This window comes from Taudactylus pleione, unplaced genomic scaffold (genome assembly GCF_031769625.1).
Source record: "Taudactylus pleione unplaced genomic scaffold, aTauple2 ptg000699l, whole genome shotgun sequence".
NCBI classification, from domain to species: Eukaryota; Metazoa; Chordata; class Amphibia; order Anura; family Myobatrachidae; genus Taudactylus; species Taudactylus pleione.
In genome coordinates this window covers 674664-818842 of record NW_028285101.1, presented here as the reverse complement: position 1 = coordinate 818842, position 144179 = coordinate 674664, and positions in this window count along the sequence as shown.

The following is a 144179-nucleotide window of genomic DNA, read 5'->3' as shown; positions in this document are numbered from 1 at the left end:
TCATCTGTTAGGGGTTTGCGTCTACGCAGGACCTGTTCTGCGCATGTGCAGAATGGGATGCAGTCAGGAAGCCGACGGTCTAAATGCCGACCACAGGCTTCCCGACTGTCTAATCCCGGCATGGAGAGCCGCGGGGGAGGGTTAGGTTTTAGGGCTCCTGGGGGGAACCCGGGAGGGTTAGGTTTAGGTTAGGGAAAGGGGGGTTAGGGTTAGGCACCCCCGGGGGAGGTTAGGGATAGGCACCCCCCCAGGAGACTTAGGGTTAGGCTGCGGGGAAGGGGGGTTAGGTTTAGGCACTTAGAACGGGGTTAGGTTTAGGCACTTGGGGGGAGGTTAGGGTTAGGCACCCCTAAAGGAGGGTTAGGGTAGGGAGTAAGGTTAGCGATACTTACTGAAATGAACGATCGGGATCTTCACCCCTGCCGGGCTGCCGCTGTCGGGATTAGATACTGTGGCTGGCGGTCTTACATACTGATTCTGTGCAGAACAGGTCCTGTGATCTCGCTCACTCGCAGACCCCCCAAGTCGCAGCATGATTGGGGGGCAGAGCTGGGGTGTGCCTGGTCACCGTTCCTGGAAAAGGGGGCGTGATGCCCCCATTTTCCAGGAGGAATGAGGCCAGGGTCTGCATTGGCGGATGCAGATCCCTGGCCTTGCATGACCAGGCACCGGCCAGGCTGCGGGAAGCTCCAAAGGAGCAACCATGGCGACCATCGGTCACGATGGTGTTGATGGTGATCCCAGCCTGCGACGTCGGTCACAGTGCTGGGATCGCAAATGCAGCAAGGAGATGTCTGACACGTCCTTCTACATTTGCATCTGAGATGGACGGATTTACACAGTCACTCCTGTGCTGGTCTGCAAATCCGTCCATCTCTGAATCAGATCCAGATTGTGGGTGTAAGTATTAGTCAGGGGGAGACTTAGGGTTAGAGAGAGGGTTAGGGTTTGGCACTAGGGGGAGGGTTAGGGTAGGGCACTAGGGGGAGGGTTAGGCTGCGGAATTGGAGGGTTAGGGTCAGGCTGCGGGAGGGGTTGGTTAGGGGGAGGGACAGGGTGAGGGTTATAATACCTGCCGAAATCTGTCCGGATTCTGATTGTCAGGATGCTGCTGTCGGTAGTCTGACCGTCGGCATCCTGACCATTGGATTCCCACACTTTATATACATACAGTAGCTGACACTTTCTTCTCACACTGGGCCTGATTCCGCTGAGCGCTCGCAACCGGGTCGATGGTGACCCACAGCGCATGCGCACGACGGAGCCGGCTCCGTCATGCACATGCGCGAGACCCGGCTAGCGATGGGCAATCCGTCGCTCTGGGTCTCGCACTAAAGGGGGCGAGCTGTTGATGTTGAGTGACAACTCGCCCCCTTTGGTGGGCGGGCTGGGGGGGTGGCTGCCCAAACGGAGGTGTTCCCATGAGAACGCCTGCCATTTGGGGGCGGCCCAAGTGACATCACGAGTGATGTCAGTGGAAAGATTCCGGCTGTTAGAGCCGAAATTTCTCTGGGGCTTGCGGCCACGAGACCCTACCACAAGGGTCTCATCGCAAGCCCGATGGTCGCGATGGTCTTGACCATCGCGACCATCATCATGGCCACTCACAATAGCTGTGGGTGGTCACCGACACTATTCGAGCTGCCAAGAGGTGGATCCAAAAAAAAAAAAAGCCCGACCCTGATTCAGAGCGAGCGGCTCTGAATCAGGCCCACAGTTTCAATTCTTAAAGACATGTTAACGCTAAACCCAAACCTCTATCTCATTCTTTCTCCACCTCAGTTATCATCATTGTTTGTTGGCAAGGCTCTACAGCACCAATAAGAGAGCATTGAGTATCATATAAACGGCCGGGAGGCTCCCAAAAATAGGGTGGCGCTCTTGGCTGCCCAAGAAGAGTGGGCAAGTCTCCCGGCAAGTCTCCATATTTATGCACATACAGTGCATCCGGAAAGTATTCACTTTTTCCACATTTTGTTATGTTACAGCCTTATTTCAAAATGGAATAAATTCATTTTTGCCCTCAAAATTGTACACACAATACCCCATAATGACGTGTGAAAAGTTTTCTTGAGATTTTTGCAAATTTAATAAAAAAACAACAACAACTAAGAAATCACATGTACATAAGTATTCACAACCTTTGCTCAATACTTTGTTGATGCACCTTTGGCAGCAATTACAGCCTCAAGTCTTTTTGAATATGGTGCCACAAGCTTGGCACACCTATCTTTGGGCAGTTTCGCCCATTCCTCTTTGCAGCACCTCTCAAGCTCCATCAGGTTGGATGGGAAGCGTCGGTGCACAGCCATTTTCAGATCTCTCCAGAGATGTTCAATTGGATTCAAGTCTGGGCTCTGGCAGGGCCCCTCAAGGACATTCACAGAGTTGTCCGGAAGCCACTCCTTTGATATCTTGGCTGTGTGCTTAGGGTTGTTGTCCTGCTGAGAGATGAACCGTCGTCCCAGTCTGAGGTCAAGAGCGCTCTGGAGCAGGTTTTCATCCAGGATGTCTCTGTACATTGCTGCATTAATCTTTCCTTTTATCCTGACTAATCTCCCAGTTCCTGCCGCTGAAAAACATCCCCACAGCATGATGCTGCCACCATGATGCTTCACTATAGGGATGGTATTGGCCTGTTGAGGAGCAGTACCTGGTTTCCTCCAAACATAATGCCTGGCATTCACGCCAAAGAGTTCAATCTTTGCCTCTAATGGTCTGAGAGTCCTTCAGGTGCATTTTGGCAAACTCCAGGTGGGCTACCATGTGCTTTTTTACTAAGGAGTGGTTTCCGTCTGGCCACTCTAATATACAGGCCTGATTGGTGGATTGCTGCAGAGATGGTTGTCCTTCTGGAGGGTTCTCTTCTCTCCACAGAGGAATGCTGTAGCTCTGACAGAGTGACCATCGGGTTCTTGGTCACCTCCCTAACTAGGGCCCTTCTCCCCTGATTGCTCAGTTTAGACGGCCGGCCAACTCTAGGAAGAGTCCTGGTGGTTTCGAACTTCTTCCATTTACGGATGATGGAGGCCACTGTGCTCATTGGGACATTCAAAGCAGCAGATATTTTTCAGTACCCTTCCCCAGATTTGTGCCTCGAGACAATGCTGTCTCGGAGGTCTACAGACAATTCCTTGGACTTCAAGCTTGGTTTGTGCTCTGACATGAACTGTCAAGTGTGTGTGACATTTATATAGACAGGTGTATGCCTTTCAAAATCATGTCCAATCAACTGAATTTACCACAGGTGGACTCCAATTAAGCTGTAGGAACATCTCAAGGATGATCAGTGGAAACAGGATGCACCTGAGCTCAATTTTGAGCTTCATGGCAAAGGCCATGAATACTTATGTACATGTGATTTCTTAGTGTTTTTTTAATTCAATTTGCAAAAATCTCAAAAAAAACTTTTATAGGTTGTCATTATGGGGTATTGTGTGTAGAATTTTGAGGACAAAAATGAATTTATTCCATTTTGGAATAAGGCTGTAACATAACAAAATGTGGGAAAAGTGAAGCGTTGTGAATACTTTCCAGATGCAATGTAAATATATAGGGGCTGATTCTGAGTTGGATGCAGAGTGACTGTGTTTGCGTGTTGCCGCAGAAGCCTTATTTACTACCTTATGCTAATTCGAGTTTCCATAGGGCTAATGGGAGCATCTGCGCGGCTTCTAGTGTGAAGCCGATCCGCTCACTGTTTTTCAGTTCGAAGCCGAAACTGTCATCATTAGTATTGCCACTTGCACCAGCTGCATGCCAGGTGTCAGAGACCCATCTGAAGCAGATTTCACTTCTTCGTGAGCACTTGAGCTACACTCCCATGACACCACCACAAGACAGAGCGATTATGTACCTTCGCATTGTCACCCGCCCAGTTCCCACCCTGAAATGCCCATTTCATGCAAATACAGAACTAGGCAAGATCCATACGAATAGAACAGAGATGTGCGCAAATGCGCAAATTCGCATCTATGCATGCACTGTATGCTAATACTCGCTATTTATGCCTGTGAAAAGAAAAGCGTCTGACTGGGAATCATGAGTACATACAAAGTTAGTGAAACAGATGCAGACATCAGGCAGATGATAGAGAAAGCCCTGCTGCTAAGAACTTGCAGTGTAGGGGGAGAGGACAATGCAGATACTTTAGGAGATACTGTAGGAGATAGTGGTACTCGGAGTGGACATGTGACTGTAGCTGGCAGAACATGCAGAATAAGAAGTGTCAAGTGAGGGTAGTATAGGCAATAGATTTTAGCTATAAGAGGCTTGAAATATTGACGATAGGATACAGCATGAGGGACTGGATGTGTGGAGTAAAGTATTGAACATGTTGAGCTTTAGGTTGTGTTAGGTCAGGGGTAGTCAACCCTGGTCCTCGAGAGCTACCAACAGTGCATGTTTTCCAGGTCTCCTCACAGAATCACAAGTGAAATAATTAGCTCCACCTGTGGATCTTTTTAAATGTGTTAGTGAGTAATGAGTACACCTGTGCACCAGCTACGAGGTCTAGAAAACGTGAACTGTTAGTGGCTCTCGAGGACCGAGGTTGGCTACCCCTGTGTTAGGACATCCAGATGGAGATGGCAGAGAGGGAGTTGGACATAGAAAAATGGGAGGTGAGGGGTGGAGGGAGGAGAGGTAGATTTATGTGGCATCTGCATAGAGCTGGTAGTAGCGATGTATGAAGAATAATAAAAAGGAGAATTATAAAGAGAGAAAAACACAGTGCTTTCAGGAAAGATAGAGGTGAACAAGGAAAGAATAATGATGTGAAGGCCAAGGGAGTTAAGGATGTTGAGGAGAAGACTTTGGTCCACTGTGTCAAAACTCAGAAGCAGCAGAGAGTTCAAGGTGGATATGTGGGGATAAGTGACCTTTTGGCTTAGATCACTGGTCACTTTATTGCATGAAGTCTCCATTGAATGTGGAGGATGGAAGCACTATTGCAAAGGATCAAGAAGAGAGTTAGTGAAAAGAAAATGGGTGATGTGGTTTTACATAAGCAGAGTGGCTAAAGTAGTGGAATGGTAAATGAAGAGAGAGGTATGGACCAGAGATGGTTTCTTGAGAATAGTTATGATGAATTAGTGTTTCAATATGTGAACAGTACCAGTGGAGGGAGACGTGCGTTGGGTGTAATATTAGAATTAGTATTGTTTGTCTTATTTACATGTGATCTGCTGACCCCAGCAAGGATGGCAGGGCATGATAACACTTGGAGTACCACAAGTGCCAGCATGCCTGTGTATCAAGGCCATGCTAGCACCTCTAATACACTTGTAAACAAAAGGCAAAATAAAGTCAGGACTCGGACGTAATAGAAAAAGTACAGATACGCCACACAGCATCATTATTTTAATATTTTTTTTTGCGGGGGGACTAAAGGTACCAGTGGGCCCTTAATGCCCCACATGCTGGTACTTATGGATCTCCAAGTACCAAGAAAAATACGGTCAGTGCTAGCCGAGTCTCATGGGATCTGGCATGTCGAGAAGGGCTGTTTGGATCGACTGAAGCAAAGCTGTGCATGGACAAATCTGTATTGGGAGACCCAAGACACCACCTGAAATCTTCTTAGCCAGAACAAAAAGATCTACAAAGACAGGGCCTTCAGTCAGCCCAAATAAATCGGTTGTATAGGGTTTGCATAGAGCCCAGTACTGATGCCGGGACAGGTCCAGGTAGTGTCTGAAACAAACATAGTAAGCGGGGAAGAAGATTAATTTTAACTGTATTGATTCTGCCAAACCAGAATATGTAAAGTGATTTCCACTTTTCCTCGTCAAGGACCTATCATAGGAGTGCAGGTAGCTTGGTATAAAAGGGAGTAAGTAATTGAGACCCTCAAATATTTGATAGCTAACTGGCACCATAAAACATTAAATTTAGCTGCTAAAAAAAACTGTAATTGCGGTGAGACATAGAGCCAGAGTCTTAGATTTAGAGTTTATTCTGTACCCCGACAGTGAATATTTAATTCAGATTGAAAGTTGGGAAGAGACACTAAGGGGTTAGACAAGATAAGGAGAATATCACTGGTGAAAAGAGACAGTGTCAGGACTGCGACTATTTCAGTACATAAAGATAGACTACTTTTGCCAAAGTTCCATTGTGGTCGTTGGAGGAGCTATCCTGCTTGCTGGCATGCTTCTCAGTCAGGGGATAGAGGGCCTGATTCAGAGCCGCACGTAAGCGGCCGCTCGTTCGCTCTGAGCGATGTTCGCACATCTGCGCATGCGTATGGGTCGTAATGCGCATGCCCCAACCAGTCAGTACGATCGGAAATCGAGCGCTCGCAAAATAGCGAGTGCCTGCTAATTTGAGTGACAGGATGAGGCGTTTGTGGGTGGTAATAGGGGAAGGTGCTTGAAAACGGGGAGTGGAGATCCGAACACAGGCGTGCCAAACGGCCAAAACGGGCGTTTTAAGGGTGTGCATAATTAACAAAGCAGCGTCATCGACCACGTCACTTGGTTGTTTCTTAGCCTGAACTGTTCGAGCGGCCAGGGGGCGTCTTTACAAAATAGCGAGCGCATGTTTCGTTCACTCGCTCAGACATAGAGGCGTCAACAGACTGCAAAGAGCGAGCGCTCAATTTAAATAGCCGGCCCCTTTTTCTGAACGAGCGAGCGCAAATAGCGTCCGGCTCTGAATCAGGCCCAGAGTGTTAAAATGATCATCTGTTTCCCAGGTGTCATCAGGATGTGGGATTCCTAGATTGCTCATTATTTCAAACCTGATTCAATTTGGGTCACATGTTCTGAAACTTCCTATGGATCACAGACCTCTAGTATAAAACCTGTTACTAACTGTGTCTCAGGGTCTGTGCAACGTTGCTTTCAGGTCTTTTCTTGGACTCCTGCCAGATCCCCGCTGTGCCTGTGGATTGCTGTGGACTTTGTTGTATTCCAGATGAACTTCTGATGTCAGTCACCCACTGCACTACAGGGCCCAGCATTCCTGTTGCCTAAGTATTGCTAACTGCTCCATCACTGCACTTTCACCATTTTGCTGCACTATTTACTTTGCCTGTTGTCTTTCCGTTCCTGTGGATATTGAACTCATCCTTGTTACAGTTGTCAACTGCACCGTTACAGTGTCATCTCTGCATTACGGGGCTCAACCCCGCTCCGAACCCTAGCCAGACTACAGGGCCCAACCCTGCTACAATCTTCTCCGCATCACGGGGCTCAACCCCGCTACAATCCTCTCTGCATCCTGGGGCCCAACCCTGCTACAATCTTCTCTGCATCACGGGGCTCAACCCCGCTACAATCTTCTCCACATCTCGGGGCTCAACCACGCGTCACGGGGCTCAACCCCACTACAATCTTCTCCGCATCACGGGGCTCAACCCTGCTACAATCCTCTCTGCATCACGGGGCTCAACCCCGCTCCGAACTCTAGCCACGCCACAGGGCTCAACCCTGTCCTGGAATCTCATCGTCTTACAGGGCTTAACCCTGCTCCAACTTCACTATTCCACAAGGCTCAAGTTTGCTTCATCTCTCACTGCACCACAGGGCTCGGTCCTGTCCCGGAACTATATTATTCTGCAGGGCCTGCTCTGCTCCGGATTTCCACTACTACAGGGTTCTACCCTGGCAAAGGTCCTTAATGTCATCCTGAGGTGTTAGCCTCGTTCTGGACTCAGGTTCCCTACCACTTTAGTTCTTATATGCTAAAGACTGCTTATGTATATTTGGGGATTCTGTCCTATACATATTATTGCATATGTGAACCTCTGTGCTGTTTGAGACTTTATATGAGACCTTGCTGTTTATAATTCTTATGTGAATAAATTCTATTTTACTTTTATCCTGTGCTACTGAGTTTCATGGAAAGGTCATTCCTAAGACCATCCCAGTTTATTGTGCCTAGTAGGCCTGTCTCCCTCCAGGAGTCTCAAGTGTCGGCAGTTGTGACAGACAGTTTGTACTGCCTCCCTCTCAAAGCTATGCCCCCAATGTCCCGGTTGGTTCTAATCATGGATGCCAGTGGCCAGGGGCTGGCTGGCAACTTTTAGCCTGGGGGGCAAATGCATGCAGGCGGCCCTGGCAGAGGAGTAGCGTGTAGCCAGGGTGCCTGAAAGAACGTGCGTGCTACGGCGCCCCCCCCTCAAGTGTTCTAGGGAGGAGGCGGGTCCATATGGGATTAATGTAAGGTAAAAATAAAGATATGGGGCAGCCCCCTGTCGTAGTGCCCATATGCAGTGCCACCCTGTGCCACAGGAGGACACCCTTATGCAGGCCTCGAGTAGTGCCCCCAGTAGTGATCCCCCCTATGCAGTGCCCCTTGTGCCCCCAGTAGTAAGCCCCTTATATAGTGCCCCCAGTAGTGGTAACCCTTATGCAGTTCCCCTTAAATAGTGGCCCCAGTTGTAGTCTTCCCCCTATGCAGTACCCCCACTATTGCCCTTTATATAGAGCCCCCAGCAGTGGTCCCTCGATGCAGTGCCCCCCAGTGGTAGTCCCCTCCCCCCTATGTAGTGCCCCTAGTAGTAGTCCCCTCCCCTCTATGCAATGCCCCTAGTAGTAGTCCCCTCCCCTTGTAGTGCCCCTAGTAGTAGTCCCCCCTTGTAGTGCCCCCCGTAGTAGTCCCCCTTGTAGTGCCCCCAGTAGTAGTATTCCCCCCTTGTAGTGCCCCCAGTAGTATTCCCCCCTTGTAGTGCTCCCAGGAGTCCCCCCCTTGTAGTGCCCCCAGTAGTATTCCCCCCCTGTAGTGCTCCCAGTAGTCCCCCCCCCCTTGTAGTGCTCCAGGAGTCCCCCCCTTGTAGTGCCCCCAGTAGTATTCCCCCCCTGTAGTGCTCCCAGTAGTCCCCCCCTTGTAGTGCTCCCAGGAGTTCCCCCCTTGTAGTGCCCCCAGTAGTATTCCCCCCCTGTAGTGCTCCCAGTAGTCCCCCCCTTGTAGTCCTCCCAGAATTCCCCCCCCCTTGTAGTGCCCCAGTAGTATTCCCCCCCTTGTAGTGCTCCCAGTAGTCCCCCCCTTGTAGCGCTCCCAGGAGTCCCCCCCTTGTAGTGCCCCCAGTAGTATTCCCCCCCTGTAGTGCTCCCAGTAGTCCCCCCTTGTAGTGCTCCCAGGAGTCCCCCCTTGTAGTGCCCCCAGTAGTCCCCCCCTGTAGTGCCCCCAGTAGTCCCCCCTGTAATGCTCCCAGTAGACCCCCCCCTTATAGTGCTCCCAGTAGTCCCAGTCCCCCCCCCCGCAGCAGAGACATAATAAAAAAAAAAAAAAAAACACTTACCTGACACCCGCTCCTGCTCCTGGTCCCGCCGCCGAAATCAGCTCCTCCGTCCGCCGCTTTGCATTATGGGACTGACGCGTCATGGGAGTGACGCGTCACTCCCATTACCCACTGCGGGAGCCGGAAGATGTCTGTCTGACTCTCATCAGCTGCTAAAGCAAACACACAGCTGCCGGCTCCGGCGGCTGTGTGTTTGTGCTGTGTAGCGCTGACCGAACTCCGTCCGGTCAGCGCTACACACGCGGTGCAGTCTGTATCACAGTGACCCCTGGCACCCTGCCCCCCGGCCCAGCCCGCCACTGCCAGTGGCTCAATGCAGAGCGCAAAAATGAGCAGAGAAAGAAAGCAGACCTGTCTCATCCCATTTCCCAAACCAAAGCGTAAAGAGTGAAGTTCATTCATCATAACCGATACCTATAATTCCCAAATAGACAATGAAGATAAGGCGAGGAACATAAACAGCCATGATATGCGATCAAACGATTTCTCAACGTCTAAGGCGAGAACAATAGAGGGAAGTTTAACCTTATTAAACCGGTGTGTCAGATTAATGGTGCGTCTGGTGCTATCAGAGACGTGATGAGTAGGCATGAAGCCCGCCTCATCAGAGTTAGTCAAAGCACAGTACTCTATTCAACCAATTGGCTAAACTTTTAGCAAACAATTTATGGTAGCAGTTTATTAGGAAATAGGGAGGTAGTTGGAGCATAAAGAGGGGTCCTGTGCAGTACAATGATCCTGGATATGGCAGAATCAGGGTGAAATGGTGCCCTGCATAAAACCACATTGAAAAGACATATCATCTGATGTGACAGCTGTGAGGCAGATGTCTTGTAGTACGCCATCAGGAACCCATAAGGGCTGGTGGCTTTTGAGTGCAGTATTTACCTATGCAGAGAGTCTATAGACACAAAACCCTGGTCACTCTGACATAAATGGTTAATGACAGGGGCATCTCCATGTGGGTCCCCTCCTCTCTTACATTCGGCACTGGCGAGTAGATTCTGGCACTGTGCATCTGCTGTCTATGCTCAGTAATTGACTTGCAATTATTCTCCAAATTTATATTGGTCCGCCGCGTGGGATTACTGACAATGTTTGCTTGGTGTGCGGGGGATAGTGATCACTCTGATCCAGAACCGGATTTAGACCTCCTGGGGCCCTATGCAAGATATCGGTTTTGGGGCCCCCCTCCCTCAAACAATCCATAGCACTATATTTTCATTCCTATAATAATTCATGCTGCTGTACAGCACCCATAAGAAAAGGTCCACCGCGGCCTAGAAACGTCGGCTATGGGGTATATTTACTAAAGAGAGAGTTTTTAGAAGTGCAACCAATCAGGTTCTACTTAACATTTAACTAGCACCTTCTAGAAGATAATACCTAGAATCTGATTGGTTGCTGTGGGCAACATCTCCACTTCTAAAAACTCTCACTTTAGTAAATATACCCCTATGTATTTACAATACACTTGATCTTCACTAGCTATTGCTAAGCTTTTCCAAGTTTGGCCCTGTTGATTGCCCCCTCTCACTGCCAGTCCATTCTATATAACACTGGCCCACTGCCCTCTCACAGCAATCACTCACTCAGCACACTGACATCCCTCCCTGCTCACTCATTGCCCCCCATAGCACACACACTGACCCAGTTACTGCCCATCTTACTACAGCACCATATAATGCCCTCTTCACTGCCCTCTCACAGCACCACTTACTGCCCCTTTCACTGTCTATCTCACATCACAGAACCCCTCTCCCCTCTCAGCACCACTCTTCCCTCACAGCACAGACAACTCTCAACCTTTAAACACTGACCCTCTCCCCCTAACAGCACAGAACCCCTCTCTCCTCACACCACAGACCCCATGCAGCACAGACCCCACGCAGCACAGACCCCTATCCCCTCACAACACAGACCGACCCCCCCCTTAGAACCCTTCTCCCCTCACAACACAGACCCATGCTCAGCACAGTTCCCCTCTCTCCTCACAGCAGACCCCCTTTTCCCTCACAGCACAGACCCCCTCCCCTCTCAGCACAGACCCTTTTCTCCCACAGCACAGAACCCCTCTCTCCTCACAGAACAGACCCCCTCTCCCTTCACAGCACAAACCCCCCCTCACCTCTTAGCACAGACCCCCTCCACCTCTCAACACAGACCCCCCCTCACCACTCAGCACAGACCCCCCTCACCACTCAGCACAGACTCCCCTCACCTCTCAGCACAGACTCATCTCTCAGCAGACCCCCCTACCCTCTCAACACAGACCCATTCTCAGCACAGTTCCCCTCTCTCCTCACAGCAGACCCCCTTACCTCTCAGCACAGACCCTTTTCTCCCACAGCACAGAACCCCTCTCTCCTCACAGAACAGACCTCCTCTCCCTTCACAGCACAAACCTCCCTCACCTCTTAGCACAGACCCCCTCCACCTCTCAGCACAGACCCCACTCAGCACAGATCCCTTCACCACTCAGCACAGACCCCCCCTCACCACTCAGCACAGACCCCCCTCACCACTCAGCACAGACTCCCCCTCACCACTCAGCACAGACCCCCCTCACCACTCAGCACAGACCCCCTCACCACTCAGCACAGACCCTCCTCACCACTCAGCACAGACACTACTCACCACTCAGCACAGACCTCCCTCACCACTCAGAACAGACCCCCCTCACCACTCAGCACAGACCCCCTCACCACTCGGCACAGACTTCCCTTTCCTCTCAGCACAGACCCCCCTACCCTCTCAGCACAGACCCCCCTCCACTGACAATACAGACTTTTCTGCCCTCACAGCACAGACCAGTTTAGCAGAGACTCCCTGCTTCTTTCTCAGCATTGATCCCCTCCCCTCACAGCTAAGACCCCTTACCATCCCCTCACAGCACCTTTCTCCCCTCTCCGACAAACTTACCTGCCTGGGACAATTGTATTAGCGCCGCTGACCTCCATGGTTCCTCGAGTGGTTCTTCCTCAGTCAGTGTAACATTGCGATGTGACGTGATGACGTCACATCGCATTATGGAGCAGTACCTCCTGATAGCGCAGGGAGAGGGGATAGTCAGCAGTAACACGTGACTCACCAGCACTCTATACCCTGCCTAATGATTGAGCTGGCCTGGCCTGTAACTCCGCCTCATCCAGGCCCTAGGCGGCCACATAGGATGGGTAGCGGTAAATCCAGCCCTACTCTGATCCTCCATCTCCTGGATTTGCCCCTGCCAGGGCTACCATCAGAAATTGTGGGGCTCGGGACAGACTAAAAGGCAGGTCCCCTTCCCTTGTGTTTCTGCAACTCCAACCACAGAGTGTCTTCCCAGCCAGAACCCCTTCTGACTCTCCAGACAGTCCCTGCATCCAGCCCATGCTGTGGCTGGTTCCTATCGGTGGTGCAGTGCACGTGATGTCATGATGATCCCCTCCACATTATCCTCTCTCTCAGCAATCCCCTCCAAATTCCACGTTCTCTCAACAATCCCCTCCATATCCCCCCCTCTCTCTCTCAGCGATCCCCTCCACATTCCCCTCTCTCAGCGATCCCCTCCACATTCACCTCTCTCTCAGCTATCCCCTCCAAATTCCACGCTCTCTCAACAATCCCCTCCATAACCCCCCTCTCTCTCAGCGATCCCTTCCACATTCCCCTCTCTCAGCGATCCCCTCCACATTCGCCTCTCTCTCAGCTATCCCCTCCAAATTCCACGCTCTCTCAACAATCCCCTCCATAACCCCCCTCTCTTTCTCTGCAATACCCTCCACAGTCCCCTCTCTTAGTGATCTCCCCCCACATTCCTCTATGTATGTCAGTGACCCCCCCCCCACACACACACACACACACACTCCCATTTGTCTGTCAGTGACCTCCCCACACACACACAGTCCCCTCTGCCTGTCAGATTTATGCCACACAGAGTACTATAGTTCCACTTACTCACCTATTCATCTTCTTCTTTCCCCCGATAAGCCCTGCCTCTTTGCCCTCTCCAGCCCCTTGGGTTACTGGGAAAGGAAACCTGGCTCCCCATTGGTCGATGGCAGCCATCTTTCCGTAGCCACTATGGGGGAAGCCATTTTCTTTTAGCCCCTTAATCCTCGATCTCAAGCAGGCGGTCACAAATAATTAATATCATCCTGCCCCCCCCGGCCCAGCCTGACCCTGAACGCTGGTAAGTCCGCCTCTGGATGGGCCCGAACTCCAGACCTGGCAGTAACCCCTTTATGGAGGCCCTGAGGGGCACATGTATTTTTAACACTCTCAAGTGTTTTGGTTTTGGATTTCTTAAAAAATTTATAAAAACTGGTCAAATCATGTAATTTGGACTTCTTTTTGTTTCTACAGTATTGTTATCAATAAATTTCATTTCCCGACAGTTTTTACCACCTCACAATATTGTTTTGACCAATATTGGCCAAAGGCTGCAGCGAACTGGCTGTCTAAACTACAGAGCCAAAGCACAAACACATGGCACTTTAAAGGAATATAGCACATCTATGAAGCATAGTGGCACAGCAGTGGCAGACAGGATGGCAGTTTAGTAAACTATGCGACCCTATAAAATGTTATCAATGTCATTAATCAAGAACTAGTAGCCTAACAGCAAAAGCCTAATCTAAAAAACAAAAACAAAAAATCAATAATCAGCCTGGACCTCTGAGCCTGGTCTAATATTGGAAAATATGGGGAAAAACAGCGTAGGGTTCCCCCTATTCTCCAATAACCTGCTGACACTATAGCAGGAAGACACACATCATGGAGTCCTCTGCCATACTGTCGACCAGCCCCAAACTGGCCAGCCCATAGCTATTCCCCGCACCTCTAGTGGCGGTGGGTACAGGGTTAATAGTAATAAAATAGTAAATAATTTTTTTTCTACTGGTGGACTACAGGTCACAGCAGGCTTGCCCCTTCATGCTACCACTTATAGATCAACAAATACCAGCATTCCCTAACCTTAAAGGCCTGCTGGCACTTGTAGTCCACAAAGATGGATCTGCTTCACGGAAGTATATGAGCATGGAATTAGACAGTGAGGGATTTACCTGCAATCCAAAAACACGAGATCTGACATTTCCAGGATTATGACGTTTTGTCTCAATTTGAGACCCAGATTTGGCTGGAGGAACACAGACAAGCCTTATAGTTTGGTGTGTTCAGGGGCGGATTGGGAATTTAAAGTGGCCCTGGAAAATAATCCTGCCAGAGGCCCTCCGTGCGCGCCAAAGGTGCGCGGTCAAAAAAGTGAGTGTGGCCTTTATGCAAGGGCCGTGGCCTTGTGTGAAATGCCATGCCTGCAAGGTACTCTTCTTGTATTCATCATGCTGGGGCATGCCCACCGCTCCAAGAGCAGATTTCTCTGCAACAGGGGACCTCTGAAGAAATTGATCCTTCCTGGACAGGCAGTGTCTTTATTCAGTATTCAATACAGGCTTGCCTACCCTCCCGATTTGGCCGGGAGCCTCCCGATTTTCGGGTGCCGCTCCCGGCCCCCCGGAAAGGCAGGCAAGCCTCCCGGAAGCTTGAGACCCTCCCCACCTCCCCCTTGACAAAAACGGAAACCCCCGCAGCGGGGGGCCCGGTGACGCGATTCGCGCAGAATCGCGTCATCATGGCCCCGCCCCCTGCTTCACAATGCTGAAAATAACAGCATTGTGAAGAGGGGGCGGAGTCATGATGACGCGATCGTGCGTCCCCGCCCCCGTCCCCGCCCCCAGTGTGCCACCAAATGGCCGCCCCCACTCCCGGCTCCGCCCCCAATGGCCGGCCCCGCCCCCTGCTATTAGCCGACAATCAGCTCCCTCCCGGAAGGCTGGAGCTGATTGTCGGCAAGTATGATTCAATATTCATGCAGGAAATCACATGGTCTGAAAGCCGCCTATTTGCATAGGAATAAAGCCAATTTCATCAACATGCAACAGAGGTACAATCAGATAATACAAAGGGGCCTATTCATGGGGTGAGTAACGGGGTATAGCAAGGTAGATGCAGGTATCCAGGAACAGCCTGTGATGGAGACAGAGCAGGAAATGGAGCACTGCTGGGACTACAATAATCACACCGAGCTAAGGAGCACAGAGACCTCTCACACAGCTTGTGATGTGTATACGTTGCACTGGCAACTAGAGGGCATGCTGAACACCCTTAAGTACCATGGGAAAGTGCATGATAGGCTGCTAAAGAGCAAACACAAGATGCTCCAAACTGATTGGCCCATTCAGATCACATGCCCAAACCAAAGATGGTGGTGCCCATTAATCCCCAGCATGGCAGCGCTGCCAGTCTTACCTGTCACCACATGGCTTGTACCCCTCAGACATGCACGCGCACCTTGCGCTAACCTCCAGGCACCAGCACCCCCATCGGTAGGACCACACCAAAGCACTCGCACAGGCAGAGACTGTGACTCACCAGGTACAACAACTTGGGTCGTGACAGAGTCATTAGGACCCGCCCCTTCCCATGGACCTGCGATTTGCAGCATTATGCTCCCCGTCCCACAGATTTCAATAGTGGGAGGACCACCTACTTTACTCTGGGTCCTGGGGACTCTCTGAAAATGTGGGTGTCTCCTGCATGTTCCGGGAGACCTGGTTAACACAGTATGTCTTACTGTCATGAGTTTTGTGAAAAAAAAATAAAAAAATGGAGTATTGAAAGAAACAAGCAGTTTTTTAAGTGAAATAAAAAATAAAAGCTGTTTCTATTACTATTATAATCTGCGTACTGAACCAGCTTGTCCTTGACTATGTTTCTGTTTGATCACCTGTGTACTGACTTTGGCTTAACTATGCTCCACTTCTCCCTGCACTAACCTTAACCTGTTCCTGATTTTTTTTCCACTGCATCAACTGGACTTCTTCTCTGATACCAGATCTGTCACAGCTGTGTAAGCAATGTGTGGAGTAAAGCCCAGAAACAAGGCTTATTATTTATGCATCTCTTAATCTATTAGACCAATACACAGTACAAATAAAATGCAGGTTTAGTGTGTCTCACATATAGCTGTGTGATCTGTTTCTTGTCACTGACTTGGCTTCACTTACCCCTTTCCTAAAGTATTGTGTAATGGGATCGGTATGATATCCCGACAGTGGAAGAATGGCTGGTTGAGAATCCCGGCAGCGGTAAGTAAGTACTTTAACCTACCCCTAAACTCTGGAGGGGGTGCCTAACCTACCCTCTAGTGGTGCCTAAAGCAAACCCCCCTCCCCGCACCCTATACCTAACCCTCCTGGGGGGTGCCTAACCTTCCCCCTAGTGGTGCCTAACCCTAACCCCCCCTTCCCGTAGCCTAAACCTAACCCTTCCGGGGGGTGAATAACCCTAACCTCCCCCCAGTGTTGCCTAAACCTAATCCCCCCTTCCCCGGGGACTTTGATGTTACTAACCCATCTGGACGATCGGGATTCTGGAGCTTCAAGATGCCGGCGTCGGTATCCTCTTTACTGTCATGATATAGTCGCCGGCATTTTGCCAGGCAGCGGGATGTGGGCGTCGATATCCCGTCCGTCGGTAATGTGACCGCATACCTGTGTACTGCAGTACTAAACATGTCCTATGCACATTTAGTGGCGCAATGATGTGCCTGAAAGTACAGCAAGTGCTGCAGAATGTATGTGCTGTATAAATAATGGTTTAAAACTAAATAAAGTGCTTGCCCTAACTCCTGGTTGGTCCCTGGCTCCCTGCAAACCTGCACCATGCTACCCTGCCTTGCTTCATGCTGTGGATCAAGTCCTGCTCCTTCTACCTACCCATTCCTCCCTGAACCTGAAGTTCCCAAACTTACCCATTCCTTCCTGAACCTGTAGTTCCCAATTTCCTACTCCAGCCTGCACCTGAGCTTTCAGCAACTAATACAGCATTTCCGGATTACCCTGTTTAGCCATCATCAGCATTACCTGCATTCCCTTTCCTCAACTATTACAGCATTTCTGAATAACCTTGTTCAGCCATCTTCTCAGCATTACCCGATTTCCCTTTCAGCTATTATCATAGTATTCCCGGATTTCCTACCCTGCTATTACTACTGACTTACTGGACTTTTTCCTTCAGCTCCATAGTTACCTCAGTTAATCAAGACTTTATTTTAGTTCTGTCACTGATCTGGATATTCACTCGTTGCATCACTATTGTTCCTTTGGTCACAGATGTTAATCATCATTCTTGTGCTTGTCTACTAGTACTTACATTAGACAACCCACCTTTCAGTTTAAATATGTTTCAGTGTCTGCTCCTGTTTCCACCTCGGGTCCACAACAAACACAGATCCTAACACCCAGCCAGCAACCCCCTTGTGTCCCTAGCCAATCCCCTTCTTTGTCACCAGCCATCGCCTCCTTCTTTGTCACCAGCCCCCCTTTTCTGTTACCAGCCAGCCCCCCTTGTGTGTCACCAGCCAGCCCTTCTGTGTCACCAGCCAGCTCCCCTTCTGTGTGCTTCCAGCCAGCCCAGGCCTGTGTGCTTCCAGCCAGCCCCGGCCTGTGTGCCTCCAGCCAGCATCACTCATTTACCTTACCATGGCAGCTGCTTCTCTGCACCTCGAGGAGCCTCTCAGCAGTGCGGTGCAATGCCATGACATCACAAACACTGCGCCGCATTAAAAAAAAAAACTTTATTGTACATGTCATGCCCCTGTCACTGGGCCTGTGGAATGGGCCTGACACGGGTGAGCCAGGGGCTGTGGGCCTGGCAAGCCACTGAGGGGCGCTTCGAGAACTGTCCCGAGCTCCCGATGGCCTGAGGTGGTAGGAGTCAGGGGCAGGCCCCCTTTTCTGTCTGGACCCGGGACTCCAGTCCCAGCAGTCCCCCGATGGTGGCCCTGATGGCACTTGTCAGCCTTGGACTGGAGACTCAGGATCTCTCACCCCTACTCTGGCACCAGGCACTTATTTGGTTTTCAATGTAATGTTTCAAAGCATAGCGATTAAACTTTATCAGAGCATAAGTTCTCGGCTCTCTTTGTTAATTTGTTCTGGAAGTATGGGGTTTAAGTGGTGACTTCCTCTTCCTACTTACCTCCTACACTGCTTGTGTTCCTTATTTCAGCATTAACCAGTACTATATTGAAATGTTTAGTTAAATTTTTTCTTAACACAGGTGTTGTATCCATTTAAAAACTTTATTATATTTGGGTGGATAGTACTTTATCCACTCAATTTTTGCTACCCCCCCCCCCTACAGTGAGAGAAAGCTTCCCTAAACTTCAGCTCTCACTATTCATTACCATTTTACTCATCTTTCCCATTCATTAGGGCCCTCTAGATCAGTGATTCCCAACCTTGGTCCTCAAGGCACACTAACAGTCCTGGTTTTAGTGATGTCCATGGTTGAGCACAGATGGTTAAATCAAAATAACTGAGGTACTAAATAAGTCACCTGTGCTCAAGTATGGTTATCCTTAAAACCAGGACTGTTAGTGTGCCTTGAGGGCCGTGGTTGGGAACCCCTGCTCTAGATCTACTCCCTCTTGGAGTTATTCTTTTCTTCAGTTACCATAGGGCTCAACTGCTGTGACTGCTCTACTCCTTTAGACAGAGCAGAATTGTTTACACCCTCTTAACCTCAACTACTCTGTATTCCTATTTCAGTTCCCCCCCCCCCCCCCAATCTAGTCATTACTTTTGGAACTCATCTATGGCTGGTTATACTGATATATCTGCACAACCATGCCTTTAAATGTCCTCTCCTTAAATGTAAAAAGTCTTAAAACCCCACATAAATGTTCCCTTGTGTATAAAACTATCAATACCCGCCATGGAGATATATTTTTTGTTCAAAAAAGCTTCTCACGCTTCATTAGTATCCAGACAGTTCCCCACTGTACTATATTCTTCTCATGCTTCGAAAAAAAAAAATGGGGTGTCTATTTTAGTACAGTACGTGCTTCTGTTTCAGCTCATTTCTACTAAATATGACACTGAATAGATACATTATTTTCGTATGTCAACTGGGCCATTAAGTGATGACTTTTGTGAATTTATATTATGCCTCTAATGTTGGTGAAGCTGGATTCTTCCATACACTTTTGCCAAGTTTCATAAGATATGTAGAGCTATTGTACTGGTAGGAGGGGACTTTAATACAATTTTGTCCTTAGACCTTGACAGAAGTGGCCCACGCCACTCTCTCCATCACCGCCTTTTACATGGGACACTTTGTAAATACATGACTGAGGCTTGTCTCTTTGACACATGGAGGGCACATTATCCGACATCTATGGATTACACTTTCTATTCAAACCCATATAGATCATACTCTAGCATTGAGATGATTCTTGGTTATAGTGGCATATTGAATATCTTGAAAAAAGTTGACATTATTACCAAGGTCTGGTCAGATCACTGTATGGTTTTTGTCACCATTGACCCAATGCACTTCCATAAAGGTCGTCCCACATTAAATTAAACACACCTCTCCTTCTTATTCCCCAATTTAAGGAGCATCTTCGATCTCAGATTAAAGATTTTGTTACTAATATCACTGAAGATGTTACATTTCTTACATGGGAGGCCCATAAGGTGGTTATAAGAAGTGCTGTGGTTAAATACGCTATACATAGAAATAGACAATAGATTAAAAGAGTAGCCAAACTTAATAAATGGTTGGAGCAGCTTGAGCAAATTGATAAGCAAATACAATCTCTACACACTTAAAAACTTATTCAGGGTGTTAGAGGGGAGCTTCAGTCCATACTAGCTGAACAAACAGAAAAATCACTTTTATTAGTTAAATCAAAAAGAAGGGGAACAAATCTGACACATTGTTAGCATCAAGATTAATAGCCAAGAAAGCCTTGCAAACCATCTATGCCCTTAGGGGCAAGACTGGCTATGACCCGGTGATTATTAATAAAACTTCTTATGATTATTATAAATCTTTATTATTATTACCAGTTATTCATATATGGCGCATACATAGGGGGTCATTCAGACCCACTCGCGAGCGGCAGTCCGCTCGCAAGTGGGGCGATGGTCCCCACTGCGCATGCGCACGACGGACCACTGCGCATGCGCACGACGGAGGGAGCTCCGTCGTGCGCATACCCGGGACCCGGCGAGCGAAGGACTTTCCATCGCTCGGGGTCTCGCACCAAAGGGGGCGTGCTGTCGATGTTGATTGACAGCACGCCCCCTTTGGTGGGCGTTCCGGGGGCGTGCCTGCCAGACGGAGGCGTTCCTATGGGAACGCCTACCGTCTGAAGCCGGCCCCATTGACATCACTAGTGATGTCAGTGGGAGTGATTTTGGCTCTGATAGAGCCAAAATCACTCCTGGCCTTGCGGTTGAGAAACCCGACCACAGGGTTTCTCTCGCAAGTCCGATGGACCATCTTGTTGGACGCTCGTATATGCTGTGGGTGGGACCCACAGCTATACGAGCGTCCAGGAGGACGCTCCATTTCAATGGAGGTGGGCCCTGATTCAGAGCGAGCGCTCTGGTCAGAGCGTCCGGCTCTGAATCAGGGCCATATTCCGCATATTTGTCCATTCTCATCATTCCCTGCCTCATTGGAGTTTACAATCTATATTCCCTATCCCATGTACACACTAGGATTATTTTATTTTTGTTGGGGGCCAATTTACCTACCAGTATATTTTGGAGTATGGGAGGAAACCGGAGTACCCGGAGGAAACCCACACAAGCACAGGCAGAATATACAAAATCCACACAGTTAGGGCCATAGTGGGAATCGATCCCACAACCTCAGTGCTGTGAGGCAGTAATGCTAAGCATTACACCGTCTGTGCTGCCCATATATAACCTCAGTAATTCAGGCTTACTTGGACTCTTGCAATCTCCATAAACTGTCTCGCTCGGCAATCACCTATCTCAGATGGGGAATTAGATTTGGCTTTAAAGTAGCAGAAACAGTCTAAAGCTCTGGGCCCAGGTGGCCTTCCTATGTCATAGTGTAGTGTGGGGGTTTGTAGTATAGTAGGGTTGGGTTATAGGGTTGGGTTATAGTAAATAATAACCCAAGAATATGGATCCTAGCTAGGCAGTGGTGGACAACATATACACACTTGAGAACATAGGATAGAATTATTTTTATTAGTTGAAACAAAGTGATGTTTATAGGTATATGTAAAATAATGTTATATAAATATGTATGTACTTTGTTCAGAATGGTACAAGTCAGTGTCAGAGCTCGAGAACCCAGGGTAGGGGATTATACTATAGGTAGAGAAGAAGGGAAGGTTCTGGAAGAAGCACGAGGAGAGTTGAGGGCTCGTGCCTGAAAGCGGGAGAGAAGGAGGGAGTCGTGGGGATGTCCAGAGGAGATATAAGGGAGGTGGAGTGGCAGTTGAGGCAGAATGTGGTTCCCCCTTCCAGAGCTGTCCCTCTGACTCGCCGGTGCTGTAGTGAGAGCTATAGATATAGCAGCAGCTGGGAATTACCCAGCAAATTGTCTGCGGCTGATATAACACCGGCGGTAGCAGTGTGGACAGAGTAGTCAGCGGGTGACACATTAAGCAGAGGCCAGTGTTGAAGGAAGTAGTAGTCTCCTAGGGGCGTGACCAGCCCTCTGGTGGATCTTGGAATTGGCGACGGCTACGGAATACAGTTTAACCACCAAGGGACACAATGCGGGTTAGCATTAACTTGATATAGAATACAATCTATAAACGATATACTGTACAACACGGATCTGGACCAACTGCTAAAGATCCGGATAGTGAGAGGAACATTGTTAGTAAATAACGATACCTAGCCAACGACATGTTAAGTGAGGAGAGCTATTGACAGGTCGTCAGATACTGTAAGCTATCAGTAAGCCATATTTAGGACACCACCAGTGACCAAGATTCAATATGAGAATCAATTTGGAATCAGTCAAATGTATTCTAAATTTTCACATGAGAAAGTGAAACTTTTGGGGTAGCTAGAAAGGATATGGGCTAGTAGAACATTCTTGGAAGCTAGACCCTGATCTCTTGAAGAAAGGTAATTTAAAATGACCCTAAAAAACCATTCCTAGGGTTCTCTGAAGTCCAACCTTAAGACTGTCAAATGCCTCCAGAACGCTGCTTGCAAAGTCCTTGGTGACAGAAATGTTCAAATCCTTACTGCGTGTCATCAATGCTCCTTGCTTCCCCCCGATGACCAATGGAGGTGCATGTATGCCCGCCTCTTATTGGTGCAGTTATATGACCTCACTACCTTGATCCACTAGTCCACCTCTTCATCCATTCATCAGGCTATATAAACCTGCACCAGTTAGGTGCCAGGGCTTTAGTGACTGCTAGTTGGCTTCTCTGACCCTTCGGCTCTTACAGTATCTTCCAGTCTTCTCTGCCTGGTATATCCTGTAGCTCACTTCCGATTCCTTGTGCTTAATGCTCCATTTTTGGCCATCTGCTTCATTCATCATTGTCATCTGATATTATGTGTCCACGGGTGACACCTCTGGCTGGTCTGGTATTCTCACTGTGACTCACTTTTGTCAGTTCATATACCTGCCAGTCACATCTGGCTCCTATAAGTACTAAGGGGGGAGGGGGACAACCTGTGTTATATTTCTGTGAGTTCCTGACACACTGTAAATCTGTTTGGAGGCTGACTCTAAAAAAAGACATTGAATCGTATATATTTTAGTAGTTTACACACCGCTAAATAAATTGCTAAATTGTTTGTACAATATGAATTAAAATACCCTGGAAAAACATTGTATTAAACTAGAGGGAGGCACAAAGTTATTTCTTAAATTCTGAAAAGCATTTTGTTAAGTTCTTTATTATCAACTCTACTTGCATTGTTCTGCCTATGTGACTACCGTTGCAACCAAAATGACCTTCTACTGCATGTGAACCCCATCTGGCTGCAACCGGTGCATTTTTCCAAGTACAGTATGTTCACAGAATTTGTCAGAATCTAATATCAAATCAATCAGCGACATACAACAGCTCTAATGGGTGCAAGGTGATCAGTGCATACCAATGGGGCCCACAAAAAACATTCCGCACCCATTGCATCCACTTACCTGCCTGCCATCCACAGCAATATTTTGGTGATTCCAATGAAAATATGGTCCCGTTTATATATTTCTGAAGAATTCACCAGAAATATGGTATTATCACCACATCCCAAAGATAATGCCGGAAATATGGTGCATGTGCAAGTTGTCTTTTGTACATGCATTAGCGCTATCTGTCCCAGGCCAGGCCTCTACCTGTCTTAAAGCACCCCTGTGTCAACCCTGATTCTCAGCACTTATATACCTTTGATTATCTTTTTTTTTTTTTGAATCAAGTATTCTTTATTAAGAAATGTCAAAGTTTGAACATTAAACAGCCGTCAAATATGTAATAAACATACAGAAAAGTTTAACCACCAAGGGACACAATGCGGGTTAGCATTAACTTGATATAGAATACAATCTATAAACGATATACTGTACAACACGGATCTGGACCAACTGCTAAAGATCCGGATAGTGAGAGGAACATTGTTAGTAAATAACGATACCTAGCCAACGACATGTTAAGTGAGGAGAGCTATTGACAGGTCGTCAGATACTGTAAGCTATCAGTAAGCCATATTTAGGACACCACCAGTGACCAAGATTCAATATGAGAATCAATTTGGAATCAGTCAAATGTATTCTAAATTTTCACATGAGAAAGTGAAACTTTTGGGGTAGCTAGAAAGGATATGGGCTAGTAGAACATTCTTGGAAGCTAGACCCTGATCTCTTGAAGAAAGGTAATTTAAAATGACCCTAAAAAACCATTCCTAGGGTTCTCTGAAGTCCAACCTTAAGACTGTCAAATGCCTCCAGAACGCTGCTTGCAAGGTCCTTGGTGACAGAAATGTTCAAATCCTTACTGCGTGTCATCAATGCTCCTTGCTTCCCCCCGATGACCAATGGAGGTGCATGTATGCCCGCCTCTTATTGGTGCAGTTATATGACCTCACTACCTTGATCCACTAGTCCACCTCTTCATCCATTCATCAGGCTATATAAACCTGCACCAGTTAGGTGCCAGGGCTTTAGTGACTGCTAGTTGGCTTCTCTGACCCTTCGGCTCTTACAGTATCTTCCAGTCTTCTCTGCCTGGTATATCCTGTAGCTCACTTCCGATTCCTTGTGCTTAATGCTCCATTTTTGGCCATCTGCTTCATTCATCATTGTCATCTGATATTATGTGTCCACGGGTGACACCTCTGGCTGGTCTGGTATTCTCACTGTGACTCACTTTTGTCAGTTCATATACCTGCCAGTCACATCTGGCTCCTATAAGTACTAAGGGGGGAGGGGGACAACCTGTGTTATATTTCTGTGAGTTCCTGACACACTGTAAATCTGTTTGGAGGCTGACTCTAAAAAAAGACATTGAATCGTATATATTTTAGTAGTTTACACACCGCTAAATAAATTGCTAAATTGTTTGTACAATATGAATTAAAATACCCTGGAAAAACATTGTATTAAACTAGAGGGAGGCACAAAGTTATTTCTTAAATTCTGAAAAGCATTTTGTTAAGTTCTTTATTATCAACTCTACTTGCATTGTTCTGCCTATGTGACTACCGTTGCAACCAAAATGACCTTCTACTGCATGTGAACCCCATCTGGCTGCAACCGGTGCATTTTTCCAAGTACAGTATGTTCACAGAATTTGTCAGAATCTAATATCAAATCAATCAGCGACATACAACAGCTCTAATGGGTGCAAGGTGATCAGTGCATACCAATGGGGCCCACAAAAAACATTCCGCACCCATTGCATCCACTTACCTGCCTGCCATCCACAGCAATATTTTGGTGATTCCAATGAAAATATGGTCCCGTTTATATATTTCTGAAGAATTCACCAGAAATATGGTATTATCACCACATCCCAAAGATAATGCCGGAAATATGGTGCATGTGCAAGTTGTCTTTTGTACATGCATTAGCGCTATCTGTCCCAGGCCAGGCCTCTACCTGTCTTAAAGCACCCCTGTGTCAACCCTGATTCTCAGCACTTATATACCTTTGATTATCTTTTTTTTTTTTTGAATCAAGTATTCTTTATTAAGAAATGTCAAAGTTTGAACATTAAACAGCCGTCAAATATGTAATAAACATACAGAAAAGTTTAACCACCAAGGGACACAATGCGGGTTAGCATTAACTTGATATAGAATACAATCTATAAACGATATACTGTACAACACGGATCTGGACCAACTGCTAAAGATCCGGATAGTGAGAGGAACATTGTTAGTAAATAACGATACCTAGCCAACGACATGTTAAGTGAGGAGAGCTATTGACAGGTCGTCAGATACTGTAAGCTATCAGTAAGCCATATTTAGGACACCACCAGTGACCAAGATTCAATATGAGAATCAATTTGGAATCAGTCAAATGTATTCTAAATTTTCACATGAGAAAGTGAAACTTTTGGGGTAGCTAGAAAGGATATGGGCTAGTAGAACATTCTTGGAAGCTAGACCCTGATCTCTTGAAGAAAGGTAATTTAAAATGACCCTAAAAAACCATTCCTAGGGTTCTCTGAAGTCCAACCTTAAGACTGTCAAATGCCTCCAGAACGCTGCTTGCAAGGTCCTTGGTGACAGAAATGTTCAAATCCTTACTGCGTGTCATCAATGCTCCTTGCTTCCCCCCGATGACCAATGGAGGTGCATGTATGCCCGCCTCTTATTGGTGCAGTTATATGACCTCACTACCTTGATCCACTAGTCCACCTCTTCATCCATTCATCAGGCTATATAAACCTGCACCAGTTAGGTGCCAGGGCTTTAGTGACTGCTAGTTGGCTTCTCTGACCCTTCGGCTCTTACAGTATCTTCCAGTCTTCTCTGCCTGGTATATCCTGTAGCTCACTTCCGATTCCTTGTGCTTAATGCTCCATTTTTGGCCATCTGCTTCATTCATCATTGTCATCTGATATTATGTGTCCACGGGTGACACCTCTGGCTGGTCTGGTATTCTCACTGTGACTCACTTTTGTCAGTTCATATACCTGCCAGTCACATCTGGCTCCTATAAGTACTAAGGGGGGAGGGGGACAACCTGTGTTATATTTCTGTGAGTTCCTGACACACTGTAAATCTGTTTGGAGGCTGACTCTAAAAAAAGACATTGAATCGTATATATTTTAGTAGTTTACACACCGCTAAATAAATTGCTAAATTGTTTGTACAATATGAATTAAAATACCCTGGAAAAACATTGTATTAAACTAGAGGGAGGCACAAAGTTATTTCTTAAATTCTGAAAAGCATTTTGTTAAGTTCTTTATTATCAACTCTACTTGCATTGTTCTGCCTATGTGACTACCGTTGCAACCAAAATGACCTTCTACTGCATGTGAACCCCATCTGGCTGCAACCGGTGCATTTTTCCAAGTACAGTATGTTCACAGAATTTGTCAGAATCTAATATCAAATCAATCAGCGACATACAACAGCTCTAATGGGTGCAAGGTGATCAGTGCATACCAATGGGGCCCACAAAAAACATTCCGCACCCATTGCATCCACTTACCTGCCTGCCATCCACAGCAATATTTTGGTGATTCCAATGAAAATATGGTCCCGTTTATATATTTCTGAAGAATTCACCAGAAATATGGTATTATCACCACATCCCAAAGATAATGCCGGAAATATGGTGCATGTGCAAGTTGTCTTTTGTACATGCATTAGCGCTATCTGTCCCAGGCCAGGCCTCTACCTGTCTTAAAGCACCCCTGTGTCAACCCTGATTCTCAGCACTTATATACCTTTGATTATCTTTTTTTTTTTTTGAATCAAGTATTCTTTATTAAGAAATGTCAAAGTTTGAACATTAAACAGCCGTCAAATATGTAATAAACATACAGAAAAGTTTAACCACCAAGGGACACAATGCGGGTTAGCATTAACTTGATATAGAATACAATCTATAAACGATATACTGTACAACACGGATCTGGACCAACTGCTAAAGATCCGGATAGTGAGAGGAACATTGTTAGTAAATAACGATACCTAGCCAACGACATGTTAAGTGAGGAGAGCTATTGACAGGTCGTCAGATACTGTAAGCTATCAGTAAGCCATATTTAGGACACCACCAGTGACCAAGATTCAATATGAGAATCAATTTGGAATCAGTCAAATGTATTCTAAATTTTCACATGAGAAAGTGAAACTTTTGGGGTAGCTAGAAAGGATATGGGCTAGTAGAACATTCTTGGAAGCTAGACCCTGATCTCTTGAAGAAAGGTAATTTAAAATGACCCTAAAAAACCATTCCTAGGGTTCTCTGAAGTCCAACCTTAAGACTGTCAAATGCCTCCAGAACGCTGCTTGCAAGGTCCTTGGTGACAGAAATGTTCAAATCCTTACTGCGTGTCATCAATGCTCCTTGCTTCCCCCCGATGACCAATGGAGGTGCATGTATGCCCGCCTCTTATTGGTGCAGTTATATGACCTCACTACCTTGATCCACTAGTCCACCTCTTCATCCATTCATCAGGCTATATAAACCTGCACCAGTTAGGTGCCAGGGCTTTAGTGACTGCTAGTTGGCTTCTCTGACCCTTCGGCTCTTACAGTATCTTCCAGTCTTCTCTGCCTGGTATATCCTGTAGCTCACTTCCGATTCCTTGTGCTTAATGCTCCATTTTTGGCCATCTGCTTCATTCATCATTGTCATCTGATATTATGTGTCCACGGGTGACACCTCTGGCTGGTCTGGTATTCTCACTGTGACTCACTTTTGTCAGTTCATATACCTGCCAGTCACATCTGGCTCCTATAAGTACTAAGGGGGGAGGGGGACAACCTGTGTTATATTTCTGTGAGTTCCTGACACACTGTAAATCTGTTTGGAGGCTGACTCTAAAAAAAGACATTGAATCGTATATATTTTAGTAGTTTACACACCGCTAAATAAATTGCTAAATTGTTTGTACAATATGAATTAAAATACCCTGGAAAAACATTGTATTAAACTAGAGGGAGGCACAAAGTTATTTCTTAAATTCTGAAAAGCATTTTGTTAAGTTCTTTATTATCAACTCTACTTGCATTGTTCTGCCTATGTGACTACCGTTGCAACCAAAATGACCTTCTACTGCATGTGAACCCCATCTGGCTGCAACCGGTGCATTTTTCCAAGTACAGTATGTTCACAGAATTTGTCAGAATCTAATATCAAATCAATCAGCGACATACAACAGCTCTAATGGGTGCAAGGTGATCAGTGCATACCAATGGGGCCCACAAAAAACATTCCGCACCCATTGCATCCACTTACCTGCCTGCCATCCACAGCAATATTTTGGTGATTCCAATGAAAATATGGTCCCGTTTATATATTTCTGAAGAATTCACCAGAAATATGGTATTATCACCACATCCCAAAGATAATGCCGGAAATATGGTGCATGTGCAAGTTGTCTTTTGTACATGCATTAGCGCTATCTGTCCCAGGCCAGGCCTCTACCTGTCTTAAAGCACCCCTGTGTCAACCCTGATTCTCAGCACTTATATACCTTTGATTATCTTTTTTTTTTTTTGAATCAAGTATTCTTTATTAAGAAATGTCAAAGTTTGAACATTAAACAGCCGTCAAATATGTAATAAACATACAGAAAAGTTTAACCACCAAGGGACACAATGCGGGTTAGCATTAACTTGATATAGAATACAATCTATAAACGATATACTGTACAACACGGATCTGGACCAACTGCTAAAGATCCGGATAGTGAGAGGAACATTGTTAGTAAATAACGATACCTAGCCAACGACATGTTAAGTGAGGAGAGCTATTGACAGGTCGTCAGATACTGTAAGCTATCAGTAAGCCATATTTAGGACACCACCAGTGACCAAGATTCAATATGAGAATCAATTTGGAATCAGTCAAATGTATTCTAAATTTTCACATGAGAAAGTGAAACTTTTGGGGTAGCTAGAAAGGATATGGGCTAGTAGAACATTCTTGGAAGCTAGACCCTGATCTCTTGAAGAAAGGTAATTTAAAATGACCCTAAAAAACCATTCCTAGGGTTCTCTGAAGTCCAACCTTAAGACTGTCAAATGCCTCCAGAACGCTGCTTGCAAGGTCCTTGGTGACAGAAATGTTCAAATCCTTACTGCGTGTCATCAATGCTCCTTGCTTCCCCCCGATGACCAATGGAGGTGCATGTATGCCCGCCTCTTATTGGTGCAGTTATATGACCTCACTACCTTGATCCACTAGTCCACCTCTTCATCCATTCATCAGGCTATATAAACCTGCACCAGTTAGGTGCCAGGGCTTTAGTGACTGCTAGTTGGCTTCTCTGACCCTTCGGCTCTTACAGTATCTTCCAGTCTTCTCTGCCTGGTATATCCTGTAGCTCACTTCCGATTCCTTGTGCTTAATGCTCCATTTTTGGCCATCTGCTTCATTCATCATTGTCATCTGATATTATGTGTCCACGGGTGACACCTCTGGCTGGTCTGGTATTCTCACTGTGACTCACTTTTGTCAGTTCATATACCTGCCAGTCACATCTGGCTCCTATAAGTACTAAGGGGGGAGGGGGACAACCTGTGTTATATTTCTGTGAGTTCCTGACACACTGTAAATCTGTTTGGAGGCTGACTCTAAAAAAAGACATTGAATCGTATATATTTTAGTAGTTTACACACCGCTAAATAAATTGCTAAATTGTTTGTACAATATGAATTAAAATACCCTGGAAAAACATTGTATTAAACTAGAGGGAGGCACAAAGTTATTTCTTAAATTCTGAAAAGCATTTTGTTAAGTTCTTTATTATCAACTCTACTTGCATTGTTCTGCCTATGTGACTACCGTTGCAACCAAAATGACCTTCTACTGCATGTGAACCCCATCTGGCTGCAACCGGTGCATTTTTCCAAGTACAGTATGTTCACAGAATTTGTCAGAATCTAATATCAAATCAATCAGCGACATACAACAGCTCTAATGGGTGCAAGGTGATCAGTGCATACCAATGGGGCCCACAAAAAACATTCCGCACCCATTGCATCCACTTACCTGCCTGCCATCCACAGCAATATTTTGGTGATTCCAATGAAAATATGGTCCCGTTTATATATTTCTGAAGAATTCACCAGAAATATGGTATTATCACCACATCCCAAAGATAATGCCGGAAATATGGTGCATGTGCAAGTTGTCTTTTGTACATGCATTAGCGCTATCTGTCCCAGGCCAGGCCTCTACCTGTCTTAAAGCACCCCTGTGTCAACCCTGATTCTCAGCACTTATATACCTTTGATTATCTTTTTTTTTTTTTGAATCAAGTATTCTTTATTAAGAAATGTCAAAGTTTGAACATTAAACAGCCGTCAAATATGTAATAAACATACAGAAAAGTTTAACCACCAAGGGACACAATGCGGGTTAGCATTAACTTGATATAGAATACAATCTATAAACGATATACTGTACAACACGGATCTGGACCAACTGCTAAAGATCCGGATAGTGAGAGGAACATTGTTAGTAAATAACGATACCTAGCCAACGACATGTTAAGTGAGGAGAGCTATTGACAGGTCGTCAGATACTGTAAGCTATCAGTAAGCCATATTTAGGACACCACCAGTGACCAAGATTCAATATGAGAATCAATTTGGAATCAGTCAAATGTATTCTAAATTTTCACATGAGAAAGTGAAACTTTTGGGGTAGCTAGAAAGGATATGGGCTAGTAGAACATTCTTGGAAGCTAGACCCTGATCTCTTGAAGAAAGGTAATTTAAAATGACCCTAAAAAACCATTCCTAGGGTTCTCTGAAGTCCAACCTTAAGACTGTCAAATGCCTCCAGAACGCTGCTTGCAAGGTCCTTGGTGACAGAAATGTTCAAATCCTTACTGCGTGTCATCAATGCTCCTTGCTTCCCCCCGATGACCAATGGAGGTGCATGTATGCCCGCCTCTTATTGGTGCAGTTATATGACCTCACTACCTTGATCCACTAGTCCACCTCTTCATCCATTCATCAGGCTATATAAACCTGCACCAGTTAGGTGCCAGGGCTTTAGTGACTGCTAGTTGGCTTCTCTGACCCTTCGGCTCTTACAGTATCTTCCAGTCTTCTCTGCCTGGTATATCCTGTAGCTCACTTCCGATTCCTTGTGCTTAATGCTCCATTTTTGGCCATCTGCTTCATTCATCATTGTCATCTGATATTATGTGTCCACGGGTGACACCTCTGGCTGGTCTGGTATTCTCACTGTGACTCACTTTTGTCAGTTCATATACCTGCCAGTCACATCTGGCTCCTATAAGTACTAAGGGGGGAGGGGGACAACCTGTGTTATATTTCTGTGAGTTCCTGACACACTGTAAATCTGTTTGGAGGCTGACTCTAAAAAAAGACATTGAATCGTATATATTTTAGTAGTTTACACACCGCTAAATAAATTGCTAAATTGTTTGTACAATATGAATTAAAATACCCTGGAAAAACATTGTATTAAACTAGAGGGAGGCACAAAGTTATTTCTTAAATTCTGAAAAGCATTTTGTTAAGTTCTTTATTATCAACTCTACTTGCATTGTTCTGCCTATGTGACTACCGTTGCAACCAAAATGACCTTCTACTGCATGTGAACCCCATCTGGCTGCAACCGGTGCATTTTTCCAAGTACAGTATGTTCACAGAATTTGTCAGAATCTAATATCAAATCAATCAGCGACATACAACAGCTCTAATGGGTGCAAGGTGATCAGTGCATACCAATGGGGCCCACAAAAAACATTCCGCACCCATTGCATCCACTTACCTGCCTGCCATCCACAGCAATATTTTGGTGATTCCAATGAAAATATGGTCCCGTTTATATATTTCTGAAGAATTCACCAGAAATATGGTATTATCACCACATTCCAAAGATAATGCCGGAAATATGGTGCATGTGCAAGTTGTCTTTTGTACATGCATTAGCGCTATCTGTCCCAGGCCAGGCCTCTACCTGTCTTAAAGCACCCCTGTGTCAACCCTGATTCTCAGCACTTATATACCTTTGATTATCTTTTTTTTTTTTTGAATCAAGTATTCTTTATTAAGAAATGTCAAAGTTTGAACATTAAACAGCCGTCAAATATGTAATAAACATACAGAAAAGTAAATATGTGTGCAATTTGTTTGTGTATCTTTACAGTATTAACAGATAGTATACAATACATCCGTTCAATAAACCATATACAGTATATAATTCGACAATTATATAAAAAGAAAAAGAAGGTATTTGGTGTTTTTAAACGGGCTCAATAGCGGCTAAATAGCGTTTTTGTATAAGTGGTGCAGAATAGTATTCAGGAGCTTTTTTTGCAGAAAATAACTTATCCCAGCAAATTTGGGGTATTTGAAAATGGGGGTCAGCATATTTTAAAGTTGCTAAAGTTAAGTTTAAAAAATCATGTAAAATCCACCTGCCACAAGCCCCTGAAATGAAAAAATCACATGGGGCATACTTAGGGACCCCCCTGGAGTCTAGTCTTATTTTTTTTTTTGCTCCCAAAATGAAAGCGATTTTTTTGGGTGTTCTTAAGTGTTTTTTTCTTTTATTTTTTGACGCAGTTTACCTTTGGGGGACTGTCTGCAGGCTGCACAGGGGTTCCCGCAACATTGCACCCCAAAACCCCAATTCTGCACTTTTTTCTGCCTGCTATTCATGGGCGAAACTTTTTCGCCTATTACATTGCACTGACTTTCCGCCTAGGCGGAAAGCCTTTCAAACTGAATACGGCAATACCTTTCTACCTGGCAAAATGACGTCATCGGCAAAACTTTTTGAATACAGGCCTTAGGCTGAATAGACATTTTAAACAAATTAATACGTCCCAGAACCAACAAAGGCAATTTTTTCCACACATGAACCTTTGCTTTAAAACTGGCCATAATAGGATCAATATTTTGTGATACATAATCAGTAGCTTGGGGTGTAATCCAAACAGCCAGATATTTAAACCTTAAAGTCCACTGTCCTGTTCTGGAATACAGCCTGATATAGGAACAATATTGGACCTATCCCAATTGATAAGCAATCCCGAAAAAATACCAAATACTGTACATTAATAATTCATAGCACAGACTCTAATGATCTCCCAGAATCTTCTAAAAACAAAAGCATATCGTTAGCATATAAAGCTACAAAATTTTCAATGACTATTGCAAAAAGGGTAGGGAATAATGGACACCCCTGACCAGTCCCTCTCGCAAGGGGAAAAGGAGCTGATGTATATCATTAACTGACACAGGGAATACCGGGGAAGTGTACAGGAGCTGAATCCAATGAATAAAACGGGGCCCAAAAGTGAATTTGCAGAGCACAGCCCAGAGATAGCTCCATTCTACCGAGTCAAAGGCCTTGGCAGCATCCAAGGACACCACCACAGCCTCCTCTCCAACCAAATCACTTCTTTTTAAATGATAGAACAGTCTACGAAGATTCTGGAACGTAGACTTCCCCAGCGTAAAACCCGTCTGATCAGGATAAATAATTAAAGTAATCACTAGATTTAGGCGTGTAACCAGTATAACTAATATTTTGACATCCGTGGTCAATAATGAGATAGGTCGGTAAGACTCAGGGAGGGTGGGATCCTTCCCAGGTTTGGCTAATACAAAAATAACAGCCTCAGACATGGATAAGGGAAGAGAACCCCAGTCAAATAGAGAATTAAATAGGTCCAACAAATATGGGAGAAAAAGATATTTGCTATTTCTATACACCTTGACAGGGATTCCATCACAGCCAGGAGCTTTGAAAGTGTGGAAAAACCAAAGCACCGCCTCAATCTCCTCTAATATAAATGGAGCATCAAGAAACTCAATAGCTTCCTGAGAAAGAGATGGCAGGGCAATCTGTCCCAAATATTTCTGAAGCTGTTCGGCTGAATAGGAAACTCTAGAGGTGTACAGACAAGAATAATAATCACAAACCACCCCTGCAATACCAGCCCTTGAGTGACACAACTAATACTGAGAGTCACGAATACACTGGACAATAACAGCACTAGAATCTTCCCTGGCCAAAAAGGCTAAGTACCTACCCCCGACCTCAGCCTGAAAATATTGCTCATGTCTAGAAAAAAGACGATGGGCACATTCCACAGTAAATTGGGGACTGAAAGCTTCCCATGTGAACAATTGAATTAGCCAGGTCTCAAGAAATTTCTTGGGCGATGAGGCCTCAGCCCTCTCAGGAAGTCCAACAAGGCGAATAGTATTGTGTCTAAGTCGCCTCTCAACATCGGACAGTTTGGCCAGGATGGACGCCATTTGAGACGACAAGTCCTCAACTTTGTGCTTTAAAGGAGACTTGATATCCTCCAAATCTGAAATATAGTGCTCAGTTTCACCCACCCTCTCCCTTATGTGTTGTAGATCTTGACGAAGCAGGGACACGTCAATCTACACTTGACCAATACTATCAGTGACCCGTTGTTCAGATGCAGAAATAGCTTGTAAAATTTGCTGAGTAGAATGTGGTGGATTACTATGATTAGAGTCCTCTTCATCATGCGGAGGAGAGGGGGGATTAGACGCACCCTGACTAGATGATTGAGGAGCTTGAGAGGTCCTGGCATATTTCTCTAACTTTGCAGCAGCTCTAGCAGCACAACCCATTTTTCCCATGGTAGCACCAAAAATATGAGATCACCCCACAGAAATAGCATTGTGAAAGTCCAAAATATGATAACAAAAAATGCCTACTGTACGTGTCAGTAACACCCAGCAAAGCTGTTTTATAAACAGTATGTCCCAGCTCAGGAAGTAAACTGAACAAGCACACTACAGTATAGTCCAGTGAGCAGCAGACACTGCTACAGGCCCCACCACACAGCACCACAGGTGAGTGAGTCCCGACACTCCGAACGTTTCAAACGCAGCACCGGAGGCTTCAGGAGGGAGTCAGACAGCAGGTAAGGGGATGCCAGCCCTAGACCACCAGGGGATCAGGATAAACAAGCAGAGTATTGACGGGAGCTACAGCTAGACGCTGCTACTCCATGCTGAGCCAAGCCACGCCCCCCTCTATACCTTTCTGCTCTGATGGGGCTTATGAGTGCCCAGACCCAACCTAAGGGTCTGGTTGTAAGCCCCGATGGTCGCGATGGTGATCACCATCGCGACCATCAACCTGGTCAGTCATTAAGCTGTGGGTGGTAACCCACAGCTTAACGAACGACAAGGAGGCGGCCGTTCAGGATACAAGCGGCCGCCCTGTTTCAGGGCGACCGCTTGCAACTAACGACCGCCTCTGAATGAGTTCCAATGATCCCTATTCACAAATAGATCTTACTAACTGCTTTTGGGCTCGTTTACATTTGAATGTAAGTCAATATTATGACACGCCTCTCAGATGTAGCAGTACACGCCAACTTAACGGCCGCGCTCATAGGTGTTGCTTTCACAATCTCCCTGAAATGCTTTTTCAAAAGTAGGCAAGTATGATTCAGTAGTAAGAAATATTGATGCAAATAATTGCTTTGCAGGGCCGGATTTACCGCTAGGCAACCCAGGCGGACACCTAGGGCCTGGCGGGTCCAAGAGGCCTGTGGCTGGGCCTCCTCCCCCAAAATCCAGCCCTGCAAGGCTGCTCTCTCCTGGCTGTACATACGTCCTGTAGTGGCTGCCGCTGCATACTGCACAGACAAACTGACATGCACTGCCGGTGCAGAGCGCTGAGCGCATGATCAGTCAGTCCATCGTGATGTATGTGATCATGACATGCTGCTGCAGCAGCAACTGTGTTATGTCAAAAGGGCAGGGGCAGAACTATGGGAGACAATGGAGGCGCCTGCCGCCTGGCTCCAGCTCTGAAGGGGCACCTCCTCCATTGTCCACAACATATTCACCCCACTTAGGGCTGTAACTATGCACCCAGAGTGTACCGTCATGGCCGCCCAATACTTGGCACCCCTTCCAGGCACCGGAGAAGCCACAATACACTATTGGAGAGCTCCATGTCAGACAATCAGTTGCTGCCTTCGTCTATCTATAGCCTGTCTGCATGCAAATTGCTACATTGCAGTGTCAGCGGCTGTGATGGGGGGGGCACCAAATTAGAACTTGCCTCCGGGCGTCTGGGATGAACTTACGCCACTGCAAAAGGGGGTGGGGAGACGGTAAAAAAAAAGAAAGCTCCACTACTGTGGCATAATATGCACAGTGTAAGGCAACGGTAGCCAACCTCGGTCCTCAAGAGCTACCAACAGTTCACGTTTTCCAGGTTACCCAGCAGGTGCACAGGTGTATTCATTACTCACTAACACACTTGAAAAGATCCACTGGTGAAGCTAAGTATTTCACTTGTGAATCTGTGAGACCTGGAAAATATGCACTGTTGGTAGCTCACGAGGACCAGGGTTGGCTACCCCTAGTATAAGGGGTACTACTGTGTGGCATAATGTGTATAAGGTGCAATACTGTGTGGCATAATGTTTTGGATGCTGAATCGACGGTCGCTTCGTACAGTTTTATAATTTTTCTTGATGTACAAGGCCTTCTGTGACGCACTATTGTGTTGCATTATGTGAACAACCGGTTATACTGTGTGGTGTATAAGGGGAACTACTGTGCGGTGTAATTTGAACTGTTACTATTGTGTGGCCACACCCCTTGTTTGAGGAGAGGTGGACCCTAACCAGTATCTTGCCTAGGCCCCATGAGATCTAAATCTGGCTCTGTTGCTGTGTATCAATAGACAGTACTGTAGTTATAAAATGTTTTTTTAGCAGTGATCTAGATGTGTTTATTTAATAAATAAATATTTATACAGTAGTTAAGATATACACCAGTGAAAAGTTTAGCACACCCAGTGCTCGAAGTTCAACTTCTGAAGTGGGGGTATGAAAATTTTAGTCTAAACCCCCCCAAAAAAACTTTACGGATTTTCATAATGAGATTCAGCCTCTGCAGCTCACACTACCTACTTCCCTCTCCCACTCTCTGCACCTCACATTCCATGTCTGGAGTCGGCGCTGGCAGAGTCTGGCTTCTTCTCCTCCCCAAGCTGGCAGTGTGCTCTCCACGAGCAGCTCAGCATACTCCGGGGTCCAGCACAAAGCAGGGACATATTTTTGATTAATGGCGCACTGGGACAGATGTGTTGGCAGTTTGGACTTGGCACCGGCTGTGAACCAATTACGGTACAGACCGGTAGCCAATCAGATGCAGCTGCTTCTGATTGGTTGCCAGTCCGCAAGCCATGTTCGGTTAGCGGCCAGTGCCAAATTTAAAAGGCCACCCCTGATGATTCTTTTTGATTGGCCACAGGTCCGTGATTGGTTCACGAATGGCGACGGTTTTGGACTGCCGCCATATCTCTCCTGGTGGCAGCACCCGTAACTTGATGGTCGGTAAAGCCAGCGCTGATCAGTGATGTGTCCCCAGTCAGACACATCTCCACATACTGCTGCAGCTGCTCTTTTGCTCACAGTGTCGACTGCCAAGCGGTAGTTGGAACACTGGCTGAAGTGGCAGTATGGCATCCGCTGTATACCGACTCACTATGAGCCCTGAGCACACCCCTAGTTTTTATTAAAATCTAAGCAATTCCAGTCCAGTGACTAACCTGAAATAGTATGAAGGTAAGCTGAAAACTGCTAGAGGTAAAAAAAAAAAAAGATTTAGGTTAGCAATATTTTTAAAAAAATGTAAGTTTCAAAGTTATGAAAACAAGGCCATTTTCAGGGAAGAGGTAATGGGTTAGAAACTTACAGCTGTTCTGCAGCAATGAAAAAGAAACTTGCCTGGGCCATGAAGCACCACCAGTGGACCACTAAAGACTTTAGTACTGATGAATCAATAAACTCACGAATGGTGTATTCTTTGCATTTACACATTGTTACCTGCATCACTAAACAAACCACGTACCATATAATAATTATGGGTGTGCACCGGCCACTTTTAGTGTTTTGTGTTTTGGTTTTGGATCTGGATCTTTCTTCATGTTTTGGATCTGGACTGGTTTTGCCAAAACCACCTTTCCATGTTTTGGGTTCTGGGTTTTGTGTTTTGGATCTGTATTTTTAAAAAAAAAAAAAAGCATAAAAACAGCTAAAATCACAGAATTTGTGGGTTTTTCTGGTCCTATGTTATTATTAACCTCAATAACCTTAATTTCCACTCATTTCCAGTCTATTCTGAACACCTCACAATAGTGTTTTAATGTCCAAAAGGTTGCACCGAGGTAGCTGGATGACTATGCTAAGCGACACGAGTGGGCAGCACAAATACGTGGCCCATCTAGGAGTGACACTGCAATGGCGGACAGGATGGCAGTTTGAAAAACTAGTCCCCAAACAGTACATAATGCAAAGAAAAAAAAAGAGGTGCAAGATGGAATTGTCCTTGGGCCCTCCCACCCACCCTTATGTTGTATAAACAGGACATGCACACTTTAGGAAACAAATCATTTCAGCGCCAGGGTCTGCCACACGACTGTGGCTGAAATGATTGGTTCGTTTGGGCCCCCACAATTAATCTGTCCCTGCACAAACTGGCTCTATGGAGGCAAGATGTCGTCCTCATCCTACTCATCCACCGATTCCTCACCCTCTTCAGTGTTGTGTACATCCTCATCCTCACAGAGTATTAATTCGTCCCCACTGGAATCCACCACCACAGGTCCCTCTGTACGTTCTGGAGGCTGGTCTCCCTGGAAGAGTTGCTAATTCATTTTTATGAACATCATCTTCTCCACATTTTGTGGAAGCAACCTCCTACGCATTTCGTTGACAAGGTTCCCGGCTGCACTAAACACTCTTTCGGAGTACACACTGGAGGGGGGGGCAACTCAGGTAAAATAGAGCCAGTTTGTACAGGGGCCTCCAAATTGCCTCTTTTTCCTGCCAGTACAGGTACGTACTGTCTGACATGCCTACTTGGATGCTGTCACCAATGTAATCCTTTAACAGACAGACGCACACTTGTTGCTGCTGCTTTGAGGATGCAGGTGCGGCTACAGCCCACACAATTCACAAAGATAGGATAAAAAGAAGAATTTTTTATTTTTTGTGGAACGCACGTTGAGGATTACACCACCCTTTAAACAGACAGACGCACACTTGTCGCTGCTGCTTTGAGGATGCAGGTGCAGCTACTGCGCATACATTTCACACACAAGCACAGAAAAAAAGATTATTTTATTTTGGTTGGAGCGCACTTTGGGGGTTACACCACCCTTTAACAGACAGATGCATGCTTGTCGCTGCTGCTTTGAGGATGCAGCTGCGGCTACAGCCCACACAATTCACAAAGATAGAAAAAAAAAGAATTTTTTATTTTTTGTGGAACGCACGTTGATGGTTACACCACCCTTTAAACAGACAGACGCACGCTTGTCGCTGCTGCTTTGAGGCTGCAGGTGCGGCTACAGCCCACACAATTCACAAAGACAGAAAAAAAAGAATTTTTTTAATTTTTTGTGGAGCGCACTTTGAGGGTTACACCACCCTTTAACAGATAGACCCACGCTTGTCACTGCTGCTTTGAGGATGCAGGTGCCCACACAATCCACAAAGACAGAAAAAAAAGAAGAATTTTTTATTTTTTTTGGAGTGCACTTTGGGGGTTACAGCACCCTTTAACAGACGAGCCAGCCGGCCCTTTACTTATGACAGACAAACGCACGCTTAGCGCTACTTTGTTGATAACCATGCGGCCACAGTGCACACAATTCACAAACACAGAAAATAATTTTTTATTTTGTTTGGAGTGCACTTTGGGGGTTATAGCACCCTTTAACGGTCAAGCCAGCCGGCCCTTTACTTATGACAGAGGTGCACACTTGGCGCTACTTTGTTGATGCACGTGCGACTACTGCGCACACAATTCACAAACACAGAAAAAAATATATATTATTTGGAGTGCACTTTGGGGGTTATAGCACCCTTTAACGGTCAAGCCAGCCGGCCCTTTACTTATGACACAGGCGCACACTTGGCGCTACTTTGTTGATGCACGTGCGGCTACTGCGCACACAATTCACAAACACAGAAAAAAAAAATATTATTTGGAGTGCACTTTGGGGGTTACAGCACCCTTTAACGGACGAGCCAGCCGGCCCTTTACTTATGACACAGGCGCACGCTTGACGCTACTTTGTTGATGCACATGCGGCTACTGCGGACACATTTCACAAACACAGAAAAAATATATTTTTTTTTTGCACTTGGGGGGAGCACCCCTGATGGACAGAGCACCCCCTGGACAACACTACAGCACCCCTTTAGGACTGGGACACTGCACAGAACTTTGGAGTGGACACAGCCCAGCCAGCCCCTATGGACTTTGGAGGAGTGGACACAGCCCCTATGGACAACAGCAGCACAGCACAACACAGCCAGCCCCTATGGACTTTGGAGGAGTGGACACAGTCCCTATGGACAACAGCAGCACAGCACAACGCAGCCAGCCCCTATGGACTTTGGAGGAGGGGATACAGCCCCTATGGACAACAGCAGCACAGCACAGCACAACACTACACTGCACTACACTACACTACACAGCCCAGCCAGCCCTAACTCCCACCCTCCCTCTTCACTGTCCACAGCCGAGTGAGAAAATGGCGCAGACGCGGGTACCTTATATAGAGTCCAAAACACGCGAGACCCGGAAGGCGGGATGATGACGTTTTGACTCGATTTCAGATCTGAGTCAGGTGGGAAAAGTCGAGCCTGAATCGGATCGGCCTCGGATCGGGGGTCTCGGGGGGGTTCGGATTTCAGAAATCCGAACCCGCTCACCCCTAATAAATGAAATGACGACCTGGGCCGGCTCCAGTAGGAGCAGTGCCCTGTGCAGAACAGGACTGAGGCGCCCATTATCCCTGCGCTAATTAACATAGGCCATACCCCATAAATTACTGTATGGCACGCCTCACGTGTAACATCAAGCTGGGGACGGCATCAATTCAGCTTCTCTGGAGTCTGGCACCTCTCAACCTTCTGACCACCCGCAAAACACATTGGCTCATGGGTGGAATAGCGGAACAGTGCCTGAACAATGGGACTGTCCTACTGAAATCGGGTTGGTTGGGAGGGGTGCGCCCTCTATGGGGTGGCACCCTGGTCGCACTGGTCGAATGTGCCTTGAGCCGGCTCTGATGAGGATACAGACAACAGAGCTGGTGTTTTAAAAATTAATGTCAGGTTTTATTGACCAATTAATGATCACAACTTGTTGCGATAAATTGGTGATAGCATTTAAAGAACAGACAGGACAAACAATCAACCAACCAAACATTGGTGTTAAACCCTCCAAATAACAATTCAAGACAATTGGCCTACATAGCATGCGTCATAAGGAGGAGAGCACACGCACTAATCCTAGAATAAACATTAGCAATCCACAAAGCGCTCTTTACCGCCACAGCAAGGCCTCTACTGAAGCGCCGGCACAAAAAAAAGAACAAAAACCCTAACCCCAAGTCTGCTAAACAACTAAACAAATCAACGAAAACAGCCAACCCATTGTTGCTGAGATGGACTCCATCAGATCGATATAGGTAGGCATCCTTATAACAAATTAAATTACGATCCACCACCCGGATGCCACTGGGCAAAACAAAATGTGCCTCTGTCACGTTGACCTTCTGACTAGTCACGTCAATACCTGCACCAGACTCGGCACCGGGCCAAAATCATCCCAGAATTATGGCCGACCAACCTATCTTACAAGCAGGCCAAGCTTCGACAATGAAATTAAGATCTTTAATCACTACTGAATGCAGACCTAATGCTGTATGGTGTCCGAGGTCATGGCACCAGAAATGCACCACCAACACTTTTAGAATGCAAAACTTCTGCAAACCCTCCAATAATCTGTCCCGCAAAGAATGTCAATACATGCAACAAAAGCCAAACTGACAAACTTACAGAGCATAGAGAAACATCACAGGATCAGAGGCCAAAGAAAATTTAGATGCCCAAAAAATAACGAGTGCCCTTCAAGTCATACTAGCTAGTCATCCACCATGCCTGGAAAAGATAAGACAAGTCAGATAAAAAACAATGACAAAAAACAGAACAACCCATACGCAGTCAAGCAAACGACAAAGAAGCTAGGAAAAGGTATGTATGGGCAAGACTGTAGGTAACCAAACCTGAGGCAAAACTTCAAAACCCCTGTGGAGTAATTAATAATGCCAGTATATATAAATAAATTCAGTGCCAACTGAATCAGGGGAAACTAAAATTCCACATGGCCCACTGCAGTATGTCAGCAAAGGGTTAAGCCTCCAGTTAGCTACTAAGAAGAAGAAATGGTCAAACCTGGACCGAATTTAACAACAAAAAACATGCGATCACCACAAACCCAAAGTCTGAATTTCCGAATCAGAGAGATCCGAAGAAGCCGTAATAGTAGCGGCTCCAATGCGAAAAGAGCCCGACCCAAACTCACTCTGGGCTAAATGGAAAACAGTCAAGCAGCATTTTTTAAGACTTGACAAAACTTATATTTGCTAACTGGGGACCCATTAGCATGCATCAACTATGCTACAGACATTTGTGGCCTGATCGACAAGACGACTCATGCCTTCGGGGCAAATAGTAGTGTTGGTGTATGGCTGAATCAGAATCCAGATCCTTTGACCAGACAGGTCAGTCTTAGAATGCCGCAAATGACAGGCACTAACCTCCAACACCATTTTTACATCCTTGTCAGTCTATGGTGACTCCACTCGCTTGGATAGAACAACCCATTCACTAATGCTAAATGCACCATGATAATGATTCAAACTTGAAGAATCAAACCGGGGGAAACCATGTGTAATAACGTAGATAAAAAGGGCAGTTCAATTGGACGATACCCTACAAACAAAAGCAAGTTTTGTCTAATGCAAGCTCTTACCTGCCTGGGCAGAGGAAGCACGGAACTGCTCCCATTCAAGCCATCTCTTCTGGTAGCAACGGAAGGTCTTCGTGCGATGGCCCATGTTGCTAATTCCTCCATGATGGCCTGATGACCAGACAAACATACAGAGGACATGGGTCGCTGGTAACCTCATCATTGGGAAAAATTCCCTAAACCGAGGACAAGTGAAAGTGTGACTTCACATCTGTAATGGAATTCTGAACTCCAGACACATGTCTTAACACGGAATTAATATTAAGGAAAAGGCCACTTAAAACAAGCCATGAGAGCAGACGAACCACTGGGAAAGAAGAAATACTCTGATGATTTATCACCTGCACCATGGCAAGGTTGTCGCACCAAAAAACAATACTCAAGCGCTCCACCAAAATGGGAAATAGCTCAAGCAGCACCATGTTACAGTATTTATCAATCTGTCCAAAATTCAATCCTCTGGCCAAGGTGCAATACACCAAGAACCATCAAGGTACACCCCAAAACCAGCATCAGTGCAGAGCTGCAAACAGACATTGCTGCAAGCTGGAGAAGGCCAAATAAACATGACAAAAAGACATTCTAAGGTTACGTTTTATCTCAGCTGAGAACGGATAAAAAATATATAAATAAAAATGTGACCGCTCCACGGCAGAGGTAGTCTTCTCCTATTTTCTACAAAACAGCCTCCCCATCAGAATAACTCTGCAAGCAAAATTTAGCAAGCCCAACAGAGATTGTGTGTTCCCAAAGAGATAGCTTGCTACACTCCAATGACACAGCAATCGCAGAGCACACATTTTCAACTTAATAAACTAACACCTATCCAAGGTATCAGTTTCAATATCCAGGAAGGATGTGTGTGTGACAGGGCCCTCATTATTATCCCTCGCAATTTGAACCTCGAAAGACCTAAACAAAGTGTATAAAGAAAAATAAAAAATAACACACAATGAAGGGAATCAGTGGGGTAGAAACAGAGAAAGTAATTGAGGTAGTGAACACCTCCTGTCCCTGCTACTACACACCAATGTACTGTAGGAAGCACTTGAAAAAGGAATATGGTACACAATAGCACATAGGCAAACATTTCTCTATGGAAGCTCTCCAGTAAATGGAACCCCATAGAAGTGGCAAGCTGATACAATATTAATCTTAAACAATAATGACCCCGGCCGAGCAGCCCTGACAAGCGATTGGTATTCCACTTTACACAATTCCATAGAAATCACACCATTGACTGAAGCCTTGTGGGGGTGAGAAAGATGTTGAATCAGCTTATATTTTCCTGGTTCTTGGACATCACACCAACTGGAAAAAGGACCTGGTCCGCCAAGTGTGGAAAAGTGAAATGTCTGGTCATATGGCTCAACTTAACCTCTTTCCTAACTTCTTCAAGCACAACAACTGTCAGCTCAACGGTCAATTTAAATTTTTTTGCTGCCAACAAAGAAAGATCCTGGCAAACCAGCAAACAAAAACTGTTGTACAAACGAAAACTGTTGTAAAAGTCCTCCACAAAAACTTAGTCTGATCCCAGAGAGGGGGGTCTTTTTAACTATGTCCTAAGTGTACATAGGCAAATCGGACTAGGAGGTCTACTTATGTCCATCAGTGCCAGTCTGCCAGCCAACCACCTGCCCCTTTGGGGTATGGAAACAGTCCTTGGCTGGATGGGGTCTCTCACATTGGAGACAAGCATGCTTGAAGTGACAATGACCTCCCGCTGGACAGCTGGAGCCATTGAAAGCATAGCACCTACCCATGGATGGAGGCCCCTGCGTATGCTGGGTCCAGAAGCCAGTTGGTTTTCCTCCAACCAGACCACATCATCCTTACAACAAAAGGCTATTATTATTATTATTATTATTATCCTTTATTTATATGGCGCCACAAGTGTTCCGCAGTGCCTTACAAAGTACATAAACAAATTGTAGACAAGTGACTTACAGAACAAAACAATACAGGACATGGATAATATATATTGCTACATTAGCGACCATGTCACTCAGATAAGCAACAGAGCATAAGCATCAAGTGTTAGGTGCCCTAGTGGTGAGTAAGAAGTAAATGACACTATAGTAAGGAGAAGCACAAGAGGGTAGATGGCCCTGCTCGTGAGAGCTTAAATTCTAAAGAGGTGGGGGAAGACAAACTGGGTTGATACAGATGGGGTCGATGGGGAGGAAGGAGCATGTAGCAATGAGTTAGAATGATAGCTGGAAGGCTTTGATGAAGTAGTGGGACTTTAGAGCCCATTTGAAGGATTACAAAGAGGTGGAGAGTTTGATGGGGAGTGGGAGAGAGTTCCAGAGGTGGGGAGCAGTGCGGGCAAAATCTTGGAGGTGGCAGTGGGAGGAAGTAATCAGCTGGCTTGAAAGGCGGCGTGCATTAGTTGAATGAAGAGGGCGGAGAGGAGCGTGAAGGGATATGAGATCAGAGATGTATATGGGAGAAGTTTGGGTGAGGGCTTTGTGAGCGAGTGTGAGAACCTTAACTTGGGTTCTAAAAGGGAAGGGGAGCCAGTGGAGGGCTTGTAGGAGAGGGGAGGCAGATGTAGAGCATTTGGAGAGGAAGATAAGCCATGCAGCAGCATTAAGGATAGACTGGAGAGGAGAGAGATGGGATTTGGAGAGGCCAGATAGGAGGAGGTTACAATAGTCCAATCTGGAGATGACCAGTGAGTGTATGAGTGTTTTAGTAGCATCCTGGGTGAGATAGGGTCTAATCTTAGAAATATTTTTGAGATGGAAATGACAGGACTGTGATAGTTACTGGATATGTGGTTTGAAGAAGAGGGATGAGTCCAGGATAACTCCAAGAGATAGTTATTCCATCAATTGATAAAGAAATAGTAGGAAGTGAGGTGATGTGGGAGGATGGGAAGACGATCAGCTCTGTCTAAGACATAATGGGCCAAATGTAATAGGGTGAGAGTTTAGAAAATGTGAGAGTTTAGCAGTAAACTCTCACATTGGTTGAGTATTATCTTCAAAACGGGAAAACATCTGAATGAGATTTTAAATCGTGAGAGTTTTTCAAGTCTGAAAAAACATGCAAGTTCTTGGACTCTATTACATTGGCAAAGTTTAAAAAGTGTCAGAAACTCTCACTTTTCTAAACTCTCACCCTTTTACATTTGGTCCATTAAGTTTAAGAAATCGCTGGGACATCCAGGAAGAGATAGCAGAGAGACAGTTGGAGATACGAGTCAGAAGAGAGGGGGAGAGATCAGGGGAGGAAAGGTAGATTTGAGTATCATCAGCATAGAGATGATAATGGAGGTCAAAAGAGCTGATGAGTTCACCTAGAGAGGAAGTATAGAGGGAGAATAGGAGAGGAGCAAGAACAGAACCTTCGGGAACACCTACTGTAAGAGGCTGTGGGGGGGAAGAGGAGTCGTGAGAGGAAACTGAGAAAGATCGGTCAGAGAGGTAGGACGAGAGGGCAGTTTCACGTAGACCAAGGGAGTGAAGCATATTCATCAGGAGAGGGTGGTCCACAGTGTCAAAAGCAGCAGAGAGATCAAGGAGAATGAGAAAAGAGTAGTGGCCTTGGGATTTGGCAGCAAGGAGGTCATTGCTAACTATTGTGAGGGCAGTTTCAGTGGAGTGGAGAGAATGGAAGCCAGACTGAAAAGGGTCAAGGAGGGAGTGGGAAGAAAGAAAAGTGCTAAGGCAGTTGTAGACAATCCGCTCAAGGAGTTTGGAGGCAAAGGGGAGGAGAGAGATGGGTCGGTAGTTAGAAAGAAGGTTAGGATCAAGGGTAGATTTTTTAAGAATGGGGAAGACAAGGGCATGCTTGAATGCAGAAGGAACAGTGCCTGATGGATGGAGGTCCCTACGTATGCTGGGTCCAGAAGCCAGTTGGGTTTCCTCCAACCAGACCACATCATCCTTACAACAAAAGGCAATCATTGAAGAGCCTGATTGTTTACCACGGAATTCCTAGTAGTAAGTATGCTACACAGCTCCCCGCGTAAAGGACTAATTTGAAATGTTCTAGTAGATGTGTCTCAGGGTAGTTTTGTTGCAATGGACAGCACCACCATGAGGAACTATAGGAGAGTCCGAGCTCTTGTTATTTGAGTGAGATTTCCACACCTGGACTGCCACCGGCTGTGTTTAGTCATTAGCAAACTTGCCCACAAAACTTTCCATACCAGAACTCGATGACAAGAAGGAACTGATCCACTGTCTTAAATCATGCCCAGAGGAGAGACCTGCAGTACTAGGTGGCTCCGAGTGAGAATCATCTTCGCGCACCTCAGTAGACTCACCACCGGTAGGCTGCACCAAGGAGTCACCAGCCAAAACCCCCTGCATAACAGACACATAGAGGCACATTGGGGCAAACAGGAACATTTCCAGGAGGACTAGCAGGGGGCGGGGAAGCCAGAAGATCCTCAAAATCAACATTATGCACCCCTAATGCAACCAGCAGTTGGACTGCTAAAGGTGCAAGCTGAGATTGGACTGAAGGTGAGGAGTCCAACACCGGGGCAGGAATATCCAAAAGAGGAACAGACTGGATCACTGGCCCCGTACGTACTGTAGCAATGTGAACCGCACTCCGACCAGAGCCATGACAGAGTTAACTGCCACCACTGGGTCCAAATTTGCAGCAGAAGGCAGAACATATGATTGTAGAAACTCACAGCGGGGCATTGCTCACAACTCCACAGCTGCAGACACCCTTCTCTGTACAACCCATTAGTGCCACAGTGATGGTGGCTTAGCCCGACGCACTGAAGAGAGTAAGACAGGAGCCACTGGTGCAGGACAGATCATACTATGACTCTCCAATGGGGCAGACACTGCTGCTGTAGAGGAGCATGCCACGAGAACTCTTGTGCTATATGGTCAACCCCATGCCACTGAAGACGCGAGGCCAAAACTGGAATGCCACTACAATGGCTTGCACAATGCAAAACCACCACAGGCAAAAGTGCAGAGATACCACAAACACTTGGCTAATGAACCCATGCCAACACCTCACTATGGCCGGGATGTACTAAAGGAAAAATGTGGTAAAACCCCCATTTTTTGGTGTCTTTACCACATTTTCATATGTACTAAGCCTCGGCCGTCCGATTTTCGATGCGGAGGGAAACAACAGGTTTTTCTGGTGTTACCCTACAGAAGCCTATGGGATTCTTACTGCATCCCGCTCCGCGCTGACCCGCAGTCGCCCAGCACCTCTCACTGCCGCCCCCCCTCATCTCAGCCTCCTGCGTGCTCCTACTGGGTCCCCCGCCTCCTTCTCCTCTTCTTCTTCTAGGTGCAGGGAGGAGGAGTAGGAGCCCGGGACTTCCTGCAGAGGTCACCAGCAGGAAGCTCCCGAGGCTAGTAGGGGGAGGAGACCCGCAAAGAGCCCTCACCCAGCGGCGGCAGCTCTGCAAAGGGCAGCTCTTATCACAAGATGTAAGTACATATGCGATTAGTATCAGTACGGTGGGATGTACACCACACGGTTAGTACATCCCACTCTATATAAAAGTGGACTACACTCACCAGCAGCCACTGACCTGTGACTGAGTGGTCACTCTTGTAGGAAATGGCATCTGCGGCAGCCACTGCTGCTTGCTACAGGATTCCGAATACCAAGTTCAAGGTAGCCACCACTGGCTGGGAGCTCCCCGGCACTGGCTCCTGTTTGTGCAATAGTGCACCAGCTGACCATGGCCAGTTTGGGAATGAGGGGGGCAGCAGGTTGGGGTCTGGAGGTCAGATGGTGCCCCTGCCACCACTCCCCAAAGTGAGGGAACAACATCAGGGACTGGCATGGAGTGCACATGTGCACCCACCTGTGCCCAACAGGACCTCGCCACAAACACTGCAGCACCACAGTGTGGCCGTGGAGTCCTGGAGGAAGCAGGTTCTTCGATCCGAATACACCAGTAAAGCAGGGGGGGGCTACTGAACAACAAAGTCAGGGCATTGCAGTTAGGTGGGGGAATAAAAAAGAAACAAAGGAAAAGTGTCTAATAAGAAAATATGAATATAGTGTAAAAAAAAGAGGCAAGAAATGAAACAGATAATAAAATAAACTTCCCTGACTTGTGAACTGAAACAAAGAGGCAGTTTGACTACCTTGCTACAATACTCAAAAGCAAACTCCCCCCAACAATAACTATAGTTTGACCAGAATCTACAACCTACTGTAGATGCAAATTCTTAAAGTGGGGATTCCACCAACATGTTAAAAGGGCAATGCACAGAAAATTTTGCAATTATTTTTATTTTGTTTAAATTAGCAAATGTGACTAATTGCATTGTCTTTGCTTTATAACGCATAATACATAGAAATAATGTTTTACTTTTTATTATTATTATTATTATTATTATTATTATTATTATTATTACTACTACATATGGTGCGGGAGACTTGACTACTTTTCTGGGAGGCTGGAAGCGCCACATGATTTTTGGGAGCCTCCCATCCATTTGGAGAGAGTATTATATATTTCATGTCCCTAGTATGTACACCAAGCAATATATTTTGGCGCTATAGAAATAAGATGCACTACTAATAATATACACTTTACCTACCTCTGGCTGTTTGACCATGCAGTTTGCAGTCATAGGAGGAGATAAAGTACCAACAAATCAGCTCCTGTCATTTTACAGGCTGTGTTTGAATAACAACAGTTAGGAGCCGATTGGCTGGTACTTTATCTCTTTCCACTCTATGCAGACTTTAGGAAGGGATCAGAGTAAACAAGTACAGGTACACAGGTCTGATATTCAGGTATCTGGTACTTAGACTTCTTCAGTCTTCTGCATAAAGCAACGCCAGTACATACAGTCAGGTGCATAAATATTGGGACATTGACAGAATGTTCATATTTTGGCCTCTATTCACCACCACAATGGCTTTGAAATTAAACAAACAAGATGTGCTTTAACTGCAGACTTTCAGATTTGATTTGAGGGTAATTACATCCAAATCAGGTGAACGGTGTAGGAATTACAAAGGTTTCTATATGTGCCTCCCACTTTTTAAGGGGCCAAAAGTAATGGGACTATCAACTAAAAATCTATTTCATGGACAGGTGTGGGCTATTCCCTCGTTATTTCATTATCAATTAAGCAGGTAAAAGGTCTGGAGTTGATTCTAGGTGTGACATTTGCATTTGGAATCAGTTGCTGTCGACCCTCAATATGAGATCCAAAGAGCTGTCACTATCAGTGAAGCAAGCCATCATTAGGCTGAAAAATCAAAACAAACCCACCAGAGAGATAGTAAAGATATTAGGTGTGGCCAAATCAACTGTTTGGAAAAAGAAAGAATGCATCGGAGAGCTCAGCAACACCAAAAGACCCGGAAGACCACGTAAAACAACTTTGGTGGATGACAGAAGAATTATTTGCCTGGTGAAGAAAAACCCCTTCACAACAGTTGGCCAAATCAAGAACACTCTCCGGGAGGTAGGTGTATATGTGTCAAAGTCAGCAATCAAGAGAAGACTTCACAAGAGTGAATATAGAAGGTTCACCACAAGATGTAAACCATTGGCGAGCCACAAAAACAGGAAGATAGAGTTTACCAAACAACATCTAAAAAAGCCATTACAGTTCTGGAACAACATCCTATGGACAGATGAGACAAATATCAACTTGTACCAGAGTGATGGGAAGAGAAGAATATGGAGAAGGAAAGGAACTGCTCATGATCCAAAACATACAACCTCATCAGTGAAGCATGGTGGTGGTAGTGTCATGGTGTGGGCATGTATGACTGCCAATGGAACTGGTTCCCTTGTATTTATTGATGATGTGACTACTGACAAAAGCAGCAGAATTAATTCTGAAGTGTTTCGGGCAATATTATATGCTCATATTCAGTCAAATGCTTCAGAACTCATTGGATGGTGCTTCACAGTGCAGATGGACAATGACCCGAAGCATACTGCAAAAGCAACAAAAGAGTTTTTTAAGGCTAAAAAGTGGAATGTTATGCAATGGCCAAGTCAATCCCCTGACCTGAATCCGATTGAGCATGCATTTCACTTGATGAAGACAAAACTGAAGGGAAAATGCCCCAAGAACAAGCAGGAACTGAAGACATTTGCAGTAGAGGCCTTGCAGAGCATCACCAGGGATGAAACCCAGCGTCTGGTGATGTCTATGCGTTCCAGACTTCAGGCTGTAATTGCCTGCAAAGGATTTGCAACAAAGTATTAAAAAGTGAAAGTTAGATTTATTATTGTTTAGTTTGTCCCATTACTTTTGGCCTCTTAAAAAGTGGGAGGCACATATAGAAACCATTGTAATTCCTACACCGTTCACCTGATTTGGATGTAATTACCCTCAAATTAAATCTGAAAGTCTGCAGTTAAAGCACATCTTGTTTGTTTCATTTCAAAGCCATTATGGGGGTGAATAGATAATAAAATATGAACATTCTGTCAATGTCCCAATATTTATGCACCTGACTGTATACTGGACTTTCCTCTGCCCTTAGGAGTGGCTTCTTGCCTCTTCCTCTGGTTAACACTCTTCTGCAGATTAGACAGAGGTAGATAGAGGCAGATGGAGCAACACACACCCATTATAAATACACCCATGGGTATTGCCCATAGCAACAAATTATATTCTAGTTATCATTTTATAGACGGCACTAGATTAATAACAACTAGAAGCTGATTGGTTGCTACTCCTTTCCAGACTAAATTTAGGCAATGCCTTGTTATGAAATTACTTGGAGTGGAAAACCTGGTGGCTTCCGAGTAGCCATGAGGGAAAAGCAGCTTGCTAAATGTAAAGACTTCACAAAGTGGTAATAATCACCACTCTACTGATATTGTCCTAAGAAGATCAAAGTGCATTTTTGCAAAAAAAATGTAATTTGTAAATAAGCCTAATACTAAAACATGGCATATTTTCATTATGTAGGTGCACTTGTATGCTTGTAAACATTATTATCTTTTCTATTTCTTCTCATCCAGCAAAATGCAGTTGTAATAATGCTTCAAGGTGTAAGTCTGAACTTACTTGGTTACTTTCTAGGCACAGGTATTTATTACACACAATATAAAAGAGCAACAAATTACATCCTGAGATTTGAAGCTGCATATATCTATAATCGGGAAGTGGTTTGTCGCATCATGTTGCAATTAAGATGCACACTTGAGCAAAAAGATGCTCATTACATGGGACCTGGTGCGCATAGAAGGAAGCGCCTGCGGCAATAGGTTATGAGGTCACATCTGTAGTCAGGTAATTTGCTTTCAAGTCTGACTTTATATTACTATTATCAGCCGTAGTTATTTCATAACAAAAACACCATAATATTTTAGAATGTAAGCTCTTACGAGCAGGGCCCTCTACCCTCTTGTGTCTCTCCCTACTTTAGTTTCATCTACTTCTCACTCACCACTAGGGCACCTAACACTTGGTTGCTTATGTTCTGTTGCTTATCTGGGTGTTATGGTCACTAATGTAGCAATATATATTATCCATGTCCAGGTCCTGTAGTGTATTGTTCTGTAAGTCGCTTGTATACAACTTGTTTATGTACTTTGTAAGGCGCTGTGGAACATTTGTGGCGCCATATAAATAAATGATAATAATAATAATATTAATAACAATATAGAATTCATTTTCAGAGAAAACACAAGTTTAAAAAAGTCTAAACTGAGAAAGAGAATAGAGGAAGACTAAATGACTATATAAAAATAAATATGCTCATAGTGATATGGATAATATTTATTGTGAAAATTACATATCGTAATACTTTATAGTAAAGAGTTATAGATAACCCTGTAGTATGAAACATACTGCATGGGAACAGGGTTAGGATAGATTCACCATACAGTAGCAATAGTGAATCCAAATTAAACATGGTAGCAACTAGTTTTATATAAAACAATGAATATAGATGTTTTTAAAAACAGCTAAAATCATGTAATTTTTGCAATTAAAACCCCAATATTCAGATTTAAAATCCAAATTCCGAACCGCAGGACGATCAGAACCGCAACTTTGATTTATCCTGATCTCCTCAGGAGATTAGAACTGCGACTTTTATCTGTCCAGATTCACAGAACTTGGGTGGATCCGGATTTCTGGAGAACCGAACTGCAAAACTGTAGTTTAGATCCTCTAACAGCTCCCCTTACAATGCTTATCACATCCCCCATTTTTTTATATGATAGCAAAAACTCACATATCTAGATTGTTTGATACAAATTTCTGACCCTCTTAAATATTAGCATAGGTTCTAACCTTTCAAGTTGACCTTCCCTTGGGACAGCAGCGATTCACAGATATTAATAAATATTCCTCAATTTCTCTTTGACGTACCTAGATTTCTTTATAGATGCATAGATGGTGATTTTACAGTTTCTCAATCCAACAAGGCACACACGTAGTTTGTAGCTGTATCTCCCATAAGTGGGGAATGACGTGGGCCTTTATCTAAATATAGCATGTGATCAAGATGCACCACTGCCAACAAAGGCATTTTGCAATGCAATTTCGCTAAGGAGGTCCACTATGTAGATCTAAAGGTTGAACTAGTTTGGATGGTCCCAATTTCAGATACGATCAAGAGAAATCCTGTTAATAAAATTAGTAAACTGTTTATAATAAATATGTGTGCCAAGCTAATGTGTCTATTGCCCATTTATGGATGGATCCAGAGGGACCAAAAGTTGAAGCCTGGTTGTCTTTGATTGCCTTAAAGTACAGCATAAAAGACATGTTTATAGTACACGTAAGGCGGAAATTAAATTCAATCAGATTTGGGGTAAATGGCTGGAGTCCAGATTTGCCTTGTCATAAAGAAATAAGGAATATTTGTTTCTCTCTGCCTTTCTGTTTTCTTATTTTTGTATATGTATGTGATGCTATGTATAGGCATACAATTTATATTGTAAAATTATATAGTTATTACATTTTACATGGAAATAGAATTTATTTTCATAAATTATATATTTTGGTTGTAATTGGGTTGTTTATAATTAGTAAGCATATAAAGGTTGTATATATAGTTAGTATATATGTAATTATTATATTTATAGACACAATATATATGGTTTAATAATGGTAATTAATAAGTTATTGATAGTCACTGTCACTATTATTACCAATATATAATTAGTTAGTAAAATGATAGTTATTACATCTATAGTTAATACACTTATAGTTATTACAATTGAAGCAAACACATTTATAATCAATACACTTATCATAAAGGTACACTTTTATATTTACAATCATTATATTTATAGTTATTAAGATTGTGAAAAAAAAAATAAAATATACAGCTCACATTGCATAAGTTACATCACAAATTCAGTTTTCCCTTTATCCTTCCCCTAACTTTCAGGCAGTGGACCAATAAAGATCTTTACTACGTGGAAAATTTTAATAATCTTAATATTAGAAATCATTAAAATGATCAACTAAAATATATTACTCCTTATAAGTAATACTACTACTATTATCACCATATATTTATCCACTTGATCCCTTCCCATACATTTACATGTCCAGCTTTTCATTTTACAATTTACTTTTTTCTGAAATAAGCTGTATGAAATAACTATATAAAAGAGGTCTTCAACTTGGCCCTTACATAGTTACATAGTATATGAGGTTGAAAAAAAGGCACCAGTTCATCAAATTTAACCTTTCATCATTTCTAATTGTTAACAAGAACATGTGTTGGCCTCCTGGACTAGGACAAGTTCATTCTTGCTTTCATCAAATTCATAGTTTCTCAGTTACTTTCTTTTTAATCACATTCTTTATTTACAGACATGGGGTACTGCACTGGGGATTACCTGCACCCCCAAACTTTTCTAATCTCTAAATGGGGTTTCTAGAACAGAGCTACATATGGGATAGTTTGCAATGAACCTGGTCCTCTAGTGGAGCAATATAGATGATGTTTTTTACACCTTTGGTTAATTATCTTAAAGATGCCCCTTTTCACTTTTTTTTCACTTGCACTTACAGTTCCTCTAGTATCACCCTCTTGGTAGAATATAATATTATACAAACCACACCCTTTTAAAAAAAGGTGGGTTAAAATATCTACATTTATTTTAACCACCACAAAAGTGTATTGTACAACATTAGAATGAGCCGACTAAGACATACCCATAGAAATTTCTTTATGAGCAACCACAACTTTGCTGGAAGCTTTTAGAGACCAAATATACAAAGAATCTATATTAAACTCCTCATTTTAAACACTTGAAGATTAAGAAGAGAAAATATCTAATCACTCTAAGAGATTAGATCATAATCAATGTAAATGTTTATCTTCAGATATAATAATGCCTCTACTAAGATCAAAACAATTGCCCTACAAAATCAGATGATCTTAAAAGCCTTAATAGAACAAGGTACTAAAATCATCTTTAAAAAGGTAGAAAACCTGAAGAATTTTTTTATCACTTAGATTCTTTAGGGATAAAATGATTCAACTATTGCAAAATTCCAATTATGCTTCTTAATGGGATACCTAACTCCATAACTGGAAGTTGTAATGTCAGTCTATGTTAAATTCTTACCACATTATACAATAAAACGTGAGTCTTAAATTCCTAAAGAATGTCTTTTTAAATTAAAATTCTAATAAATTGTAACTCAAGATGTTATTTACATGTGGCAATGTTTATGTGGATATCAGTATATAGGCCGCATAATACGTAGACTTTAAGAAAGGTTCCTAGAACATCGTAGTAACAAAAACAGAATAAAACCCAAATCATTGTGTGTCGAACCATATCATTGAATAACACAAAAGTGATCTTGAGTACCTCCAAGTTTGGGTCACATTAAGAGAAAGAAAAGGTGATAAATACAATAGGCTCTATCTGCTCGAAGGCTTCTGGATACACAATATGCAGACACTGTGTCCAGAGGGCTTAAAAAAGATGATTAAATAAGGACTTTGTGGGTTAAATTTCGCTTCCTTTAGCTATGCTATGCCTTTATCATGAGGCCTTACATTTGCCAATATTATATATGTGCCTTTATCATGAGGCCTTATAATTGGTATATTTTACATTTGGGGTGAGTGTTTGGGCGTAGGGCCCCCGGGACTGGTCTGGCTGGGCCTCCTCAGGGCATCACCACTTAATACACATAGTTGCTTTTCACATCACCTTTTATGTTTGTTTATTATTCATGTATTTTTTCACATATATTTTAACCTCTCATTCCACACTTAATGATTACTCACACACAGCTATACTTTACACTGCACTGTCACTCTTTTTCCATTTCCGTGTGATGCCCTGGGGGGGGTTCTGGGCTGGATGTTTTTTGGGGTGCACTACGCCCCGATGTGAACCCCTTAGTGTTAAGGACTGCTGGTAACAGAGAAGCCGTGACGTGGCCCAGCAGCCTCCCATGTATTTGCAAATGCATGCAACTAATATCTCTGAATTTCTATGACCATATAGTCTTCATATATTGTTGCAGGTATTATTCAGTGTGCTGAGGTACAATAGGGGGTTAAATCCTCCTTCTTTTTCTACTATGTTGAGGGGATCTCTTACAACTACACTATAAATATGACAAACTTTATTTAAAAGAAGATTTTGTGAAGCCTACTGGATATGAAACATATTAGATCAGGGGCGTATCTATAATGGATGCAGGGTGTGCGGGGAACACGGGCCACGTCGGCGCGGGCATCCGGCGCTGTAAAATGACTGGAAAATGGCCGCGGCGGACATTTTCCCTGTGACCTGTGCAGACACTATAGACTCTGGGCACACTCTAGTGCCCAGAGTCTATAACTCCGGCGCTGGCCGCGCACAACTCAGTGCGCTGCCGGCCACCGGGCGGAGAGGAGGGAGACTGCACACGGGCCCCTTCCTCTCTAGAAACGCCCCTGTATTAGATATGAAAAATGTTTTGGACAACTATAATACTCTATTTAATATTCAAGTTGAAGGTAAAGGAGTCTTCTATATATATATATATATATATATATATATATATATATTGGGGAGATACTTGTACTGCTTATCACTGCTGTACGGTTATTCTGACAGATTGGAGCCTGATCAATTAATTATGTTCAATGCCCAATAGCTTGTAATGTATTTACAACTCATTCATTATACTTTTTGGAATTAATTTGGAACTTGTCTGTGCGCTATCTCTGGTCATGCTGCAGCTTTGACTATGCTAATTTAAGCTGGATCAATAAATTATATCTCAGACTCCTTACCATTGGAGTATAAAAGTAACTGCAGCACTGCTATTGTTTGTGTATGCAATAGTTATATTTTTAAATTTATGCAAAAGCACTGATACTATGTAATATCCCAATCACTGAAATCAACAAATGCTTTACAAATGGGGATGCTTGTTGCAATAATGCAGTATCTAATTACTAAAGCAATTATTTGTATGATATTACAGGACTGAAAATGTTTTATATGACTCATGTCAGAGAAAATCTTTAATTAAACAGCCAATTAATTAGTGCTTTTCAATGTAGTACATTGTTATGCTCCTAATCTGACTGAGACTACTTGAAGCATTTCAGATCCTTTTTATATATTATATTATATTTTTTGGCAATTATAATCATCTTATTCTTGAAATTAACTATATACAATATATATATTATTTTTCAAATATTGTAAACATCACCTATTGAACTGAGCATATGTTAATGAGCCATTCAGGTGCTGACTAATTTATGTGTGATACTGATTGGAGGAGTTTAAATTAGGGGTGTGCACCGGCCACTTTTCGTGTTTTGTGTTTTGGTTTTGGATCTGGATCTTTCTTCGTGTTTTGGATCTGGATTGGTTTTGCCAAAACCACCCTTCCGTGTTTTGGGTTCTGGGTTTTGTGTTTTGGATCTGTATTTTTTTGAAAAAAAGCATAAAAACAGCTAAAATCACAGAATTTGTAGGTTTTTCTGCTCCTATGCTATTATTAACCTCAATAACCTTAATTTCCACTCATTTCCAGTCTATTCTGAATACCTCACACCTCACAATAGTGTTTTTATGTCCAAAAGGTTGCACCGAGGTAGCTGGATGACTATGCTAAGCGACACGAGTGGGCGGCACAAACACGTGACCCATCTAGGCGTGAAACTGCAGTGGCAGACAGGATGGCATTGAAAAACTAGGCCCCAAACTGTACATAATGCAAAGAAAAAAAAGAGGTGCAAGATGGAATTGTCCTTGGGCCCTCCCACCCACCCTTATGTTGTATAAACAGGACATGCACACTTTAACAAACCAATCATTTCAGCGCCAGGGTCTGCCACACAACTGTGGCTGAAATGATTGGTTCGTTTGGGCCCCCACAAAACAAGCTGGCAATTAATCTGTCCCTGCACAAACTGGCTCTACGGAGGCAAGAAGTCGTCCTCATCCTCCTCATCCACAGATTCCTCACCCTCTTCAGTGTTATGTACATCCTCATCCTCACAGAGTATTAATTCGTCCCTGCTGGAACCACAGGTCCCTCTGTACGTTCTGGAGGCTGGTCTCCCTGGAAGAGTTGATCATTCATTTTATGAACATCATCTTCTCCACATTTTGTGGAAGCAACCTCCTACGCCTTTCGCTAACAAGGTTCCCGGCTGCACTAAACACTCTTTCGGAGTACACACTGGAGGGGGGGCAACTCAGGTAAAATAGAGCCAGTTTGTACAGGGACCTCCAAATTGCTTCTTTTTCCTGCCAGTACAGGTACGGACTGTCTGACATGCCTACTTGGATGCTGTCACCGATGTAATCCTTTAACAGACAGACGCACGCTTGTCGCTGCTGCTTTGAGGATTCAAGTGCGGCTACAGCCCACACAATTCACAAAGACAGAAAAAAAAAAAGAATATTTTTATTGTTTGTGGAGCACACTTTGAGGGTTACACCACCCTCTAACAGACAGACGCACGCTTGTCGCTGCTGCTTTGAGGATGCAAGTGCGGCTACAGCCCACACAATTCACAAAGACAGAAAAAAGAAGAAGAATATTTTTATTCTTTGTGTAGCACACTTTGAGGGTGTCACCACCCTTTAACAGACAGACGCACGCTTGTCGCTGCTGCTTTAAGGATGCAGGTGCGGCTACAGCCCACACATTTCACAAAGACCGAAAAAAAAAGAACAATATTTTAATTGTTTGTGTAGCACACTTTGAGGGTGTCACCACCCTTTAACAGACAGACGCACGCTTGTCGCTGCTGCTTTAAGGATGCAGGTGCGGCTACAGCCCACACAATTCACAAAGACAGAAAAAAGAAGAATATTTTTATTGTTTGTGTAGCACACTTTGAGGGTGTCACCACCCTTTAACAGACAGACGCACGCTTGTCGCTGCTGCTTTGAGGATGCAAGTGCGGCTACATCGCACACAAGTCACAAACACATAAAAAAAATAGTTTTTTATTTTTTGGAGCACTTTGAGAGTTACACCACCCTTTAACAGACAGACGCACGCTTGTCGCTGCTGCTTTAAGGATGCAGGTGCGGCTACAGCCCACACATTTCACAAAGACCGAAAAAAAAGAACAATATTTTAATTGTTTGTGTAGAACACTTTGAGGGTGTCACCACCCTTTAACAGACAGACGCACGCTTGTCGCTGCTGCTTTAAGGATGCAGGTGCGGCTACAGCCCACACAATTCACATAGACAGATAAAAGAAGAAGAATATTTTTATTGTTTGTGTAGCACACTTTGAGGGTGTCACCACCCTTTAACAGACAGACGCACGCTTGTCGCTGCTGCTTTGAGGATGCAAGTGCGGCTACATCGCACACAAGTCACAAACACATTAAAAAAATAGTTTTTTATTTTTGGAGCACTTCGTGAGTTACACCACCCTTTAACAGACAGACGCACGCTTGTCGCTGCTGCTTTAAGGATGCAGGTGTGGCTACAGCCCACACAATTCACAAAGACAGAAAAAAGAAGAAGAATATTTTTATTGTTTGTGTAGCACACTTTGAGGGTGTCACCACCCTTTAACAGACAGACGCACGCTTGTCGCTGCTGCTTTGAGGATGCAAGTGTGGCTACATCGCACACAAGTCACAAACACATTAAAAAAATTTTTTGGATTTTTTGGAGCACTTTGAGAGTTACAACACCCTTTAACAGACAGACGCACGCTTGTCGCTGCTGCTTTGAGGATGCAAGTGCGGCTACAGCCCACACAATTCACAAAGACAGAAAAAAAAAGAACAATATTTTAATTGTTTGTGTAGCACACTTTGAGGGTGTCACCACCCTTTAAAAGACAGACGCACGCTTGTCGCTGCTGCTTTAAGGATGCAGGTGCGGCTACAGCCCACACATTTCACAAAGACAGAAAAAAAAAGAACAATATTTTAATTGTTTGTGTAGCACACTTTGAGGGTGTCACCACCCTTTAACAGACAGACGCACGCTTGTCGCTGCTGCTTTGAGGATGCAGGTGGAATCTAGATGGGATTTGGAACCGAGGACACACTACCTCCATCAATTGTCTAAATCCCACTGCACTAATGTCGGATACCAGACGCACGTCTAACACCAACATAGCAGTCAAGGCCTCAGTTATACGTTTTGCTTCAGGATGACTGCTGTCGTACTTCATCCTCATTGCTAGGGACTGTTGGAGGGTCAATTGTTTAGTAAAAGTAGTGATGTTCCTACTTCCTCTCTGGGATGATGAACAACTCCCAGCAGCAGCAACAGCACTAGTAGGAAGTGGTTCTTGATCTTTCCCTATTTTATTTTTATCAGAGAAAGTTTGGTCCTCCATTTATGTTATATTGATATATATACGTGCGGCTAAAGCGCACACAAACACAGAAAATATTTTTTTATTTTTGCTGGAGAGTAGTGCACTTTGTGGGTTACACCACCCTTTAAGAAATGAGCCAGCCGGCCCTTTACTTATGACACAGGCGCACGCTTGGCACTACTTTGTTGATGCACGTGCGGCTACTGCGCACACAATTCACAAACACAGAAAATAAATTTTTTTTTGGTTTGGACTGGAGTGTACTTTGGGGGTTACAGCACCCTTTAACGGTCAAGCCAGCTGGCCCTTTACTTATGACACAGGCGCACGCTTGGCACTACTTTGTTGATGCACATGCGGCTACTGCGCACACAATTCACAAACACAGAAAATAATTTTTTTTTTGGTTTGGACTGGAGTGTACTTTGGGGGTTACAGCACCCTTTAACGGTCAAGCCAGCCGGCCCTTTACTTATGACACAGGCGCACGCTTGGCACTACTTTGTTGATGCACGTGCGACTACTGCGCACACAATTCACAAACACAGAAAATAATTTTTTTTTTGGTTTGGACTGGAGTGTACTTTCGGGGGTTACAGCACCCTTAACGGTCAAGCCAGCCGCCCCTTTACTTATGACACAGGCGCACGCTTGGCACTACTTTGTTGATGCACGTGCGGCTACTGCGCACACAATTCACAAACACAGAAAATAATTTTTTTTTTGGTTTGGACTGGAGTGTACTTTCGGGGGTTACAGCACCCTTAACGGTCAAGCCAGCCGGCCCTTTACTTATGACACAGGCGCACGCTTGGCACTACTTTGTTGATGCACGTGCGGCTACTGCGCACACAATTCACAAACACAGAAAATAATTTTTTTTTTGGTTTGGACTGGAGTGTACTTTCGGGGGTTACAGCACCCTTAACGGTCAAGCCAGCCGGCCCTTTACTTATGACACAGGCGCACGCTTGGCACTACTTTGTTGATGCACGTGCGGCTACTGCGCACACAATTCACAAACACAGAAAATAATTTTTTTTTGGTTTGGACTGGAGTGTACTTTCGGGGGTTACAGCACCCTTTAACGGTCAAGCCAGCCGGCCCTTTACTTATGACACAGGCGCACGCTTGGCACTACTTTGTTGATGCACGTGCGACTACTGCGCACACAATTCACAAACACAGAAAATAATTTTTTTTTTGGTTTGGACTGGAGTGTACTTTCGGGGGTTACAGCACCCTTAACGGTCAAGCCAGCCGCCCCTTTACTTATGACACAGGCGCACGCTTGGCACTACTTTGTTGATGCACGTGCGGCTACTGCGCACACAATTCACAAACACAGAAAATAATTTTTTTTTTGGTTTGGACTGGAGTGTACTTTCGGGGGTTACAGCACCCTTAACGGTCAAGCCAGCCGGCCCTTTACTTATGACACAGGCGCACGCTTGGCACTACTTTGTTGATGCACGTGCGGCTACTGCGCACACAATTCACAAACACAGAAAATAATTTTTTTTTTGGTTTGGACTGGAGTGTACTTTCGGGGGTTACAGCACCCTTAACGGTCAAGCCAGCCGGCCCTTTACTTATGACACAGGCGCACGCTTGGCACTACTTTGTTGATGCACGTGCGGCTACTGCGCACACAATTCACAAACACAGAAAATAATTTTTTTTTGGTTTGGACTGGAGTGTACTTTCGGGGGTTACAGCACCCTTTAACGGTCAAGCCAGCCGGCCCTTTACTTATGACACAGGCGCACGCTTGGCACTACTTTGTTGATGCACGTGCGGCTACTGCGCACACAATTCACAAACACAGAAAATATATTATTTTTTTAGCACTTGGGCGGAGCACCCCTGATGGACAGAGCACCCCCTGGACAACACTACAGCACCTCTTTAGGACTGGGACACTGCACAGGACTTTGGAGTGGACACAGCCCCTATGGAGAACTGACTGCACAACACAGTCCAGCCAGCCCCTATGGACTTTGAAGTAGTGGACAACAGCAGCACTACACTACACTACACTACACAGCCCTAACTCCCACCCTCCCTCTTCACTGTCCACAGCCGAGTGAGAAAATGGCGCCGACGTGGGTACCTTATATAGGATCCAAAACCCGCGAGACTCGGAAGGCGGGATGATGACGTTTTGCCTCGATTTCAGATCCGAGTCAGGCGGGAAAAGTCGAGCCTGATTCGGATCGGACTCGGATCGGGGGGGCTCGGGGGGGTTCGGATTTCAGAAATCCGAACCCGCTCACCCCTAGTTTAAATATTCACGTCACCCACTAATCGTCATTCTTTAGATGAAAATGTGTTTCCAACACCAAAATGCAGAAGTTATTTGCTCAGAACGACTACATTCTTAGACAGCAGTGCTCTCACTTTCAAAATATCACTCAACTTTATTTGGATTACAAATCAGCCCCTCAGACTTTAGCTCAGGACAGTGCAATATCTCTCATGAACTTGATGGCATAGCTGGCAGCACAGCTGATATGAATTGCCAGACACAGGCTGTACAGTGGAGAGTATACAGTTAAGCTGGCCACACACTAGACCAACTTTCATCCAACCAGTCACCTAGTTGATTGGTTGGAATGAAAATCTGGTAAGGTATGAAAGCAAATGACAATCAGCAATTTGCTCCCAAATGCCGGAAAATGGACAAAAACTGTTGTTTGAACAAATTGTTTAGAGCAAACATTTAACAAACTTGTCTGACGACCATTTTCATCTGTTTTCTGGCATTTAGGAGCAAGTTGCTGATCATTTACTCCCATATGTTACCAGATTTTCATTCTAACCAATCAACTAGTTGGCTGGTTGGACAGATAATCTTTAGATGTGTGGCCAGCTTTACACTGATAAGCAACGATTGAATGTGACTTGGTTCAAAATTTACATGTTACATATCTCTGTCTCCTATATGTCTCTTAAATTCCTGAATGATCAGTTTATTACGGTATAACTTATTCCTAATGTTACTTTTTTCCTTAGAACTATTTTCATATTTGGGAGAGACGATTACTGCATATCATCTGCCCTTGCAGTGATTCAATATGTGTATGTTGGCTGCTATTATAAATATAAAATTTATTTTGGGAGGCAAAAAATATATCATTATGGTGGTGTGCACTGGTAAAGTACAGAGTGCCTAGGTGCTGCTGAACTGTCACCCAAGAAGGTGCACCCTGCTGTGATCCATCTTGTTGTGAGCAGGGGCAGAAGCTCCAGAGATGAGCGCCAGTGGCGAAAGTCGATTAAAGAGGAAGATACAGAGATGGAAGACAGCAGGAGACAAACACAGAAGGAAAAAATGTAAATACAAAATTTCAATAAATGAATAAATATACTCCCTGGGCAACACTGGGCACAATAACTAGTTATTAATAAAATCACTGAGATTTTTACAGCTAAAAAGGTTCTGAAATAGTAGTTTTTAAGCTCAGTCAAAATTTTGCTATTTTTTTCCATCAATAATATTTATTGAAACTTTTCAAAATCAAGGGTACAGAAAGAAGAACAAAAATGGAGGGGGAAGGGAAAGGGGGACATATGCAGAGGGATACTTAGAAAAATACACACATTGTAATCCAGTATAGAATACACTAGAGCATGATAATAGTAAACAAATAATCAGTCCAATAAAAAAATAGGACGTAAAACATAAAATGAGGTACTCAACTTGAAGAGTTCATTCAGACTAAACTGTAATGGGTCTGACATAGTCGGTTTGTTAAGAAAGGTAGCATGCTCTACATCCGTTACATATTCATGCCAAGCTTTCCATTTCATTATCGGAGAGGAATCAGAGGTGGAATAGGCCACTGATTCTGTCTTCATCAAAAAATGAAACTGAAATACCTTAAGTAAGAGAGGAGGGAGCGGCTGTTTCCAGCATTAGAAACAAAGAATTTGACGGCAGATAAGAACCACTTGGCCCATCTAGTCTGCCCTTTTCATGTATCCTTAGCATTGGGCCAGAGCAGCACGAGCTGCAATACAGATATGCCCTAACACATATCTCTGATGTGATAAGACTGACGTTGGGCAAATATGCAACAGAGATGGAGAAGGGGACAAATGTATCCCCAATACTTTATGAATTAGAGAAAACACATCTGACCAGGGAACAAGACCAAAAAATATAATATATATGACCCACCCCACCACAATTCCGCTAACAGAACTTGGAACATGAAGGCCAAAAGGAATGTCATCTATCAGGTGTAAGGTATAGTCTGATCAGTAATTCAACCTGCATTTCAGTATGGTTCAAGCATCGTGACATATAAAAGGAAGTAGAGTAAACCAACTCCCATTGGGAATCAGAGATGGGGAAACCCAGGTCTTTCTCCCATCTAATCTGTGCTGTACATTTAACATGTGGACATAGCCCTATTAATAATTTGTACCAAAACATGATGTTACCGCTAGACTCGTTTTTCTGTAGCTGAACTATAAGAGCAGAGGGGGACGTTGATTGAACTTGTCACTGTAAGAAACACATGTTGGATCTACAAATAATGAAATAGTTCCGACGCAGGCACGGAATAGCGGGACTTAAAATGGGAAAACGGGAGTATGGTACCACTTTCCATGAAATATTATATTATACCTTGACCATAACAGAGAGAGACATTGAGATTAGGGATTAATTTAGCCGCCACCTTAAGTGATACAATAAGGGATGGTAGTGAGAATACAGGGATTCGAGAAACCAATCTATCCCAGATATGCAAATTTACTAGAGGAAATCCAGGACAACTATTTTGTTCTAGAGGTACCCAACAATTAGCAGGGGAGGGACAAAACCATTCATGAAGGTGAGCCAGAAGAAAAGCCTCCTGGTAATAAACAAAATCAGGTAAAGCTAAACCCCCACGTCCTTTTCGAAGGATTAATCAAGACCGTGCAAGTTTCGGTGGTCGATTTTTCCAGAGGTAGCAGGATAGCAAAGCACGGCACTTATCCAGGTATTTACCAGAAATAACTAGGGGTATAGTATGAAAAAGATACATTAATTTCGAGAGCAGGGACATCTTAAAAGCTGCTAAGTGATCCAGGAAATCTCATAAGACATATAATGTTTAGTGAAACTAGTCAAATGCTCAATTAAGGGGGTTAGGTTTACATCAAAAACAGATGTGGAAGAGGGGAGAATTTGCAGACAGATATTGAACGGAAGTGGTTCACCAATTATACTGAAAATTAGAAGGAATAGAGGAAAGAACAGAGTCAGAAAGGTTGAAAGGCATTACGTCAGTCTTTGAAGTGTTTAGTTTATAATAAGTAAAGCTGAGTACACACCTACAGTATACAATCACACATTCAATGCAATGGTTCGATCGACAATGCTCCCGTTCGGAAGTGCTGATCACAGTCCCGATATGTGTGTACACACTTATACAATCTAGTGTGCGGCCTTCGATCCCGCGCTGCCGAAATATCGCAAGGAAATGATTGTACTGGCATACACATTTTCCCGATTTCAGGTTACGCTCACAGTGGGTGTACCAAAAATTAACATAATGGGCAGGAAGGGGGTGTGATTATGAGACCAAAACAAGCCTATGTGAAAATTTTCAGAGCTATTATGTCCATTCGTTTCTGGACTAGCTACAGTAGTTTAAGGACAGAACATTCTTTTGTCTTTGTCATTCTCCAGCATGAGTTTGATTTTGAGCAAAAGGAAGGCTTGAGCTTGTATTTTGCAGCTATGGCAAGAACAACTCAAGCTACTAGGAGGAGAAAGAGGAGCAGAAATCGGAGTTGTTGGACCAGGGATTGATTACAGAGACAGGAATGCTTCCTAAACTTCCTGTGTTTAATTATTCCCCCTAAGAGAGGCAGCCCCAGGTTTGGTGTACAATCGCAAGAACGTTTGCAAGAATGGTCGAAGGTGAATACACACAGCACTTTCGGTATGACCAGGCACTGTCAAATCGGATGAAAATTAAACTGCACAGAAGATGCAATCCTCCGATTCGACCAGTTTTCATCTGACAAAACAGGATCGAGTGTGTATACACTCTTCGATATCGAACGAACGGCTTGAAATCAAAAGAACGGTCAGACGATTTTATAGGTGTGTACCCAGCTTAAGTATCTTAGTAGGATCTGAGAGGAGATGGGCAGATAACCTCCAAGGGAGAGGGGATAAATGATTATAGTACAGATTCCAAGCCCACAATAAAGGAGCGTGGTCCAACCATGAAATAGGTAAAATATCTAAAGATTTTGAACATTGTAATGTCCACTTATCAGTCACTGAAAGATCTATGCGGGAGAAAGATTTATGGACAGGGGAAAAATAAGTATATTCCTGCCCAGTTGGATTCAGTACATGTCAAGAGTCGCATAAATCAAATTCTGCCAACAGGGTACGGAATGAGATGGGGCACTGTGGGGTTGGTGTGATGTATCCATCTTGGGGTCTAGAACGAGATTAAAGTCGCCCAACAATATAAGGGAATCCTGTCTAATTTTGTGAATAGCAAGGCACAGTTTTCTGAGAAATGGGCCCTGATTGGAATTTGGGGCATATACAGATACAAGGATACTATTTATCATCCAATTGACCCATTAGGATAAGATACTGCCCACATTTATCCACCACTGAGGAATGTAAAACAAAAGAGACTGAACTATGAAACTAAATTGTTATGTTTTTACATTTAAAAGGGTCATTAGTGAAGTAACCCACAAGGTACTTGTGATCTTTAAACACAGGGGGACCTTCCTGAAGTAAAATGGGTTTCCTGTAAAGCCATCACATCTGTCCTATGCTTGTGAAATGTGAACAGTGCTAATCTACGCTTATTAGGAGAATTAGGAGAATTTAACTCCTTAACATTTAAAGATAAAACTCGAACCATCCCTCTGCGCTGAAGAAGATATAGAACCTGCAATCTGAAACAAATATAACATGGAAACAGTAAGACAGGAATGTCCCACTCTGAAAGACATTCCGGCTTCCAACTCAGAGACAACATAAAACAATCCTTTATCGGTAATAATCAGCTTGACCACAAATCCCCAGTGATAGCAGATCTCCTGAGTGCCCAGAGCCGTGGTGACGGGGGCCAAAAGTCTCCATTTAGAAAGAGTCAGTGCAGAAAAATCAGGAAATAGCTGCAGATCACCTAAAATGTTGGAATCTCCAACCGACCTAGCTGCTTGAAGGATGCGTTCTTTAATAGAAAAAAATTAACATGGAGATGTGTATCCCTAGGTAAGGACCCAGAGACTGATCGGGGTCTAGGGAGATGGTGTATACGGTCTACAAGGAGGGCTCTATCATCAACATTAGGCAGGAGTTTACAAAAAAAGTGACCTAGCATAATCCTACAATTCAGAATTGGAAACTGTCTGGGATACCCCGAATTTTGATCCCTCTAGAGCGATCTTCCATACCCATCACTTTATCCTTAAATGCCTCCAGCTCAGATTGTAGTTGGTCATGAGCGGTGATAAGATCATTGTGAGATGCCACCAATTCCTCCATCTTACGCTTCAATTGCTCGATGCTCGTTCCAATGGCTGAAAGCTCTGATTTGACCTCCTGTATAGCCGCCGTGAGATCGTGAGATCTTAAGTGAGCTCAGTTTTAAAGGCTGCCAATACTTGACTGAAGGTCTTGACTGTAGTGGAGCATTGGAATCCGGGTCTACCCCAGAACCCAACAACAAATTAGAGCTTTCCCCCTAATCCAGGGCTAGCCGATGAAGATTGAGAGGAGGTGTCTTTTGGGGAGCTGGAGGTACGGACCGTCTTCTGTATGGAAAAGTCACTGGGGGAGCAACTTTATCTCTATTTGCAGACATACTAAAATCTTGTTGAAACGTCGAAGACTCACCAATAAGAGAGCAAAGCTAATAGCAAACCGTCTGCCCGTGTCAGTAAAATAATGGGACACACTGTGTGAGTTACAAAGGCATGAGATGACTAGATAACATATTGCGAGGACATGGGTGGAGAGACAACACGGATGTGGATCACATCAGATCAAAAAGGAAGTGCAAAATATACAGAGCAAAATATATTTTTGTGTTATAAATTCTAATTGCTTAGGTTCAGAGGAAGACAAAACATAACTTCTAGTTCGAAAGCTGAATATTTAGTCTCATAAAAAAAAAAATCTGTCCTGACTCTAAAATCTACAGTTGGATAAATTCCAGTGATCAATTACATCCATAAAGTCTTATAATAATTATAGCTACAGATAATAATTTTGGAATATGCATACAGTATGCGGTCAAATTCCACACCGTTACCACCCTTACAGTAGAGAACTTCTTCTTATTCTTATGGTGACACCATCTTTCTTACATATTATATGTCATCAGTTCTAAGAAATCTTTTCCCCAATGTAAGAGTTTTTTTTAGATGTTTTTATTATTTTAATTAAATTGTTGTTATACACACAATAAATGGCCTCTGGCCTTGTTTCTTGTTTCTTAGGTGCCTATAGGTAAAAGGGTTTTACTGTAGGACCAACCATCTCATTCTGAAATTGTGGAGAAAGCCATAGATTGTTTTGTTTGTACTGTATACTTGTAAATCCAGCCATAAGGACACTGATGCATAGGTAACAACGGATATGCTTCTTTATTAAGCCATTTAATTATTATTAAATGACTTAATATTATTATTTAAACAGTATATTTAAGACCATATACTGTATGGCATGATGAGTAGCAATCAGAGCAGTGTATATGCTGTTATCACAAGCCCTGGATAATTAGCAGACTGGTGATATTTACACAGTTTATTTAAACTGTATGTGGGACCTACAACATATGCTGGCCATACACGCTACAATTATCGGGCCGATCCGCCTGATATCGGCGGATCGCCCCGATAATTGTAGGATGTGGGGGGGCGACCGAGGGTTAAATATTGCTCGGTCAGGCATGCCGGATTGTCCAGCATGCCCGTCCGATGCGATATTTCCCGTAAACTGTCGGCCGCATCGGGCAGTGTATGCCCAGCTGCGGCCGACAGACAGACAATTCCTGTGTTCCTTCCTACGGAAGGAACAGGGAAATGTCTCCTCCCCCGGGGGCGGAGCGCGGATGTCGGGCTGATACACTGTGAGAGAAATCTCACAGTATGTGCCGGCGACATCTACGGCTGGCAGGCTGCCAGATAAAATGTCTGTCGGTCTGACAGACATTTTATCTGGCCGCGTATGCCCAGCAATAGCAAACCAAGTGGCAGTCTTATTAAATAGTGATATAAGTTTGACCATTCTTATTAATGATAATATTTTATATTATCAAGTTAGTTCTGCTCATTATTACAAATTTGTTCGACAAGCAAATAGTTATACAGTAGTTATAAGGTGATGGGCATAATTATTAGAGAGATGCACCCCTCATCATAGGAATATATCAAATGAACAACCTTAAAGCTGGGTATATATAAACGATATTTGTACCCAGCGATCCGACTGTTGACCCCCCTGCTGACGGGCTGACATATTGAGCGGCTGGTACACATTAGACGATCTGGTGCCCGACCGCCCGATATGTCGGCCCCTGACACATCCTACTGCATGGGGTCGTCAACCGCATTGTCAGGTTTAGCTGCAAGTAGGGCCGACCTAACAATACTACTGACGACCTCACGGGAGTGTGCATTGCCCAACATAGAGCGTACACACTTGACGATTTGAATGATTTGTCTACTCGTTCCATCGGAATTGGGCAAATCGTTCAAAATATCGCTAAGTGCGTACCCAGCATAAGAGGAGAGATCTGCACAAGATTGCAAATACTTATATCTTACCAGTGTACCTTGTACTTAGTTACTTCTATTTAGTAGAACACTTTTTAGACTGATTGTTATACATTCATTTGGTCTGTGCTTAGTGCAAGTTATCTATATATTTGAGAATTACATCTCTTTATGAATCATTCTGAGCTGCTCAAACAACATATTTCCAGTAATATCAAAACAAACAGTGTAATTCTGGTATATCTTCACTTACTGTATATGTATACCCCTTTTACACTGGCGAAGTAACTTGGCTTATTGCCGGATCAGCCCAGGCCGAGGCTCAGTTTAAAAGGGTCCCCGAAAAAGAACCTGGGTTCAGTGACCCGGCAATCCAACCTGGGTAGCGAGCAGGGTTAGACCTGGGAAGGACCGGGGTTACAGTTACAGCATAGGAACAGCTGGCAGAAAACTTAACACTGCAGCCGTGTGCAGTGTAAATGGCCTGAGCCAGGATTAATCCAGGTTGAAGCCACAATGTGAAAGGGTCTGTCCTTGGTTGGAACTTTGTTCCAAACATTGGGTTAGACCCAGGATTTTGGTGTAAAAGAGTATTATTAACTTTGTATACTATACTGTAACACAGTAGAACAGGGGTTCCCAACAACGGTCCTCAAGGCACACCAACAGTCCAGGTTTTAAGGATAGCCATACTTGAGCGCCGCCAACTTAATTAGTACCTCAGTTATTTTGATTAGACTATCTGTACTTTAGCATGGATATCACCAAAACCAGGACTGTTAGTGTGCCTTGAGGACCGAGGTTGGGAATCACTGCATTAGAAGATGCATTTTTTCAACAAAATATTTGTTAATTCATTCCAATAGATGTTGCATAATAGTGACTATGAACCAACTTAGCAGTCGTAGGGGTAAATTTACTAAGATGGGAGTTCTATTAAGAAGTGATGTTGCCTATAGCAACCAATCAGATTCTACTTCTCATTTATCTAGCACCTTCTAGAAGATAATACCTGGAATCTGATTGATTGCTATGGGCAACATCACTTTTTATAGAACTCTCATCTCAGTAAATTTACCCCTTACTATCAATGTATAAATGCAGATAGAATTTTAGTAGACTATACAAATACTACAGCTTTATTTAGCCTGCTAATTACCCTTATGAGTGATTTCTCTTAATATATATTTGGAGGTGAAATATCGAAAATATTACAGTAATAATTACAGTATTGGTATAACTGGGTAACTAATAAATAAATAATGAAACATATGCGGTACAATATATATTAATATCAGAACACACTAGTGGGCAAGTTTTCAATCACAATGTTTATTTTATTTTCACATCTATACTTTTTGAATTTATTTAGCTTATTTCTTATACACAATAAATTATAATATAAATATCATTATTAATAAAAAGTGTTTAATAATATATAATAATTGTATTTGATGTAATAATAAAGGTTAAGTTTTAACCTTACAAGATACTCATGTGCACTAATTACGGACTTCTTCCTTTAAAACCATGAACATGTCTATTTTATGTCCATGGTAGCACCCCCTTCTCTGTTATCAGCTATGACTAGATGATACTATTGATATACTATCTCACAAGGGGTCAGTATAGTTCTATACTTTCACAAGTTTTCCAGTGCAGTAATTTCTCTTTCCATATCCGATGCACAAATGTGTGTAAGAAAATGATTAAATATTAGCATAGTTTTCAGAATGCTTCGCCCACGACTGAAAGTCCCACCACAAAGTGATCACGCAATTTGTGATTAATGGCGCCGGTGTTGTCAGCATTGCCAGTGATTTGGCAATATTCCAGTGAGAGTAGATTGTCAAGTTTGTACTTGCCTGGAATAGACAGAACAGAAACTGTGTTCTAAGTATATAAGATTCTCAGGAAGGGAAGGAGCCCAGAGTTCTGAGAGATTGGTCTGCAAATTGTCCTGGTGAATAGAAAGTTCTTGTAGGCACTAAGCCAGCTGTTAAAAAATGTTAATATTGAGCGCTGTGATAGATAAAATAATCACATGTAAATAAATAATGTTAATAGTCTTTTCAGAACAAGAAAAATAATGTGAAGAATCTTCACAACAGGCGCTCAGGTGGGCCCTATTTCCACAGCAGCTGCAAAGGATGAGTGTAGTCACACTCAGTATAGTAATTACAAACAGTAAATGAAAAATTTACAGCGCTGATAGAGGGTAATGATCTTATTGAATCTTATTAAAACAGATGAAGTGCAATCAATTTTTTTACAATTATATAGAATTTTAATAATATATATAAAAGAACATACATATAAAAAACATATATAGACCAGTCTGTATTTGAGCTACCCTTGCATGAAATAATGATATTCCAATGGATATGAGTACCAATGTCTTATTGCTCTATGACTCCTTTAAGATAACAGTGGAAAGAATATTACAAATTCCAATTAGGTTAGTCTCTACCAACTCACGATGTATCGGGATCCAGAGAATATCAAAGCGGCATCACGCATATTGAAATGTCCCTTGGAGCGGTGAAACACAAATATAACAGTGGAAAGAATATTAGAAATTCCAATTAGGTTAGTCTCTACCAACTCACGATGTATAGGGATCCAGAGAATATCAAAGCGGCATTACCCAGCGAAACGCGTTAGAAGACTGAGCACCCCTCTACATGAAGAAGACTCTTCTGGATACATTTACATTGCTGTCAGCTCTAATTTGGAAACGGACTCCGTGGACCATTCAATTCCTTGTCTGGGTATTCACCAAACGACAGATGGACTTTTACAGTGGCTTCTAAAGGAATCCCATGGACTATATTTGTGTTTCACCGCTCCAAGGGACACTTCAATAAGCGTGATGCTGCTTTGATATTCTCTGGATCCCTATACATTGTGAGTTGGTAGAGACTAACCTAATTGGAATTTCTAATATTCTTTCCACTGTTATATTTGTGTTTCACTGCTCCATGGGACATTTCAATAAGCGTGATGCCACTTTGATATTCTCTGGATCCCGATACATCGTGAGTTGGTAGAGACTAACCTAATTGGAATTTATAAGATTCTTTCCACTGTTATCTTAAAGGAGTCATAGAGCAATAAGACATTGGTACTCATATCCATTGGAATATCATTATTTCATGCAAGGGTAGCTCAAATACAGACTGGTCTATATATGTTTTTTATATGTATGTTCTTTTATATATATTATTAAAATTCTATATAATTTTTAAAAAATTGATTGCACTTCATCTGTTTTAATAAGAGTTAATAGTCTTTTCAGACTAAGTATAGGAGTTGGTGGTTAAAGCATCAATGTCCCGATGGTTACCCACACCTAGTAACAGTCCGCCGTGCCAGCACCTCCTCTAACTGTCCCTACCTTCCTACCGGTGATGTATTCCTTCTCTCTCGGGGGATTCCTCCTCTCGACAGAAGCCCGGCAGTGTGTGGAAGCCGCGACACTGGATAGTGACGTCAAACGCCGGGTGGCTCCTTCGGTCTTGGCGGTGGACTTGCTGCTTGGTCTCACTCTACTCTCCGTCAATCTCCTAAGAGTTTCGAACACGTTGATCCTTTCTCAAGGATGGGAGTGGTCTATTCTTTGCTCTTATTTATAGTTAAACTTTATTAAGAAATCTGTTAAAAACTGGATATCCTATTCCGGAAGTGGATTGGGATTTTGGCATAAAGCACATGTTGTCAAGGATTCCATTTTTTCTGAAGTAATTATTATGCCTACTAAAATATGTATAAGATATATAAAATTGGCTGTGTTTCAAAAATTACAGAGATATACTGAATGTATGAATATATATATATATATATATATAAAATCTAAATAAATATATAAAATTATATATAAAAAGTTTATAAAAAGGACTTCAACTCTATTTCAATATTTAATCCATTTGGTTCTAACATTTGTAGTAAAAAAATTCATTTTGTTTCATTCTTTTTTAGCAGATTTATCAAGTCTTCTCCCCTCCAACTTGGAATAACATTTGGAATCACAAGAAATTTGAGACCTCTTGGGTTTTGGTTGTGATGGCTCAGGAAGTGGGCTGAGAGGCTGTGGGTAGTGAGGCCTCTTTTAATGTTGTATATACAGTGCCTTGCAAAAGTATTCAATCCCCTTTGCAATTTCCATGTTTTGTTGCCTCACAACCTGGAATTAATATGGCTTGTTTGAAGGTGTGCATCATTTCATTCACAGAACATGCCTACAACTGTGAAGTTGTGTTTTTTTTATATTGTGAATCAAACAACATTTAGGACAACATAACAGGAAACTTCAAAGTGCATAACTATTCACCCACCTAAAGTCAGTACTTTGTCGAGCCACCTTTTGCGGCAATTACAGTTGCAAGTTGCTTTGGATAAGTCTCTATGAGCTTGCCACATCTTGCACCTGGGATTTTTGCCCATTCCTCAAGGCAAAACTGCTCCAGCTCCTTCATGTTGGATGGTATCCGCTTGTGAAATATATATTTTTTTTCATACATTCAGTATATCTTTCATTTTTGAAACACAGCCAATTTTATATCTCTTATAATATTTTAGTAGGCATAATAATTACTTCATAAAAAATGGAATCCTTGAGAACACGTGCTTGACACCAAAATCCCAATCCACTTTCGGAATAGGATATCCGGTTTTTAACTAATTTCTTAATAAAGTTTAACTATAAATAAGAGCAATGAATAGACCACTCCCATCCTTGAGAAAGGACCAACGGGTCCGAAACACATAGGATATTGAAGGAGAGCAGAGTGAGACCAAGCAGCAAGTCCACCGTGAAGTCCGAAGGAGCTGCCCGGCGTCTGAAATCACTATACAGCGTCCTGGCTTCTACACACTGCCTGGACTCTGTCAAGAGGAGGAATCCCTCGAGAGAGAAGGAATACATCACCGGTAGGAAGGTAGGGACAGTTAGAGGAGGTGCTGGCACCGCGGACTGTTACTAGGTGCGGGTAACCATCGGGACATTGTTGCTTTAACCACCAACTCCTATACTTAGTCTGAAAAGACTATAAACATTTATTTACATGTGATTATTATGCCTTTATGTTATTGCTATTTTATATATCACAGAGCTCTATATTAAAATTTTTTATCATTGACCCCTTTATTTGAGATGCTAAAAACAATAAGCGCAAACCACTTTTATCTTTTTACTAAGCCAGCTGCTGTTGCGTCAACTCTAGACCCTCTACACGACCTGAAACATTCTGTCCAAGCACTGAACTGTCTGTCAAATCCATGTGGCCAGTGTAAATGGTCACATTTGTATTTGTCTTTGGAACTGGACTGGAGTCTTTGGCTGGACTGTTATCTGGGACAAGCGGCTGATAGCTGGGCTGTCTAATATAATTCCTGCTCATGGATTTGGACAGAAATATGAAGTGAGTGGGGTGCACTTGTGTGTTACTTGTAGGCAAGATATGGATGCTGGCAACTAAAAACATTAGTGGGACAGCCTGAGTCTTTGCTGAGGACCATATGATAGGTACTTGAGGCACACAGGTGCTAATAGACTGGATATGATGAGCTCCGGTACGTCAACCAGGCTAGAACTAGTAGGATACTGGATCATGTGGAACCTGGAGTAGCTCTGGATCAGAATGGAACCAGAATGGAACCAGAATGCTGGATAACCGGAATTGGACCGTAATGGTGGATGACCGGAATCCTGGAACACCAGAATGGAACAGGAGTATTAGAGCCAGTAGTGCAGCAAGGTGGTAATTCCACTTGGAGTCTCTGGGCAAAGATAGGCAAGTGCTAAGTGCAAGGAGGATCTTTATATACCCCTGGTTTGCCAGGGATTGGCTGCATATGTCTGGTGACAAAATACCGGACTCCAGTTGGTGGATGGACTGTCAACTGATTGTTACTGTCATGGCAGCGCCCAACAGCTGGTGCCAGCAGGGACGCCACTCATTGCAGCCAGAGGTACTGCCAGAGAAGTGAGGAAGTCGCAGCAGCAGAGGGAAGCCTGTCACAGAGCCGGATCATGGAACCAGATAAGTAAGCTGGCGGTTGGGAGAGAGAGCAGGGTTTGTGACATAGATGGCAAAATTGCTTGCTTGCATGAGCCAAATTTGCGTAAACGAGCCTTACTTAGGGCCTGATTCAGATATGTACACAATGCCAATATTTACGCAGTTGAGCGATTATTGGCTGACTGTGCATGTGTAATGTTCGCACTGCACACGTGCCAAGGTACCTAAGCGGTGCCACTCGCAGTGAGCATTTCTTTGCACAGTGACTGACATTCAAGGACCATTTGGGGGTGGTTATGGGGAGTGGCAGCAAAATCACAGGCATGTCGTGGCAATATTCAGGGCGTGTCTACAACTGCAATCCCATATGCAGATAAAGTGGTCTCAACAGCTCAGTTCAGGCGTCCATTCCACGAGACCATAGTGCTACTCAGATGGTTGATTATCGAGCGATCTGCAACAGCGGCTGCGTATGTGTACACTGTTGCTTGGAGTTGCGATGGCCCCTGTGGACGTCTCAATACATATCCCGATATCTGCGACATTTGCATATTTTTTACACAGCAGCTGCATGCGGGATTGCAGCTGCGATTGCATTAGCGAAGGCTACATATCTGAATCAGACCCTATGTGAGAATGCCTCTTCTCACCCTTGTTATGTCTCTCTGTTCATGTAAAATGTTTTCAACTCTACAATTGTGTATTTCTGTGCATTGGCTGTCTGGGTATGTTCAGTGTGAATTCTCTATGCAATGCCATATGGCGTAGTGCTCGCTGCACATCAGTTCAATTGACTCAAATGTGCCCTAAGTATAAGTTAGCTATAACCAATTTATTGTACCGAGTACAATATAGTAGTGTTAGTTTATCAATAAGTAACTTAAAACTACAACATAATAGGTTAAAATAGATTTAAAATAAAAACAAGATGGGTACCAGAAAAAGAAATGACAACCTTCTTCCTTGTGTTAAAGTATAGACTTATCAGAGCAAATGCTCTTTTCAGACAGACAATCATTAGGAAAATGAAAAACCTTGCACAGCCCAGACCTCGTTTGGTTTCGCACTGAAGATGTAATCTCAGATAGAAGCCATTATAAGTTTTCCTATACTATCCAAGAGAGTCAAAATTGAACTCTTGAAGAAAAAAAATGTACAAAGATTTGAAACAGTCCTTGTAAAGCAGTGAGTCTGAAATTGGGGTGTTTGAAGATCTTTCGTAAAGCCATGGAGTCACACATACAGTTATTCTTAAAAAAAAAGTTACACTTTATCTGGTCTTCACAGACGTGCTAACACCATTGCCGTCTTGGTACAGCTGATTTTACCTATCCACAAGCACCATAACATACGCACACTTTCTAATATACAAATTGTGATTAATGTTCACATTGTATTGGTTGCTGTTAAAACCTTATTATTATATAGATACCGACAAGTAAAGAAAGAAAGAAAAAAATATTTTTATATAGGTGCACATTTATTAAAATATTTCCACTTCACATTACCAACCCTAATCCCCCATTACACTCTTCCGATCTATGCGGCTGATTCAGAGATGCACGCTAACCCGATGGTTAGCGGACGTCTTCGATGGCCAGTGCTGTGTGGAGGCGCATGACCTCTACTGCGTATATGCAGTCCTGCACGCAGTCCGGCAGCAGACTGTCAGTGATTGACAGTTTAGGCGTGTTGCCGCCATTGGGAGAGAGGGAAGAGGCCAGGATCTCCGTCAGCTGATGGAGATTTCTTGGCCTCTTTTGTGTATCCGCAGCAGTCGGATTGAATGACCCCATAGTCACTCAGCCGGTCGGGGATCCCGCAGATGATCTGATTCTGTGTCCATGGACGCAGCTGTGAACGGTAATGCATACATAAGGCGTAATGCCTCCCGCTACATTACCATATTAATGCTATTGCAGCTGCTACCATACATATATGTTTAACAAACAGGGGGAGTAATTTTTCATATTTTCAACCGGTCTCTAAATGTATTATACATTGTTATAGAACCAGAGCACCCAATATGCCCATTCACCTCTACCATCCTTAGCCCCATTTACCTGTTCGCACCCCACTAGGCATCCATTAACTTCCCCATGCATCACTCACCAATTCTTAAAAGAATCCATTAATCAATTCAGTCCTCCAGCACCCAGTACCAAATTCATTTACTCTGTCAGCAGCCTTTAACCTCCCCCACCGGGAACTTATCCATTCACCACCAGCACCCATTAACTTAATCGTCCCACACACATTGATTATTAACTTTGCCCCACCAAGCACTCATTAACTCATACCCAAGAGTACATTAATATATTCAAGCACCCAGCACTCATTAACCCACTGCTCTGCAAGAAACCATCAATTTACCGTTACAACACCCAATAACACATTCATCCACCCAGCAACCATTAAATCATACACTTCCAGCACCCACTAAACCTTTCACTCTCAGCACCCATTAATCCTCTTTCTTGGCACCATTAACCTCCCTCAACAGACAACCCATTAACTAATTTATTCTAAGCTGCCATTAACCCAAACTCAGCAGCCAATTACCTCTCCCCACTCACCACCCATTAATCCATTCACTCCCAGTAGTCACTAACCCATCATAGCAACCATTAACCTACCCTTACCCAGTATCCATTAATCCATTCACGTGTGGTGCCAGCACCAATTAACCCCGCTCTCAGCACCCATTAGTCAGCCCCCACCCACCACCATTCATGCACTCCCGGCAGCAAATAATCCCCCTTTTAGCTCCCATTAACTTCTGTCCAATCAGCACCCATTAATCCGTTCTCTCCCCGACAGCAATTATTAATACCCTCCCTCTCAGCAACCATTAACCTCCCCCACCCATCACCCATTACTCCATTAAATCTCCCAGCTCCATTAACTCCACCTTTCAGTTCCCCCACCCAGCACCAATTAACCTCCCTCCACCCAACAATCCAATCACCTTAAGCACAAATTAACACCCCCTACCTAGCTCCCATTAGTACATTGATTTCCAGTATCCATTAACCAATTCACATCTAACCCCACCACCCGCTGCTTCTTGCATGATTGGCTGTGTGAGAGGGGAAGGGGACAGGCATCCACACAGCTGCCCTCCTGCTGCACCAGTAATGACACTGACGGCCAGAAGTATTAATAAAAAAGTGATGGAACATCGGTGGCCCCAGCGGCTTAGAGGTTCTGCGACTGCTACCAGCAATAAGTATGATAAGGAAGTGGGTGACCTCCTTAATGTTTATTCCAGGCGGCCTCAGCGAGACACCCCTTAGATCCTGGCACCCAGGGCAGCTGCCTATTTTTAACTAAAGTAAGAGCTTTCCTTATATCCACCACAAATTACACATACAGTTCCACATAGCACTTTGCCAGCTGGTGCCTATAGTTCTACACAGCTCTTTTACACTTCTCACTGCATTTAGGTCCATGGGGGTCTTATGCAGGGTTGCACCTGTAGTTGTACACAAGACATACTGCATCACCTACAGTACATGATGTGTTAACATGTAGCGCATATTTTAGTATATACATTTTTCCTATTGTTTACTTGCATCTTCTTCCCTAAATCCCTAAAAACTCTTATGGTGCATGCATTACAGAGAGTGTACGCACAAAGGCGCAGTTGGAATTAAGATGTACATTTTCAGCAACGTCTTGTAAAAGTGCTGGGCGTTCCTGGGAGGTGGCTAAACAGATGCACGGAGCTGGTACGTCTTACAGGTGCATTGTGGCAGCTGTCACAGGCACATTGTTGAAATGTTTGCATACACTGGCGTTCAGTCATGCACACTGGAGGCCACACTCAGATGGAAAAACTGCAACTGGCATAGGGCTGGCGGAAGTGTGAATGGTGCGACTAATGACGGTGTCTATAGATGTCCCTGGTGGTATTACTGGGCGTAATACCACCAGGGGCATGACAGCCTGATGATGATCAGCCACCAGCTGGCCATACGGTCAGTCATAAATCAAAGGTATTAACATTTTATTTTTATTTTTCTCACAAAATTATACAATTTTTATACTTTTATATATTTATGGAGACAGTGGGGCTGATAGTGTACTGTTTAGTGTACTTGAGAGTGTACTGGATGTATATGGCCACGTGGCACTGACCATACCCACACAGCATCGGTCACAGCTCCTCCCATTCTCAATATAGGTCCTTGATCATTTTTGGCTCCAGGCCCATGTGGCCCTTAATCTGGTCCTGGTTATCGCTACTTTGACAGAAATACTGTCTTATAGCTAGATGCACCTGAATGAACGCATATTGACCCCCCTCCCAGTCAGACCACATTATCTGGTATTCCATGCAGTTAGAATATTCCTTAGGCTGGATTCACACGTAAAGATTTTCTGTCCTACCATCCAACTAGTTGATTGGTTGGAATGAAAATCTGGTAACGTATGGGAGTAACTGATGATCAGCAATTTGCTCATAAATACCAGAAAACAGATGAAAATGGTCGTTCAGGCAAGTTTGTTGAATGTTTGATCTAAACAATTTGTTCAAACAACAGTTTTTGTCCATTTTCCAGCATTTGGGAACAAATTGCTGATTGTCATTTGCTTTCATACCTTACCAGATTTTCATTCCAACCAATCAACTAGTTGGATGGTTGGACAGAAAATCTTTACGTGTTTACCCAGCTTTACTCTGTAGCTTATTTGGTAGTAAGGACTGAGGGCTTGATTCAGACCCGCTCGCGAGCGCTCGCAAGCGGGTCGATGGTGCCATAGTGCGCATGCGCACGACGGAGGGAGCTCAGTCACACGCATGCGCGAGATCCGAATAGCGACGGCCAAGCCGTCACTATGGGTCTCGCACCAAAGGGGCCGTGCTGTCGATGGTGAGTGACACCACGCCCCCTTTGGTTGGCGTGCTGGGGGCGTTGCTGCCCAGACGGAGGCGTTCCCATGGGAATGCCTACCGTCTGAGGCCAGCCCCACTGACATCACCAGTGATGTCAGTGGGAGTGCTTTTGGCTCTGATAGAGCCAAAAGCACTCCTGGGCTTGCGGCAGTGAGACCCTACCGCAGGGTCTCGTCGCAAGCCCGATGGTCGCGATGGTCTTGACCATCGTGACCATCTTTTTGGCCGCTCGCATAAGCTGTGGGTGGTCACCCACAGCTATGCGAGCGGCCAGGAGGCCGCTCCAATAATAGGTAGGAGGGCCCTGATTCAGAGCGAGCGCTCTTGTCAGAGCGTCCGGCTCTGACTCAGGCCCTGAAGTCCATGACATTGTGTAAAAGAGTTGTTTTAGTAAACTGATACACTAACTACTACATAAATATTTGATTGGCTGGAGTCATATAAATAAATACACAAAAACAATATTGTTGGCTTTAACAATTCCTTAAGGGCAGAGCAAGAAGTAAATAACCTATCAGAAAGAATTAACATAATGCCATAGGGGGTCATTCAGACCCACTCGCAAGCGGCAGTAAGCTCGCAAGTGGGTCGATGTTCCCCACTGCGCATGCGCACGACGGAGGGAGCTCCGTTGTGCGCATGCACGAGACCCGGACTGCGACAGCCAAGCTGTCGCTCCGGGTCTCGCACCAAAGGGGGCGTGCTGTCGATGGTGACTGACAGCACGCCCCCTTTGGTGGGCGTGCCGGGGGCGTGCCTGCCAGACGGAGGCGTTCCCATGGGAACGCCTACCGTCTGAAGCCGGCCCCACTGACATCACTAGTGATGTCAGTGGGAGTGATTTTGGCTCTGATAGAGCCAAAATCACTCCAGGGCTTGTGGCTGGGAAACCCTACTGCAGGGTTTCCGTCCCAAGTCCGATGGTCGCGATGGTCAAGACCATCGCGACCATCTTTTTGGACGCTCGTATATGCTGTGGGTGGTCACCCACAGCTATACGAGCGTCCAGGAGGACGCTCCATTTTAATGGAGGAGGGCCCTGATTCAGAGCGAGCGCTCTGGTCAGAGCGTCCGACTCTGAATCAGGCCCATAGTCTCTTAGCTATACTGTAGGTCACCAGATTAGCTAGCATAGTAGTTCTTGTGTCTTCTGAAACCCTTTATCTATAACAGCTTCTGAGATGTACGAACATGGACTGATGCAGAATTGGCTGCAACGGCACTTTAAATGCATGCGCAATTTGTGTTTATTATAAAAATGTGCAATTGTGACCATAAGCAAAGCAACAATTAATTTGCCAGATGGCATCAGTGGTATATGCACCTGTTTTAGGCCATGTAATTCTCACATACTGCATTTACTGTATGTTGCACTTGTACCTGTGCTTTTAACATTTTATTTTTAACTTGAAACGGTTTTGTTTTACTCGGTTTTGTTCGGATCTTAGAAATTGCATCATATTGGCTATTCGGATCGCACATGTTTTGGATAGCTAACAAGGTAAATCCAAACTAATCTGAACTTGCGTATTTTTTTTTGGAGAAAAGAACAGAGTCGGATTACTTATCTCTACTAGAAACACTAAACCTCTCTTATACCCCTTTTACACTGACATAAAAATCTCGGGTCAATGCACGTGATTTTTGCCAGTGTAAATGGATCCACCTGGGTCCAGCTCGGGTAACTTGCAGGGTTTAGCATGGGTCTTTCCTGTGTCACCCTGCAGTGTAAACGGCGCAATCCGGGTTACGATGACCTGGATCGTGCCGCATGCTGCCTGATTGGCCGGCTTCAGTGGTGCTTGGAGATGGCATCATCTCCAAGCGTTCACTGCAACCAGCGCCAGTCCTACCAGAATAAGGAATAAGCTCCGCCCAGCTTGTTGGAGAGACCAGCGTTTAGCAAACTGACAAATTTTTGGTGTGGATGATCTGTGAGGACTTTCTGAGGTACACTTTCCCTAAGACTCCACCTAAAAAATATCATCTGTGGTTACATTTTTATGGAGAATTAAATGCAGCCTATGATTTAGAGTATTTATGTGCTTTAACAGTTGTGGAAAGTAACAATAAGCCACCAAAAGAACCAGTGATTTAGCATACAACCTTGGCTTGGAATACAACATTGGGTGACTTTTAACCAATATTGTACTTCCTAAGGGTCTGACAGAGTTGAATAGGGCCTAATGTAATAGGGTGAGGGTTTAGAAATTGTGAGGGTTTAGCAGTAAGCTCCCACACTATTACATTGGTCGAGTTGTATTTTCAAAACGGGAAAACATCTGGATGACAGTTTAAATCGTGAGAGTTTTTCGAGTCTGAAAAAATGCGAGTTTGCATGTTCTCGGACTCTATTATATTGGCCGAGTTTAAAAAATGTGTGAGTTTACTCTCACAGTTTCTATAGTCTCATCCTATTACATTTGGCCCATAGTCTTTCCAACAAATCTGGTAGGAAGGGGTGTAATGACAAATTTTACTGTGATCAATACAAGAAAATAATAAGTTAACCTTCTTTTTGCTTTAAAGCACTCCTTCATTTACATTTCTGCTAGTAGATAGTTGCACCCAAAAGGTATGGAGGACAGACAGAACTTCTATTAGGCAATGATATGATCAATATAGAAAAAGTGTATTTGTGTTCTTCTCACACACATCTGCAAACACTGTTATGATTGTTTTCCAATTAGAAAGATACGTGTTAGTTTCTCATTCAATACTTGGGCTATCAGAATATATCCAAGAGATTATCCAAAAGCTAAGGGACATACAATTAATTGAAAGGTTAGGATTTAATGATGACAAGGTTACATAATTACTTCAAGTGTCTCAATTTCCTGATCATGCAGATGGCAGTTCAAAGGGGATCCATCACTGTCTACCTTAAATTTGGTGTATGTCTTTGATGGGGCTTCACTCTGTGGTGTTCAGCAAAACTGCCATCAATAAAGTTTCTGTTGGCCTCTTGGAATCCATCATTGCAGAGGTGGCAGTATCTCTAGCACTGGATGTGTTCACTTCCTGCCTTATATACATACAAGCTGCAGGTGACTGGCTGTGGCCAGGAAGTGGGCAGAGAGCAGGGATTATTCCAAAAGCTTAAGTATATGAGAACAAAACTGCATCTGTCTGGAGTGCTGTTCTCAAGTCCACAAGGTACTGGGGACCTCATTCAGAGTCGGTCGTTGCGGCTGCTCGGTCGTAAGGTAAAAGGGGCTGTATATGCAAATGAAGCGCTCGCAAGTTGCGGCGTTAAGATGGGATCGTTAGATGGACGAGCGAGGGGAGGATGCGGCCGTAAGACTAAAAAATGCCCCCTTCTCGTTCGCATTACACGTCATCTCCGGGCATATAAGGATTAATCGAGACCATCGGTAACCATCGGAGCTGCTCGTAGAGCTTAAGGTTGAACATACCCTCTCTTAAGCACTACGATCTAGTCAGTGTAAAAACCTCCCATGGCACATGTGCCATGACACTACTTAGTTAATTATGCACTCCCATAAAATGCCGTTTGCATAGTCAGGCACGCCTGCGTTCGGATCTCCACTCCCCCGTTCACAAGCACCTTCCCCTGTTACCACCCACAAACGCCTCATCCTGTCACTCAAACTAACGATCTGGCTGTGTTGAAGTATAGAGCAATTTCTGATCGTAATAGCTAGTTTGCGCACGTGCATTGCGAATTTTACGCATGCGCAGTTTAGCGAACATCGGTGGCGTACGACCGAGCGGCCGCAACGACCAACTCTGAATGAGGTCCTGGGTTCAGAACCTGCTGAACACTGCAGTATTTTACATTTGTGAGACCATAATATCATACTTGTGATATATCTTCTTACCATACACTAAAAAATTGTTTTATTTCTGTAAATTAATATGTTGCGCTTAATTAAATCTTAATATCTATAACCAAATAAAAGAATGGAATCTTCATTGAAGATTGCTTTCTAACTATAGTAGTAAAATATGTACTTCTGTCATCATGCTATGACTAGTTGCACCACCTAGTTGCACCACTACACAACTGTCTGATTGTTTAAGTAGAATAAGATTACGACCCACAATTCTGGAAGTATAAACAAGACTTTTACACTGCTTTCATTTCACTTATGTTTCAGGGCAGTGGTGCTGTATCTTCTAGTCAATGGCCTAATGATAAGAGATGTCTGAAAGTGTCAATCCATCATTGCTTTCTGGCATCTGTCGTGATAATGATATGGCCATGATCTGCAAATGTTCTTCTTTTTAACATGTTTTTGTACATTGACTACCACTGTTGGTCTTTTCTGAGCTTTATCCTCTGTATCCTTGTTCCATTCTACTAGAAAGTATATTGGTTTTCTCATATGCAGTTTGACCTATGAAATAACTTTTTCTGAGAATAAGCACTTCCTCTTTCTGGTGTACAATACGAAATGCGGTGTGTTCAAACAGGACATTTAGCTTTTGAAATGGATATAGAGGTTTCTTCTTACCATTCATTATCCATTTTTTATCCAACCATATTCTCCCAAGACCTGCAGGACCAGAGCTGTAACCTCAGTTGAAGACACGTCTGCTGCTACCATTATCAGAATATTGCCTATGTAAGGCCATACGGGATATTCCTTATTTTCTATCTTTTGTAAAACCACAATTAAATCATTAGGAATGTCCCTTAAACAGTTGACAATCCAAAAATAAGATATTTGTTTATTGAATACAGCATTCTTAATCATTGGAAGTTATGATGTACTTGGTGAAATGATACTTGGAGGTAGGCAACTTTGAGATCCCCTGAGGATAGAAAACTTCCTTCTTCTTTGGAGTTCAGAAAGGTCCTTATTGTCTACATATAAACTTCCTGCTGTTGGTTTATGTATTGTGCTTCCTTAGGTTTAGACTATAGCAAGCACCTCCACCGTTTTTCTTCAATAAATATTCTAGAATAGTAGCCTGATCCTATTTGGAAACTTAGCACTTTTAAAATGGCCTTTTTTCCTTATCTTATTACTGCTAATACCTATTTGCTTGTAATTTGTGTTGCCGACTTTGCTTTTGTTTGACCATCTTGGCATCATTTCTGTTGGATAACATCGGCCATAGCCTCTGTCGAGGCTGTACAGACTTGTTTGAAACCTCGGTGTGAGCTTGTAGCACCTGATCACCTCTGATCACTATTTCTTGTGAAGACTTTTTGGAGACAGTAAATTTGATCTGCTTCATTGAAATCTTGGAAATCAAAATATCTAACCAAACAGATTTTCTCCCTCAAAAGAGTACAATGCATGATTAGAATTAAACTGGGTTTCCACAATCCAGGACTATAACCATATGCTCTTATTACTGCTGAAGTGTATGCCATGATATTGGAGAACAGTCTGATTGCATCTAAAGAAGTCTCAAAAATACATTTTAAGGCAGTTTTCATAATCTTCATCTTCCATACATCTTTCTCTTGCTGTCACAGTTACTACTGTAGACATCAAGCTGCCCATCTGCTTAATGTAACATTCTTGTTGCTGCTCAGATAGTTTAGCTATTGCTCTGTCCATTTATGGTGGTACAGTATCTCACAGATTTTAGTCTATTCAGAAGAGCATGGGTACATACGAATTAGCCTATTCATACTGAAAAAGCATTTGTTTAGGTACTTCCACTTTTTCTCAATCATTAATTAATAAGTGTGTTAAAAGGAAAATGTCAGATTTTTTACTTCAAACCACGAAACAACCGGATAGTTTGCGTATAAATCTGATGCTTGGGGATCTGTGCACATTCTTTGGGGGCCGGAGACCAGGGCCGTTTCACAAAATGGGGCCGTGTCATCCCTGTTTTGAAGGCATGCTGAGCCCAGGACCCGGCCGTCCAGGGCCGGATTAAAGGGGGGGGCAAAGGGGGCAAGTAACCCCGGGCCCCCCTCTCAGAAGGGGCCTCCTGGACCTGTAGAAAACTTTGTGGTCAGGTCCAGCACTGCTGCTGCTCTGTGTTGAGCAGTACTCTATGCCCTGTATGCAGTAAATTATGCAGTGTGCACTGCAGGGCTGTGAGTGCGCTGCAGTAAGCAAGCCTCTTTCTCCTCTGAGGCCTCCCGGCTGAGACTCCGCCCCTTTGCCTCCGTTAAGCCCCACCCCTTTTCCCCACTCTATCCTGTGTTTAGCCTTCGTCTCCACCCACCACCCAGTCCTCTTCTCTCCCTCGAGTCCCCTGTCTGTGTAGGGCAGCCATATTATGGGGGGATATTCCTGCCTTCTGGGTGGTGGGGGTGCAGTAATATTATTTATGGTATATTATTGCCATCTGGGTGATGGGGTGGGGGTGTAGCAATACTTGGCCTGATTCAGAGGTGGATGGATTTGCAGTAGCAGCTGTGACAAAGTCGCAGCCACTACAGCATCTTGATGCTAATGCCGCGGTCGGTAGGCATCTTATTGAGACACCCACCGGCTGCAAAACAAATCCGCCGATGCGCACATGAAGACGCACCATCAATAGAACATCAACTGCACCATCAGACATTAGAGCAACCTTATGGTTGCTCAGAATGTCTGCGACGGTGCCAGTGAAACTGCGTCCGACACCAACAAGCCCATCGCCATTTAAGTCCCCGTCCAGGAAACCTATTGAAATTGCATAGATCTCCGTGCAATTCCCATATGCCCCATACCCCTCACTATGTGGGGTGAGGGGTATAGTAATACCATCTGGGAGCATCTACGGCAGAACACACACACACACACACACACACACAAATTATATGGTAACAAAATACATATTTTATATAGGGAGAGAGTGAGAGAGAGATAATTCATCTGCCTACCTCTGTAATAGGGCCCCCTGTCTGATGTGCCCCGGGCCCCCCATAACCTTAATCTGGCCCTGCGGCCGTCCAGTTCCACGGCCAGTCTGAATAAACTATGGCTTACTCAGACTGGTCACGATGGTGATTCAATGCTGCATCTTTGGATGCAGCACTCGGATCACAGATGCATGCAGATAGCGTCTATTTCCGACAAATGCCTCCTTCTGCATTTGCATTTGAGTTGCATAACCCCTCCCCTGTGGCTGTGCAATACCATCCACATCAGTATCAGACTCTGTTTCTTGAGATTCATCAATATCTATAACGTTATAGACAGCTCTCAACAGATTCTATAAATTCCAACTTACAATTGGTCTCCTCTAAAGATAAAATTGAGTCACGTCAAACAAATCGGATGCATCAGAATAATTTTGCTGCACACCAGACTCTTGATCTTCTGAGTTGCTACTCACTAATGACCATGACCTTTTGAATTTTAATTGATTCAAAACTTCTGTAGTAACAAAAGTATCAGCGAATGCCATCTTCATCCTTTTAAAAAGCCTAACTATGTGAGGGGGTGGCTGCTGCTGCTCATTAATACTGCAATTAAAGCAGATCTTCCCTGAGAAACTGTCAGGTACAGTAGCTTCTGGTCACACATAGCACAATTCAGAGTGTTTATCTTTCTGACAGATTTCTCAGCTGATTTACATAAGGGCTGTTTCTTAGGTTCCGACCTACAGTATAACACAGGGATCAGGGAACTTTTTTACCTTTTACCCCAAAATATATTTAGATATGCCAACGTTACCCCCTTGATTTGGAAGGAAGGAAATCATATAGTAGTGCCCCTATATAATGCCCCTGTAGTAGTGCCCCCATAGTTATGCTCCTGTAGTAGTGCCCCCAGTTATGCCCCTGTAGTAGTGCCCCCATAGTTATGCCCCTGTTGTAGCGCCCCCATAGTTATGCCCCTGTAGTAGCGCCCCCATATAATGCCCCTGTAGTAGTGCCCCCATATAATGCCCCTGTAGTAGTGCCCCCATATAATGCCCCTGTAGTGCTGCTTGTACAAATAAAAACAACACTTACCTTAATGTCCGCTCCTGCATCCGCCGCCGTCCTGTCCGCCCGGCTGCTCCTCGGAACTATGGAAGAGACGTCATGACGTCTCTCCCACAGTGCGCATGGAGAGAGCCGGAAGCTGGAGTTCAGAAGAGAACTCCAGCCTCCGGCTAACGCGGCGCTACAGGGAAGGGGTCGGGCGTCCGCTGGTAATAAAATCTCAGCGTGCGTCCGGCTTAGAGCCTCCCTGCGGCACAGCCAGGCATGCACAATCAATAGTAGTATATAGAAAAAAAATAAACTAAAATAATACAACTTAATATACTGTTGGGGACATTTTTGGGAGTGTTTCTCCTGCATAGCTCTTCCTCTATGGAGGATTTCAAGTGCTGCGGCAGACTAAATACAAATCAGTGTTTGAGTGTGGAACTCCAAATTTTCAGCTTCTACCTTGCCTCAAGGAATCCATTACAGCAGCCAAATCCGTGCTACCAATGTGCTCTGCATGTGGGAATTGGTATGTAATGTCGGAGGCTGTTCAGCCACCGGATCAAATACCGACAGCGGCAGCCCAGCGGGACGAAATCCCGACACCTCGAGGTAAGTACCCTAACCATCCCCTCTCCCCCCTAACCCTCCCTTAAGGGTGCCTAACCCTAACCTCCCCACTAGTGTCTAACCCTAACCTCCTCCCTTAGCGGTGCCTAACCCTAACCTCCATCCCTTAGGGGTGCCTAGCCCTAACCTTCCCCCTAGTGCCTAAACCTAGCCCCCCCCACACACCCTAAACCTAATGCTCCCGGGGGGTGCCTAACCTTAACCTCCCCCCTAGTGCCTAACCCTAACCCCCCTTCCCATAGCCTAACCCTAACCTTCCCCAGGGGGGTGTCTAACCCTAAGTCCCTCCAGGGGTCCCTAACCTAACCCCCCCAATCCCCGGGCTAAGTGTATACTTACCCGGCAGAGAGGACGATTGGTCTGGCATCCTCTGCGTTCAAGCATCGGTATTTCAACGCCTATGTTAAATCCCTTGCCGGGATTATGCTGTCGGGATTGAGACATGTGGCCGCCAGTCTCATAACTACATTCCCTGCATGTGCATGGTGTCATTGTGCCAAATCCCACAATGCACCAGTCTTAAAGGTGTTGGTATTGTCACAACTGCTGACTCCTTTCGATCCTAAGTCATAATTGCCTACTCTCCCAGAATGGCCAATCACGTAATCACTCGTCCGGCCCACTTTCCCTCGACATGTCTCCCCGATGAGTCGAACTGGTTGCTCCCTCCCAGAGTCGGCAAGTATGTCATAAGTAGGAATGTGACTGAGTTGTCTAATAGATTCAGGGGAACATTTAAGAATCTATACTAATATAATAGGAACGTTGTGTCTGTCTGTTTGTTCTAAGTTGGTGCAAAAACTAGTGAATTCATATTTATTTTGTAGTGGAAACTTTTATGGCAGTTTTCATAATCTTCATCTTCTGTACATCTTTCTCTTGTGTCACAGTTACTACTGACATCATCAATGCAATAGATAGGTGTGGTACCATGCGTGGCCGGTAAGGAGTGGGGGGAGAGGTGCTTTGGGCCTGTATTCACTTGAATAGGATAAGCTACATAGCAGTCTGTGCACATTAGGGGTAGTGGTGGGTGAAGGCGCTGCTGCCAGCAGTCTGTAAAATGCTGCTGGTCATGTGGGCCTCTATGCAAAGCAATACAAATCCTCAAATAAAAAAATGCTGGCAGAAGAGATTTCATCATGGGCGAAGCCACGGGCAACAGCTAGTTATAAATAAATTAGGAATACATTTTAATTTTATCTTATCATGGATCTTATTGCAGACATAAGATGTAAAGATTATGCAAACCAATAGGCTGATGTGATACAGGCAGGGCAGAGATCACCGGAGAGGCTACAGTAGTTATCATAACACCTCTCCAGTTATTCTCTTTTAAGTACATTTCAGCACTATGAAATCCTGCATTGCTGCGATAAATAGTGATACAGGAAGTCTCTTTGCACTGAGAAAAGGGGCATAGAAATACATTTTCCCTTACATCACTAAGAATGAAAGCAAGTCAGACAAACAGCTGTCCACAAATTGTATTTTACTCCAGTGTCTTAGAATATGTTAGAATAAACTAGGGGTGTGCACCGGCCACTTTTCGTGTTTTGTGTTTTGGTTTTGGATCTGGATCTTTCTTCGTGTTTTGGATCTGGATTGGTTTTGCCAAAACCACCCTTCCGTGTTTTGGGTTCTGGGTTTTGTGTTTTGGATCTGTATTTTTTTTTAAAAAAGCATAAAAACAGCTAAAATCACAGAATTTGTAGGTTTTTCTGCTCCTATGCTATTATTAACCTCAATAACCTTAATTTCCACTCATTTACAGTCTATTCTGAACACCTCACACCTCACAATAGTGTTTTTATGTCCAAAAGGTTGCACCGAGGTAGCTGGATGACTATGCTAAGCGACACGAGTGGGCGGCACAAACACGTGACCCATCTAGGAGTGACACTGCAGTGGCAGACAGGATGGCAGTTAGAAAAACTAGGCCCCAAACTGTACATAATGCAAAGAAAAAAAAGAAGTGCAAGATGGAATTGTCCTTGGGCCCTCCCACCCACCCTTATGTTGTATAAACAGGACATGCACACTTTAACAAATCAATCATTTCAGCGCCAGGGTCTGCCACACAACTGTGGCTGAAATGATTGGTTCGTTTGGGCCCCCACAAAACAAGCTGGCACAAACTGGCTCTACGGAGGCAAGATGTCATCCTCATCCTCCTCATCCACCGATTCCTCACCCTCTTCAGTGTGTACATCCTCATCCTCACAAAGTATTAACTCGTCCCCACTTGAATCCACCACCACAGGTCCCTCTGTACGTTCTGGAGGCTGGTCTCCCTGGAAGAGCTGATAATTCATTTTGATGAACATCATCTTCTCCACATTCTGTGGAAGCAACCTCCTACGCCTTTCGCTGACAAGGTTCCCGGCTGCACTAAACACTCTTTCGGAGTACACACTGGAGGGGGGGCAACTCAGGTAAAATAGAGCCAGTTTGTACAGGGGCCTCCAAATTGCCTCTTTTTCCTGCCAGTACAGGTATGGACTGTCTGACATGCCTACTTGGATGCTGTCACCGATGTAATCCTCCACCATTCTGTCAATGGTGACAGTATCATATGCAGTGACAGTAGACATGTCAGAAATTCTTGCCAGGTCCTTCAGTCCGGACCAGATGTCCAAACTTGGTCCTGCCTGCCCTGCATCACCGCCAGCGGGTTGCTTAGGATACCTAAGTTTTTTCCTGGCAGCCCCAGTTGCGGGAGAAAATGAAGAAGGAGCCGTTGACGTGTCACGTTCCACTTCAGCTGACAGTGTGTTCACCAGCAGGTCTTTGCACCTCTGCAGGCTTGTGTCGGCCGGAAAGAGAGACACCACATAGGCTTTAAACCTAGGATCAAGCACGGTGGCCAAAATGTAGTGGTCTGATTTCAACAGATTGACCACCCTGGAATCCTGGCAAAGCGAATGAAGGGCTTCATCCACAAGTCCCACATGCCGAGCGGAATCGCTCCGTCTTAGCTCCTCCTTCACTTTCTCCAGCTGCTTCTGCAAAAGCCTGATGAGGGGAATGACCTGACTCAAGCTGGCTGTGTCTGAACTGACTTCACGTGTGGCAAGTTCGAAGGGCTGGAGAACCTTGCACAACACGGAAATCATTCTCCACTGCGCTTGAGTCAGGTGCATACCCCCTCCTTTGCCTATGTCATAGGTGGATGTATAGGCTTGTATGGCCTTTTGCTGCTCCTCCATCCTCTGAAGCATATAGAGGGTTGAGTTCCACCGCATCACAACCTCTTGCTTCAGGTGATGGCGGGGCAGGTTCAAGAGTGTTTGCTGGCGCTCCAGTCTTCGGCACACAGTCGCTGAATGGCGAAAGTGGCCAGAAATTTTTCGGGCCACCCAAAGCGTCTCCTGCACGCCCCTGTCGCTTTTCAGAAAAGTCTGCACCACCAAGTTTATTGTGTGAACATGGGACGTGCTGGAATTTGCCCAGATGTAATGCCCGCACAATATTGGTGGCGTTGTCACTGCACTAATGGCGGATACCGGACGCACGTCTAACACCAACAAAGCAGTCAAGGCCTCAGTTATACGTTTTGCTTCAGGATGACTGCTGTCGTACTTCATCCTCCTCGCTAAGGACTGTTGGAGGGTCAATTGTTTAGTAAAAGTAGTGGTGTTCCTACTTCCTCTCTGGGATGATGAACGACTCCCAGCAGCAGCAACAGCAGCAGCGGCAGCAGTAGGCGTAGCAATGCAGGATCCACCAGAGGAATCCCGGATAGGAGAGTCAGTCATGCCAGTGACATGGCCTGCAGGACTACTTCCGATCCTGACTAAGGAGGAAATTGACGAGGAGGGAGTTGACGGTGTGGTTTGCAGGCGCTTGGATACAACAGGACAACGGGATTTAGGTGTCCCTGGACTGCTTACGGTCTTAGCCAAAGTTTCTGAACTTGACAGTAACTTTTTATGAACGCGCTGCAGGTGCCGTATAAGGGAGGATGTTCCTAGGTGGTTGACGTCCCTACCCCTACTTATTTCACCTTTACATATGGTACATATGGCAAGACAGTTGTTGTCCGGATTTGGATAGAAATATTGCCAGACCAAAGAGGTGGAATGTTTGGTCTTCTGCCCAGGCATGACCGTGATGGGCTTTTTCATCCCACGGACAACAACTGTCTCCCCCGGAGCCTGATTTAAACAAACCACATCACCATCAGAATCCTCCTCGCCAACTTCCTCCTCAGCGCCAGCTACACCAGTATCCTCATCCTGTTGTACTTCAACAGTGACATCTTCAATTTGCATATCAGCAAGTGGACTGTGGGTGCTCCGTTCAGCACTTGCAGGGGGTGTGCAAATGGTGGAAAGAGCCACCTCTTCCCGTCCAGTGCTGGGAAGGTCAGGCATCGCAACCACCACCACACTTGGACTCTCCTTGGGGATTTGTGATATCTTCTTAGAAAGCACAGTTCTTCGCTGTGCTTTTGCCAGCTTAACTCCTTTGATTTTTTTAGTGGGAGGAGGGCTTCCATCGTCATGTGAAGCTGAACCACTAGTCATGAACATACTAGGGATCGACCTTAGCCGTTCCTTGCCACTCCGTGTCGTAAATGGCATATTGGCAAGTTTACGTTTCTCTTCAGCTGATTTAAATGTCTTTTTCAAGGTCATTTTCCTGAACTTTGCCATTTGGGATTGTATGTGCCCTCTACTATGACATTGGGCATCGGCCTTGGCAGACGACGTTGATGGCATGTTTTCGTCTATGTCATGACTAGTGGCAGCAGCTCCAGCACTAGGAGGAAGTGGTTCTTGATCTTTCTCTATTTTATTTTTATCAGAGAAAGTTTGGTCTTCCATTTATGTTATATCGATTTGATATATACGTGCGGCTAAACACAGAAAATAATTTTTTTTTTGGTTTGGACTGGAGTGTACTTTCGGGGGTTACAGCACCCTTAACGGTCAAGCCAGCCGGCCCTTTACTTATGACACAGGCGCACGCTTGGCACTACTTTGTTGATGCACGTGCGGCTACTGCGCACACAATTCACAAACACAGAAAATAATTTTTTTTTTGGTTTGGACTGGAGTGTACTTTCGGGGGTTACAGCACCCTTTAACGGTCAAGCCAGCCGGCCCTTTACTTATGACACAGGCGAACACTTGGCACTACTTTGTTGATGCACGTGCGGCTACTGCGCACACAATTCACAAACACAGAAAATATTTTTTTTTTGGTTTGGATTGGAGTGTACTTTCGGGGGTTACAGCACCCTTTAACGGTCAAGCCAGCCGGCCCTTTACTTATGACACAGGCGCACGCTTGGCACTACTTTGTTGATGCACGTGCGGCTACTGCGCACACACAATTCACAAACACAGAAAATAATTTTTTTTTTGGTTTGGACTGGAGTGTACTTTGGGGGTTACAGCACCCTTTAACGGTCAAGCCAGCCGGCCCTTTACTTATGACACAGGCGCACGCTTGGCACTACTTTGTTGATGCACGTGCGGCTACTGCGCACACAATTCACAATCACAGAAAATATTTTTTTTTTTGGTTTGGACTGGAGTGTACTTTCGGGGGTTACAGCACCCTTAACGGTCAAGCCAGCCGGCCCTTTACTTATGACACAGGCGCACGCTTGGCACTACTTTGTTGATGCACGTGCGGCTACTGCGCACACAATTCACAAACACAGAAAATATTTTTTTTTTTGGTTTGGACTGGAGTGTACTTTCGGGGGTTACAGCACCCTCAACGGTCAAGCCAGCCGGCCCTTTACTTATGACACAGGCGCACGCTTGGCACTACTTTGTTGATGCACGTGCGGCTACTGCGCACACAATTCACAAACAAAGAAAATAATTTTTTTTTGGTTTGGATTGGAGTGTACTTTCGGGGGTTACAGCACCCTTTAACGGTCAAGCCAGCCGGCCCTTTACTTATGACACAGGCGCACGCTTGGCACTACTTTGTTGATGCACGTGCTGCTACTGCGCACACAATTCACAAACACAGAAAATAATTTTTTTTTTGGTTTGGACTGGAGTGTACTTTGGGGGTTACAGCACCCTTTAACGGTCAAGCCAGCCGGCCCTTTACTTATGACACAGGCGTACGCTTGGCACTACTTTGTTGATGCACGTGCGGCTACTGCGCACACAATTCACAAACACAGAAAATAATTTTTTTTTGGTTTGGACTGGAGTGTACTTTCGGGGGTTACAGCACCCTTTAAGGGTCAAGCCAGCCGGCCCTTTACTTATGACACAGGCGCACGCTTGGCACTACTTTGTTGATGCTCGTGTGGCGACTGCGCACACAATTCACAAACACAGAAAATAATTTTTTTATGGTTTGGACTGGAGTGTACTTTCGGGGGTTTCAGCACCCTTTAACGGTCAAGCCAGCCGGCCCTTTACTTATGACACAGGCGCACGCTTGGCACTACTTTGTTGATGCACGTGCGGCTACTGCGCACACAATTCACAAACACAGAAAATAATTATTTTTTTGGTTTGGACTGGAGTGTACTTTGGGGGTTACAGCACCCTTTAATGGTCAAGCCAGCCGGCCCTTTACTTATGACACAGGCGCACGCTTGGCACTACTTTGTTGATGCACGTGCGGCTACTGCGCACACAATTCACAAACACAGAAAATAATTTTTTTTTTGGTTTGGACTGGAGTGTACTTTCGGGGGTTACAGCACCCTTAACGGTCAAGCCAGCCGGCCCTTTACTTATGACACAGGCGCACGCTTGGCACTACTTTGTTGATGCACGTGCGGCTACTGCGCACACAATTCACAAACACAGAAAATAATTTTTTTTTTTGTTTGGACTGGAGTGTACTTTCGGGGGTTACAGCACCCTTTAAGGGTCAAGCCAGCCGGCCCTTTACTTATGACACAGGCGCACGCTTGGCACTACTTTGTTGATGCTCGTGTGGCGACTGCGCACACAATTCACAAACACAGAAAATAATTTTTTTATGGTTTGGACTGGAGTGTACTTTCGGGGGTTTCAGCACCCTTTAACGGTCAAGCCAGCCGGCCCTTTACTTATGACACAGGCGCACGCTTGGCACTACTTTGTTGATGCACGTGCGGCTACTGCGCACACAATTCACAAACACAGAAAATAATTATTTTTTTGGTTTGGACTGGAGTGTACTTTGGGGGTTACAGCACCCTTTAATGGTCAAGCCAGCCGGCCCTTTACTTATGACACAGGCGCACGCTTGGCACTACTTTGTTGATGCACGTGCGGCTACTGCGCACACAATTCACAAACACAGAAAATAATTTTTTTTTTGGTTTGGACTGGAGTGTACTTTCGGGGGTTAGAGCACCCTTAACGGTCAAGCCAGCCGGCCCTTTACTTATGACACAGGCGCACGCTTGGCACTACTTTGTTGATGCACGTGCGGCTACTGCGCACACAATTCACAAACACAGAAAATAATTTTTTTTTTTGTTTGGACTGGAGTGTACTTTCGGGGGTTACAGCACCCTTTAACGGTCAAGCCAGCCGGCCCTTTACTTATGACACAGGCGCACGCTTGGCACTACTTTGTTGATGCACGTGCTGCTACTGCGCACACAATTCACAAACACAGAAAATAAATTTTTTTTTTGTTTGGACTGGAGTGTACTTTGGGGGTTACAGCACCCTTTAACGGTCAAGCCAGCCGGCCCTTTACTTATGACACAGGCGCACGCTTGGCACTACTTTGTTGATGCACGTGCGGCTACTGCGCACACAATTCACAAACACAGAAAATAATTTTTTTTTGGTTTGGACTGGAGTGTACTTTCGGGGGTTACAGCACCCTTAACGGTCAAGCCAGCCAGCCCTTTACTTATGACACAGGCGCACGCTTGGCACTACTTTGTTGATGCACGTGCGGCTACTGCGCACACAATTCACAAACACAGAAAATAATTTTTTTTTGGTTTGGACTGGAGTGTACTTTCGGGGGTTACAGCACCCTTAACGGTCAAGCCAGCCGGCCCTTTACTTATGACACAGGCGCACGCTTGGCACTACTTTGTTGATGCACGTGCGGCTACTGCGCACACAATTCACAAACACAGAAAATAATTTTTTTTTGGTTTGGATTGGAGTGTACTTTCGGGGGTTACAGCACCCTTTAACGGTCAAGCCAGCCGGCCCTTTACTTATGACACAGGCGCACGCTTGGCACTACTTTGTTGATGCACGTGCTGCTACTGCGCACACAATTCACAAACACAGAAAATAATTTTTTTTTTGGTTTGGACTGGAGTGTACTTTGGGGGTTACAGCACCCTTTAACGGTCAAGCCAGCCGGCCCTTTACTTATGACACAGGTGCACGCTTGGCACTACTTTGTTGATGCACGTGCGGCTACTGCGCACACAATTCACAAACACAGAAAATATATTATTTTTTTAGCACTTGGGGGGAGCACCCCTGATGGACAGAGCACCCCCTGGACAACACTACAGCACCCCTTTAGGACTGGGACACTGCACAGGACTTTGGAGTGGACACAGCCCCTATGGAGAACTGACTGCACAACACAGTCCAGCCAGCCCCTATGGACTTTGAAGTAGTGGACACAGCCCCTATTAACAACAGCAGCACAGCACAACACAGCCAGCCCCTATGGACTTTGAAGTAGTGGACAACAGCAGCACTACACTACACTACACTACACAGCCCTAACTCCCACCCTCCCTCTTCACTGTCCACAGCCGAGTGAGAAAATGGCGCCGACGCGGGTACCTTATATAGGATCCAAAACCCGCGAGACTCGGAAGGCGGGATGATGACGTTTTGCCTCGATTTCAGATCCGAGTCAGGCGGGAAAAGTCGAGCCTGACTCGGATCGGACTCGGATCGGGGGGGCTCGGGGGGGTTCGGATTTCAGAAATCCGAACCCGCTCACCCCTAGAATAAACATATTCTAGAATAAACATTTTAACCTGTTTATTCTAGCTTGTGCCAGCTGTTTTCCTAGGTGCTTTACAACAGGTGTGCTTGGTAACTTTCTCACTTTTAAAAGCAAAGTTGCTGTGAGCTTTGAACCAGATAGCATACCTTGAGTTTAATACTAATGTGATAGCTATTTCCATGTTATAATTCTGAGCAATAGAGTAGGGACTTGCAGCAAAGTGGGGTCCCTTGATGGAGGCTGCAAGCTTAAATGCATTGATCAATTCATGAGTCAAAACCCCACTGTTAATTATTATTATTAGTTATCATGGTGAGCACAGAGCCCCTGTGATATATATATATATATATATATATATATATACATACAATAAGGTCGAAATGGTCTGGCACTCCTAATGCTCACGGTGAGACTGCCTCTGTGCCCTCCTTATGTTTGCAGATACAGTGGGTAATGAAGGCGGCACTGAAGGTCTTATATGAAAATAACAATTTATTCCAACGTTTCAGGGCCTACTTCGTCCTTATTTTCAAGGTTCAAGTGGACGGATCAATTGGCAGCAGGTAAGTATGTGCGAGAGGGTAGATGTATGTAATAAACTTTTACTTGTCACGGTGTGTACTGTGCTTTTTTAACTATTTATTTTACAGTGGGGGGAAGGGTGCTGCCCGTCTGCTGGCACTTGTAGTTCCACAAGTGTCAAAGGGCAGGCATGCTGGCACCTGTAGTCCCTCTGTAAAATAACCCCGAGCTTCAGACCAAGCCTGGAGTTTCAGGAAGGGAGGGAGACCCTTTTTTGGGGGGTCCCCAACTCTTCTGAAATCCCCAGCTTGGCCTGACCGGCTTGGGGTTGTAATGTTCTGGCCACAGAGCCCTGGTGAAAGTGTCTCCCGGCTGTGACATTACACCCCGGTGGGGTTGGTCTGGTGCTGGTTTAAATATAAGGGGACCCCTACGCATTTTTTGTCCCCCTATATTTAAATCCAGGACTGGCCCTGCAGCCAGGTGCTGGTTCCTAAATTATGGTGGAACCCTAGTCGTTTTGTTCCCCGTCATTTTCGGAACCAGGACTGGCTCACAAGTCCGGGGCTGGTTATGCTTTTGGGGAGGGGGGGGTCCCTATGTAATTTTTTTCCTAACATTTAGCAATTTTTTTACAGGTTCAATACACAAGCAGCCTTCACATATTTCACTGATATGTGAAGGCTGCTTGCTCGGGTGAGTTTTGCAGAGAGAAAACACTGCAATCTCGAGTAAGTAATCTCATCTAAACTCTCATTTAAACTCGCAATTTTGGGGAAAAATCTCATTCTGCTTCACCATCGGAAAACTCACTTTCAGCTAAATTCACTTCTTAGTTAATTTGCGAGTTTTAAAAGGGAAAACTCAGTTTTGGTGAAGCAAAGTTAGTTGAATAAAAAAAAAAACTTGACCAAACTCGATTCTTAGTAAATTAGACTCACACAATTAGCAGACCTACTAATTTATTTGCAAAAGCTTCCAAACTATTACAAATATACTGGTCAGGAATCTGCAATTTAGGGTGTACTTCTACTCCATTTAGGCATGTTTATTCCATAATCCTAAAAGTAGGATTTGTGACTTGAGAGAAATTACAGAATCTAATAGGCATGTTGCGCTATTATTTCCATGTATGGAGCCATTAAGACTATTAAGAAAGTGAGATTATTATACAGTGGCAGAGGAGGGTAACAATGAATCTCTCTATGGGTATTACAAAAGACCACTGTGGTTATGTTTGTGCTATAGGGTCTGACATTTTGAGCAAACAGATGTGTCCTCATACACTGTGGCTTTAGAAGCGCCAAACAGCCCCTCTCACCGTGCCAGATACCAGGCGACTCGGCTGCGTCAAGCATCTTTCTCGCTCAAAATGGGCATCTTATTTGCATAAATAAAACAACTGGGAGCGACAAAACTACTTTGTTAGATAGAACTGATCAATTTGATACACCTCTTAGAGCGGCTCAGTCTCGTGGGTGTCTTGCGACGTATGGCGTACAGATGCTTGGTGTGTGAGACCACATCTGCAATACAAGAGGGGGGGAGAGAGAATTTATTGTGATCCTTTCGCAATAAATTTTATGGCATTTGTAAGATGTTGCTATGGTGCCCAAAAAGTTCTAGTTACACCCTATATTGTAATCATGAGTAACACAATGGCATTAGACTTTACGTCGCCAGTAAACAAGGAGTGTATGCCATAATTAGAGAGAAGTGCTGTATTTATATTCATTATAACTCACAAGAGATATTGTATTTGATCATGCTCAGCACATTAGAAATGAAATAAGAAAATTGCATCAAGTTGAATCATGGAGTTTGTTTGGTCAGGAACTCTAAGAAAACACAAATATTGTACGGTATCTTGTCTTTTTTCATGTACTGTAGTTGCTTATTATGTTTGTCAAATGCTGTGTTTTACTTAGTGTGTAATACTAATAATATAACCAAACAATTTGTTCCACTGAATGTCATGAAAGCAAAGCAAGTTGAAACTAGATTCTGAAAAATAGTGAATCAGAAAGTGACAATTTTGTGAATGACTTCATAAATATTAATATTAATGATGAACGTGAGCCCAAAAAGGCTCAAAAAATTATAATGTGGAAGTTGGTCTTAATAGCCAGACCATCATGAATAAAAATGGTTTGTGCATGGGATTTACAAAGTGTCCTCAATGGGAAATACTGAAGAAGAAAAGTAATATGTATGTGTTCAATGATAACATCGTTATATTGCTACTGTGCTTGTTTATGTAATATGTAGATGCCTAACGGATTGTGCTTAAATAGATACTTAGGGGGAGATGTATCAAACCTTGGAGAGAGATAAAGTACCAACCAATCCTAAGGGGTATATTTACTAAAGTGAGAGTTTTTAGAAGTGGAGATGTTGCCCATAGCAACCAATCATATAATAGCTATTATCTGCTAGAAGGTGCTAGATAAATGTTAAGTAGAATCTGATTGGTTGCTATGGGCAACATCCCCACTTTTAAAAACTCTCAATTTAGTAAATATACCCCTTAGGATTGGTTGGATTCTTTATCTCTCTCCAAGGTTTAATACATCTCCCCCTTAATTTTATGTATAGAAATCAGTTAAGGTAAATAATGTATAATAATCAAGAAGAAAGGAATGTGTAGTGATTAGAGTAAATGTTTTCTCATGTTAAATCTGTTCTAGTTTTTAACCATGTGTTTAAAAAATAAATTAATTGAAGCAAGATGAACTGCTACTGAGGAGCACCCGGCCCAAAAAGAGTTAGTAATATCCGGAATGTCATCAACTTTATAGATGGGCTGCAAAGACCTCTAATTTTCCCAATAAGAGACCGCTCTAAATTGGATGCCCATCTGTAGAGGAGCTTTTCAAAGTTTAATCCATTAGCTCCAGGACCTGGCAGTGATTAGTCTGTTTACTTTCTACTGTTTTCTCTTTCCTTCTCTCTTTCTTTCTTATAACGTCAGCTCAAGAGAAGAAGATGTACAGTAAGTATATCCACTAAACAGCAGTGAAATATGGTGGTGGGAGGGAACGTTATTAATATAAGAATGGCACATATGTACATTACAAAAATAAATGGGAACAGGTTTTATTTATGAATATATAAAGGGGGACATTATATTTTTATTATATTAAAGGTGACATCGTATTTAGCATTATAATAAAAAAGTCACAAAACACACTCACATGCAACCAGAGTGCAACATCACTGGAGTATCTCTAAAGGGTGCAGGGTGTGCATTGCACATGGGCCCCTGGGTCCCAGGGTGGCCTGCATCACATACCCATTTCTTTTATACCTACCTCCCCGGAGTCCTGCAACAGCGTTGCACAAATCACAGGGACAAAGGAGCGGCAGCCATTTTCCCAGAGACCTGTACGTGCACAGTATACTCTGGCACAGCGCTACAGTCTACTGGTGCTCAGAGTCTATTGCGCTGCCAGGTAGAGAGTAGGGGGCCCTGGACGGAGACTGCACACAGGCCCCTCTTCTCTTAATACGCCCATGCGCAACATTTACTCAAAAACTCCCCTACATGCCCCTTCAGACATCACCACATCAACCACAGATATCAAAGCATACCTCAATTTCCTATGACAGCAGAGGTTTGTTAAATATAAATAACATGAGTAAATACATTATTTCAGTACCTGTAACAGGAGGGAGATCACACAGCACTTTCTCCTCAGGTAGTCTTCATGACCTCCATGTGTTGTACAGAAAAGGTCACATGATGTAGTAGTCAGATGGTACAGACCTGTAAGTGAAGCAGAGAATAAGTTAGATTGGCTTCAGCTGACTGAGGGCCGCAAGCAGGCCTGGCGACAGGGGGTGGGGGGTCTAAGGGGACACCTGTACAAGGCTCCAAGATCTAGAGGGGCCCCGAGGTCCACAGAAGCACAAAATAAGCCCGTGGACTCACTGTTCCAGTTAGTGTAGTGCATCTGCCGCCATACCCACCGCTGCGCATCTTCCATGTTGTAGCCTGGCCCAGGCAGCACTGTGCTCTCCCAGGTTGGTCAGACACGACCCGCAGGCGGTGCTGGCGATGCGGTGGTGTGACGTCATAGGTCACCTCGCAGGCACCGCACGTGCGGTACAGCCGCCCGCAACTTTCACTGAAGGAGGAGCTGACTTAGCAGGCTGCAGTGGTGAGGGGATTGGGGCTAAGGAAAGTAACTGTGGAAGTTTGATGGGGCGGAGGATGGTGATGGGGGCTGAGGATGGTGATGGGGCTGAGGAAAGTGATGGAGGCTGAGGATGGTGATGGGGCTGAGAAAGGTGGGGGCTGAGGATGGCGATAGGAGCTTTGGGCTGACAAGCTGGTGAGGCTGATGATGGTGATGAAAGTCTGAGGGCTTACATAGGTGATGGGGGCTGAGGAAGGTGGTGGGGCTGTGGATGGTGATGAGAGTCTGAGGGCTGAGGAAGGTGATGGGGGCCGAGGAAGGTAGTGGGGCTGTGGATGGTGATGAGAGTCTGGGGGCAGACAAAGATTAGGGGGCTGAGGATGGTGATGAGAGGCTGAGGGCTGAGAAAAGTGATTAGTGGCTGAGGACTGAGGATAACTGTCTACAGACACTCTCCTACCCGAGTTATCCACATCACTGTCAACAAGAAGACCTTGGAAAAGAGGTCAGACAAGAACTACAGCCTGCATTATCAGTGACAGAGACATTGTGGTAAGTCATAATGTATTTTTACATTATTTAAAGGATGCCATATCTTTCAATTAACATTATCATGTATCACATATCACACATACAAGGGAGTGATGTGTGGGTAGTGGGATCAGGGGTGATGGTGAGGAGGTGGGGGCCCCACAGACATCAGTGTACCGGGCCCCAAGATTTCTGTTGCCGGTCCTGGCCGCAAGTGATTACTCACCGTCCTACCTGCTGCCCATTACTGTGCTATTGTATTGTTTGGGTGTATACTAATAGCCAATGGAACTAATGACAAAAAATAATTTATTTTGCTGGTCAGTGTATTGTAAAATACTAACTGAGATAGCAAGTAATTATTGCCTGCTAACCTGGAAACCTTAGTCAAAATCACAAAAAGTAGCATTTACATATGTTTACCTATATGTTTACCTATTAAACAAACGGGAAGAGTGCCAGAGGGACTGTAAACCATTATTTATAAAGCTACATGTGACATGTTCAGCTTCTTTAAGTTCCATGTATGGGTACTAAGAGGAGGGGTGCAGGTACACAGTACTTATCGCCTGCCGTTGAGCCCCAACAGTGGCAGACAGAAATGAGGAAAGATGGGGAGACAACTTGGAACCCAGAGCTTTGGCCCTATCCATCAATGACACCGCTGATTCACATTAGAGGAAAGAAACCAGGGGCGGAGGAATATTGCACTGTTACACACCACACCCCTAAGCTAGAGACAGCCCATGAACATACCACACAGAGAGACCCACATTTCAACTTGGTGTTACAGGATTTTTTTATGCAGATTGTCCTGAATCTAAAAGAGCTTAAATTTATTCTGCTAGTTTTGGGAGATTTGGAAACGATTCACAAATCACTAAAATTCATATACATTTTAAAATGGGCTGAATTAATTCACCATTCTGTTTTGTAAAATTAATTTGTGAGATAAAAGTAAAAATTATCTCATTTATGTGATTGGACATCTTCAACATTTTTTTGTTAAGTTTTAAAAGTGATGGAAGATTTTTGCGCTGGAAAGGGGAGAGATCTGCGTAAAGCATTGCATGGTAATTGATTAAGCTCTTAACCATGCATGCACGCCCTCGCGGCTGACATGATTCCTCTGCTGGCCTTGCAAAGGAGTTGTCCACAGACTAATATGAAGAAAAATATATTTGCCTTCATACAGAGACCCCCTTGAACATTCAGCTAGATATCATTGAGGAATCATCAATTGCAGAGTTTGTCAACCTCAACCCTCAAATATCCCCAACAGGTCATGTTTTGAGGACTTCTATCTGTGGAAGCAGGTGGGATAATTACTGACACAGTAAAATAGATTAACCCACCTGTGCATGATTAAAGAAATCCAAAACATGAACTACTGCATCTTGGCACCTACTGGAAGTACTCCGGAGGTTTTACAGAGGCCCATACGGAGACTACATATTATTATTATTATTATTATTATTATTATTATTATTATCCTTTATTACATATCAGAGGGGACGATAAGGACATAAGGATACAAGGTAACCCTCCACAACACAGACCAATACCCTTGGACATTAGAACACTCATAATGTCCACTAACCTGAGGCACCCCTGCAAGTGTCCCGAGGCACCCCAGGGTGCCGTGGCGCACACTTTGGGAACCACTGCCCTACTGTAAACCAAGACAAAAAAAGAATCCAAGATGGCTTCATCAGAGGTAGTACTAGCCAACATCATCAATGGCAAAAAAAGGGAAGTTCTACAAAATGCAGTTACTCCTGTTGGTTGACAGGGCAATATCTAACATACAAACTATGGATTTATTGATCTGACTCCCTTTGGTTTTGTTCTATGCCATCTCTGGACCACTTAAATGGACCTGGGGCCTGATTCACGACCGATCACAACTGCTATTACGCACGCAATCGGCCGATTGTTACGTTCTGCGCATGCGTATGCATTGCAGTACATGAAGGCTCCACTGCGATCGGAAGTAGCCTTTGGGGGTGGTGACGGGGGGGGGGGGGTTCGGCGAAACATAGACGTTGCCTTGCATTTGAACGCCATTACAGGGACGTGCATAAATTAGCCACTGTGATGCCATACCATATGCACATGCAGTGGGAGTTTCCGAGTACCTAGAAACCTCCCCCCTGCCCATTGCTCCATCTACCCACACACCCCCTCCAGCCGCTGCAGGGAGGCTCCATTTGCCGGGCACCTGCTGAGATTTTGTTTTGAGTAGACACTCGATTCCTTCCCCGCAGCGGCAGCCGGACGCTCAAGCTCACTCCTGAGTTCCGGTTTCTAGGCTCCCGTAATGAGCACTATGGGAGAGACGTCATGACGTCTCTCCCATAGATCTGAGGAGCAGTCGGACAGGACGGCAGCGGACGCAGGAGTGGGGCTTAATGTAAGTATTGTGTATGTATTTTTTATTGTATTTTTTATTAGAGGCATTACCACTGGGGGCACTACTAATGGGGCCATTACTACTGGGTGACACTACTTATGGGAGCATTGCATAGGGAGCACTGCATTAGGGACACCGCTACTGTGAACACTGCATAAGGGGCACCACTACTGGGGGCACTGCATAGGGGGCACCACTACTAGGGGTATTGTGTAAGGGGCACCACTACTGTGGGCATTGTATAAGGGGCATTACTGCTGTGGGGATTGTATAAGGGGCACTACTGCTGTGGGGATTGTATAAGGGTCACTACTACTGTGGGCATTGTGTATAAGGGGCACTAATGTGGGCATTGTGTAAAAGGGACACTTACTGTGAGTCATAACATGAATAAGGGACTACTGTGTGGTGTAAATTGCACTGGTAGTTTAAATTTTGTTCGTACATACTGTTACACATTGTGCATAAGCACGTTTTATGCCCAGATGCCTTGTTATTAATATTATTTATTATTATTTATATTAAAACAGTTGAAGTACACAATAAAGTGTATGTCGCAGGTTTATTCTGGTTAGACTTTTTTGTCATTGGTTCTGTAACCAATTATTTGGAAACTCCCCTTTGAAAATTCTGCGTTTGCTACTGCATACCCAACTTGGGCTTTCACTGCATGCGATGAAATTAGCAATTCCTGTGTGAGGTCAGACCTTGTTCAAGTGTGCGTGAGGCTGCGATTGTACTCGATGTTACCAATGGTTTCTCAATCTTGCTAAGTATTACGAATGTGTGTAAAGTAAAGTGGGCATCCTTATGTTTGGCTGCATATTGCATTGCGATTGCAGTCATTACTATATCTTCTCAGTGAGTCTGCATGCATAATCTCTATTGCGATCGCATTAGCAATCCTTACTGAATCAGGCCCCATGACTGCTTGGGCTCCCTCTGGATCTCTGAATTGGACTTGTAATCCATCTGGCTTAGATGTAGACTCTGTGTCTGATTCAGAGATGTACGCTAACCCAATGTGATACATCTTTTTGCAACATACTACACTGTTGGTTCTCTCCCATTTCTTCTCTCCCCTCTCTGAGGAACATTACGCAGAGGAACCCCTTTTTGGGAGAAAAATCGGGATGTTTTAAGGGACAGGCTCCAAGTTACACCAAGGACAAAGAATTCCACCAGGACTGTAATTTCTGTTAGAACATTGAACATCAGTGAATTCTTATTATACAGTCTTTGTGATTAAATGTACTGTGTTGGAGGTAGAGTGCAGTAGGGAGATATCTTGTATTTCTTGTTGTATCATGGTTTGGTGGTAGTGATATCCCCATTTTTTCAGTCAACAGTGTGCGCAGTGGTCATTTATATATATTTGATCCTGGCCTTGCAGCTGCCAGGAGCCGGCCAGGCTGTGGTAGGCTTCAGCTTCCCAGGCTGTGACCTCAGTCAGTAGACACCTCATGCTGCATTAGCATTTTAGATGGATGGAATTACAGTTAGAAGATGGCTGGTTGCTTTGGGCAATTTCGCAACTGTTTTTCTCTCTCAAAGGTTTGATATATCTCCCCCTTAGAAACAATTGGTTTCTATTTCTTTTCAGGAGTGTGCAACTTTATCTACGAGTCATGTAGTGACCCTACTGCTCGGTGGTCAATTGATGGCAATAGAATGAGGAGGTGCAGTTAAAGGCTATTTAATTCCAAAGTGTCTCTGTTCGGTATGTCATGTTATTATGGTTGCCATGGTAACAATATGGCACTTAGAAACCTGTAACTCAAATTCTAAATAATTAATACCTTCTGCACATGTTAAGCTTGCTCTCTGTGCATGTCTATCTAAGAAGCATAGTCTACTGATATCATAATCTATCTCTGCTCTACAGTATACATACATTGCTAAAATCTGCATTTGGATCCCTATTTAACCTACATTTCATATTCTCTACTGTTATTTTTCTTCTCACAGAAACCTCCACAAATGTAATGCTTTCTTTTTTTTGTCCCATAACCTCAGTTTTTCCAGACCAACATGCAAAGACCTATTACCATAGAAACTGTGTTTATGAGGAATTCCCTGAAAATATGTGGAAAATAGGCTTAGAATTTCCAAAAAAATATTTAACAGTTCACTCTGGGGAGATCAATGGCAAAGTTAAACTTCACAATTCTGTATCGTTTTACAAATGGTAGATATTAGCAAAAGTACTGAGAAGGATGTATGTGAAAATCACTATTATGTTTTAATGGCTATGGCAGGATAAAGCTGTCTCATAGCACATACTGTTTTATAGCAGTCCTTAGACCAAGGGTGGGGAACCATTTTTCCTGCTGAGGGCCATTTTGATATATATATATATATATATATATATATATATATATATTAGGGATGAGCGGGTTCGGTTCCCTGAGAACCGAACCCACCCGAACTTCGGGGATCCGGGGCGATCCGAGCCCAAGCTCGGATCTCCCTGTCTGCCCCGGATCCCTCTCCCGAGGCAAAACCTCGAGATCTGCTGTCGGATCTCGAGGTTTTGCCTCGAGCGGCCATTTAAAAAAAAATGCCTTTGCCTTTAATGGGCAAAGTGCTGATTGGCTAACAGAGCCGTCTGTCACGGCTCTCAGCCAATCAGCATTATGGTGCTCATTTGCATGTAGCACGGACTCGTGAGATCCGTGCTACATGCATCTGTGTGATTGACAGTGACACAGAGCACAGATGGGTCAGTGAGACCCGTCTGTGCTGCTGTGTATTTCAATGACACAGATGCACGCACGGACCAGGAGATCCGTGCTACTTGCATCTGTGTCATTGACACAGAGCACTGACGGGTCCGTGAGACCCGTCTGTGCTGCTGTGGTAAAAAAAAAAAAAAAAAACCTGTGTAAAAAAAGAAAAAAATGGCGTGCCCCCCCCCAAAAAAGAGCAACCAGCCCCGGGCATTAGTGACCCAGTGCTGGGTGTGCTTAAATACAGGGGACAAACGACGTAGGGGTCCCCTGTACTTAAGCACAACCAGCACCGGGCTAGTCAGAACCAGCGCTGGTTGCCAAAATACGGGGGACAAACGACGTAGGGGTCCCCCGTATTCTGCGCAACCAGCTCTGGGCTCTGATCCGGTCCTGGTTCTGGAAATACAGGGGAAAAAAATTAGTAGGGTTCCCCTGTATGTTCCAGAACCAGCACTGGACTTTTTCTAGCGGGGGGCTGATGCCACAGCCAGGGGAGCCCTTTCACCGGGCCCCCCAGCCGCAGCATCAGCCCTGACCGCTAGTCAGCCCAGGCCAGGGATCCCTGGAGAGCTGGGGACCACCCCAATAAAGGGGTCACCCTCTCCAGGGCACCCCAGGCCCAGCTGATAGCCCGGGCTATCCCCGCCACCCCTGGTGGCGGTGGGTGGCGGGTTGATTGTGTGGTGTGGTGTAAATAAAGAATATCAAACATTGTCTTTACAAGTAGAACTGCAAGTCCCAGCTAGCCTGCCCTGCATGCTGGTACTTGGAGAACCACAAGTACCAGCATGCAGGGCATTAAGGGCCCACTAGTACCTGTAGTTCACCTGTAAAAAAAATGTTTAAAAAAACACAGGACACACACACCGTGACAGTATAAGTTTATTAAACATACACACACACACACACATGTACACATACTCACCTATGTAACATCGTCCACTTGTCCGGTAAAGTATCCATAGGGGACCTGTGAAAAAAAACATACTCAACATCTCCTATGCGAGGTTCTGTCCTCTTCGTTCCAAAGTAGGCATCCCCGGACTTGGCAAAAAAACAAAACGAAAACGCGATCCACGAACTTAGTACCGTTCTATAGAACGGTACTTCCCGAATGAGAGCTTAGCGGCGGGGTATCACCATGGAAACCCCGCGGCTAAGCGTTCATTGGCTGAGAGAGGTCATCTCCCGTCTCTCAGCCAATGAACGGCTCCCTCTATTGTAGTCAATGGATTTAAGCACACCCAGCACTGGGTTACTAATGCCCGGGGCTGGTTGCTCTTTTTTTTGGGCGGGTGCACGCCATTTTTTTCTTTTTTTACACAGGTTTTTTTTTTTACCACAGCAGCACAGACGGGTCTCACGGACCTGTCATTGCTCTGTGCCAATCACACAGATGCATTTAGCACGGATCTCCCGGGTTCGTGCTACATGCAAATGGGCACCATAACGCTGATTGGCTTCCTGTCTGCCACTGCAGTGCCACTCCTAGATGGGCCACGTGTTTGTGCCGCCCACTTGTGTCGCTTAGCATAGTCATCCAGCTACCTCGGTGCAACCTTTTGGCCTAAAAACAATATTGTGAGGTGTGAGGTGTTCAGAATAGAGTGGAAATGAGTGGAAATTAATGTTATTGGGGTTATTAATAGCGTAGGAACAAAAAAAGGCCCATTTTATGTGATTTTAGCGTTTTTTTTTATTTTTTAAGAAAAAATCCAGATCCAAAACACAAAACCCAGAACCCAAAACACGGAAGGGTGGTTTTGGCAAAACCAATCCAGATCCAAAACACGAAGAAAGATCCAGATCCAAAACCAAAACACAAAACACGAAAAGTGGCCGGTGCACACCCCTATATATATATATATATATATATATATATATATATATATATATAAAAATATATATATATATTTATTTATTTATTAACAGTCATTTATATAGCGCACATATATTCCGCAGCGCTTTACAGAGAATAGTTGGCCATTCAGATCAGTCCCTGCCCCAGTGGAGCTTACAATCTATGGGCCTGATTCAGAGCCACTCGTAAGCAGCTCGTTCGCTCCGAGCGATGTTTGCCCAACTGCGCATGCGTACGGATCGTTATACGCATGCGTGAACCAGTCAGTGCGGCCGAAATTCATGTACTCGCAAAATAGCGAATGCCTGCTAATTTGAGTGACAGAATGAGGCGTATGTGGGTGGTAACAGGGGAAGGTGCTTGAAAACGGGGAGTGGAGATCCGATCGCAGGCGTGCTTAAAGGTCAAAACGGGCGTTTTAAGGGAGTGCATAATTAATCCAGCAGCGTCATTGACCACGTCACTGGGTTATTTTAACTCAGAACTGCTCGCAAAATAGTGGTTGAAAAAACCAACCACAAGAATAGCGAGCAGCTCATACCCTGTTCGATGTACTCGATTAATCTAATAAATAGCGGACATGACGTATGGTGTGAGCGGCCAGGGGGCGTATTTTTCAAATTTACGTTCGCATGTTTTGCTCGCTCGTTCAGACTTAGAGGCGTGAACAGACCGCAAAGTGCGAACGGTTCATTTGAATAGCCACCCCTTTTTAGAAAACGAACGACCGCAAATAGCGAGTGGCTCTGAATGAGGGCCAATGTTCCCTATCATATGCTCACACACATACACACTAGGGTTAATTTTTGATGGGAGCCAATTAACCCACCAGTATATTTTTGGAGTGTGGGAGGAAACCGGAGTACCCGGAGGAAACCCACGCAAGCACAGGGAGAATATACAAACTTCACATAGTTAGGGCCGTGGTGAGAATCGAACCCACGATTTCAGTGCTGTGAGGCAATAATGTTAACCATTACAACCGTCTGTGCTGCCCATAATATAAATAAATAAATATATATATATATATATATATATAACAGTATTCGCAGGTCCGATGCAGCCCACATCCCCTTCTTGTGATGTCACACGGGGACGGGGCAACAATCGCCGGTGATTATGTCCTAAGGATGCTCCAGATGGCACTGCTGTATAGATTCTGGCTGCAAGGTACCAGATGAGTCAAGCAAAAAAAATATCAGAAGGCCAGACCAAATGATTCCGTGGGCCTTATACGGCCCCCGGGCCTGAGGTTCCCCATCCCTTCCTTAGACAGATACACTTGTATATACAGTATGTAAACAATAAAAAGCCACATTCTCTACTAACAGAGTAATTAAGTAAAGATTACCTTGGTAAACAGAGGATGTGTTCGCAAACAGCAAAATTCTGAAGAACAAAACCTCAGACTTGCTAATTATCATATCAAATTAGAAGCCTGTGGGTGGCTGCTCACTTAATTGCATAAGAATTAAACTCATCTTTAAGTGGAGGGGAAGCAGACTGCATTTATTTAATACACAGATATTTTAGTGATCTCTCCCGATACTTCCAGTGCTTCAGATCATGCCCTAAGTCTTGGTGAGTCTATGTACACTATGTAGACAAAAGTGATTGGATACTAACAGCAAATTGATCAACAAGATTTTATTGATGTCAGTACTTTGTAGGTTCACCACATGCAGGGCTCTGTTTACTACAATCCGCATATTCAATGCGGATTGTAGTGTGATATTACCGAGTGAATTCGCATTGCGAATTCAGGCAATATCACAGGGATTTAGTATAAATCCCTTGCAGGGACAGAGCTTGCGATAAAGCTCTGTCCCTGCGGATCCCATCCGCACTCTAGTCGCGGTATTTTCGGAAAAAATACCGCGACTAAGAGCCCGCGCATGCGCCGACCGACCACCGCTACTACCCCCCCACCGATGCTAAGCCCCGCCCCCAGCGCTAAGCCCCGCCCCCGCGACCGCGGACCCCCGCGGTCTGCTTAGACCACATAGCTGATTACTGGTACCAGCTCCCCGGCTCTGCTCTCCCCGTTAGAGCAGAGTGGGAGCCCGGTAACCGGGGGAGACCCTGGATAACGCCACCTCCAGGTGGCGTTATTATCACAGGGCTTCCCCCGGTATTTTTTTACAATTTATTTTTAGTAACTGTGGTCGGATCACATTTCCCATTACAATTATGGGAAATGCGATCTGCTTTACTAAAAATAAGTGATAATTAGGGTTGGAGTAGAATTGTACTAATTCTACTCCAATTGCCCTGTAATAACTACAGATGAAACTAAAATAATGTGAAAAGGGTGTGAAAACACCCTTTTTCACTTTATTTTAGTAAAAATAATGTTAATAAATAGAGCCGGCAGTGATTACTGCAGAGACCCTACTTGGCAAACTGTCCACAAATTCCTGGACAGCAGCAGGCGGTATGTTTTGCTATTCTGCCTTAAGTACAGTGACCAATTGTGACACTAATAAAAAGTTGGGAAGGAGACAAAGTGAACAAAGATAAAGTCCCAACCAATCAGCTCCTGTCATTTTTCAAACACAGCTTGTGACATGGCAGTTATGAGCTGATTGGCTGGTACTTTATCTCCGTTCACTTTATCTCCATCCAAGGCTTAGTAAATAGACCCCTTGGCACATTATCCTGTTGGAAGTAACCATGATGATGGGAGTACTGTGACCGTATAGACAGGCTGTGGCAATTTAATTAACTCAACTAGTATTGCGCCAGATATTAATTTGGACTATGAATGCTCCATTAGTCCTGATTTGGAGTTTCTCCCTATTGCTATTAACTCGCTCGATAGGCCGCTGCTGCTTCTACACTGTGGGGAGAGGATGGTTCTGATTTAGTGGTGAATTTGTGGGTCTGCGAGGAGGGGCGGGACTAAATTACAAAATTTGCGTCATTTAGCCCCGCCCCCTCACCACTGACCCGCAAATTGCAGACTTTTCAGGAAAGGGGTGGGGGGCCTAATGATGTCACCAGTCCGCTCCCGCCCCCTGATCCAGTCTGCTGCAGGAGCTCTCCAGCCTGCTCCCGGAGAGCTGTTCTACAATGTCGGTAAGTATGGGTCACTCACACAGAGGGCCATAACTATGGAGGTGCGGCCTCTGCACCCACACAGATCACACATGCCCTATGGGCGGAGTCAGGCCTGGCAACAGTGGGGGGGACTAGGGGCACTGTCGTACCAGGCTCCGAGATTTTAGGGGCCTCGCAGCCAGGGCCGGCCCTAGCCAATTTGGTGCCCTAGGCAAGATTTTGGCTGAAGCCCCCTAGAAGATAATCCTACCAGGGTACACACCTGACAGATATATCTGCAGATTATGGTTGTTCATACACACTGAACAACCATCATCTGGGGACCCGATGGGCTGCCCGCACAGAGCGACCCCCTACCCGCCGGCCACTGCAGCAAGTGTAAGGGTGATCGGCTGAACGCCCGTACACACAGCATGATGAACAGATATATCTGCCAACGGCTGCGCTGCACAGTTGACGCGATATGTCTGTGAACAACGTTGTTCACAGACACGTGTGTACGGGATATGTTCGGCTTCTCAGCGGACGAGTTACGAAGATATAGATTTTATATATGTATGTATATATATATATATATATATGTGTGTATATACTGTATATATATATATAAATAACAGCATGTGGTAGAGCGCTCGCAAGCGGGTCGATGTTGCCCAAGTGCCCAAGAGACGGCTCCGTCGTGCGCATGCGCGAGACCCGAATAACGATGGCCAAGCCGTCGTTATGGGTCTCGCACCAAAGGGGGCGTGCTGTCGATGGTGATTGACAGCACGCCCCCTTTGGTGGGCGTGCCGGGGGCGTGGCTGCCCAGACGGAAGTGTTCCCATGGGAACGCCTACCGTCTGGGGCCGGCCCCACTGACATCACTAGTGATGTCAGTGGGAGTGCTTTTGGCTCTGATAGAGCCAAAAGCACTCCAGGGCTTGCGGCAGACGAGACCCTACCTTAGGGTCTCGTCGCAAGCCTGATGGTCCCGATGGTCTTGACCATCGCGACCATCATTTTGGCCGCTCGCTATAGCTGTGGGTGGTCACCCACAGCTATGCGAGCGACCAGGAGGCCGCTCCAAAAAGTAAGAGGAACGTCCCTGATTCAGAGCGAGCGCTCTGTCAGAGCGTCCGGCTCTGAATCAGGGCCATGGTTCTACTGCTGGTGCCTTCCTAAATGCAGATATTCACATAGCAGTTCTTCCCCATAATAGAAGCAGGCGGCACTCCATCGGACATAATTAATAAAGTAGTGTATCTTTTATTCAGCTAATGTTTTAACGGCTTTGTCATCAGGGTGTTATACCTTAGCAACGGGTCCCGGTTGCTAAGATAAAACTTCTACTCAGACGGGATCCGACTGCGTCCCTAGCTACCACCCCACCATGCCCCTGTCTGCCTCACGCTGCTGTGTAATGTCACTGACCTGCAGCACTAGGCGCCCAGAGTAGGAAGAATGGACGCTGAACTAGAACTGTCACTTGTATCATATAAAGGTAAGCACTTGCACTTTTGTAATTTTTCACACCCTGAAGCCGTTTAGGCTTTCAAACATCCGCTGAATAAAACTACCTTATAAAATAAGTCCGATGGAGTGCCGCCTGCTTCTATTATGGAGAAGAACCGCTATGTATATATATATATATATATATACACACACCCACACATATTACATATATATATATATATACATACATATATACACGCACGCATATATATATATATATATACACATGTATCTGTACACGTATATACATATAAATACATATACATATATATTTATATATACATACACACACATGTACACATTATAACGTGTATATATACGTGTGTGAGTGTATATATATATATATATATACAAAAAATTGTTGTAGGTTGCACACAAAAATTTAGCAAGAGTGCCAGGATCAAAAAGTAATTGATAGCAGCAAGTCCTATGTGGGCAATATCCAGCACACCTCTTTGTAAATAATCCAAAAATAGTTTAAAATGTTACCATCAGGGTATATTGACAAGCCATAATGCCATTGAAAGAACTTTTTTGATATACTCAGCACATATTTCGGTGAGCAGCCTTCACAGGGCCCGGGGAGCCAAGCTCTGAACCCGGATGGTTCCAACAGCTGTTTCGGGTTACCTTCCTGAGGACCTGGGGGGGGGGGCTAAAATAAATGTGTGTATCGGGCCCCATGATTTCTGTTGCCAGCCCTGGGTGGAGCCAGACACCTCCACCCATGATCAAATATGCACCAACATCATTAGCTGTCTTCTACTGCCTGTCCTGTGTGCAATATATAATAGTAGCAGATAACAGCAGGCAGCGCTGCCTGCCCCGTATGTTCTGCTCCCTCCCTCATCTCCTGTAGTGTCTTCAGGGACTGGGAGAGATGTCATGACGGCTCTCCCAGTCCAGTAACACAGTGACATGCTGAAGAGCTGTGTTATACGAGTAAGTGCTGTATTTAGTAGAGAGACCGAGTTCTACTGTGTGGCATAATGTGTAAGGGGGAATTTCTACTGTGTGGCATAATGTGTAAGGGGGAATTTCTACTGTGTGACAATGTGTAAGGGGGAATTTCTACTGTGTGGCATAATGTGTAAGGGGGGATTTCTACTGTGTGACATAATGTGTAAGGGGGGAATTTCTACTGTGTGCCATAATGTGTAACGGGGAATTTCTACTGTGTGGCATAATGTGTAAGGGGGAATTTCTACTGTGTGGCATAATGAGTAAGGGGGATTTCTACTATGTGACAATGTGTAAGGGGGTAATTTCTACTGTGTGACAATGTGTAAGGGGGAATTTCTACTGTGTGGCATAATGTGTAAGGGGGGATTTCTACTGTGTGACATAATGTGTAAGGGGGGAATTTCTACTGTGTGGCATAATGTGTAACGGGGAATTTCTACTGTGTGGCATAATGTGTAAGGGGGAATTTCTACTGTGTGGCATAATGTGTAAGGGGGATTTCTACTGTGTGACAATGTGTAAGGGGGTAATTTCTACTGTGTGGCATAATGTGTAAGGGGGAATTTCTACTGTGTGGCATAATGTGTAAGGGGGAATTTCTACTGTGTGGCATAATGTGTAAGGGGGATTTCTACTGTGTGACAATGTGTAAGGGGGTAATTTCTACTGTGTGGCATAATGTGTAAGGGGGAATTTCTACTGTGTGGCATAATGTGTAACGGGGAATTTCTACTGTGTGGCATAATGTGTAAGGGGGAATTTCTACTGTGTGACATAATGTGTAAGGGGGAATTTCTACTGTGTGGCATAATGTGTAAGGGGGGATTTCTACTGTGTGACAAGGTGTAAGGTGGTAATTTCTACTGTGTGGCATAATGTGTAAGGGGGAATTTCTACTGTGTGGTATAATGTGTAAGGGGGAATTTCTACTGTGTGACATAATGTGTAAGGGGGAATTTCTACTGTGTGGCATAATGTGTAAGGGGGAATTTCTACTGTGGCATAATGTGTAAGGGGGTAATTTCTACTGTGTGGCATAATGTGTAAGGGGGAATTTCTACTGTGTGGCATAATGTGTAAGGGGGAATTTCTACTGTGTGGCATAATGTGTAAGGGGGATTTCTACTGTGTGACAATGTGTAAGGGGGTAATTTCTACTGTGTGGCATCATGTGTAAGGGGGAATTTCTACTGTGTGGCATAATGTGTAAGGGGGAATTTCTACTGTGTGGCATAATGTGTAAGGGGGGATTTCTACTGTGTGGCATAATGTATAAGGGGAGAATTTCAAATGTGTGGCATAATGTGTAAGGGAGAATTTATACTGTGTGACATAATGTGTAAGGGGGATTTCTACTGTGTGACAATGTGTAAGGGGGAATTTCTACTGTGTGACATAATGTGTAAGGGGGAATTTCTACTGTGTGACATAATGTGTAAGGGGGAATTTCTACTGTGTGACATAATGTGTAAGGGGGAATTTCTACTGTGTGACATAATGTGTAAGGGGGAATTTCTACTGTGTGACATAATGTGTAAGGGGGAATTTCTACTGTGTGGCATAATGTGTAAGGGAGGATTTCTACTATGTGACATAATGTGTAAGGGAGGATTTCTTCTGTGTAGCATAATGTGTAAGGGGGAATTTCTACTATGTGGCATAATGTGTAAGGGGGGAATTTCTACTGTGTGGCATAATGTGTAAGGGGGAATTTCTACTGTGTGGCATAATGCGTAAGGGAGGATTTCTACTGTCTAGCATAATGTGTAAGGGGGAATTTCTACTGTGTGGCATAATGTGTAAGGGGGTATTTCTACTGTGTGGCATAATGTGTAAGGGGGTATTTCTACTGTGTGGCATAATGTGTAAGGGAGAATTACTACTGTGTGGCATAATGTGTAAGGGAGGATTTCTACTGTGTGGCATATTGTGTAAGGGGGGATTTCTACTGTGTGGCATAAAACAGTATGTAAGGGGGGGTGAGGATTTCTACTGTGTGACATAATGTGTAAGGGGGGAATCTCTACTGTGTTGCATAATGTGTAGGGGGGAATTTCTACTGTGTGGCATAATGTGTAAGGGGGTATTTGTACTGTGCGGCATAATGTGTAAGGGGGTATTTCTACTGTGTGGCATAATGTATAAGGGGGAATTTCTACTGTGTGGCATAATGTGTAAGGGGGTATTTCTACTGTGTGGCATAATGTGTAAGGGAGGATTTCTACTGTGTGGCATAATGTGTTATGGGGGATTTCTACTGTGTGACATAATGTGTAAGGGGGAATTTCTACTGTGTGGCATAATGTGTAAGGGGGGATTTCTACTGTGTGGCATAAAACAGTATATAAGGGGGGTTTGAGAATTTCCACTATGTGGCATAATGTGTAAGGGGGTATTTCTACTGTGTGGCATAATGTGTAAGGGGGAATTTCTATTGTGTTGCATAATGTGTAAGGGGGAATTTCTACTGTGTGGCATAATGTGTAAGGGGGTATTTCTACTGTGTGGCATAATGTGTAAGGGGGAATTTCTACTGTGTGGCATAATGTGTAAGGGGATATTTCTACTGTGTGGCATAATGTGTAAGGGAAGATTTCTACAGTGTGACATAATGTGTAAGGGGGTATTTCTACTGTGTGGCATAATGTGTAAGGGGGAATTTCTATTGTGTTGCATAATGTGTAAGGGGGAATTTCTACTGTGTGGCATAATGTGTAAGGGGGTATTTCTACTGTGTGGCATAATGTGTAAGGGGGAATTTCTACTGTGTGGCATAATGTGTAAGGGGATATTTCTACTGTGTGGCATAATGTGTAAGGGAAGATTTCTACTGTGTGACATAATGTGTAAGGGGGTATTTCTACTGTGTGACATAATGTGTAAGGGGGAATTTCTACTGTGTGGCATAATGTGTAAGGGGGGATTTCTACTGTGTGGCATAAAACAGTATGTAAGGGGGGATTTCTACTGTGTGGCATAATGTGTATAGAGCATTAATTTAACGATCAAAATGTGTAAGGTTAATTACGACTGTGTGGGCATAATATGTAAGGGGCATTACTTCTCTGTAGTGTAAGGGACAGTACTATGTAGTGTACTGTAAATAAGGGGCACTACTGTGTGGTGTAATGTGAATTGCAGGTACTATAGTATGGCCACAGCCCTTCCCCACGACACCACGCATGAGCGTACTGTCCCTGTTTACAATATGGGGGGGCACAGGGCACTAAAACATTTAGTTACAGGTCTGCTCACACATCTACCTCTCTTTGCACCCCTTCTCCTTCACTTGGGACAGAAGTATACAGACTTCTAGAGTGCAGCTCTGACACTATTAGCAGCATACTCTCAGCTGCAGTCAACCACTCTCCTACAGGGATGGCTCCTGTAGCCACACTGCTCAACAGAGAACCCCCCTATTGGTTTCTGGGGGCTTCCATACATAAGGCACTGCTTCCTAATCCCCCTTTGCAATTCCTCTGCCTCTCTTAACCTCTACTTGGTGCTGCATGATTGTGAACCCACTGGGCTGCTCACACTGCAGGTTTCTGGAGCTTTCTCTTTGTCTCTTTCCAGACTTCTCTCTAGGGGGTAAATTTACTAAAGTGAGAGTTTTAAGAAGTGAGTTTTAGAAGAGATGTCAGATTCTAGCTATTATCTTATAGAAGGTGCTAGTTACATCATGTTAAGTAGACTCTGATTGGTTGCTTTGGGCAACATCTCTTCTAAAAACTCTCACTTTAGCAAATTTACCCCTAGGTCTCACTAAAGACCTCTCTGCTTTGCTGTCTCCATGGACGTTAAATGGACATTGTGGCAGCCACCACGGCCCCACCCTTCTCCCCCATCTGGGGAGTATAGGAGCTCTTTCCCTGCTCTAAGATGTTTCCCTGTCTCAAAACACACACAGTTAGGCTCAGCCCCCATTTCCCATGAGGCCAAAGGGTCTATTTACTAAGCCTTGGATGGAGATAAAGTGAACGGAGATAAAGTACCAGCCAACCAGCTCCTAACTGTAATTTTTCAAACACAGCCTGTGACATGGCAGTTAGGAGCTGATTGGCTGGTACTTTATCTCTGTTCACTTTATCTCCATCCAAGGCTTGGTAAATAGACCCCCTAGTGTGTAATCTGTCATGCCGTATTCGCCTGCTTGGCCATGCCCTGGTTTTGTTTTTTGCTAAATTCTCCCAGGCACTCAGCCATGCAGTATCTGCAATAGGCAGCAGCATCCAACGCTGAAAGGGGCGTTATTCTATTAACTTCTCTCTAGCATTTTGTTTGTGCACAATAAAAGTACAGTAATACTTTATAACTGTTATTTCCTGGGCATATTACAGGCTAAATTACTAAAGCTGTATTTATCAATGCTAATGAGCATATCATTAGTATTATTGCCGGACATATAAACATGAATATTACAAGACTAGGCTCATTATTGGAGAATTATAATTTATCACTCATTATATAATGTGCTGGGGACACTGCTGGTATAAGGTGCCTATATGTAATATGAGAATCAATATATTTACCATACATCCACACTTTCAGCATTAAATAAATCACCATAGGTGGGATATAAAGAAAGTCTAAGACATGAGTAGATAAAATGTAACTTTATTTGCTCATACTTAAAAAAAAAAACTTTAAGGTTTGATTGGTTTTGGCTTTCACCACCAACCCAGAAAATATTTCTTATTTTATATTGTAATACCCAACTAACTGGGGTTGGATTGTGTAGTAAGGTATGGGTTTCTTACCACTGATGGAGTAGGTAGCCCTCACAAACTTTTCCTTCAGCGACGTACTTTCCCAATAGAGAATAGGAAAACCAGATCTTCACACAATACATTATACTAACAGTATCAGCTAGTCTGCTTTACTTTATTTGCCTTCACACTTGTTAAGCTAATAGTATAGGCAATGACAAAAAGATCAACAGTGCAACATTAAAATACATTAACATCTGTGCAGGTAAGTAAGTTCACACAGAACAATTCAGGTTTTATTATGCTGGAACTCTGCTGACTGCTGATTCATCCGCTCACAGTTTCTAGAACATGAATCAAGGTTAACCAGACAACTATTCATAAACAATACAATATGATCCTACAACTTATCATAAATAACTAGAACAGTTATAATGTCAATTGAGTTCAGAAATTGCTGGCCAGCTTTTACGTTAACTTGGCCACCTCAGGACTCCCCCAGAGTCAGCTGGGCAGCTCCTTTTGAAGTTTCCGCCTGGGTACTTGGCACGCGCCGGCTGTTCTTCCCGCTGAGCGCGCGTGCTACAAAACAGTCACTGGCCATGTTATTGCAGGAGGGAAAGCTGGGCTCCCCTCTTCAATACAGTGGGGAAGTCCTGGCCTTGTGTCCCCCCTATATCACTTGTCCATAGCAGGGGGTAATCCATAAGTCCAGAGGGGGAATAGAGAATGTCCAGCTGGCATAAAATTGGGCATGTCAATACCAATACACTTTACAAAAACACATTTGCGTTGTATCACAAAAGTATTTTACACCCCAGAGGCACCCATTAGTGATACTCCCAGGATTGGGGGTATCACAATATTACTACTGCTTTGTACAATGCTACTACCACTATTACCACCGCTGGACAAATGAGGGCATGTGGTCAGTTTGTCTGCATTGACAATGTCAGTATTGAGAGTGTCAGCATTCAACATGTTGACATCTACAATGTCAACACAGTCAGAATGCTGAAATTGTGAATGTTAACAGCGCGAATGCCGGCACCCAATTTTAGGAATAGGTTTAGATTAAGGGTAGGGTTTGGGTTAGGCTGCATATATTGTTAGGTTCAGAGTAAATTGAATGGGGAATCCTGTTGTCGACATGCTGACTGTCAACATTCTTACAATGTTGACATTATGTCAGTGTTGACATTCTGAATGTCGACAAAATATACCACACCCCAAATGAGCACATTACCACAGTTGGCATAATAATGAATGCACAATATTATAACTGTTGCAAAGTGCTAGTTTTGTCATATCTCCCAACCGTATATCCTATAACAAGTAGATTACAAATGTCATAGGCCACGATTCAATTCTATGCGATGTTGAATAGCCCCTGGAAGGGCTGTTAGCACCGCGCTAAGCCGGAAAACAGCCGCGCGGCCAGCACTTTTGTCGGTTTTCTCCTCGAATCCCAGGAGGGTGCAAGAAGAAATGCTTTAGCCCGACCAAACATAGCGTTGAATTGAATAGCTTCGGGAGCTCCCTACCGGGGCAATTCAACAGCGCATTGAATTGAATCGCGCCATAGAGAAAACAAATCCCAGGCTGGACAGCGCAGGTGACACTAGTGCATGTAGCAAAAGAGCTTTGGTTTTGTAGACAGGGAGGTGACTTACTGTAGCCCTTCAGAGGTGCAAATCACGGCACGTTTTGGGTAGCAGAAGTGAGGCCTCTGGGCCTGATTCAGAGCCGGACGCTCTGACCAGAGCGCTCGCTCTGAATCAGGACCCTCCTACATTAAAATGGAGTGGCCTCTTGGACGCTCGCATAGCTGTGGGTGACCACCCACAGCTATAGCGAGCGTCCATGATGATGGTCGCAATGGTCTTGACTGAATCAGGGACGTTCTTCTTACTTTTTGGAGCGGCCTCCTGGTCGCTCGCATAGCTGTGGGTGACCACCCACAGCTATAGCGAGCGGCCAAAATGATGGTTACGATGGTCAAGACCATCGCGACCATCGGGCTTGCGACGGAGACCCTGCGGTAGGGTCTCGCTGCCGCAAGCCCTGGAGTGATTTTGGCTCTATCAGAGCCAAAATCACTCCCACTGACATCACTACTGATGTCAGTGGGGCCGGCTTCAGACGGTAGGCGTTCCCATGGGAATGCCTCCGCCTGGCAGCCACGCCCCCGGCACGCCCACCAAAGGGGGCGTGCTGTCAATCAACATCGACAGCACGCCCCCTTTGGTGCGAGACCTGGAGCGACGGCTACCCCGTCGCTAGCCGGGTCTCACGCATGCGCACGACGGAGCTCCCTCCGTCGTGCGCATGCGCAGTAGGGCACCATCGACCCGCTTGCGAGCGTCCTGCGCTCGCGAGCGGGTCTGAATCAGGCCCTCTGTGCATTGAGCTGATTTCTTTTTCATTTCTATATAAATTTATGTAACATGCATCAGGGAATCTCCTAATAATCTAAAGTAGGTACAGTAATGAATTACCAGCAGCTACAGCTTGCTACCACCGATGCAGGCTCATAAATAGTCCGGGAATTGCCATTTTCTTGGTTACATTTCTTGGACCTACGCTGCTGAAAGACTCCTCCTTGGATTGGTCACTAATCCCTGGCTTCCCTCTTCACTTGGCTACTGGATATACACTATACTGTTTCTGTGGGTTCTCTAGTATTTGAAACTGGCTTTACACCTGCCTGCCACTGAAGATTAGAAGTAGACATTCTTTTCATTTTTGAAAATTCTGTTTATTGAGTAATTTTCCAGTAACCTAACAAAATAAAAGTAGTATATAGAACAAAATATGGTAATTGCGATATAGAGAACAAATAAACATAGTGCTTTGTACATTATAAATAATACTAAATAGATTCAAATAATAAGCATAAAAAAATAACAAATAAGAGAGTAACATATGCAGGGCACAATCATAAAATTGACTATACAGTAACTAAGGCAATGGGTGGGGTGAGGGGAGAGAAGAGACAATATATGGGGAGAAGAAGAATAAGGCCGGCCAGTGTATATGAAATGAGAAAAAAGAAAAGCTTAGAATGCAAGTACATAGAAACAAAATATTGCATAATTGGGGTTCAGCCTGAAAGTTAGTCGTTCATGGAGTCCAGGCTTTTATGAAATGATCAGGAGTATCATGCATGATGGAGGTGATATTTCCCATCTGGTAAGTAAACCAGATAGTGTTTATTGTATCAGCGAGGGAGGGAGGGAGGGGAGACCACTTTCCAATTGGAAGCAATTTGGCATTTAGTTGTCTTGAGTATATGTTTAATCAATTTCTGCGTTGGACGTGAAATTTGTGGGAGTGGACGTGATAACAAGGAGTAAAACAGTGAAGCAGGAATTTGAACACCTGATATAGCTCTAATGAGATGATGGGTATCTTTCCAGAAGCAGACATTCTTAATATATATCCTGCTAAGGCTGCTATTATATTTGTCTACATTTAAAGATGTTTTTTAAAAAAACCTTTAATATCTAAAGAGACTTGTGTTTTTTCTTCTGCAAATGTTATCCACCAGCTAAACTTACCAGCTAAAATTACCAGAACCTAACAATAATATTGGAAAAATGTCTGTAAATCCAAGTACGCTTTCTAATAATAAGGTGAAGTAAGTGATTTAATACCACAAAGTTACAGTAGAGCAGCATTTCATGAGTCATCACGTTATAAAGTAAAACTATTAATAGCACATAATATATACAAGCAAAAATAAAAAAGAGCGTCAATTAAAAATAAAGGCCTGATGATAAGTATGGCTGTTAGCAGAGTGTCTCGTGTGTGTTTTTGTATAGCATGCGTTCCAGAAGTGTACGCAAATATGGGCGATAATGACTTATACCCATTTCACTTGCATCTACACAAAAATCGGGTTGTTCTTGTGTAGGTAAAGTTCATGGGAAAGATTTCTGGACTGCACAACCTGACTATATATGTGATGAGAGGTGCTACCTGATGAGACTAATTGCAGGCACAGAAACAGACAAATCTCAGGTGCACAATTCCAAATTATTAATAATATATATAAATGCAATAAAATTTTGCAATCAATAGAGGTTTGTAGCATAATCATGGCCAAGGTTATGGGCCTACCCACCATATCCAGGTAACCTCTTTCGGGTAGGTCCCTAACATACTAGGGTTCAAATCCAGAGCACAGGACCCCCCAAAAATGCCCAGCCAAGCTGCCCCAGGGCACCACCATAGTAAGAAAAGTGCAGTGTAAAGAGATAGTTAGGAGCAGCTGCAGCTGCATATAAAGAATGAAAATAAAAAAGTGAAATACATATATATTAAACACACACAGTGAAGGGTTAAAATGTGTTATAAAGGAAAATGTGTTATAATACGGTGCCCTGAGACAGATTAACCAACGCAATCCAGGGGGATCCACACCCCAAAAATGAAAAAAAGTTGCACTACAGTATATAACTTGTAGGACTTATCTAGAATTGTTGAGAGATTATAGGTCCTGCGCAAGTGGTGTAGATGGTACTGCTTGTTACAGGTATGCTGCTGCACTGGGGAATGCCTGACCTCATCCAGTGGGTAAATACAGAGAAACGTGGGGACCAGATGCTGCGCACAACCTATTTCCTGAACTATGTATATTCTAAATGTATCTAAATATATTCTAAAGTAGTAGAACCCAAAATGATGAGAGGGTACCGACTAAGAAACAAATGTTGCTTTTACTGATAAAAGTTTCACAATAATAATCACTACAATTGCAATATAATATGGTGCCTGTAAACCATTGGTTATACACCAACAGAATATACAAACAAATAAACACAATGGACGATGCAGCAATATGTCAAAATTATCAGAAGGAAAAATAAGCAAATATAGACAAAATGTAGACAAATGTAGACAAAATATAATATAATAGGCACTGGTAATGGTCTCAACCTTAGATGCCGCCAACTGAATAGTCAATTTGATAGAGATGGTTAAAGTATAGTGTTTAGTCAGGGAGATCTAGCGGCGTCCCGCTAGCTCCAAAGGGGTACCTCGGTGGTATGCTGTAAGTCCTGTGGATGTCTGTACGTTGCCCGGGTTATTCTCCATGTAGTGTGGGGGAGGCTGGCTGTGGCGAGAGCCGGGGATCACTCTGCGTCACGGGCGCCCTGAGTGTCGAGATCACGGACACTGTCCCTGTTGCCAGGGGCAGGTCCGTGCGTGTGCACCAGGTGCCGGACAGGGGAGAGGGGTGCCTACGGTCCTGGCTTGTGCAAGCCGGGGGCCGTGGACGACTCTGCACCAGAGGATACTTACCCGGATGCCAAGCTGCCGGTCCCGGCGGTCTTCTTCGTCGGCGGTGATGGCGCGCTTCTGTTGCTCGCTGGTAAATTCCGGTAGTGGTAAACTGGAACAGTTGGGCAGCAAATGTGGTACTGGAGACGCTGTTAGATAGGGATTGCTGTGTTCCGCCAACGTGTTTCCACCTGTCAGGTCTTCTTCTGGGAGTTGAATGGTTCTAATACTGCTGCTTGAGCCTTTAAATACAGCGTCAATGTCTGTGATTGGTTCAAATTGTGATTGACAGGAGGGTGGATCACCTTGGTGATTTCATCCTCCTGAGAGTGCTATCTATATTGTGTAGCTGATAGGCTGGATAAGGTTACACATACATAGATGAATAGGTATGATATTGCTTGTATAAATGTATCTCTATATACACTATGTCTGCAAAGTATACACATATATACATATATACAAATAAACACAGTACAGAAAATAGACCCCTGAAAGTAAGAATTATGGAACATGTCAGAAACATAAATAAGGGATTGGACAGCCATAATTTATCCAAACACTTTAATGATCATCATGATAATAATCCAAAACATTTGAGCTTTATAGCATTACAGACAGTTGAACCAAAGTTGAACCTCCTGTCAATCACAATTTGAACCAATCACAGACATTGACGCTGTATTTAAAGGCTCAAGCAGCAGTATTAGAACCATTCAACTCCCAGAAGAAGACCTGACAGGTCGAAACGCGTTGGAGGAACACAGCAATCCCTATCTAACAGCGTCTCCAGTACCACATTTGCCGCCCAACTGTTCCAGTTTACCACCACCGGAATTTACCAGCGAGCAACAGAAGCGCGCCATCACCGCCGACGAAGAAGACTGCCGGGACCGGCAGCTTGGCATCCGGGTAAGTATCCTCTGGTGCAGAGTCATCCGCGGCCCCCGGCTTGCACAAGCCAGGACCGTAGGCACCCCTCTCCCCTGTCCGGCACCTGGTGCACGCGCACGGACCTGCCCCTGGCAACAGGGACAGTGTCCGTGATCTCCGCACTCAGGGCGCCCGTGACGCAGAGTGATCCCCGGCGCTCGCCACAGCCAGCCTCCCCTACACTACACGGAGAATAACCCGGGCAACGTACAGACATCCACAGGACTTACAGCATACCACCGAGGTACCCCTTTGGAGCTAGCGGGACGCCGCTAGATCTCCCTGACTAAACACTATACTTTAACCATCTCTATCAAATTGACTATTCAGTTGGCGGCATCTAAGGTTGAGACCATTACCAGTGCCTATTCACAAATAGATCGGCACATTTGCTATTTATATTTTGTCTACATTTGTCTACATTTTGTCTATATTTGCTTATTTTTCCTTCTGATAATTTTGACATATTGCAGCATCGTCCATTGTGTTTATCTAGAATTGTGCCTAATACAGTGTGCATATACTTTACCATACTCCATGCTTTTAAACCAATAAGGAAGGGTGCTAGTCCAGAATGAGGGCGTCTCTTTTCCCTCAGAAGTGCAATAAAGCACATTAAATGGAGCATATGAGAAAGATTTCTGGACTGCACAACCTGACTATATATGTGATGAGAGGTGCTACCTGATGAGACTAATTGCAGGCACAGAAACAGACAAATCTCATGTGCACAACTCCAAATTATTAATAATATATATAAATGCAATAAAATTTTGCAATCAATAGAGGTTTTTAGCATAATCATGGCCAAGGTTATGGGCCTACCCACCATATCCAGGTAACCTCTTTCGCGTAGGTCCTTAACATACTAGTGTTCAAATCCAGAGCGCAGGACCCCCCAAAACTGGCCCAGCCAAGCCGCCCCAGGGCACCACCATAGTAAGAAAAGTGCAGTGTAAAGAGATAGTTAGGAGCAGCTGCAGCTGCATATAAAGAATGAAAATAAAAAAGTGAAATACATATATATTAAACACACACAGTGAAAGGTTAAAATGTGTTATAAAGGAAAATGTGTTGTAATGCGGTGCCCTGAGACAGATTAACCAACGCAATCCAGGGGGACCCACACCCCAAAATTGAACCAAAGTAGCACTACAGTATATAACTTGTAGGACTTATCTAGAATTGTGCCTAATACAGTATGCATATACTTTACCATACTCCATGCTTTTAAACCAATAAGGAAGGTTGCTAGTCCAGAATGAGGGCGTCCCATAAAAAAGTAAACACTAACTTAAAGTGAAAATAATGGTGAATTATATTTCATAAAAGGTCATAATATAAAGATCAATTCTGTCTACTTAGAATTATATATACAAAGCTATCCGTCATGAAAATGTATACTATTCAGTAATATTCTGTGAAACTCGCTAATGCAACCAAGCCAAATATCAAGCGATGTGTAGTTTGCAAAGCTGAAACAGTAATATTATATCTCAAAGATGTATAGGTAGATATAAAAACAATCAAAAAAGTAAAAACCAATATGGATAGTGTAGCCGTCTCGCGGAAAATGTAACTACGAGTGCATTATATGAAAACTAACCTCAGGCTGGACAGCGTAGAGCACAACCTAAATAGGGTGCGTGGCCATGATAATAGTCCTAGTCAGGGCTATTTTACTGGAAAAACAGGTTCAGGAATTGTAGGTGGAGATTCTGGGGGGGGTAGCTATAGAAAAACACTTCTATATACACTACCTTTCAAAACTTTGGGGTCACTTAGAAATGTCCTTATTTTTGAAAGAAAAGCAGTTTTTTTCAATGAAGATAACAAAATTAATCAGAAATACACTCTATACATTGTTAATGTGGTAAATGACTATACTAGCTGCAAACATTTGGTTTTTAAAGGAATATCTACATAGGTGTATAGAGGCCCATTTCCAGCAACCATCACTCCAGTGTTCTTATGGTACATTGTGTTTGCTAAGTGCGTTAGAAGACTAATAGATGATTAGAAAACCCTTGTAAACCCTTGTGCAATTATGTAAGCACAGCTGAAAATGGGTTTGCTCGTTAGAGAAGCTATAAAACTGGCCTTCCTTTGAGCTAGTTGAGTATCTGGAGCATCACATTTGTGGGTTCAGTTATACTCTCCAAATGGCTAGAAAAAGAGAATGTTCATGTGAAACTCGACAGTCTATTCTTGTTCTTAGAAATTAAGGCTATTCCATGAGAGAAATTGCCAAGAATCTGAACATTTTCTACAATGGTGTGTACTACTCTCTTCAGAGAACAGCACAAACAGGCTCTAACCAGAGTACAAAGAGAAGTGAGAGGCCCCAGTGCACAACTGTGCAAGAAGAAAAGTATATTAGAGTCTCTAGTTTTTGAAAAATAGATGCCTCACAAGTCCTCAATTGGCAGCTTCATTAAATGGTACCCGCAAAATGCCAGTGTCAACGTCTACAGTGAAGAGGCGACCCCGGGATGCTGGCCTTCTAGGCAGAGTGGCAAAGAAAAAGCCATATCTGAGACTGGCCAATAAAAGAAAAAGATTAATATGGGCAAAAGAACACAAACATTGGACAGAAGATTGGAAAAAAGTGTTATGGACAGACGAATCGAAGTTGGAGGTGTTTGGATCACACAGAAGAACATTTGTGAGACGCAGAACAAGTGAAAAGATGCTGGAAGAGTGCCTGATGCCACCTGTCAAGCATGGTGGAGGTAATGTGATGGTCTGGGGCTGCTTTGGTGCTGGTAAAGTGGGAGATTTGTACAAGGTAAAAGGGATTTTGAATAAGGAAGACTATCACTCCATTTTGCAATGCCATGTTATACCCTGTGGACAGCGCTTGATTGGAGCTAATTTTCTCCTCCAACAGGACAATGACCCAAAGCACACCTCCAAATTATGCAAGAACTATTTATGGAAGAAGCAGGCAGCTGGTATATTCTGTCTGTAATGAAGTGGCCAGCGCAGTCACCCGATCTCAACCCCATTGAGCTGTTGTGGGAGCAGCTTGACTGTATGGTACGCAAGAAGTGCCCATCAAGCCAATCCAACTTGTGGGAGGTGCTTCAGGAAGTGTGGGGTGAAATTTCTTCAGATTACCTCAACAAATTAACAGCTAGAATGCCAAAGGTCTGCAATGCTGTAATTGCTGCAAAAGGAGCATTCTTTGATGAAAGTAAAGTTTGAAGGACAAAATTGTTATTTCAAATAAAAATCATTACTTCTAACCTTGCCAATGTCTTGACTATATGTTCTATTCATTTTGCAACTCATTTGATAAATAAAAGTCAGTTTTCATGTAAAAAGCACAAAATTGTCTGGGTGACCCCAAACTTTTGAACGGTAGTGTATATATATATATAGTATTTAGAAAAGAAAGCACTCAATAGGGACTTTAAAATTAAACTTATCTTGTGGAAAATAAATTATCCAGCACTGGGCCTAGTATAACAGACTTTTGGTTTAAGACCACTACCTATTATACCAAAAGAGTAAAAATAAACAAAAAACACGTTATTTTAAAATAAAATTAACTACCCTTAACCAACAGCAAATCACAAACAGTTTCCCACACTTGCCTTTTGTAATTGGCTAACAGAAAAGTCCAGTCACTTCCAGACATAGGGCCTGATTCAGACCCGCTCGCAAGCGGGTTGATGGTGGGCTCTGTGCACACACAGCAGCCGCAGTGCGTGTGTGAAAGCCCTGGAGCGAGAAAGAAATTCTCTCGCTCCATGGCTCACTACAAAAGTGGAGGCTGTCAATGTTGATCGACAGCTCGTCTGTTTTGTAGGCGTGGCGGGGGGTGGCTTCACAAATGGAGGCGTTCCCAAGCGATACTGCGGCCACGAGACCCTACCACAAGGGTCTCGTCGCAAGCCCCGATGGTCCCGATGGTCTTGACCATCGCGACCATCATCCTGGCCGCTTGCAATAGCTGTAGGTGGCCGCACACACACACAAAAAAAACCCCGCCCTGATTCAGAGCGAGCGCTCTTTCAGAGCGTCCGTCTCTGAATCAGGCCCATAGTCCTTTAGTGATTGTCTTTTTATGGGGCATTTTCCAGGATTTTTGTTTTTCAATTTGTGCTGGGACTGATCACAAGAGTAAAAGATAGTTTATTTGCTAAGTAATACAATATTGAACACTTCTGGGGGTGCTTATTAGATTTGTTCCTGCTTAAGCTCCTCTATTTACTGTACTGCCATCCAGCGCTCTTAGCAAGTTAAACTATTTCACAAATATTAGTTTGTGTGCAAACAACTGTCCTGACCACAGCACTATTTTTATTGTGACAGACAGTGGTCAGATTTACGATCTATTATTATGGCCACCATGAATTATATTTGCCCATAAAAATAACATTACATCTGTATATTGCCTAAATTTCTCCTCGTAACAGAATGAAATTGAATTTGACTGCACTGACTAAAGTCTTGTATCAATCAACTGATCAAAATATCATAATAGATGTATATACTAATAACTGCAAAGGAAAGGAAAAAGGGTGAGTACATTAGGTTTTTTTTTGTTAAAATACATTTTAAATTGTGTTGTAAGGTGATTTACATTGTTCTTAAATATGGAATGTAAAGAATTTAATGCTAGATTGGATCTTGGTCACTACATGTTGTTCTTGGTTGGAAAATTAGAAAGTATTGAACATTTTCATTTTGTTTTGTTTGCCGTGTTTAACTATATTTCATGATACAACCATTTAAAAATATTGAGCAGATGTGACATAATGGGGACGGATCTGGCCTCTAGACATACAGATAGATATACATATATGATGTATACACAGATGGGAGAGGGTATTTTGCCTACAGCCCTATGGGGTCTTAATCCAACTCTGCTTCTAAAGTGGAATGTTTTAAAATATATATAAAGCTTATTTCTTCACAAGAGATATTTAATAGGGTCATCAGACAACAACGCATGTCCAAAATATAAGCTTCCGACAGCTGACATTTTTCATTGCTGCTAGTTCTAAGATCTAAGGGCCTGATTCAGAGCTGAACGCTCTGACCAGAGCGCTCGCTCTGAATCAGGGCCCTCCTACCTTTTTTTGGAGCGTCCTCAGGGACGCTCGCATAGCTGTGGGTTACCACCCACAGCTATAGCGAGCGTCCATGATGATGGTCGCGATGGTCTTGACCATCGCGACCATCGGGCTTGCGACGGAGACCCTGCGGTAGGGTCTCGCTGGCGCAAGCCCAGGAGTGATTTTGGCTCTATCAGAGCCAAAATCACTCCCACTGACATCACTAGTGATGTCAGTGGGGCCGGCTTGAGACGGTAGGCGTTCCCATGGGAACGCCTCTGTCTGGCAGGCACGCCCCCGGCACGCCCACCAAAGGGGGCGTGCTGTCAATCAACATCGACAGCACGCCCCCTTTGGTGCGAGACCCGGAGCGATGGAGAGCCCGTCACTCGCCGGGTCTCGCGCATGCGCACGACGGAGCTCCCTCCATCGTGCGCATGCGCAGTGGGGGAACATCGACCCGCTTGCGAGCGTACTGCCGCTCACGAGCGGGTCTGAATGACCCCCTAAGTTCTAAGCTCACAATTTCCAAGCTTATTATCGGCCAGTCTATACAGATGTTTCCACCACTCTATTACTTAGCATTCAACAAATCAACTGGAACCTCATTTGTTACAAAGCAACTTCCTCTCACAATAAGGAAGGCTGTGTGCACAACATTGTCCTGACCACAGCAATAATTGTATTCATACTCTAAGGGCTCCATCCAATTAGCCGCGATGATCTCGCTGGTTCGAGTCATCGCTGCAATGACCGCACTTTACCACAGCCTGGGATAGATGAAAATTACTTGCAGCGCCATAGGGCTCAGAGCAAAATTCAGCGAATTAGGGCTCGGAGCGGGCCACAAAGGGTGCGTTGCCGGTCCCTTGCGGAAATATGCCTAGGGAATGTCTCACACCCCCTCACCTCACCATGTCCATAGGCCCTAATTGTAAAATTACCTCCCACCCCCAGTGTCAATAAATTTTCCAGCAGCAACTGATCCCCAAAGGCATTACCCCCCTCCCTCTTAGTGGTGATAGATTCCCATTTTCACCCACCAGTGTTGATTGGCCCCCCTGTATTAGTAACCCCCTCAAGTGTCAGTGCAAAACTATCTCCCCCAGGGTTAATAAAGCTTTTTTGGGAGCATCACCAGTGATAAAAGAGCACCCTCTGCTCCTTTCCAGCAATGCCACTCCCCCTTGGTATTGACTCTCCCTCCTAAAGTAGAGCGCAGTGAAGTGTGTGTCAGGGAGGACTGGTAATCAATCTCTCCTGCTGCAGCTGATCCTTGCCCTTGCAGAGATCAGCCTTACAGTGCTTGGAGAAGTAGTACCCCTTTTTGTACTTTACATTTTTGGCATTCTGGGATGTGATTATAGTAGGGCCCAGAGAAGGAGGAAATCCGTTCTGTGCATGTGCAGAAAGTTTCTACTCTGAAAAACACAGCAGCGGATACTGCGATCACTTACGCAGTTACAGTTGGTGCAGTAGAAGTTTGGAGCTCTGGGTTTTCTGGGCTGCACAGCTCAAAGTGGAGACGCAGCCCCTGGCCTTGCCACTCCCGGGAAACAGGGCAGACATGCCTCCATTTCAGGGAACGCCCCCGCCTAACCCCTTAAATGCCTCTGCCTGTCAATCAGGTCAGATCAGAATGGGTCCTACTCATGCAATAATCATGAATCTGCGTTCATCATTGCACTTGTGTGCAATGCTAAATTAGCCCCAAAGTCTCTTAGCTTTATACTGTATACGCATGCTTTGGATGCCAAAAATCAACCGTCCACTGTAATGTCACGACAAGCATGTCTGTATACATGCAAATTAGCTTTTATGACCTTCTTCTTTTTAAGATGCATTCTTTGTCTTGATTTCTTAAAACTAGGATGTTACTAAGGGCCTGATTCAGTAAGGATAGCAATTCTTCGTATATGCATGCACCACAGTTGCTAACATCAGCGGTGCTATTTAAATGTGTGCATTCACATTGCGTATGCAGCCTGACATAAGGACGCCCACTTTCCCTTACTCACATCCGTATACTAGGGCAACTGAGCGAAACAAACGGTAACGTTGAGTAACATCGGTCCCATGCACACAGTTAAGGAAGCACAGACCTCACTCACGAACACCCCCCTATTACCACCCACACATGGCATTTGTTAATCACTCTGTAAAGAGTCTGCGTAGCCTCTGCATATGCAATTCTGACTGCAGCATCTGGCTCACGTATGCATGCTAGACGCCTGTCATTTTACCGACACCGGGAGACCGGCGCCCGGCATCCCGATTGAAGGGACGCCGGGCACCGAGCGCAGGGGGGGAGGGTTAGGTTTAGGGTTCCTGGGGGGGACTTAGGGTTAGGCACCCCCCGGGAGGTTAGGTTTAGGCTAGGGGAAGGGGGGGGGTTAGGGTTAGGCACCCACGGGGGGAGGTTAGGGATAGGCACCCCCCCGGGGGACTTAGGTTTAGGCGGCGGGGAAGGGGGGGTTAGGTTTAGGAACTTAGAGGGGGGATTAGGGTTAGGCACTGGGGGGGAGGTTAGGGTTAGGCACCCCTAAGGGAGGGTTAGGGTTTGGGGGTAGAATTAGGTTAGACAATACTTACCTTGGATGATCAGGATTTCCTCCTCTGCCGGGATGCCGCAGTCGGGATTCCAACCGCCGGGCATTGGTCCGGCGGTAAATCATACCGATTCCGGGTTGGGGTTAGGCACACCCCCGGGAGGGTTAGGTTTAGGGTGCGGGAGGGGGGATAAAGTTTAGGCACTAATGGGGGGGAAGTTAGGGTTAGGCACCCCTAAGGGAGGGTTAGGGAGGGGAGAGGGGAGGTTTAGGGTACTTACCTTCACCTGACGGGATTTCGACCTGCCGTGCTCCCGCTGTCGATATTTGTTCCGGCGGGGCGGGTAAACAGCCGCCGGCATTACATACCGATTCCATTAACACAACAGGTCATAGTTACTAATAAAAAAAAATGTGTTCTGCGCTTGTTAATGCATTGTTCAGCTGCTCAGTTAGATTTAATTGCTTGGATTTTTGATAAGCGCTACTAAATTAAAGTATGTGTAATGTGGCATGGTCACTTGGGAGGTGACTGTGGCCAGCCGGGCTTACGCCTACACGGTCATATTACATCTCATGCAATGCTGTTGTGTCCTCTGGTGATTTCAGAGGAGATCCTTTCTGCACATCTTACTTATACTGACAATAAATAAATAAATAAAAAAATAACGTATCAACATAAAAGGGACAATTTACCCTTTTGAATGCCCATGTCTGTCCAATATGTTTGACAGACACAAAAAGTCAGAGTAAGAACTACAGAACATATTTATAACATTACCAAAGAGTTGTTATACACCAAGCTTATATAGCCCAGGGTCAGTGCATATATATGGTACAGGAGGAGTCGGGACAGACTCCTTCCATCAAGACCCAAGGACAGCGGTTGGTTTATCCAAAGGTTCAGGAGAAAATACCAAGGTCTTGAAGAATGCCTGGTCCATAAAGTTTTCTGTGGCCCCACTATCAATAAAAGCAGAGACTGAGACCTGGCCAGACGAAGACCTGAGCAAGGTAGGAAAAAGGACTGCATTTTTAGGAGAGATAGATGCAAGGCCTAGATGCAACTCTCCACAACCACCTAGACCTTGCCTTTTCCCGACTTGACAGGACAATGTTGGGCCAAATGTCCTTTACCTCCGCAATACATGCATAGTCCTAGTGTACGCCTCCTCCGTTTCTCTTCTGCAGGAAGACGGAAAGCTACCAACTGCATAGGTTCCTCCTGCTCTGCAGAAGGGATCCAAAGAGGGGAACGGGGAGCTTGAGAGGGCAGATTCCTCTCCAATCTGCGCTCCTGGAGACGTCAGTCAATACGAATTGTTAAACTCATAACGTCATGCGGAGGGATGTAGAACTAAGATGTCCTTGACCTGATCCAAGAGTACCCATCTGAACTGACTCCGTAGAGCAGGATCGTTCCATGCAGAGTCCACGGCCCACTTCCGGAACTGTGTACAGTAATCCTCCACTGCTCGGTTCTCCTGTGTCAGAGACCGAAGGCTAGCCTCTGCCATAGCAGCCTTGTCCGGGTCATCGTATAATAGCCCATGAGCAGAGAAAAAGGAATCCACGGTCTGAATAGCTGTTGAACTGGAGGGCAGACCGAATGCCCAAGTCTGTCGGTCCCCCTGCAAGAGGGAAATCCCAATCCCCACTTTCTGGACCTCAGAACCTGAGGACTGAGGCCTGAGTCTAAAGTAAAGTTTGCAACTCTCCTTGAAATAGACAAAGTCCTTTCGATTCCCCGAAAAATGGTTGGGCAGATTAACTTTGGGCTCACGAGTGGTTGCAGCCCGCGTCTCCTCAACCTTAATGGAAAGTTCTTGCACTTTCTGAGTAAGCACCTGAATCTGGGCTGCCAGAATTTGTGCCGGATTCTGTCCGGTTTCCATGACTAATCCTCTATAAATCTGTGGGCCGGTGATAATGTTAGTAGCTGAGGGTTAGTCAGGCAGGATAGAGGTAGTGGCCATAGACTAGATGCAGCCTTTGGGCTGTGAGATTGCCTTGAGGGCTGGCTAGTTGATGCCTGCGAAGCAGGTTTGAGATGCAGCCTTTGGGCTGTGTGGTGGCCTGGAGGTCTGGTCTGCCTTGGACAGTCACTGCCTGTGAGCCGAGGATGAGATGCAGCTTTTGAACTGTGAGGCAGCTTTGAGGGCTAATATGCCTTGGCTTGCTACGGCCTGTGGGCCAAGGATAAGATGCAGCCTATGGGCTATGTGGCAGCCTTGGGGGCTGGAAAGTCTCTGGTTAAGTTGCATACTATGACGCTGGGATGCGGACAATGTTGCTGGATTGACACTGGCGTTGGTACGCTGGATTGCGCACTTTGGACGCTGAGGTGCGGCCAATGTCGCCGGGTTGACACTGGTGTTGGTACAAGGGGCTGCGGACCTTGGATGCATAGGTGCATCCAATGTCGCTGGGTTGACACTGGCAATGGTACATTGGGTTTTGCACTCGGGGCCTGATTCAGAGCCGCTCGCTCTGACAGAGCGCTCGCTCTGTATAAGGGCCGGGCTTTTTTTTTTTGGAGCGGCCTCTTGCATAGCTGTGGGTGACCACCCACAGCTATATCTAGTGGCCATGATGATGGTCGCGATGGTCAAGACCATCGTGACCATCGGGCTTGCGACGAGACCCTTGTAGGGTCTCGTTCATTGCAAGCCCCAGAGAGCTTTCGGCTCTAACAGAGCCGGAAGCTCTCCACTGCCATCACTCGTGATGTCAGTGGGCCGCCCCCAAACGGCAAGTGTTCCCTCGGGAATGCCTCCATTTGGGCAGCCACCCCCCGGCCCGCCCACCAAAGGGGGCGAGCTGTCACTTAACATTGACAGCTCGCCCCCTTTGGTGCGAGACCCGGAGCGACGGATTGCCCGTCGCTAGCCGGGTCTCGCGCATGCGCACGATGGAGCCGGCTCTGTTGTGCGCATGCGCTGTGGGCCACCATCATCCTGGTTGCGAGCGATCGGCGCTTGCGACCGGGTCTGAATCAGGCCCTCAGTACGCTGAGATGCAGCTAATGTCGCCGTGTTGACACAAGCCACCGGACGCTGGCATGCAGCCCAGGACGTGGGTGCACTCGATACCGCTGGGATGACACCAACAGCAGAGGCAGAGATGTACAGCGTGCTGCATAGATGACACAAACAGCACAGAGCAGGTGCAATGCGGACCATGCCGCATAGATGGAACAAACTGCAGAGAATTCGTATGGCAAACTGGACTAAGGAACACGACTGTATTACAGGAGACTGGCACAACCGGACACACGAGGAACGGCATCACCGCCATGGAGTGAGGACTGGCTGCAATTTAATAGATACAGGGCCCAATCCGAGCACGCCCTGTAAGCCTCCCTAATGACAGACTCCTGCATCTGGCCTGTGCACACGATAATCGATTAGTGTGCAACTGATATTGTACAGAGACAGAGAGCAATTACTGAACACATGAGATCAGCACACAGACAGACCGGAATAAATGCAGTGTCCCAGTGGCAACTAAAATTATCTGCTTAACTGCAGATCCTAACAATCACTAACATAAAAAATGCAAGACTAAATGGATCTACATCCTAAAAACCCAAAAACCACATGGACTAAATATTGAGACAAAACTACAGTTGTGTCCACATACATCTATCCACCGTGCGATACAAGTCGTGCTACACATAACGCGGGAGCTCTGTGTAACTTGGTAGTGCCAAGTGTCTTTTGTGCAACTTTTTACCTTCAAATGTGTCTTATTCACACAGGTATACAAATAGATAGCGCAAGCAACTGTTGCTGATTAAATTGCTATACAGCAAGTCTATGTTCTGTGTATGACTGCGGGTGTATCTGCATGTTAATACTAAGTTACAGTGTTACAACCTCTGACACTGTAACGTAGCGTTTCTCATGCAGATACACCCACACTCGCTCAGAGAACAAAGGCATGCTGCATATAATTTTAATCAGCAGAAGCTGATTGTGCTATCTATTCACATCGATGTACGAATAAGGAGCATTTGAAGGTAAAACATAGCTAAAAATACGCTTGGCGCTACCGAGTCACACCACGGCATGGCACGATTGGAAGGGCTGTTTAACGTGCAAGGAGGCTAGATATATTAGGACCCACCTGTAAATGCCTCTCTGGGAAATATCCCGATAATACGATACACAAAATGAATACATGACTACCGCAACTGCAATACCATCTTTTTTTTTTTTTAACTTTATTTTTATTTTTTTTATTTTTATATTTATTTATCTTATTTTTATTTTATTTTTATTTATCACAACCATTTAAAAAAATTCTCAAATTTAAACTATCCTCAAATGCAACAAAGCTATTTGAAACTTTGTAAAAAGATATGAGTGCTATGTACAGATATACCCAGCTACATCCATGCTGCAAGTGCAGCGTATCGCGCCATGCGTGGTGCGAGGACTCCCGCAATCGGAGACGCGCATTTGCATCTCCATTGGACTGAATGGAAATGCACTCCCGCGATCGGGGACGCACCATAGCGTATCGTGGCGCATGGCATGAAGCGCGCGCACATTTGTGGCATGATCAGCTACAATGAACTTGGGCGCATCTGTACTGTATAGTGTAACATGAACTACAATAGATACCATAACCGAACTGAATTAAAACCCTTTTTAAAACAAAACAATCAGGTTGCTGATTGCAACAATGAATTTGGCTTTTTTGAGAAAATGTTGGCGCTGTGAAGCCAAGAAACTGTGGGAAAGGTGATAAATAGGCTGGGTGCCTTTTTACCCTATTCTGTCCCTGTTCTCTTAATGCTCCTGTTGATGTCCTCTTTACACTGCTACCTCTGGTCTTTGTGCGGATATGCAGGAGCGGGTAGGTACTGGAAAGAGTCAGCATGCCGTGGGTTTGGTTGTCTGCAGTAGTTGCACTTGTGGTATTCCTTATCCTTGCTGGTGTTACCAGTCTCTGTGATCTCCAGTGATCAGGAGTCCAGAGAGGCTGGATATTGTCAGCTTGGAGTTCACAGAGCACAACGGGAGCTAACCAGCCTATTTATCTCTATTGCCGCCTTTTCTTGGCTTTACAGAAGCAACCACATAGTCTTAACAGAGCTTAAACATTGTGGCAATCAGCAACATGATTGTTTTATTTTAAAAGGGTTTGCTTCTTTACAGTTCTGTTTTGATATCTATTGCAGTCTATGGGCCTGATTCAGATCCACTCGCGAGCGGCTGTCCGCTCGCAAGTGGGTCGATGTTCTGGACTGAGCATGCGCACGACGGAGGGAGCTCCGTCGTGCGCATGCGCCAGACGCGACGAGCGAAGGAAAGTCCTTCGCTCGTTGTGTCCGATCAAAGGGGGCGTGCTGTCAATGTTGATTGACAGCATGCCCCCTTTGGTAGGCGTGCCGGGGGCGTGCCTCCCTGACGGGGGCGTTCCCACGGGAACGCCTCCCGTCAAAAGCCGGCCCACTGACATCACTAGTGATGTCAGTGGGAGTGATTTTGGCTCTGATAGAGCCAAAATCACTCCGGAGCTTGTGGTTGAAAACCTCAACCGCAGGCTCCGGCTCGCAATTTCGATGGTCGCGATGGCCTCGACCATCGCGGCCATCAAAATGCACGCTCGTATAGCCTGTGGGTGGTGACCCACAGCTATACGAGCGTCCAGAAGGACGCTCCATTTTCATGGAGGCCGGCCCTCATTCAGAGCGTGCGCTCTGCTCAGAGCGTACGGCTCTGAATGAGGGCCCATGTTCATGTTATTGTTACAGTTCATGTTACACTACACTTAGCGCTTGTATCTTTTTACATGGTTTATATAATTTTACTTGAGCTGCTTTTTAACACAGCGTGGATTTTGAAAACCATATATTTGAAACTTTACATGAGAATACCACTCCTTTTTACTTCTATTTCCTGTGAGGGTTTTGTTTTTAATAAAAAAACAGTCAAGTTTTTACAAATTTTGCTAGATAAATAGAACTTTCTGTATCAGCCACTGTATCCTTGATAATTGCCTGGTACAGCATTAAACGCTGGAGAGAGAAACAGACAGGAGATTAACAGCACAGAGGAAAGTGACGTCATTACTGGGCACCTGCAGTTTGCTGGTTATTGTTGCCAATGGAGAGAAACACCACTGATCCGGACTAAGGTAAAGAAAGTGTAGGGACAGCTGAACTTACCACCATATCCTTCATCATAGGCTCTGGACCTCTAGTCTTCACCAGTGGCGTAACTTCATCCCAGACGCCCGGAGGCAAGTTAGAATTTAGTGCCTCCCCGGTCACTGCCACTGGCACTGTAATATAGCAATTCTCATGCATCCAAGCTATAGATAGATGAAGGCAGCAGCTGATGGTCTGACATGGAGCTCTCCACTAGTGTATGGTGGCTTCTCAGGTCCTGAGAAGGGGTGCCATGTATTGGGCGGCCGTGATGGTACACTCCAGGCAGGGTTGGACTGGCCCGCGGGTACAGGGGAAATCCCTGGTGGGCCCCACTACCTGAGGGCCCCACCACTTGCTCTAATGTCAGGTTCCAGACTGTGTACTTCAGTTAAACATTGTTACTCTATTAGAAGGTCAGTTATGGTCTCTAATATCTGTCCAAGCCTCTGTGGGGGCTGGTCTCATCCCATGTAGGAACTGATCAAACCCCAAAGCATGGGCCACTACCACTGCGTTCCCCCAGCGGGCCCTTCATGCTTCAGTCCGACGCTGACTCCGGGTACCTAGTTACAGCCCTAAGTGGGGTGAATATGTTGTGGACAATGGAGGAGGTGCCCCTTCAGAGCTGGAGCCCGACGGCAGGCGCCTCCATTGTCTCCCATAGTTCTGCCCCTGGTCTTCACAATGAAATCCTAAAAAGGAGCATTACAATGTGATTTTAATTACACAATTTCATTCACTCATATATTTTTTTGAAACTTATTTATTTTAACTTTTTCTTTTACTTTTATTTCTTAGTATGAGTGCCTATACACATACTTTCATTTAGTAGTTCTTATCTTATCAAAAATCCAAACAACAGGTTATAAGTTTTCCTACATTTGAAAATCTGACATGACTAATAACGGTGATATTTAGAAAACACGACATCTCTCGGTATACTGATTATCGTATTTTCAACTTTAGCCCAGCCAAGTAGGTTCTGAGATATCACAAAAATTCAAATAATTTGAGGTGCCTCTTGGTACAATTAATTGGTCTTGATGTAAGCTTTAATATGATTTCTGAGAGCATTTACAACCCCTGACATAAATTGTTATTTGCCTCATATCTAACAACTAAGCCCAAACATCCTAAAAGGAACTCAATCATCTCCCGGCGACTGCCAACTAATCCTTTCCTCACCTCATAGAACTCATATGTGAAACACCATAGGTGTTTCACAACACTGTGAGTTTAGTCTTCGGATAGGTAAGGATATTTTCCTTAACAAGTAATTTGTTTATTACCATGACAGTGTCAATATACAAAACACACTATTGTCAGATCCAACAGACACTGTGCAAAATGCAGTCATTTATTTATCATCACAGCAATGAAAATGTTACCTATATAAACCATGTTTATGGCAAGTTATTTGTACACAAAAAAATATTCTCAAATAACCCCCTTTTTAAAATGTCCATGCATTTGTCCAAAATACATAAATCCACAACAATATTGTAATAATCAGACCACATTTATTTTCCACTTCCCAATAAAATAAGTCATATTAGCAGTATATTTAAAAATAGTAGCCAGCTGTAAACAATATTACACATACATTTTTTGACATTCTGGTCATTGGTTCTCAAAGTAAGATAAGTTGATGCCTTCAAGTGCAAAGATTAAATTATACTTCAAACTTGTTACTTTAATAAAAATATATACATATTTATTCAATGTTATTGTGGTATTAGAACTAAAATGAGTTCTAGGATTTTCCAAAATGTATAAATAATAGGTTCTTATACATCTGGGGAGCACCACCAACTCAGTTAAGTAGCAATTACTTTAAATTTAAATTCTACCCCCTTTTGTTAGTTTCAAAAATTTTTATTGATTACAATTTAGTCCTGTGCAGTAGTTTTCCTCCCCCTTCCCCAATACATCTGCAATATAGTTTGAATTCTAAAAATTAATTTACATTCAGGAATATAAACCCGTTTCTGTTTTCAGCATTATTAAATATTTACGAAATCTATGTATTAACTTATATTTTAATGTTGCATAAAAATCAGAGGGAGAAAATAAAAAAAATCTATTTATTACAAAAAGAAAAAAAGAAAAACACTTTGGGACAACAAAAGGGATCCAGATTAAATAGTACAACCTCTAGTTAAGAAGCTGCATTTATAAAATAAAATAACTAAAGGTAGAAGTATTTTTTAAATTGACCAATATACTAAGTTAAAAGCTTGGTTTACTCTTTTCCCCACAGGACTCTACATATACTCTACCTATACTACTATTAAATTTCATATTTTTATAGAGCTTTAAACATTTGTAGGAAACCTACTTTTTATTTTCGTTTGCATGAACCCTAAAATATAACCTACAGAAATACAAAAATGTGAAACTCATTTTTATTCTGTTTTTTTCTTCTTAAATTTTAGTATTAGAATTCATAATTTAAACATCCATCAGTGTGTTATATAACTTTTGCAAGTATCCTTTTACAATCTGTTTTTGAAGATATGAAAACTTCATCCTTAAATGGTAATAAAAACAACATAGAAGTGTTTGCGCTCACATCTTTTTTTTTTGCTATATATGTTCATTGTTTTCAGATACAAAATAGACCTAATACAGTACATCCACATGTGGAGTAAAATCCAAATACAAGATACATAAAACGTAATATACAATCGTATTAAACAGCAGAACTTGAAAACATCCGGTACAGTATAAACCAAGCAATAAAGACTGACATATGGAGATCCAACAAAACATACAAAAACACACAAGAGGAGGGGGAGGGAAAGTAGTAGGGGAAAAGACGGGGGGAGTTGTCTTCCCAACAATACCAGTAACTAGAAAGGGG